The 144,179-nt window shown below is 37.3% G+C and overlaps 3 protein-coding genes and 1 long non-coding RNA gene across 6 annotated transcripts in view; 2 read left to right on the top strand and 2 right to left on the bottom strand.

Annotated features, from left to right (window-relative positions):
* Positions 1-56,327: 56,327 nt before the first annotated feature.
* Positions 56,328-124,983, top strand: RXFP1 (relaxin family peptide receptor 1). The gene is made up of 17 exons (XM_059374561.1): positions 56,328-56,655; positions 82,447-82,545; positions 86,384-86,489; positions 91,279-91,350; positions 94,533-94,604; positions 98,530-98,601; positions 98,688-98,759; positions 99,346-99,420; positions 106,652-106,723; positions 109,022-109,093; positions 110,178-110,249; positions 113,779-113,850; positions 114,706-114,777; positions 116,815-117,044; positions 118,809-119,219; positions 120,184-120,402; positions 122,337-124,983. The coding sequence occupies exons 1-17, from the start codon at positions 56,397-56,399 to the stop codon at positions 122,636-122,638; spliced, it is 2,349 nt and encodes a 782-aa protein (XP_059230544.1). The 5' UTR covers positions 56,328-56,396; the 3' UTR covers positions 122,639-124,983.
* On the bottom strand, positions 88,354-100,592 carry LOC132000793 (uncharacterized). 3 transcript variants are annotated; one of them, XR_009399458.1, is made up of 5 exons: positions 100,469-100,592; positions 91,268-91,348; positions 90,319-90,400; positions 89,179-89,317; positions 88,354-88,515 (listed from the first exon to the last, which is right to left on the bottom strand). It is a non-coding gene; the product is annotated as an uncharacterized LOC132000793 (long non-coding RNA). The 3 variants fall into 3 exon arrangements; XR_009399459.1 differs by lacking the exon at positions 100,469-100,592 and adding an exon at positions 94,117-94,181; XR_009399460.1 differs by lacking the exon at positions 100,469-100,592 and adding an exon at positions 91,833-91,903.
* Positions 124,984-129,584: 4,601 nt separating the features above from the next.
* Positions 129,585-133,924, bottom strand: C1H4orf46 (chromosome 1 C4orf46 homolog). Its single transcript, XM_059374552.1, has 2 exons — positions 133,546-133,924; positions 129,585-131,714 (listed from the first exon to the last, which is right to left on the bottom strand). Exons 1-2 carry the CDS (start codon positions 133,729-133,731, stop codon positions 131,559-131,561), a joined length of 342 nt encoding a protein of 113 aa, XP_059230535.1. The 5' UTR covers positions 133,732-133,924; the 3' UTR covers positions 129,585-131,558.
* Positions 133,925-134,251: 327 nt separating this feature from the next.
* Positions 134,252-144,179, top strand: part of ETFDH (electron transfer flavoprotein dehydrogenase) — a 29,472-nt gene continuing 19,544 nt past the window's right edge. The window contains exons 1-5 of the mRNA XM_059374520.1: positions 134,252-134,463; positions 140,224-140,364; positions 140,763-140,992; positions 142,254-142,335; positions 142,698-142,816. Of these exons, the coding sequence (XP_059230503.1) occupies positions 134,430-134,463; positions 140,224-140,364; positions 140,763-140,992; positions 142,254-142,335; positions 142,698-142,816 (606 nt within the window). The 5' untranslated portion in view covers positions 134,252-134,429. The remainder of the gene's footprint in view (positions 134,464-140,223; positions 140,365-140,762; positions 140,993-142,253; positions 142,336-142,697; positions 142,817-144,179) is intronic.

Raw genomic sequence — 144,179 nt, 5'->3', positions numbered from 1 at the left:
GTGCATTGATTTTATATCCTGCCACTTTGCTGAATTCCTGTATGAGTTCTAGCAATTTGGGGGTGGAGTCCTTGGGGTTTTCCACATAGAGCATCATGTCATCTGCAAAGAGTGAGAGTCTGTCTTCTTCTTTACCAATTTGAATGCCTTTATTTCCTCTTGTTGTCTGATTGCTGAGGCTATGACCTCTAGTACTGTGTTGAACAGCAGTGATGATGATGGACATGCTGTCATGTTCCTAAGATAATGGGTATTTAATAATCAAGTGAGACATTAGTCAAGACCTGTCTGTTGATACATGATCAACCTAATTTGATATTCAGACACTAAAAAGATTACAATGAGAAAAGAGCTTCCAAAACAATACCAAACACAAGTTTCATTCATTTATTCAATGAATATGCATTTAGTCTCTGCTATATTCCAGATGTTATGCTAGGCACCAAAGACACAATATTGAGTAAGATAGATACAACTTTCATTATCAAAAGAAAAGGACATCAGAGAAAAAGTATACTACAAAGTGAGATACTGTTATAGATAGGAAAACCTTGATGTGATGTGCAAATACTTAGCAAGAATATCTCTAACCTCATGTATGGGGTTTTTTCCCTATCTTCCTAAAGGAAAACTTTCCTAAAGATGTATAGAGGTTTAGTCAGAGCAAGTGGAGGGGAAAGTACCCAGACAAAGGTAAAGAGAACCAAAGAAACTAGTTGGGAAGCTATCGACATCATTTAGATGGCAGTAACAGCTAAAATGGTGGCAGCAGAGATTAAAAAATGGAATAAGTTTGAGAAAGTTTTATGGAATGGATTTGACAGCAATTAGTGCTTGGTGAGATCCAGGCAAGTAGCGAAAAAAAAAAGGAGTCAACAGTGATTTTCAGATATCTGGCTTGAGCAAATAAATGATGATTCTACTTGATGAGGCTGGGACCACCTGAGCAGAAACAAATTCAGGAGGGAAGACGGTGAGGTGTCTGTGTACATGCTGACACTGGGATGTCTCTGAGACTGCTACTAGGCAAAAAAAAAAAAAAATTTAAAAAAAAAAGGCGTAAAAGAGAGATATTAGCTGGAGATACTGATACTGATTCAGGACTTATTGGCAAATGGATGGTAACTGAAACTAAGATATGATGAGATTTCCCTAAGACTAAAAATAAGATGTGAATAAGGCCTAAGAAAACACTTTAAGAAAGAGGAAGATTTAAATGATTCGGAAACATTTTCATTTTTTTCATTACAAATAACTTTAATATCTGAGGGTTGTGGAGGGTTCTTCTTTTGTCAGTTTGTTTGTTTTTATTTAAATTCATTTAACATAAAGTGTATTAGTAGTTTCAGAGGTAGAGTTTGTGATTCATCAGTTGTATATAACACCCAGAGCTCATTACTATCAAGTGTCCTCTTTAATTCCTGTCACCCAGCCACCCCATCCCTACCACAGCCCTCCCCTCCAGTAGCCCTGTTTATTTCCTATGATTAAGAATCTATTATAGTTTGTCTCCCTCTCTGATTACATCTTTTAATGTTCCCTCCCTTCCCTGATGATCCTCTGTTTTGTTTCTTAAATTTCACATATGAGTGAAACCATATAATTGCCTTTCTCTAATTGACTTATTTCACTTAGCATAATCCTCTCTAGTCCCATCGTTGTTGCAAATGTCCACAACAACCAAACTATGGAAAGAGCCCAAATGTTCATTGACAGATAAATGGTCAAAATTTGGTGTACACACACACACACAAACGAGAGAGAGAGAGAGAGAGAGAGAGAGAGGAATATTATGCAGCCATTAAAAATGAAATCTTGCTACTTGCAATGATATGGATGGAACTAGAGGGGATTATGCTAAGTGAAATAAATCAATCAGAAAAAGACAATTATCATATTATTTCAAACATTTACATTTTTAAAGAAGTGCAAATTGAAATATGGGTCGGGTAGTAAACAAGTTCCATTTCATACAACCAAAGTTTAAGTAGACTAAAAAATCCAAAAAAAAAAATCCCAGTTAGAATTCAGTTCTAGCAAACATCATCCTGTTACAGAAAATATCAAGGAGTATCAAAGGTTAAAATGGAGGAGTAACTAAAGTATTTATCTTTGCTCCTTAACAAGACTCCTTAAAATTATTAGAAAAGAATAAAGTAGAATTTTAAAAATCACTGAAAACCTTGCAGCAAGAAGATGCAGGGTTCCAGGAATAAGCTGTCTAAGAAAAATGTCTGTAGAATTAATATTATTTTTGAGAAGTTACTAAGAACTTCAGAATACAATAAAGACAGTCAATGCAACAAATTAGAAACATAAGTAAAATCTTCAGAAAAAAAAAAATGCCCAAAAAAGAAATTATAATCACAGCATACTGGGTCTCAAAGTAACAGTAGTTGCATAGCTATAACAAAGTAAATGGTATTTGCTGATTTTCAAATGTCAGAATCAATCATGTAATGAAACCTAGAAGAATGAACTAGGATTATTAAATAGAATTTATATCTCATCATCCCGTGTGCTGTAAATAAACACTACACGGTGCTAGAGACAATTAAATCCAGCTGAAATGCCATTTTTGTTGCCAACAGATTTTGTCTGTTCTTCTTGCTTATAGCTACAAACACACACACACACACACACACACATATATACACACACCCCACTACCAGCACCATCAGCATCCACCACCTACTATAATAACACATTTGGAAGAGCTGGTGTCATTTGGTCTTTGTCTTAGTTTATGTTCATACCTTTTTAAACTCTCTGCTACTTCTCAGCTGTGAGATTGCTCCTGGTATTCAGATTGGACTTACAGGGTTATAAAGTGCCACCATTTCACATGAAGTCATGCAATATGAACTCTAAGTAGACCATGAAAGTTAAGGATGTATATTGTAATCCCAAGAACAACCACTGAAACTAATGCAAAAAGTATAAATAGCAGCACCTTGGTAGCTCAGTTGCTTAAGCATCTACCGCTGGATTTCAGCTCAGATCTTGATCTCAGGGTTGTGAGATCAAGCCCCACATTGGGCTCTGTGCTGATACTGGAGCTTGCTTAACATTCTCTCTCTCTCTCTCAGTCCCTCAGCCCCTCCCACTCACCTGCTCATGTGCGCTCTTTCTCTTTTTCTCTCTCTAAAAAAAGGGGGGGGTGGCACCTGGGTGGCTCAGTGGGTTAAGCTTCTGCCTTTGGTCATGATCTCAGGGCCCTGGGATTAAGCCCCATATCCGGCTTTCTGCTCAGCAGGGAGCCTGCTTCCCCATCTCTCTCTGGCTGCCTCTCTGCGTACTTGTGATCTCTGTCTGTCAAATAAATAAATAAAATCTGAATAAATAAATAAATAAATAAAGGAATAACTAAAAACCAAACATGTAAACTAAAATGGAGTTCCAAAATTTTTTCTATTTTTCTATTAAATTTCTATCTTTATATTAAAGAAAGAGGAAAAGAATATATTTATTATATACTGTATTTTATTATATTATTTATTAAAGAAATTAAAAACTGATGAGATCTAACAGTTAAGTAATATATTACCCCATGTTGAAATTGTGAAAACTTGATCCACCAACTTATTCATATTTTGTTTGGTATTAATTAGTGAAGTATTCAAGTTGTGACTACTCAACCATATTTAATGCAAAATCTATACACATTTACATGAAAGATCTAATTTTCATTGGCACTCATTGTCATAATATATCTTGGCCAAGTCACTTTTTTGAGCCTCAGATATGACATCTATGAAATGTAAATAATTATAACTAACCCACCAAAGTCAGAAGGGTGACCAGACCTTGCCATAGGTTTTCTTTCACTACTAAAATCTATGATTCTACAAAATTACAGCTAGGAAAAATGAAAGTAATTTTTCACTTAAGGCCTAGACTGTAAAATCTTGTAACTCTTAGAACTCTCAAATCAGACACATCATACAGTCATATAGTAAACATAAATAAAGTTGTCTAAAATAACATTTTGGGGCTCCCCAGTGGCTCAGTCATTTAAGTGTCTGCAGTTGGCTCAGGTCACCATCCCAAGGTACTGGGATCAAGCCCCACATGAGTGCTCACCTGGGAACCTGTTTCTCCCTCTTTCTCTGTTCCTCCCCCCACCTCTACCACTCTCCCCCATGCTCTCTCTCTCAAATAAATAAATAAATTCTTTAAAATAAAATAATATATTAACATTCTGACTTTTGATGGAAGAATCCAAACAATGAAAAGACATATTTTGTGTAGAGAGTAAATTTACTCATCATCCATGACAATGATTTTCTTTCTTTTTCTTTCCTGGAACTCTGCATTTAAATACAGTCTTCCAGAGAAGACAAAAATGTAAAACAATTGAAATAAGAACTGCTTCTGTGGGAGTGAGAGGTAGGAACCCAGATGGCATTCCACCTGGGAAAAAATCAGAGCACATCTCCTCCCTCAAGTGAGCTGCTTGGAGCACAGCTGAGCATGAAAGCACAGGTGAAAGAATCACAGGAAAGAAATCTCCTCCAGCTGCCATTCTTTGTTTGAACTGCTACAATAGTTTCCCAGTAAGACTTCCCCACGACCAAAAATAATTGCTATGCATACAGTCAGTGCTTAGTCAATACTTTATGTTGGCCTCACTTCTTTTCTATCCATCTCAGATATGTTGAGGCTTAACCATATACAGTTTCTCAGCATTTTTACTCTCGGTGTTGTATTGCCTTAAATTGCTTTGCCTGATAGGATCGTGTATAAATCTAATCAATATTCCCTAACTCCCATCTACCACAAGTTCTCCAATTTTTCAAGGATAAGAGATATATATAATTGTTGACTTGGCTAAAGTACTAGGATCAAACATCCAGTTCTGAATTGAGCATTACTATGAATGAAGAAACTATTGAAAGGATTCAAGAGAAATAACAGATGAAAATATGTAGAAATTAAAGGAAGTGAACCTGGAGACTGGTTAACTGGTCAATGACAATGCAATGAGAAACTCAGTAACTGTCTTCAGGTTAGAAGGGGGGAAAAGCATTATGCATTAATAACTTCAACTCTTACTATTTCATGAGAAATTTAAGTCAGAAAAGAAAGAATTCTTTCTTTTTTATTAATTTAATTTTTTTCAATGTTCCAAGATTCATTGTTTATGCACCACACCCAGTGCTCTGTGCAATATGTGAGAATTCTTTCTTAATGAGAACTGACTGGATCTCCCAGTGCTACTCAGCCATCCCAAAACTGCAAACTCGCCCATTCTTCTGAATGGCTTTTGCAAACACTTGCCACATTCTTCAAGATTTCTATAGCACTCCCACTCTCCAGTAATATGCAAGAAAAATTAAAAGGCATAAATAAAGGCAACGGGAGTGAGACTGTAAAGCAGGTGTGGCTTTGGAAATGAGGGAAAGATGATCAGGGTGGCAGGTCCTAAGAACAAGAAAGGACAGTTGATGCATAGCTCAGGGAATGGTGCTGCTGCTCACCCAGACAGACCATATAGGAGGAAGCTGAAAGTGAAAAGGGATAGGAAGAAATTGTAACTGAATCCCAGCTCCTTCTGCTTGCTGCACAACAGGACAAGTTGAGAGGCAAGATGGTGGGGCAAGGAAAGTGACTTTATTCAGAAGACAAGCAAACCAGGAAGATGGCAGACTATTATCCCAAAGAACCTCAGCATGAAATTTGAGCTTCTCCTCATCATGAAATTTGAGCTTCTTTTATGTTAGCAAAAGGGGGAAACAGAAGGGGTAGGAGTCAAAAGATGACAGACATCTGTAGACATCTGAGGAAGGTCGTGTAACTTCTTTACAGAGTGTGGTCACGTTGTTCCTGTAAATCTTAAACCTAGCATAGTCATTTCTATACATACTTATTTATCTCCTCAGGTGAAGTAGATTTCATATTAAAATCAGTTTTTACAGATCTTAGCTATAACATGCTTATGTGCAGGGCTAGGCAGAAGTTTCTAAGTTATAAGTCACAGCAGCAAGGGAGATGGAAGCAATATGGAATCAGACATGTTAAGTTTCTCCGTATTACAAAATGGTGATAATTAGGGGTGGTGGGTGAGAGTGCTGGCTGTTGAAGAGACTGAATCAAGTCACTTAGGAACAAGCAATGGAAATGTCTAAAGGCAGTCAGATATACAGAGCTGAATCTGAGGACACAGATTTCAGAGTCCTTGATGTGTCTGAAGTCATCAGTGTGGTTGAAATTAACCAGGACAAGTAGGTGAACGAGGGGTCCTCAGTTAGGGGTTGAAGCACCCCAATAGTTTCTATGAGTAATCTTCAGCAAGTTCTTTTAATCCCCTAAAAATCATGTACAAGTCTATGAGCATGTTCATTTCATATGGGAATAAGGTCTACATCTTTCTTCAGATTCTCCAACATTCATGACCTCAAAGGTTTTGAACCAGAGGCCTAGATTCAGAAAGGAAGACATCTAGGAAGCACACCCTGAAGAACAGAATGTTCATACACATCAAAGGCATCAGGACCAAGAGAGAGTCTGAAAAGTTACTAACGGCAAGAGTCAGAGAAGCGGAAAGATTGAGGCCAAGAGAAGGAAGGTTTTCAAGTGTAAGAATGCCCCATCCCATCATTCAGGGTACAACTCAAATGCCCACTCTCAGCAAGGCCTTCTCTGACCACTTAGCTCAAGCACACATACATATTTATGGTATACCTCCGCCATTAACAGGCAAGCTTCCTGTGGGCAGGAAGCCTGAGTCCCCAGCGCCTGGAACAGATGGAATCTAATTGTTGACTGAGTATTTAATCCACTGGTATCAGAGACCATCTGCCATTTTTTCCATTTGCTTTTTACCTTTCCTTGTTCCAAAAATAGATGAGTTTCAAGTGGTTCATGTATATTTTTTGAACAATTGACTAAGTGGAACAAGTGAACATATATCTTCCCATTTATTTCCTAACACTACAAATAACAATTCAAGCAGAATGCCATCGTGGACTACAGAGGAAAAGGGAGAAAAATAAAACAAGTAATGAAACAATAAGGTAATGAAAAGGATTCATCACTGAAATTTTACTTATTTGTCAGTTTTCTGCTAATTAAAATTATTTATGTGGTCGACAACTTCTCTTTTATTCCGTAATCCGTAATGTGAAATAGGAATGGAGGGACCCATTTGTCAAAATTTGCTAAAGGCCAAGCAAACTGGACAACTCAAAAGGCTTTTATTATAAGCGAAATTCTGTGAAATAGAATGTCCTAAGGCATTTAGACTATAAATGTCCACTGAGGAAAAATGAAGTCTGCTTTATGAGGGCAATTTGAATTATAAGAACATTATGGTCATTAAACAACATTAAAAGGCATTTCAACAGTTTCAATATATTTTAACAGTTTTAAGATGCTACACACTCATTTTCAACAAAGTATCTTATTTCTCAGAATTGTAGAAAATTATCTTATTGAATCTAGACATGTTTCCTTAGTTTTAATATTTAAGCCATGCTTACCACTCACTACAAATAAACTTAGCAGGAAAAGAAGAAATCCCACCTTGAACACTGTACCCCAAACTTCCGCTCTCAGACGTTCAGAATAACAGTTGAGCTAGATTCTAAAATATTAAATTCAGCTTCTGAGATCCAGGTGTAACAAATACATCAATCTGACAATAAGGAAAAGCATTTCTATATAATAAACAGTGCCAGTAGGAGGTGGTCTCTACAATCAAAGACCTTGTAAACGAACACATTTTTAAAGATTCACTTCAAAGGAATACTCTGTGGGACAGCAGTATTTTCAAAGTGGCAGCCATGTCCTCATTGGTACACCAACTCCTAAGAGCCAAGAACAGAAAAAGGCAAGTTGACATGTGGGCCTCAATTCCATTGGCACAGGCACAAGGCCAGCCAGACGAGTTGCAAGGCCCAGTGCAAAGTGAAAATGTGGAACTCTGCTTTTTTGAAAAACAGAGCAAACTGCCATTAAAAGTATGAAAATAGAAAACCCTCTCTTTTTTCCTGTGGATGCTCTCTCCCTCTGTTTCTCTCTCTCTTGATTCGTCACAGTGTTTTTTATTTCCTGTTTAATATTGTTCTAAGTAAAGAGAAATTAAAATTTTATTTTATTTATTTTTTATTTTTTTTTAATTTTTTTAAAATTTTTTATTTTTTATAAACATTTATTTTTATCCCCAGGGGTACAGGTTTGTGAATCACCAGGTTTACACACTTCACAGCACTCACCAAAGCACATACCCTCCCCAATGTCCATATTCCCACCCCCTTCTCCCAAACCCCCTCCCCCCAGCAACCCTCAGTTTGTTTTGTGAGATTAAGAGTCACTTATGGTTTGTCTCCCTCCCAATCCCATCTTGTTTCATTTCTTCTTCTCCTACCCACTTAAGCCCCCATGTTGCATCACCACTTCCTCATGTCAGGGAGATCATACGATAGTTGACTTTATTTATTTATGTATTTGAGAGAGAGGGAGGGAGGGAACCTAAGCAGGGGGAGCAGCAGGCAGAGGGAGGGGAGGAGGAAACCCCCTGCTAAGCAGGGCACCTGATGTGGGGCGCCATCCCAGGACCTCTGGACGTTAACCAACTGAGCCGCCCAGATACCCCAAGAAATTAAAATTTTGAGTTATTAGCATGAATTTTGTCATCCACCTTTACATCATATAATGCTGGTTTTAAGTGCAGATATAAGAACATTTAACTTGTATGCAAAATCACCAAACTTACAAGATTTGTGTTTTGTAGCTCCTATAGGAATACTTAGTAAAACAGTGGAAACACTGCACAAAACTAACTTAACTGTTTTTATGTCACTTCTTGACACAGCATATTCTGCAATACTCTCCGTCTTTAACTTAAAATAAGGAAGAGCTGAAAGGAAAAGGAAGTATGAGTCTCTGTATTTTTCAACTCTCATTCTATGTCGTGTTTTTCCTGGTGAATGGTTAGCTACGTCATGGAAGTAATGGGAGTAAGCAAGGATATGCTGCTAGGGTCCGTAGGATATTGATGTTTCTTAGGTGCCATTGTCCACTTTTAAAGATTTTACGTATCTATGTATGCATGCATACATTTGTTTATTTATTTATTTGAGAGAAATAAAGCGGGGAAGGATCAGAGGGAAAGGGACAAGCAGAGTAAATGCTGAGCACAGCGCCCTATGTGGGGCTTGATCCCACAATGCTGAGATCGTGACCTGAGCCAAATCAAGAGTTGGAGACTAAACCAACCGAGCCACCCAGGCGCCACAGCCATTGCCCACTTTTGGAGCAAGTCCAGTTGGAAGGAACGTGAGTCCCTCAGGGCTCTCACCACTGCACCTTCTCAGTCCCAGGGGTGACATGCTTCCTCTGTGCTCCCTTACGTCTCACTCAATTTCCTTTTCCTAAACAATAACCAAATCTTCCTGTTCCCAGTCTCCACTTGACTGGGAGATTAGAGATTAGATTTAGAAACTTCCCTTTTAAAAAAAATTCTCCCTATGCCAATCCAGGAAATGTTGGGGCTCCAGGGTCCCTGAGGGAAATGTAGGGGAACCGGCTACTCTAGGCCAGAAGAAGGTCTTCGCTTAAGTTTCAAGAGATGGGTTTGGCTTCTGCAAGAGGTCCATAGGATGGCAGGCTCTATAAGTTCTGGGACCTGTGCCCAGCTCATAAGCAACATCTCAAAGGGGAAGAAAAGTTCTAAGGCCAAAGGTAGAGAGCTTCCTGGGTTCTAAGCCTTACACACCTGGCTTAGACAGTAAGGATAAATATCCACTACCTGTGACCTTATAAAAGAGCCAAACTCTGAAAACAACATCACTGCCTTAAGCACCAGGGCTGCAAAGTGGTTGACATCTGCAATCACATACCAAAAAAGCAACGGTAACTACAGTGACCACCCAGGACAACCAGGGTCTGGGATTCCCATGTCATCCAAGGAAGAGAATGAAGTCAGGTAGATGTGGGTATAGACCCAAATTTAATTTATTTAGAAAAATAAAGGAAAGTGACAGTCCCTGCATGAGTCTCATAACTACCTCTTAGTTGAGCTCAAGAAAAAATGCACCTCAGTCTCTTCTTTTTTGATTAAGACATGATTTACATATAACATTGTTACACACCTTTACAGTTTAAGGTGTACAATGTGTTGATCTGTTACCTACCTCAATATGATTACCACTGTAGCTATAGCTAACACTTTGATGTCACATAAGTTCATTTTCTTTCTGTGATGAGTACATACAAGATCCAGTCTCTTAGACATTTTGAAGTACATGATACAGTATTATTGACTATAATAACCATGCTGCACATTTGATTTCTAGAACTACTCATCTTCTAGTTTCAAATTGATGCCCTGAAACACCATCTCCTCAAGTCCTCCATCCCCAGCCCCAGGTAGCCACCATTCTACCCTCTACTTCTACACGTTCAGCGTTTTAAGTTTCCATATATAAATATCATAACAATATCTGTCTTTTCTATATTTATTTTTACCTTTTCAAATTAGATCTCTTGAACATAAATCCCAGTCACACTATTTCCTATAACTGCAAAATTCTGAAACCTCTTTTAAATAACATAGGTAGATATTCAAATTAAGATTCAGAACTCAGCAAAAACAAACCTCCTTATACACTAGACATCCATAACTATTACTTACATCATTTGCTTCTAAATAGAGAAAATCTGTTAGGCTGGTAACCACAGCCTACTTATGCAGTTGAAATCACTTTTAGTTCAGTGTGAGAAACCGTACATTAAGTTAGAGATTCTTTAAGAACTATGTATTTTTTTAAATAAAGTAAATCAGTTAATGTAAATTAGTTCAGTAAATATTTCATCAGGATGTAATATGGCATTTTGCAATATTCCTTATTCCCATAACTATCAAAGTCCTTCTGCAAGAGAGTTTCACAATTACATTTGCTTCACTGCACTTAAAATGGCAACGTGATCTACGAGCAGGTGTTTCACTTGGAATTAAAGATACAGCAGACCTAGGTTTGGTTCCAACAATAGAGCTTGGCTTTAGGTCTTCATAACAGAACTTTCTAAAATCACTGGCCTCAAATGTGGTATTTAAAATACAAGATTTTCTTGTTCCCATCAAAAGCAAGCACTGTAAAACCAGTTGCTTATACCTATATGTATCTACCCCATTGCTCCCTCCATTACCGATTTAAGAGAACATTTAACGTTCTTAAAATTCCTTCACAGATTCCTAAGACATATTTTCCAAAACAAACGATTAAAAAGATAAAATAGTTTTTATTTTAAGTCACTGATTGGTCTTCTAGACTACCTTGATTTCTTTTTAGCATCTGGCCCAAAGCCCAATGGTAATTTTTAACCACTTTCAAAAATGTATTTTTCTGGGAATTAAATAAACATACTTTTTCCCTGCAGTCCCCCTGCATTGCTACTGTGGTTTGTTTTCCAAATCGCCAACTTGAAAAGCCACCATAAGAAGAACTCCCATTGTTTCTGCCTAATGATCTGTGCCGATGGGCATTCTTTACTGATTTGGTTTTACCATTTCAACAGAGCAGGACCTAAACCTGAGGACAAAATTCTTCACTATTTTTTCATGTCTCGAATGAGACAAGAAAAAACTCTCACTTCTTCTAGACCAGAGGTTCTCAAACTTGAGAGTGTCTCACAATCACCTGGAAAGCTTGTTAAACCATAGGTCAGTGGGCTCCACCACTAAATTTCTGATTCAGTAGATGGGGCTGGACAATTTCTGTTTCTAACCAGTTCCCAGGCCCACACTAGGAGAACCACTGTTAGAAACTGTTCTAGAGGTCCAATAAGAAATAAAAAGTGTTAAAAAAAAATAAAATTCTACTGAAGAAAATGAAATATTCATACATCTGACTCTAAAATTTATCAAGACTTCACAACATTTCTTTAAAAATTTTTAAACTTATTTTAATTTTTTTTTTAGAGAGAGAGACAGAGAGAGAGAGTGTGTGTGTGTGTGTGTGTGTGTGTGTGTGTGTGTGTGAGCAGGTTGGGAAGGGCAGAGGGAGAGGGCAAAACAGAATCTTAAGCAGGCTCCATGCGGAGGGCAGAGCCCAACATGGGGCTTGATCTCGCAACCCTGAGAACATGACCTGAGCTGAAATCAAGTGTTGGACACCTTAAGCAACTGAGCCACTCAGGCAGCCCAAACTCACAATATTTCTTAAAAGAATTTTAAATAAGTAATAATATTATAAATATCTATTCTTTCAAATCTAAAATGTGTCTAACATTATTATATTATATCTATTTTTAAGTTTAAGCACAGCTATTAATTTTATTTTAGTTTCTAGATGTTTTCCAAAGAACATGTATCTTTCATTTCAGAATAATAGAAAGTTAAAGACACTGTATAACTCTTGAAAAACAACTTAATTAAAGTAAAATTTTCTAAAGTTGTACATGATTATATGGGTGCGGCTTGCTACCAATTATTTGTACCTCTTTTTAAGACAAAGCCACCTTTTCTTTCACTTCCAGTTTGTACAACATATTATTGTATCATCATTTATGAGATAATGTAAGAAATGGCATTTAATCAAAAAATCAACTTACCTTAAATCCTAAATCCAAAATGCACATACCATGTTAGAGAATAAAAACGAGTAACCCTTGAAATAAGTTAGTGTCCCACATCAGTTTCCTAAATCTTATGGTGTAAATTCATGTCCAGAGGAAATACTATTCATTCATTAGAGATCTGGAACTTCAAAATATTTTTTTTAAAGATTTTATTTATTTGTCAGAGAGAGAGAGAGGGAGAGAGAGCGAGCACAGGCAGACAGAATGGCAGGCAGAGGCAGAGGGAGAAGCAGGCTCCCTGCTGAGCAAGGAGCCCGATGCGGGACTCGATCCCAGGATGCTGGGATCATGACCTGAGCCAAAGGCAGCTGCTCAACCACCTGAGCCACCCAGGTGTCCCCTGGAACTTCAAAATATTAAACATGTTTGCCTGAGAACTTAATTTTAATTGACATTAGGCCCTGCGTATTTTTCATGTTAATTTGAAGCACTTTTTAAAATTAGTGTGTTTGTTGACTGCCTCTCACTGTTCAGCTCTCTGAACACTGACTCCTCTGCTGTACACTGATTGGTGCAGATAAAGAGAATTCTGTGTTGACAAAGATAACTTCAAGGTGACAAGGTTACTTCTCAGAACTTTGGGTTGTTTTTCCTATTGTGACGTTTAATAATCAAACATGGTCTTAATTAAACCCTTCTCAAAAACTCATTTTAACCACGCTAAGACACCAATTCTACCAGCCTTTCAAAAGGAAATACATTTGAACTATGGCTTGGAGTCTTATAAAGAGCAAATCTTAATTACCATATAAAGTTAATTTGGGCACAATTAACAAAGATGAGTAAATTGCTGGAGTTAAAGAATGGATACTACTTACTCTAAAGAAAGAAAAAAAGATACATTCAAAAACAATCATCAAAGATATTCAAGTAAATAAAGTTTGCCATCAATTGACTAATTTGATGAAACACGCCTGAATTCATTGCCTCTCCAACCCTACTCTTCTAACGCTTTAATGCATCACTGTTTTCCCAAGCTTTCTCTTCCCAGAAGTACCAGGGATCAGATTCCAGACACACATGACTATCAGGAACAGTCTCAGCTGTCCCAGCTGCTGGCTAGTAAGTGTCTCCGAGGCAAGATGTCCCGCACACAAGGTGGGCTCGTTTCGCAGACACACTCAGAGCCTCATTCTCATCCCACTTGCCCTTCTTTCCTCTTTCATTCATTGTTAGTACTCAATAGCTGTTAGTGCCTTCATATTTGAGGGCCTCCTTTTTCTTAGTGTTTCCATTTTGAATTTTCATGATTCTACTCAGCTCGTCCATAATTTGTCCCTTTGTGCCATGACTAAAGCTGCTGTTCCTTTAGTACCTCCTCTCCACCTCCCTCTTGGTTCCAACACGTATCCATGTCTCACAGTATTCCACCCAGAAAAGTTCTTATTTTCCTATGGCAAATCTGGTGAGACATTTGAACCTTATCCATGTATGACTATTTGACATGTTTGCAGATTGACCAGTTGAGGAGAAAACCCAATTTCACATTTCAGAAAGTAAATAGTAGCCTATTAACAGTACAGGAATGAGGAGCTGCCAAAAAATGTCTAAATTAAGATTTTTACCTCCAGACCCAAGTTTGATCAATTTCTGGAAGATACAATAGCTAAGAAATTCCTTATAGCTATTTCCTGATGAGTTAACATGGGCAACAGCCAGTTATCTGGCACATTAATTAGAAATCCCAGGAACCCAGATTTGACCTCAAGTAATTCTAAAAGAAGATTCAATAAGAACTAGGAGACACATTTTTGTTTTCACAACTAGAATTTCTTATTCCAACACCTTCTTATTTCAGTCACACAGCCTGAAGAGTGTTATCTCACCAGGAGGAGAGTAATATGACAAAAATGATCTGTCTTCCCATAGCAAAATCATAAACTTAATTGCATGGTAATATACTGCTTTTTTAATATTTTCATTTATGACTATTGTGATAACAGTATTCACTTTTCATGGTCTTCATAAGTTCATGTATACCAATTCATAAAACCTGACAATATTCCCATGCAATGTATATTAGTCACTGTTTATTTACCATCTGTCTTTACCTCTGTCAATCTTTCTTTTTCTCAGTCCTCACCCCAACCCCTGCCCCATTCTCCTCTTATTTATACTCACTAACTCTGAACATGTTCTAAACATGTTCAGCCTTGGTGCTATTTTCTTCTATGCTTACTGGCAGAGAAAAGTTCTGGATTGTGGTAGACTATGTACCTGTCCACCAATCTTACCCATCCTGCATCCTCAAATGCAGGATGGGTAGAGCACATCCACAAATAATGTACTCTATACTACCTTCTAATCATCAAGATAAATGCATAATCTAGTCTCAGACAATTCAAGGCCCTGTTCCCCTAGACACAATGCTTAATTCATGGATCTGAAAAGGTAAGAACCAGAAGTTAACAGTAACCATTATGCCAACCATATAGACAGAATCTATCTAAGGTAATAAAGCCGAGAGAAGCAGAAGCGAAAAAGAGAGAGAGAGAGAGAGAAAGGAGGAAGATACCTATAGAAATAAACAAAGAGACTTGAAGAGCTTGGCTGAGTTGGAGTTCTGTCATTTGCCCTCCAGGGAGTCCTGACCAATACAAAAATGGGAAATGGTTTGTCACAAATAAGAGAAGCTAAAATGTGGGCATAACTGAGTTGGTAAGGGGTGGAAAGCAACAAAGATTCTTCCATCCCATATTGGGAAGTTGACAACTTAGTTATTCAACAAAAAGTCTCCTGATTAAACTACCACCTGTCATATCCTAGGACCAGCTCATGGCCCACCACCTTCTCTTTTTCCTACTGTTGTGAAAATGAGTTATCCAGAGACACTATTGTCAGTTTTGGTCCCTAAGTGACCACAATGCGAGAAATAAAGTTCCATAGGGGCTGTTTTTTACTGCAACTTAACTCAGCATATGCTAGCTGATTCAGGGATTGGTAACTAGACATGGTGTGCTGTCATAACAACAAAAAGAGAATATGTAACATTGGCTTAAAAACCAAGTGACATACAGGAAAGAAACTGTTGTGGAATCTGTAATGAGAGTTATCCGTTTTACATAGTGACAAAGCATTTGGTAATATTGTCACTAGTGGTAACCCAGCAAGCAGTGCCCTAGTGAATTTATAATCCTACAAGAGATCATAGAAATTTAGTATCTGCTGTTGCTGTTGCTGGTTGCCATTGTCTGTGTCTCACAAGATTTTACAAAAACCGCATGAGCTTAGCAAAGAATTAGCCAGTTTCGGGTGCCTGGGTGGCTCAGTGGTTAAGCCGCTGCCTTCGGCTCAGGTCATGATCTCAGGGTCCTGGGATCGAGTCCCGCATCGGGCTCTCTGCTCAGCAGGGAGCCTGCTTCCTCCTCTCTCTCTGCCTGCCTCTCTACCTACTTGTGATTTCTCTCTGTCAAATAAATAAATAAAGTCTTTAAAAAAAAAAAAGAATTAGCCAGTTTGGAAAAAAGAAGAAAGAAAGGGGGGGGGGGGAGAAAGAAAGAGGAAGGAAGGAAGGGAGGGAGGAAAGAGAAATGACAGAGCAATATATCTTTTTTTTTTAAGATTTTATTTATTTATTTGACAGAGGGAAAGAGATCAGAGAGGCAGAGAGGCAGGCAGAGAGAGAAGAGGAAACAGACTCCCCGCTAAGCAGAGTGCCTGATGTGGGGCTCAATCCCAGGACCCTGAGATCATGACCTGAGCCAAAGGCAGAGGCTTAACCCACTGAGCCACCCAGGTGCCCCAGGAGAAAGAAAACAGAATCCAGAAATTTAGCACTTGAAGGCCTGAAAGAACTGTGTGCTTCTCAATCACAACCAGTAAAAAATAAAACTGAAAAATTCTCTTAGCACCAAACGAAAAAAAAATTCTCTTAGCAACAAAGGCCAATCAAAGTCAGCCTTATAGTAAGGATCAAATTAATGTTACGGCCGTTACATCCATTGTTAAAAATCTCTGAGGGAAAACTTTCTCTCCCTCTCAATCTCTCTCTCTCTCTCTCTCTCTCTCTCTCTCTTTTTTTTTTTTTTTTTTAGGATTTTGTTCATTTACTTGAGAGAGAGAGCATGAGCTGGGGGAGAGAAAGGGAGAAGGGGGAGGGGTAAGAAGGAAGGCCTGAGGGGAGAGAGAGAAGCAGACTCACTGCTTGGCAAGGGCTTGGCAGGGGGCTCAGCATAGGGGCTCCATCCCAGGACCCCAAGATCATGAACTCAGCTGAAGTCAGATGCTTAACAGACTAAGCCACCCAAGTGCCCCTAAAGGCACTGAAATTTCTAAGAGTGAGGACCTAACTAAGATTGTGGTTCTGTAAAACCTTTCAATTGGACCAAATGGCTCAGGGAAAAGTGGCTGTCCCAACAAAACTTAATAGACTCAAGTTAGTTGCAGTTAAGTCATTAAATACAGAGAGATACAGAGGCATGGGGACAAAAAAAATGTAACATGATATATCAGGGAATTATATCCACAAAACTTTTCTGAGAATAAAACTATAGAGGTGGCCATCAACACATGAAACTGACTGGTATCAAATAAATAATACAGCTAAGTCCTTGAGAGAGATGTAGTGCTATAAGGACTATCAACCTGACCTTAAAAAAATAAAAATAAGTAAATAAAAAATCTGAATGCAAAAAGGAAGCTGTGAACTCTCAGCCCCCACCTCTAGACACTGAAGGGCATATTCTTCAATGTCAGTATATGTGGAAAATCAGATCATGCAAAGGAAGGACGCTCCAGAGTGCAGACCAAGGGCCACGTGAACAAAGGACAGGGGAGCCCCTCCCAGGGAGCAGACTCAGCCTAATTAGGGAACGTTCCCCATCCTCAGGGTAAGAAGCTCCATCCCCTCTACGCACAGGATTTCAGAAGTGCTACACACAACTATCTTCAGGGTTTCCCCTCACCTTCTGCTTTCCAGCAAGAATGTTTATTGCAATTATCTTGTCCCTATTCCACCATCACATATTGGGGAAATACAGCTTGTCGTTTTAGTTCATAGATGTTTAGTCAAGAGAAGCCACTGCTAGACATCATGTGAGAAATACCCACAATATATCCCTCAGAGACTCCGACCTGTGGGCTTGATATTGTGACTGGATTCAACTGCTGGAATGTCTGCCTTAGAAAAAAGATTAGTACATTATACTTACAGGTAATTGGAAAGGCAGATCGAAGTTGTCATCAGTGCTGTTCATCAAAATATGGCTGCTCTCCTCCTTCCAGGCACATCGTTGAATGGTTCTTCCCATACCAATTTTGAAATAAGGCCAATAGAATGTGAGCAGATATGATGTGTATCGCTTTCAGGTAGAATCTTTAAAAGCCAGTGTGCAATTTACCATGTTACCTTTTCCCTACCCTAATGATCATGGATTCATGTGTCAACAAGGAACCTCCATCAGCCTGACACCTGAAAGTCTGAAACCTGAAGTCTAAAATCTGAAAACCTGAAACCTGAAAGTCTGTAGTGATTAGAGCCCCCTACTGACCCATGATGGTCATGAAGAGTGAAAAACAAATTTCTGTTGATTTGAGCAACTGAGATTTTGCGGTTACGTTTTATCACAATATATAATCTAGTGCATATTGACTGAGAGAACTTCTAAAAGAAAAAAAAACTATGTAAGAAAGACCTTTTCTATAAAGATCTCTATAGGTCATATGATGGTTTGTTTGTTTTTTTTTTTTCACAGCATTGTAAAATCTAATTACATACCCAAACCAAAAGTTAGGGTCCTGACTTGGAAGAAGAATACCTAGAAAGAGCTAAAGAAATAAGGAAACCCTGACTTCTCAACCTTTCTCCAAGATGCCCCACAGGACAACATTTGAGTTACAGAGGTAACAATGGCCCCCATCATCAAGAGCCAATCCCTGGAATGCATCCTGGCATTAATGGCAGATTAGCTCTGCCACATGAACGCACAAGTTATTCTACTTGCCTTGAAGGAGAAGCCAAAGTAGCAGCCTTTAAAATAAAGTTGGGGACTCCAGCACATGCTAAAAGGGAGACTTACAAAGGCAGTGCCTAGAGTCATTGATCAAGACTCTAAATTAATTTTTGATTAATAGCTGAGTGCCTCAAAGTCAAAGGCACTAGCAGTCCACCAGGGTTTTAAAAGACCTGAGCTGCCAGAGAGACTCTGAGCCTAGACCAAATCAGTGGTTCCTAAATTACAGTCAACAGATAGGGTCTTGGAGAAGTCTTTCTTTTTATTTGCAAAGACAAATGTCATCATTTTTATGAAACTAAATATATTTAGTTTAAAAGATTGTTTTATGTTTGAACATTTTATCTTCTCCAATTTTGTGGTAGTCAAATGTCCTTACATTTATAAAATGGTGGCCAAAAAAGTGGTAAGTAAAGTTTTTGCTTTTCTTCATTTTTGTACTTGACCAAATTGTTTGGTAACCTTATGTTGTTCCTTTTGTTGTTATTAAAATTCTATTTAATTATAAAATGATCATTTTTCTTTGACCTTCAGATCTAAGAACTTCTGATGGAATCATAAAGAAACCTCTTGCACCATTCTCTAGAGCTGCAGTGTCCAGTAGAGCTGCACATGTAGCCACTAGCTACATGAGGCTACATGTGGCTACTGAGCACTTTAAAGGTGGCTAGTCCAAACTGAGATGTGCTGCATGTGTAAGAAACATATCCCAGATTTCAAAGACAATAAAAACAAAGGAACAAAATATCTATTAATAATTTTTGTACTGATTACATATTAAAATGATAATATATAGAATATATTGAGTTAAATAAAATGTATTCTCAAAATTAACTTTACCTGTTTCTTTTTACTTCTTTTCATGTGGCTACTAGAAAATGTTCAATTTCATGTGTGGCTTATTTTGTACTCCTGTTAGACATGCCTGTTTTAAAGTCAAAGTCTGTTCAGAATCAACCATGATTAAAACTGTTATCTTTCTGGCAGTGGCTGGTGTTAGCAGCCTTTGCAGTCACACCAAACCCTAGTGGCTGACTTACATCTGTTACACAACAGCTGTATCTGTCTGGCTAAAGTCTGTCCTTTCTCATCTTCTGCATCACATGGTCATGAGACCAGTCTTCTTTATTTGTCTTCTTTTGATTTTATCAATTGCTCAGAAATTGATATCAACTTTTTTTTTAAGATTTTATTTATTTATATGACAGACAGAGATCACAAAGTAGGCAGAGAGGCGGGCAGAGAGAGAGGAGGAAGCAGGTTCCCCGCTGAGCAGAGAGCCCGAGGCAGGGCTCAATCCCAGGACCCTGGGACCATGACCTGAGCTGAAGGCAGAGGCTTTAATCTGCTGAGCCACCCAGGAGCCCCGAAATTGATATCAACTTTTAATCCTACTTTTAGTTATCTAGTCAACCTAATGTCTGACACTCAGCAGCTGATTACCCCATAACTTTATGATACCATTTCTTCTTATCTTTTGGGCTAGATCCATCCAGAACTACCATTTGCACAATGTTTGCACACACTTGTCTTTGAAGTGAAATGTTGCCTCTATTACTCTCTGTCAGCCCATGACCCTCTCTGCCTTCCACACTCACTACCCAAATATTCTTCCCTAAAGAAGCTCCCCTAGTTGACTCCACCTAGTTCTCTCTGTCTTCCTTGGTGCCCTCTTATACCTTCCTTACTGCCTTATGTTCAATGGCACCAATTTACATTCACTGAGAAATTTGGTAAAATTAAATTTTAGGTAAATCATATGTATATGCATTGCATGCTAAATTACAAGGTTTTTTTTTTTTTGAAGCAGAGTATGGTGTTTCATAAAACACCATAGTTAATCTAAAAGATCAACTATTGGGGTAACCGACTGGCTGTCAATAGAACAAGTGACTCTTGATCTCGGGGTTGTGAGTTCAAGCCCCGCTTTGGGTGCAGAGATTACTTTAAAAAGTTAAAAAAAGTAAAATTAAACAAATGATTAAAAGATCAACTATTTATTTCACAAGTGAAACAACTGAGGACCAGAGTCATTTAAGTGACTTATCAGAGGTTACATGTGTAATCAGTGGCAAAATTGGGACTGGAATTGCCTGCCCATCTTCTACTGGTACTGCTGGAACAAGCCACCTTACTTTTCTAATCTACTTTTCCTTCCAGCATGTCGGAGATGCCCCTCGCATAAATCAGGTGGTCTCAGGTCTGCCATCAGCGGCAGACCGGTAGGATAGTGTGTTTAAGAGAACACTGGGATTGTGAAGTTAGGGCTAAGAGCATTAAATCTCCTGCAGGGTCGACCCCCATGGAGTCAGAACAAGCGGAATTGTAGGCAACTGAGCCAGGGTTAGAGGCAAGGCTTCTTGGCAGCAGAGGAGCTGATGTTCAAGCTGGGATCCTAAAGCAACTGAAGGCGATCACAGCTTAGCAAGCGCAATGCGCATGTGGAAGAAAACAGGAAACTGCAGGTGCAGGGAGCCCACAGTCTGTTGTAAATGAAACCGCAACTTCAGTTTCGAGATCCCATCCACTGGCTCAATCAACAGACGACGTTTTCCCTTTAATACTGTTGGTATTGAACCATATAGGCTCATTCCGGATAGAATGAGCCTGAAACTTGAATGTCGTTGATTACAATAGTTTGGGGGAACTGAGTAAGGCAAGGTTAATAGGAGTAGGTTCTGTACATAGTTTTCACCTAACAAAAGCCAGCAACTGATGTTCTGCATAAGATCATGATCAATGGATAGATAAAAAGATAGATATAGATAACCCTGTCCTCACCATCCTCACATTATCAACTTTACAGAGGATTGTTCAAGTCTGTTGCATACCTATTATATCCCTCAAAGGCAACACATGAATCCAAATGGGACTTGGTTGACTATCTGCTAACTGACATAATAGCTTCTGATCACTTCCGTCTAGGGTGAAATGGCTTAGGGTGAAATTCTGTATAAAATGTCTTTTGAAATACCTGTAGCTATTCATGGTTCTGTCCCAGTGCATATTTTGCCTGATATCATTCTCCAGAAGTCATTTCATTTCAAAATTGTGCAATTAATGCTAAATCGAGATGGCTAAAATTGTCTTGGTATGACTTGGAGATGATGAATATCTCAAGAGTGTTGCCTGTCTGACAGCTGTCAGTCAGGAATGGATCCATAGGATGAACAATTTGAGTGTATGCATTTTAGCCCTGGGATTGTACTTATTCTTAATTCATGAGTTGTTTACTATTGCCTGAATATCTCTACACCATGAGTCTCTGACTGAGATTTTACCAACCTCTTTCAGTTAGACTTTCCCAGGTCTGCAATCAAGCATTCAAAGGCTGTTTCCAGGATTGGAAATGATGATAGCAAATAGGCTGAGACGTGTAGACAAAAAGCCCTTAAGTGTCATGATCTAATTTTAAAATAGGATGCTGAAGAATGTATTAGTGTATTTCAGTGAATGGAAATACCATAGATTAGAAACTTGAATCTATATAGTGCACACAGATTGATGATGCTTGTCTAGGTCAACTCATTAGGTTGTCCTAAGAAGTAATTTTCAAATGAAAAGTTTTGTTATTATTCAAAGAGCCTAAGTAAGATTTTTCGAAGAGATTCCAAGGTAAGAAAGGGTGTTAACTATTAGCCCGAGTCAGCACCAAATCTAATGTGGAAAACCATGAAGTACTCAGCCAAAGAGAGGCAATGACGTTACAGAGTCTACCAGGCCCCTAGTATATGTTTATAATTGAACAATATAAACAGGAAGAGAAGGCTAGAAACATACACCATCTGTGTGCATTTAAAACACTGCAATGTATGTCCTCAACCTGCAGAAAACAAAATGAGGAAACACATTATCATTAAATTTTAAATGAGAAGAATTCTATTTTAATTATTTAGTAAAAAATCAATACTCAAATATTGTCCAGGCCAAGTCTTTTGCTATGATGCAATTGTTGTCCACCAGGAGCAAGTTTGCCCCCCAGGGGACATTTAACTATGTTTAGTGACATTTTTAATTGTCCTAACTAGGGAGTGCTATTGACATCTAGTGGGTAGAGGCCAGGGATGCTGCTAAATATTCTACCAATGCAAAAGACAGCATCTCACAATGAAGAATTTTCTGGCCCAAAATACCAATATTGCCTGCTGCAGTGTGTGATAGAGGCACTCTATGTTCACTCCTGGGTTTTCCACCAATATACCTATACGAGATTCTTATTCCAGATTCACTGTCTTGGCTTAAAATAAGAAAGCAGTGATATTCTTAAAAAAAAAAAAAGAAGAAGAAGAAGAAGAAGTCTGAAATTGTTCCTTCAGGGAAATAACTATTTTAGCAAAAGGTAACATAGTCTCAGTGGAATGAGAAGTTATTTTGAAGTTTTGCATGGATAATTTGAGATTAAAGATACAATAGATGTATATTTTGTTGAAGACTACTTCCTGGCAATTGGCCTACTGATTGTATATGTCTGCAATAATCAGCTCAGGCAAAATGCTCAAAGCTAACAAAATAACCTCAGGATTACTTTGAAAACTCAGTGTCAAGAGTCAGTGTCAAGAGCTAAACTTTATGCTGGACAATTCTCAAAGCAAGTTCCTCAGCTTTACAGTTCAGAAGCTGCCTATGGGTTCCCCTTCAGCTATTGCCCTTGATATGTCTCTCAGAATCCTTTTAGGAAACACTATTTCTAAAATAAATAAAAGGGGCGCCTGGGTGGCTCAGTGGGCTAAAACCTCTGCCAGCGGCTCAGGTCATGATCCCAGGGTCCTGGAGACCACATCGGGCTCTCCACTCACCAGGGAGCCTGCTTCCTCCTCTCTCCCTGCCTGCCTCTCTGCCTACTTGTGATCTCTGCCTGTCATATAAAATAAATAAAAAATCATTAACCACTTAAAACATTTCAAGTATTATTACAAAGAATAAGCACCTAATAAACACTTAAAGAGACTTAAATGAGTGTTCAAATTCAGTTAACCATAAACATTTCTACTAAAATAACAATGTCTTTATTAAATAAATCTATTGACATACAAATGACTTGTAAAGTTCAGTACCTTTTTTTTTTCCTTTCGTGGTATTAATTACCTCTACAGGAAAAAAGAAAAGTAGGGTTAATATAAACCTTGAGCCACGATTTAGAAACAGGCTTCTTTTTTTTTTTTCTTAAGATTTTTTATTTATTTATTTGACAGACAGAGATCACAAGTAGACAGAGAAGTAGGCAGAGAGAGGGGGGAAGCAAGCTCCCTTCTGAACAGAAAGCCCAATGCAGGGCTAGACCCCAGGACCCTGAGATCATGATCTGAGCCGAAGGTAAGACTTAATCCACTGAGCCACCCAGGCACCCCTAAAAATAGGCTTCTTATGTTGAAGTCGATGATATAGAGATATGTAATTTAAATAGATTCTACAGGTAGAGTGATTAGGAGGCATTAACCTCACAAGACAATTTCTCCCAGCAAGGTGCTGTACAATTGTTTTAAAAATAAATTATTACACACTGCAAAATAAGAATGACCTAGCCTGGTTAAAAGAGAAAGCATTGCATGGAAATGTTCTTTACATTTGCAAGCTTTTTTTTCTCTGCTGATTAAAGTCATCATCATATGAATGGCTGCCATTCAGTAATCACCTATTGTGTACTAGAACCAGACATTCAGTTTGCATAGGGCTAGACATCACTGCCACCTTGCTGAATAGATATTTTCCCCCAGAAAACCAAAGCTCAGCCAAGACAGGCACCTACACAACTAACAATTTGAATCAGACTATGATTCAAACCCAGGAAGGCTTTACTCCACAACCAATGACCTATCGTGGTCTCCACTTGTAGTAAAACTCACGAGTTCAAGAAGATTTAAGATTTGTTTTTTATTCCTTTACACAATATCCTATCATTCCAGTGCCTAAACTCAGATCACACAAAAGATTGCTATAGCTACATTTTAATTCTTGCCTTATAGTTAATTCCACAATGGCATTTTGCCCCGTGTACTTCTGTTTTTTTCCCAGTCCCAAGTCACTGAGGGAAAAAAAAATTTTTTTTTCGTTTGTAACATATCTCTTGGTTTCTTTCTCGTTGTGTGACTTTGATCAGCTCAGACATTTGTCAGTTCACACACGCTGTCATTTGTAGACTGTTGCCGGACATAGAAAAAAAGATGTTTAGAGTCAACAAGAAGAGCTTGTATGTTCTCTGTCTGAAACTTTTGCTCACTGCTCAGCTTTGTCTGTGTTGACGCTGGGGTGTGTGTGTGTCTGCTGGGCAGGGCGGAGGGGGGTGGTGGGGGTGTAAAGAAGGGTACTAAGACTTTTAGAGAAGGAGGGTGGGAGGAGAGATTCTGAGAAACAGAAAGGAAGAAAGAAAAGAATCGGGAATGGAAAGAGAGGGAGAGGAAATGAGAGAGGAAGGAGGGAGGACTGCTTTGTAGCTGCTAAGATTGCAGACAGAAATAGCACACAACCACCGTGAGCTGTGTGCGACTCAGAAACCAAGACCAAATTGTACTCACTTTTATTAATCAGTTGCTCACAAAGAAGGAAATGACACCTGGTCCTGTCTTCTTCTACATCTTAATTTTGGGTAAATACTGTAAGTATGCTCACTACTTAATTTTATATACCTTAATAATACTGTATGAACTAATCACAATTACAAATGTTTATTACTTACATTTATGCTTTTAATATAAAACTGTTTTTTTTTCTGATAAAATTGTAATCTTACTTCAGAATTATTCTTAAGTCATTTCTGGTATTTATATTGGAAACTGGAATATATTGGCAGAGGCAGTAATTAAGCAAGACTAACATGACATACAAACCTATGCTTCATAACAACCAATTTGTTTAAGCAACAATTATTTTATAAATAATTTGATACTATTTCAAGAGAAGTAGTCTTTAAAGAGATTGTGTTCAAGTAAGATGCCCATGTGAAATATCTGGTAAAGTCTACATTTATTCTGGTGTATGTGTAGTTTTAATGCTTCGTGGTCCCAGTCTTTGTGATTTGATATCATAGGTGTGCCTTCTCACTGAGAAATGCATTCATAAAACTCCTTTTTTGTTTAAAAAAGATCTCTCACTTTTCCTTGAAAGAAAAGCACAAAGCAATGAAAAGCACAGACCAAGAGCCCAAATGGGCATTTTTTGTTATAATGACAATTCTTGCTCTCTCTTTGTGTGCTATAGTTTACTTTCCAGGAAAAAAAAAAAAAATGTAAATCAAGAGAGTCATTTTGCATTGAACCTTACTTATAAATGGTATTATGTAAGTAGAAATAAAATGTTTATATTTCCTAGATAATAACTGATGAGAAATCCAAAGCATATCAAGAAGGAAAACTTTCTGTGGATCTGTAATACCTTCTGATGCTGGAAGGAATTAAGCTTTAACAAATTAGAGTTCACATGCATATTTACATCCCTCGATCTCTTAAAAGTTTGCAGAAGTCGGTTTTCACTAAGATAGTCTATTGACAGTGCCTCCAAGTAATTTCCCTCCGAACTCTCCCAGTTCTGATGCCCATGTCCTGCATCAAAGTGATTTTTCTTTTTTCCTCTCCTCCCTTGACCTCCAGTATGCTTTTTACTTTAATGGTCAAATGGGACAGACAGCTTCAAAACCAAGGCAACAATTCAGAATCCTAAAGAAACATTCTAGCTCCTAGCTTTCTCTGCCTCTAATCTTGGTCACTATGATTTCATTTTTCATTCCAGTTTTATTTAGAAATAATTGACATACATCACTGGAGAAGTTTAAGTCAAAAAGAATGATGGTTTGATTTATATATATTGTGAAATGATTATACAACAGGCTCAGCTAACATCTGTCTGCTTATATAGATACAATATAAAGCAAAAGAAAAAAGAATAAAGGGGAACAAATTGTTTCCTTGTGATCAGAACTCAGGATTTACTCTCTTGACACCTGTCCTGTACATCAATCACACTGAAGTGGTGGCTGTCATCATCTTGTTGGACATGACATCCTTACCACTTACTTCTCTTGTAGCTGGAAGCTGGTATCTTTTGACCACCTTCCTTCACTTCTGCCAGCCTCCACTCCTCCCCCATTATTTCTGGTAACCACAAGTGTTATCTCTTTTTTCCATGAATTTATTTTGAGACTTTCCTTTTTTTTTTTTTTTTAAGGTTCCACATATAAGTGAGATCATACAGTATTTGTCTTTCACTGTCTGCCTTATTTCACTAAGCATAATGCCTTCAAGGTCCCTCCGTGTGTCATAAATACTAGAATTTTCTGGGTTTTATCACTGAATAATATCCCATAGTGTTTGTGTATACACACACACATATATATATGTATATATGCTTATATATATGCCCCCGCTTCCTTATTCCCTCAACCATGGATGGACACATAGTTTGTTTCCATGTCTTGGCTATTGTAAATAATGCTGCTATGAATACCAGGGTGCATATTAACAAAGTGCATCATATTAACGAGTTAAGGTTTTCATTACCTTTAGATATATTTCCAGAAGTGCAGTTGCTGGATCATGTAATAGCTCTATTCTTAATTTTTTGAGGATACTTCCATAGTGGCTATGCGAGTTTGCAATTCCACCAACAGCGTTCAGGGATTCCCTTTTCTCCACATCCATGCCAGCTTTCTTATCTCTTGTCCTTTTAATGACAGCCATTCCAAAATGTATGAGGTGGTATCTCATTGTGGTTTTGATTCACATTTTCCTAGCATAGGACTAGTAATGTTGACCATCTTTTCATGTACCTATTGGCCCTACATATGTCTTCTTTGGAGAAATATCTATTCAGGTCCTTTGCCCATTTTTTAATTGGGTTATTTGGATTTTTGCTATTGAGCTATGTGAGTTCTTGTTATGTTTTGAATATTAAGCCTGGGTCAGATATACAATTTGCAAATCTTTTTCCCATTCTGGATGTTTTCTTCTCATTTTGTTGATGGTTCTCTTTGCTGTGCAGAAGCTTGTTAGCTTGGTGTAGTTCTACTTGTTTCTCTTTCATTGTGTTGTTTGTGCTTCAGGTGCTATACCCAAAAAATCACTACCAAAATCCATACCCAAGAGCTTTGTTTCTCTGTTTTCTCCTAGACGTTTCATGGTTTCAGTTCCTACATTTAAGACTCATTACCCATTTTCCTAAGTAGAGCCAAAAGCCCAATTGTAAACCATCACTAAAAATTGAGTGTTTCTCATTACAATCCAAGCATTTAAGCTACTAGAGTTTTTAATATTTGTAGCCAAAACACTCAAAAATCAATAACATTTTATTGTTCCCTATTCCATTTCAATGAAATGAAAAGGTTAAATAAGCCAAAGGAATACTTCCAAGTTAAGCATTCTAATATGGAAAATGGAATTCGAATATGAGGAATTCAAGGATATGTGATAGGTGCTCATGGCAGGTTGAAAAGCAACTTTAGCTAATGTGTTACTAGCCAATTCAACTGAGTAAAAGAAAGTTCCCTGTTTACATATTCTCTTTTGTTAAAAAACAAAAAACTACTTTCATGAACAGAAAACAAAAAGTAAATGATAATGATGATGATGTCAAAACCTTCCAACTTTTTAAAATTTAAGTTATCTTGTGATTTAAAAAAAAATTTTTTTTGACATTGTGTGTGAGTAAAGGGTCCAATTTCTCATCCTTCCACACCATCTGCAAAAGATAAAGGTACAAACATCTGATGCAGAGTTTGGCAAGCAGGATTCCTGGCTGTAGGGTGTCAAAGGAGTGGGGAGGGAAGAAGGGCATTTGGCAGGAACCTCCAATTAACAACCCACACCCATAATTCACTTCCTACTTTATCTCACCATTCAACTCCACCAAGAGAGGATTTTCTATGCCCAAAGCAAAAGAAGTCAACAACTATGTAGGGACAAATCTTAAATCTCTGTAAATACCTGTGTTGGTTATTGTTTGTTTGTGTTTGTTTCTTTGTTTGTTTGTTTTTTAATCCACTCTCCTATTGCCTGAGAAAGGCTATGGGATTTCCTAGAAGATTGCTGGCTCAAGGTGCTTCGGAGCACCCCCATGTATTGGTCCTAAGATTTGCAGCAATGACTTACCCTCGCAAGCCTTAGTTTGTAAAATTGTAATAAAATTTTTCACCCTACCCACACCCCAGAGCCCTTATGGCTGCTTCTTTATTACATAAATTACCTCCTTGAATCCTTAGAACAACTCTATTATGTAGAATGAAACAAACAACGAAGGCAAGACCCAAGGACATTCAGTACCTTGTCACAAGATTCAGGCTCATAAATAATAACAAGACTTGAGATTTGAATGCTTTTAAAGCCTATACTCTTTCCACTAGACCATGAACACTCTGAGAGATCGTGTGTGTAAAGACAATAGCAATTATTAGTTATCTTTTCAACCAAAAATGCCTATTGAATGCCAGTTACCTTAATAAGCATGAGACTTAAGGGTGACTACAGTATGATCCCTGCTCTGAAGGGGAGAATGGAGAAGACAGAAAGTTAATCTAGGATTACCAATGAGACAAGGGCAAAAACCTATGTGTACACAGGTTGGGGCAACATTAAGATTTAGAAAAGGTTTTCTTTCACCCTTGAGAATTTCTAATTCTCAAAAAATTCCTCTGTCTGTAGTCTAGTTAGCTATATTGTGCTGGTGTTGATTTATTAGTTTTGATAATGTACTGTGGTTATGTAATATTTTACCATTAGGGGAAGTTGGGTAAAGAGTACATAGGACCTCTCTGTGCTATTTTTGCAACTTCTTGGGAGTCTATAATATTTCAAAATTAAGAGTTAAAAAACAATCCCCAGGAAGAATTGTATCTGAAATCCTTACCAGCAAATGCTTTACTTATTACCTAAATAGTATCATTCAACAAAAACAATCATTTTACTTAATACTTCAGAGAGACAGGGAACCAGTGAGGAACTAGGAACCAGAAGAAGCCCAAACATAAACTTGATCCACTGCAGTGTTTGCCAAGAACTGATCCAGCTGGGAAAGTCCTCACTTTTAGATTCCAAGTGGATATTCACAAGACAATCTGGGCTTCTTCTTAGGTCTTACAACAGGTATATCTTCTAGCAATTTTTCTCTAACCATTAAGAAGGAGAAAGGAAGTGGTTTTCCCAGAACAGACCATCAGGATATGAAAAAAGAATACTGACCTATTTACCCATCTCCAAAAGATGAGAAAATAAACTCTCCAATATGCAGACTACAGAATTATCTATTATTCCACTCAATATTTTTGAAGGTTACTAATACTTTTCATATTATTTTTTCTTTGAGTTTGGAATCATATTTTTAAATTTTAAATAGAAAATTAACAAGTCTGTGCAAATACATCATCATCATCTACATAAAGAGAAACAAAGTACTGCATTTGTGAACAAATAGTTTTCCGAACATAATTTCACACATGAGGACAAACTTGTTAAACTGAAATGTGCTTGGAATTGGGTGTTCTATTTAGGTGTTGTTGTTTTTTTTTTTTAATATTTTTTGTCTGAAAAATTATAAACATTTATACCATTTTGATTTCAAGCACTATGATTGTGGTTATAATTGTAGTTGTTATATTTACCATTAAATGAGAGCTTTCCATGGACCATGAACTATATACTAAGTGCTTTATAAACATTATCTGATTTTATGCCCATAAAAGCCTGAAGAGATATTCTCATTTTGCAAAAGAGGAAACAGAAAATGAGAAATACTGAGTAGCACGCCTGGGATCATTCCCTAGTAATTGTTGCAAAAGAGATTTCATTCCAAGCCTATCTCCTTGAAAAGCCTGTGTTAGTAAAACATGATTCGGTTCTAATATTTTCTAATACTATGATATCTTTAAATTAAAACAGTCCTTTATAAATTGATCTATTGGGGAGGGTATGTGCTATGGTAAGTGCTGTGAAGTGTGTAAACCTGGCCATTCACAGACCTGTACCCCTGGAGCTAATAATATATTATATGCTTATAAAAAAACTTAAAAAATTATTTAAAAAAAAAGATTGTCTGATCTAACTCACTTGCCTTGAGACAAGTTAGCTACATCCCCATGTTAGAGATTAAACAATAAAGAAATATTGACCAGTCCAAAATCACAAAACTGGTATATCCAAACAAAAACAGAGTTTGCACATTGGGGAGGGTATGTACTATGGTGAGTGCTGTGAAATGTGTTAACCTGGCGATTCACAGACCTGTATCCCTGGGGCTGGTAATAAATTATATGTTAATAAAAAAATTAAAAATTTTGGGGGGTGCCTGGGTGGCTCAATGGGTTAAGCCTCTGCCTTTGACTCAGGTCATGATCTCAGGGTCCTGGATCGAGCCCCGCATGGGGCTCTCTGCTCAGCAGGGAGCCTGCTTCTCCCCTCTCTCTCTGCCTGACTCTCTGCCTACTTGTGATCTCTATCTGTCAAATAGATAAATAAAATCTTTAAAAAAAAAAAAAGTACCAATAAATATTTACTCAATTCCTAAGTTAGCCTACCTCTCCATCCTCCTGAGTATATTCTCCCCTCCTTATCCCCACAACTCCAGCAACTCTATTTCTTGTCCTGCACATAAGGATCAGGTACTTTCTTATCCTCTTCAATTTTATATATTTTCACCCATTATTCTGATCAGAACTACCAAAAGCTTTTTCCTTCTTTGGAGATAAACAGGAATCAACAAGTCATCGATATTTTAAATTTGGCTTTTATTGTCTATCACAGTAATGCCAAAAGCCAAGTTAAGAAGAAAAAAAAAATAGTATCAAGTGAGATCTCCTGTTACTCATGTTAGAAATTGCTATTTTCTGGGGGGCACCTGGCTCGCTCATTGAGTTAAGCATCTGACTCTTGATTTCAGCTCAGGTCATGATCTCAGGGTTGTGAGATCAAGCCTCATGCGGGGCTCCATGCTGGTCGTTGAGCCTGCTTATTTAAGATTCTCTCTCCTGCTCTTTTTTCCACCTCCCCACGACTCCCCTCCCCGGTGCACACATTCTCTCAAAAGAAGAAATAAACAGTTGTATTTTATAATAATTTGACTGTTTGATATTTTTTTTGCTAAGTTATTCATTTTATAATTATTTCAGTATTACCTAAATTAACTAGATTCACCTTATTTCTTAAATCTTCTATAATAACAAATCTGTCTTTTTTTAAGTAATCAGTACTCTCAAAAAAAAAAAAAAAACCCCTCTGAGAATTAGTCTTTGTGAGGACTCTCGGGGATTTTGCACCTGCTGCTGTACAACATGTGGAGTCCTTGCTTCTGGCAATTGTCCCAGCTCCTCTCTCCACCCTCTGTCTCCATCATTCCTCCTCAATTTCCCCTCAATATTGTCCCTGGAACTCAAGTTCTCCTTCCATAGTGCAGAACAACACAGTTCTCTGGCCTCAGCTCCTGTCTCCAAACTCAACTCCAGGTCCATCTCTAGTCAAGGCGCTCAGTTTAACAAAATGCCCCTCATATGGTCAGCTACAAAAAAGGAAAGCAGATAATCTTTTAAGTTCTTTAGCAGTAAGATTCACCCTTCTTAAAAGGCAGCTAAGAGTTAAAATATTTATTTTGTTTTTATTGAAGAACTGAATATGCATTTGAACTGAGAGGTTGTACAATTGCATGAGCTAATTCATTAAAACATCTAATTATGTTGCTGTCCCTTAACCATCATTTCTCTTAACTGATATACTTAGAGAAAAATACTCTGTTCTGTTTCCAGCATCTGAGTCTCCAGTGAATCGCTATCTAGTTAGTTTCATCTTACGTCTCTCAAATACTTTTTTAATAGAAGTTTCATATAATTAGGCTTTCGAGTTCAAGAGAAAGTCAAAGTTTCTAGAGTAGCAAGTTCTCATTCTTTTTTTTTTTAAGACTTTATTTACTTATCTGACACACAGAGATCACAAGTAGGCAGAGAGGCAGGCAGAGAGGGGGAGGGAAGCAGGCTCCTCGCTAAGCAGAGAGCCTAATGCGGGGCTCGATCCCAGGACCCTGAGATCATGACCTGAGCGGAAGGCAGAGGCTTAACCCACTGAGCCATGTGCCCCACAAGTACCCATTCATTACATACAAAGACACTGAAGTCATATAGCTGTGTTCCCTTTTGTTGTCTGAGGTATTATTCTTTACTCACCGTTACCATATGGTTTCACTTACTTGTGGAGCATAAAGAAGAACATGGAGGACATGAGGAGATGGAGAGAAGAAGGGAGATGGGGGAAATCAGAGGGGGAGACAAACCATGAGGGGCTGTGGACTCTGAAAAATAAACTGAGGGTTTTGGAGGTGAGGGGGGTGGGGGGTTGGGTGAACCTGGTGGTGGGTATTAAGGAGGGCACATGTTGCATGGAGCACTGGGTGTGGTGCATAAACAATAAATTTCATAAAAATGAAAAGAAATAAAATGAAAAAAACTTAAAAATAAAAAGTAAATTTTAAAAAATGGGCCTCCAAATTTCATATGTAGGACAAGAAGGGCAGGAAATATGAGAGGCGTACAATATCACCTTAAAGTAGAGAGAAACTACACTGAGGTTATTAAAATAAATTACTTATCCACTAAAATCCTGGCCTCCAAGACTAAGACTTTGCCAGTATACTGAGCTTAATATAATCATTATTCACTTACCTGCCTAGAGATAAACCTCTTAAATCATTCTCACAACCAGGTAGAGAATGGGCAGGGAGAGAAGAGTCTGATCACATCTCTCCAAGTCCATGCCTGCAGTCAGACCCTAAGGAACTTCTATGACAGTGGCTTTTATCAATCTCGGAGTAGATTAAGATCCAGCAGATGCTTTCATTATCTGTATTCCCTCTCCAGTCCATGCTCCCATGTTCTTCCTCAGACAACTAAATTGGTTTTAAATATTTATTTACTTATTTTAGAGAGAGCAAGAGAGCAAAAGCATGGGGAAGGGCAGAGGGAGAGGAAGAGAAGCAGACTCCCCACTGAGAGTGGAGCCCGACTCATGGTTTGATCTCCAACCTGGGATCATGACCTGAAACCATGAGTCAGACGGTTAGCCGACTGAGTCACCTAGCACCCCACAACGAAATTGTCTTCAGAGATACAGGCCCAGGGCACCTGGGTGGCTCAGTGGGTTAAGCCTCTGCCTTCAGCTCAGGTCATGATCTCCCGGTCCTGGGATCGAGTCCCGCATCAGACTCTCTGCTCAGCAGGGAGCCTGCTTCACCCTCTCTCTCTGCCTGCCTCTCTGCCTACCTGTGATCTCTGTCTATCAAATAAATAAAATCTTAAGAAAAAAGAAAAAAGATACAGCCCTTTCCATTGTATGCCCTGTAGATACTAAATCTGGCCCTTGGAGCCGTGCCTCTAAGATGCGGGAATCGGAGGATTGCTATGCAGGTGTCCACTAAAGCTGTGGTGGGAGAAACTTTGTCAACTCCTCAAGAGTAATTTATAAACTATTAGAATCTTCCAGACATTTCTAGTTTTCAGACAGATGCTTTCTTTTCTCTAGGTACACCCAAATAACTTGGACATCAAATACCTATAATACCTAAACTTAACCTCATCCATCCCCTCTCCCCCAACAAAAAAGAATACCGTGACTTCTGACTTCTATCTTTCTGCCTGCGCTGAGGTGCCAGAGAGGGCAGATACAGTCGAGACCGTGTTCCTGTTGAAGAGAGTCACCCTAAATTGCTTTTTTCAGTTCTCACCCCACCTCAGCACACACAATTTCCTGAGATGGAATAACATGTTTTCCGACTTCACGGAGATTGAAAGGACACTTAGAGAAGCAATGCGAGGCATCTTCACTGCTGTGCGAAGCTACCCAAAGGCATTAGCAATTTATGGTTTTGTAGCAAATAAGTCCGACACTGGTAGTAAGCTACCTGCTACCATGCCAGTCTGGTATCCTCTTTATCCTGTGGGGTGAGGTGGTCTTTGCATTGAGATGAAGTGGGTATGGGAAAAGTGAATGCGTCTCCCTGGCCTTTCCTACTTCCCTCAGGCTTTGATCCTGCTGTGTTCACTTTCTCCTCCTTTTCATCTCTCTCACCTACAGTCCACTTAGTGCCAACTGGAATCAGCAGCATTTCCTTGCCTGGCCTCCAAGATGCCCAGATATTGCTTTCCTATTCTAATCTACCACTTCCTCTAACCCCCCTCACCACCACCTGATTTCTCCTTTTCTCGTCTCTATTCCTCAGCCGCACCATACCTCTTGACGTAACACACACCAAGAGAAACTCCAGCCTCTCGGTCCCCAGTCTTGCAACCTGAATTCTTATTTCTGCCTACCTCTAATCCTTGAGATCCCCTCCTCATGAGTTAGGAGGTTCATAGAGGAGAGTTTCCTATTAAACACACTTTCTGCAGGTAATATATGCCCCCATTTTGCAGTTACCTGTTCTCAGGGACTTTATGGCTAATATTTGCCTCATTCAGTAAGGCGGTTCCAACATCTAATCCTCACAGAGTAAGGAAGCTATCACCCTGCGGGTTCCTCTAGGTATAGTCATTCAAACAAATAAATCTTACTTTATAGATTTGAAATTGAAATGTTAGCAAAACATGCTGTTGGACACAAAGTGACAAATTTTGTTGCATCACCACTTCCTCATGAACAAAATTTATAAATGTACATGCCTGGATCTCCTGAGAGACATCCCATAAGCTACTGCACAAAGCTGTTTTGAAAGCTTGTATCCAGGTTTCATGACGCAGATATAAATTAATGAAAATAACTGATTACATTCTCAGGTGCATCAGGCACCAGCTTCGGAGAGCACAATTGGTGCTGCCAGGACGTACACCCAGAGAACCTCTGGTCCTTGTCTTTCCTTTCCAGCCTCTTCTCTCCTCCAGCTCACCCTCGGCCTTCTGATATTTTAATAGGCTTTTCCCAGAGCGGGCTAGAAATATTTGACTCATTTTCAATGGTCTAGAAGATATGCCATTTTTGCTTTCCTAGTTGTGGCTGATTTGTTGGAAACTGCAAAACTGCTTCGTGGTTTATAAATGTTTCTCCTTTCTCACCCATTTCCAGCTTAGACAAGAAGACGTCATCATTCATGCTTTCTGTTAGATTCTCTTAACCTCCACTTAACCTCCCACTTTGTGTTAAAATCAAGAGAGGTGACTAGTTTAGCTAAGTTAAATTTAGATTTTTATTTCTCCCCTTCTGCCTGTAACCCTCGCCTTGATCTTGAAAGCTCCCTGGAAAGAAGGATTGTTTTTGTTTGTTGAAATTCAATAACTTTTCTCAGCAACTGAGCATTCATCCCCAGAGTTGACCTAAAATAATATAGCAAATCATTTGTCCATCAAATCCATTTTAATGGGAAAAAAAATCTATACAAATCTTTTTGTATTGCTGCTGGCTCTTGGCATCTCTTTCAAAGTTTCTATGTTGGTAATATATAGCGGGTTCAATATTATTCTCATGGTCCATTATAGTCATTACCTGGGAGGAGCTGCACAAAGAAATTAAATAGACTTATTCCCTTCCCTCTAGAAGTTCACAATCTATGACAGCTTTAATGTCTGTCTTATAAGATAGATCCAAATAGGCATAGGCTAGAATTATTAATTTAAAGATGTGAAGAGATAGGTCAAGACCAAACATTTTGTCATGATTAAATCCCCTTGACATTTTGCCTTTGGTTCAGCTCTAATGAATACCTGAATAGATAACTAAGGAATGAATGCGGTACTGATCAAGAAAAATGGAACTTAACAAAGCAGTGTGTCGTGAAGGAGTCCAAGGAAGAATGATGCTACGTCGCATGGAATAAAAATAAGGGGTGTTTGCAGACCGAGAGTAAGTGCTGAGAGAGAAGAGAATTCAGTGAAATCTCCCAGCAGTCCATGATGGAGAGGCAGCAGAAGGAACAAGCCGAGGCAGGATGTGTTGGTGATGGTGTTAGTGTAACCTGTATAAAGCTGTTATATGTGATCCAGTGTCGGAATGGGTTCACATTTAATGAAGCTCATACAGAACAAGGCATTCACCTTTACTCATGCCTCTGAAAAGATTTAAAGAATCATCCAGGCATGTACATTTAAAGACATCCATTCCGGAGTCTTACTTAAATAGCATGTAAGCTCTTCTCTAGATTTCTTTTCCTCCAGATTTCTCTCTTTGATGCAAGACCATGTAGACCCCTCCTGCCTCCTTTCCCCCATCACTCAGCCCTCACTCCTGATACAACACACTCCTCTGCCACACAGTCTCTTTGCACACAAAATCCATTTTCTATTCTGACCACTTTTTTCAGGAAAATTCATCTTTCAGTATTGGGGGCTTTTTCTTGCCCCCAGGAAGTAGAGGGTAGGGGAGGAGTTCAGAGAAGAAAGTTAAAAGGCAATGCCAACATTATTGCTCATGAAATTTAAGGATTCAGGAGAAGGTGTATACTATTACACCTTCTATATTACACATATAGACACACACACAAACACACAGAGTAATAGCTTTGCCCCACCATTAATATTAAGTATATCAAAACCAGATGGGGGGTATAATATACAAATTTTCATTTTTAAGGCACAAATCTCAGATGTGCAAAGTTGAAATTTTGTTTCTGTGACTAAACTCAGAGCTCATGACTCCCACAAAAAAAAAAAAAAAAAAAAAAGATAGACATTTAAATTTGCTAATTCAAAGCAGCTTCGTTTAAGAATTGGCAACTTTATCTTTAAAGTACAATCTTAATCCCTTAAGAATTGTTACCCATTCCACCCACGTAGCAGGTGGGTTCAGAGGAAGCTTGGAAGGCACTTCCTGCATGGAAGTGGAGGGCAGGTGGAGGGATGAACATCTGCAGCAACTTTGCCAGCTCCATGTGAGGTTTAGCTCCCCTGTCGGGTGTTGGCACCAGCACTCGCCAAAGCGTTCAAACACATCCTTATTCTCCAGCTGGCAGGGCCGGGTAATCCACATGCTTCTTTCTCTCTCCATTGACCGTGTGCTCATAGCCAACCTTCTCTGGAGAGCATAGGAAACCCTCAAATGGCCTTCACCTGTCAGAAGCCCAGGGAGATTCAGGGCTGACTCAGACCCTGTTTTAGCTTACCTCGCCACCACAGCTCCCCACGCCCCTCGTATCACATAGGACATGTGTCTTCTGCTAGAGACGTGCCCTTGCCTTGTGCTGCAAATTAGGATTTGGGACAAGAATCACCTCTGTATGGGCAACCCCCCAAGCTCTCTCTGTAATTTCTACCCCCCCCCCCTTCCCCAAAGGAATTTTAGATTCCAAGCTGACAGGGTGTTTCATGCTCACATCTTGTTCCCACCAAGTTCAAGAAAACAGCTTTGAGAGTATCACACATGCTTACCCACCTCTATAGGTTGGGGAAACATTCAGTTCTCTGAGTCCTTCAGTATTTGGTCTTGACTGTCAAAACCAAGAGGGTCACATTCAAAGAAATGAATAAAAAGGAAAAATATGCTCTCTCAAGTATCTGGCTTTTGCAGTTCAAAGGCATGACTTTTAAGCTTTGGAATTCAGGCAAGAATTTGACTATTCCAGAAAGGCCCTTCTGGACTCTACCTTCTTTGAGCAATAAAGGACAGTCCAATTGCCCTGTATTAGTGGCAGAAGGTAAAAAAATGAATAACTAAGAAAGAAGAATATTTGGATATGTGATAAAAGCATGCAGCATTTGATAAGCAGGAATTATATATATAAAACCATAGTAATTTGAAAAACTGATTACAATGCCATATTTTAGTAAAATAGGAAATCTTTGAGAATTTGCAAAATATTTAATGTCAAATATTTACCTAGATTTCCCAATAATGGTAAGTGGGTAAAGTGAATATACATGTTTATTCTCACTTTTGGCAAATTCTAAAGGAAAATCAGATTATTCACAATTTAAATAATGGCAAATAGTGTTACTTTATCAAAGGAATATCTTCATTTGGTGTTTGGCTTTTTTTTTTTTAAAGTCACATGAAAATGTACCTATTCTACCTGGATTCTAACCCAAATATTATGACTACATCCTATATTCTCGCTAGTACCATTTCTTCCCACCTTTTCATTCTGTTGTCCAAGCCAGTTCCTCTTATTATACTTACACCTATCTTTTACATAATTTTTATTTTTAATCTCTTTGCCCTACATTTTACTATATGTTTTCTTTTCCTGTTGTTCTAACCAACACTGATCATAATATTATAGATGAAAACACCAAAATATAAAAGAATTATTTAAATTGTGAAAAATCCAAAATCATTGTGCTTACCTAATAACTTTCTTCTAATAGAATGTGTGGAACAATAGAGTTTGTGCTTAACAGTAGGAAGGAACCAAGAGTAGTTTGCATGGCTCTCTCAACACCAGAAGCTGCACTATCACAAATGCTCTTCTCCAGTTGGTCCCCAGGAACCTACACTACTTTTAAACTTATTCTGGGGAAGTTGCTGCAAACGTTTAATATATATTATAATGTGCTATATTCTATGTACTTAGATACATAAAATGTGCCAGACCAAAGTTACCATCTTCTGATTATTAACATGAATTATTTATATTACTAAAGTAACTAGAATCAGTTACATTATTGAAGTTCTGGTTGAAGATAAATACTTGCAGGTATTGTCTAATTAAATCCACACATGAATCCTGGAGGGTAAATGTGTGCTCATCTCTCCACATGAGGGACATGTGTGCCCACACATGGGACTGACGCAGATTGAGGAATTTGCTAAGATCACTGGCTCCTAAGTGCTTAATTTAGAATTTGAACTCAGATATATCTGACACCCAAGTTTTAGTTCTTTCCACTCCTCATATAAACACCCAAATCATGAGACATAATTATTCCATATTGTCTCTCATTTTATAAAACAAACATTTTTATTCCCAATTATAGAAGAGCAAACTGATCAAGCAAGTTGAACTCAGTTCGGAGCCACCACTGACTGTCTCCTAGGGAAAAGGAGAAGTCACTGGCAGGCACAGATAGAGTGTGGGCAAAGCCACAGAGGCAGGAAAGGGTATGCTATGTACAGGAAATGATGAGAAGTTGGGATAGTTTAAGAATAGTGCAGAAGCAAACGCTTGCAGATAAAGTTACAAACGATCATTAGAACCAGATTATAAAGTCTTTGTAAGCCGCTCTCAAGAATGGACTCTGGACTATAGTACATAAGAGATTGTAGCAGAAGTTATGCATAAAATCCTATAGTGAGATGGATTGTTTTGGAAGTTACTCTGGCAACTTACCAAAAATGATCTAGAATGTGAAACACTGAAAACAATCCCTAAAAGAAGTGTCCACAGCACTCGAGTCACTAGAGAGGCAGAGGCTATGACCAAGTCAAGTCTGCTGCTGGTGTTTACATTGTTTTCATAGAACCTTAATATATTTTTAATATATTTTCTCCCTGACTTGTACCTATAAAATACACAAAATATGTGTGGAATACAAGACAAAGTTTTTGTCTACTACGCTGATTATAATATGACTGGCTTTTTTTGACATTGTACTCCACAAATATCCAATAATTATCCCTACTTCTAGCTCCCAAAAAAGTCTTTTGATCCACTCTATGCCTGTATTTACATGTTTCCTATTTTTCTTGTGTTATTTTCTCACTGTTTTCTTTAAGAGCATAAAGTTTTTGGATCCAAATTAAAAATAAGGCAAAAGACAAAACACAATAGAAAACATTGTAAGAAACATACATGCAATAATGGACAATGTGTTTATTTGAACCCAATGGAAAGTACTATCTAGAAGTACAATCTCTACTCCTTAATGAATAAGTAACTTTGTCACACAAAGCTGTTACTAAGAAAGTGTCAGTAAACAAACTTAAGGGATTTTACTCAGAACTCACAATACACAGTAACCTCACAGTAGCGGGAAAACAGTATCGATTTAAATAATGTAAAATATAGCATTCACAGCGCCAAGGCATATCTGTAAGATATAATTTTATTCTTTGTTTTAATATATTTGTGTTTTAATGAGTAACACTACACATGATAAGTTTGAAGCACAAGGGTACAATTCATTATTTTATTTCTTAGAGTTTCCTTGATGAAGGTCACAGTAAGAATAGGGTGAAATGGTGCTGAAAGTTTAGGGCACGTTACTGATTAGGCATCAGAGATGCCTTCAACCCTCAGCACATTTCTAGTCTCCCTAAAAACTGTATATCCATGGTCATGCTATTTAGAAAAATAGCTTGCCCAGGACCTTTTCAAAATAAGAGTATATTTTATTATTCCTGCAAGCATCGAGCTAAAGGAGATAGAGTGAATTAGCCAGTTAGTTAGATCGTGGTGATAAAAGGGATACACAGCTTCTTTTGCAGATATTGTAAACATTATATAAAAACCATTGCTAACAGCTTCTGTGACTAGAGATGTTATAATCAGTAGTCACAGAAAACTAAAAAATAATTTCTATATATTTATGAAAAAACAAAAGATTCACTTTCAGTTGGACAAACCTTTCCACTGGATAAATTACTCTCTGGTATAAATTAAATGCATGTTTGGAAACTACATTAACTCTTGAAAATGACATAGTCAGAAAACCGCATACATTCTGGAGTTGGAATATGTGCGTACTACATAGGGTTTACAGTGGTGAGCTGAAGGAATGCCACACATCGAGAACGCACAAAGTTTTCTTTACGGTTTTCCTAAGAGTAAGTTCCATGCCAATTTGTCAATCTAGGAACACTTAGCTTTTGGATTTCTGTTCACTTGATTAATTCAGATTTATATTCTAGATTCAAAATTTAAAATCCAGCCTCTCTTTAGGATTTTTACCACCATTTGATGACAGATTACAGCTGTGATAAATACAGTATTATTTCACCACTAGCTATACCAAAGAGCTAGTCAAATTTCAAACATTTCTCCTTGCAGCTCTTTCTTCCCTTAATTTTCTGTTCCTTTCATCCTTTCTTCCCCTTGCCCATACACACACACACACACACACACACACACACACACACATCAGTCTAGTCTTTCTATAGATAGAAATTGTGGTCCCTATAGTTGCTATGAGTCTGGTAAAAGAGGTCATGTCCTTTGAAGAAACAAAGATTTGGTGGCTATACAAGGATCAGGCCCAGGATGTGTTTGGGACATTTACAGAAATAGGGTCCTAACTAGCTAAAGCCAGAGTCTGGAAAAAGAGCCACAGACATCTTTATAGTCTATACTAATACTATTAATATCTAATACTATTCTAAATGTTTCAAATACATGGACAATTATTCATTCTCCCTTTCCTTTTTTTTAGTTCCTACAATAACCAATACAAGCATCAGAAATCAATGGCGTGCAAAACAAAAAAGATGCCTTGCCTATGGGAATTTACATTCTAGGGATGATATTCAAATAGTGAAAAGAGGGCCTTTGGTGGCTCAGTGGGCTAAGCATCTGCTTTTGGCTCAGGTCATGATCCCAGGGTCCTGGGAACAGGTCCCCACATTGGGCTCCCTGCTCAGCGGGGAGTCTGCTTCTCCCTCTGCTCCGCCCCCTTGCTCATGCCCTCCCGCTCTCTCTCTCTATCTCCTTTGCTCTGTGCATGTGCAGAAATAAATAAATAAATCTAATTTTTTTTAGATAAACTAATAAATAAAATGTCCCTGATAGTATAAGTGTTGTGAAGAAGAGGAAGGGGGAAAAAAACAGTGTAATAAGGTAGTCACTAGCAAAGAAGGTAAAGAGACTTGAGTTAGAGTGATCCCGGTTCCTGCAAGGCACGGATATTTATGCTGAAACCTGAGCTACGAGCAATAGTCAGGAAAGACCCGGGGAAGAACAATCCAGACATCCAGGTGGATAGAACAGCTAACTCAAAGACTCTAAAGTAGGAACAAACAGCCCATCGAGAGGACAGTTAATATGGCTAAAATTAATTGAAGCAGGAAAAGTGTAAAGAAACTAAATCAGTAAATAAGAGTGGCTCACTCATGTAAGGTCAAAAGAGGAGGGTAAAGAGTTTGGATTTTTATCCTAAGAATAATGGGGTGACATTATCAGTTTTGAAAGAGGGTATTTTTGTGATCTGATTTCTTTTTGAAAGATCCCTCTGGGTAATATACAGAGAACAGGTTAAAGAGAAGCAGGAAGTCTAGGTGAGAGAGAACTTCAGCTAAGGAAAGACCGTGGCAGACCCTATAAGGGGAAGAAAGAAGCTGAGATCAGGATACACTGGCATATTCAGGATAGCAGTGAAGAGAAAGTCACCAGTCCTTGCTAAAGGATCATAAAGGGAGGTGAGGGACACAGAGAAAGAGAATCCTTTATCCCTAAAATATGAGAGGAAGCAAAAGGAATTAAAAGAGTCAAAGATAGCTGAGGGAATTTTATTTTCAAGGAAAGAAGAATATGTAGGAAAATTGCCATGTGAAGTATAGATTCTCTGTTTAGTCATTCAATTCTGGAGGCATGATGCTTTCCCTTACCTGCCACAGATGAGCATCCAACCCATTTATCAGTCTAATGAGCTGGTACAGATGGGCACGTCAGCAGGCAGCCACTCAGAGGGAGCCCAGCTGGCAACAGCCATACTAGAGTATGACCAAGGAAGAGAAGACAAATCCTTTCTCACTATCTAACTTGGTGACCTGAATTAGCCATCTCCCAGTAGAGGCTTCATCTTAATTTGAGATTGCAGCCTGGACAGAAATAGGCAATCAGGCAGTCAACAACACAAACAGATACCCACAGAGAGCCACCTCATTAGAAACCAATTGTGAAAGGTTTGAGGGTGGGGTGCCCTACAAAAGATTAAGGAGAGTATTAACTAATTCCTGATAGACATCAATAAGAAAAGAAAGATATAAACAATATCTACTTGTTATCAGGAGGTCTTAGCATCAAAGTGGGGTACATGTGACTCTTAGCATCTCGACCAATATTGTAAGCCTATAATGCTTACACTTTCATGGATCCATGATTGATTGGATGGAAGAGATTCTATTAAATATATTCTAAGCACAGTTGCTTGTTACAATAGAAACAATCTGGAAACTAAAAACAATGGACTTAGAAAGAAGGGAAATTTGCACATAGTACACGTGACTTCTGTGAAAAGCAGTGAAGAACAATTTCACCTCCATTAGCTTCATTTAATCATGCCAAAAAACCTGGGAGGGAGACATTACGTATACCTGTGTTATAGAAGAGGAAACTGAAAAGTTACAAAACCTGCACCAAATTCACAATGGCGCAACTAGGAACTTCCAAGAATAACTCCCCCCAACCCAGCAGCAGCCACACTTAGCCTGGGCTGAGAACACACAGTGCCCGTGAGGGGAGCAAGCCTTCAGGACTGCCGTTGTCTGAGGTTGAGACAATTCTAAGGAAAGGCACAAGCAGGAAAATAGTCAGATTTAAATAAGCCTCTTTGATTTTGCTAAATAGTAAGTAGCTATATGGAAAAGCATTAAAATTAAGTCCATGACGGATATTATTAACAAAATAGCCACCATGGGAATTCTAAAAAGGAAGCAGTGGTTACTCGACCCAGCCTGCAGACATGCAGTCAGTCAACAGTCAGTGGTGCCTGGAATAGCCCTGCAGTGATATTCAGAGTCTTGCCTTTTATATTTCTCCCTCGGAGGTAATAGCCCCACTGTGTACCTTGAGACATCTATGTCATACCCAAATAAACCCTGTCCAACTCCCATCGTATATACATATGCCTTTGAAATTGTCCTTTGGGTTAAAGATGGGAGAGAAACTAGACTCGGAGTCATAAACACACAGATGATACAGAATGACAAATCTTATAAACAATATGTCTGGCATTTAAAGTTGTTTATGTCTCACAGCCATAATTCTCAGAAAACCTAAAGCATACATACATAGCGCTCTCTCTCTCCCTCTCTTTTTCTCTTTTTCTCTCTTTCTCTCTCTCTCTCTCTCTCTCTCTCACACACACACACACACACACACACATATGGTGTCCAGGTAATTTCATATAATTGTGTGTGTATGTGCTCAAATACCAGCCCGAAGGAAGGTTAGATATTCTTCAAATAACAAACATTTTTAAGTCTGGGAACTTGACAAAGCTTTTAAGCTATAGTAATTTTAAAAGACTAAGATATTGGGGCGCCTGGGTGGCTCAGTGGGTTAAAGCCTCTGCCTTCAGCTCAGGTCATGATCTCAGGGTCCTGGGATCGAGCCCCACATCGGGCTCTTTGCTCAGCAGGGAGCCTGCTTCCTCCTCTCCCTCTCTCTGTCTGCCTCTCTGCCTACTTGTGATCTCTGTCTGTCAAATAAATAAAATCTAAAAAAAAAAAAAAAAGACTAAGATATTTACCAAACTATTTCAAATTTTGGAAAAATTTTAAACCTATATAAAGATGACAAAAGCAGTAAATGAACACCCCTATACCTTTCACCTGGATTCACCCATTATTAACATTGTCTCACACTTGCTTTCTATCTCTTATCAAACATACAAATTTACACATGTTTTTCTTGCTAAATGATTTGAGAGTAATTTGCAGACATCATGATCCTTCTCTTCTACTAAATAACTTAGGCTGTATCTCCTAAGAATTATGTTCTCTTATCCCCCAAGCAATGATGACATTCAGAAAAATCTAACACTGATAAAATCAGACTATCTAACATAAAGCCCATATTCATATTTCAACAATAATCTTATGACCTTTATAGAAAAAAATTATTTTTTTCCTAATCCAGGCTCCAATCCAGCATCACACCTTACATTCAACAGCCACAGCTCTGTCTTTAATCTGAAGACAATGACGTGAGTTTTGAAGAACGTTGTTCTGTAGAACATTCCTTAGTTTGGACTTGTCTGACTCAAGGGTGTGCTTTTATAAATATCTAAAATAATACCTTTCTTTTTTTTTTTTTTTTTCAAACACAAGACTGTTAAAGAAGCTGTCACAGAAATATACCAGAGGAAAGCTATGTGCTATGCTTAGGGGCTCATTTCCTGTTAAAATGTCTCCTCATATTGCATCATTTTGTCTTTAAAATAGGGCTTGCAGAACTCCGTTTCCATATCTCACTTGTTCTTTTCATTGTTCTCCGCCAATTTTCAAACAAAAACATCACACTTACCTATCCTGACTGACTTTCAAAGTCATTTCTTTTTTTTTTTATTTTAAGATTTTATTTATGTGACAGAGATAGAGAAAAAACATGAGCAGGGTATAGGGAGAAGCAGGATCCCTGCTGAACAGGGAGCCCAAGGCAAGGCTGTATCCCAGGAACCCAGGATATTGATCCCAGGACCCCTGAGATCATGATCTGAGCCAAAGGCAGATGCTTAACTGACTGAGCCACCCCGGCTCAAAGTTACTTCTGGAGCCTTAACCTAAGCCTACACTTTGCCTTCATCTGTTGGCAATGATTTTCATTTTCCTAGGTTCCCTTACCTAGAGATGCACTCATAGTTCTCATGCTCCCCTCCAGGGTAGGGAGTCTACATCACTATTTTCATCAATCCCCTCTGCATCAGAAATGCATTTGAGTTGCCCCAAAGGGAAAGATCAAGCAACAATGGCTTAAATAAATAAGGGTTTATTTTTCTCACATGAACACTATCAGAAGTAAGTGCCTGCTGACACTGGATCAGCTGTTTGGCCATACCATTAGAATCCCAAGCTCTTTCTTTCACTCCACCATCTTTTGTGCATTGGTTATTATGTTAAACGGTTATTTCCTAAGGCATGCCAAGATGGCTACCGTAGCATGAGACATTAAGTCCATGATCAAAGATGACATGAAACTCCATCTCTCCCCTTTAATCAAGAAGGCAATAGATTTTCCAGAAATTCTGCCAAGAAGACTTCTACTTCTCAGATCTCATTGGTAGGAATTTGGTCACATAGCCTGCCTAACGGCCAAGGCAGCAGGGAATGCAGGAAATAGGAGTACCATTATTGTTGAGTCCTGCCATCTAATTTTCCAGTACTGAATATATTGTCACCACTGGGAAAAAAAAAAAATGGGGAGGGAGGATTCCAATATGAAAGGGAAGGGGGAGATAGATAATGAGTAGACAACTAGAAATTCCTCTATCTCCTCCCAATCACTGTTTAACTGGATCCATTCTTTACTTCTCAATTTCATTCTATATTTCTTCTTAATTTTTTGTCATTTATCTTCTCTTCCTAGTACTTCCCCTTGAAAAATGAATTTTCAAACATTTTTGTTAGCATTTTATTTTCCACTCAGAATCAAATAATATTCCAACAGCTGGTACTGTCTTCTCTCTCAACATGTGGGGAAACCTGAAATCCAGCAAGAGGAAGTGATTTGTCCACATTTGCCCATCAATTTGGAGACATACCCAAGAATAAAACATAACTCCACTGAACATCAGAACTGACATTAGATGGTGCATATTTGTCCACTTGGTTCTGTTTGGTTCTTCTTGCCTATATCTTGGCCACTTAAATATAAAGTTCTCCACAAGGATTCATCAATTCAGTTGTTTATTTCTGGAAACTTCTCTAAGAGGAAAGATCATAAGAATTGTGTTTCCCTTTTTCTTTTTAATTTTTTATTTACTCTCTAAATATGAAGAAAGGAGAAACCAGGGTAAGAAGTCATTGTCTTCATTGGTAATCATTGTGCCATATGAACCATGAGTTTGAATTTATAAAACTGCCATCTCCAACACACCTGCCAAGAAACAATAGGAAAATGTCTACTTAGATGCATTATGTTCAAATTTGACCTTGTGGGGAAATATCCACGATAACAAAAACATAAAACACCCTGATGAAGTAGTCTCTCTTCCTTGTACTGGAAAGATTTCAAAAAGAAACAGATCGCCCAAAATAGAAGTCAAAGAGGAAGTCAGTCAGAAGGGATAATTGACCTTGATCATGAAGGGTAAGGTTTAGAAAAAGAAGATATATAGGGATGCTGTCATAAGCCACAAAAAGGAAGGCTGAAATATAAATGACTTTTCCAGGGGTTCACAAGCAGGTCAATACGGGGGATGCGTTGAGGCACCGTGTTAAGAATACATGCTCTGAAGGGAGTCAAACCTGAGTCTGCATCTGTTCTGCCACTTACCCCTCCTTCGATCCCACACAACTTACTCCTCTATGCCTTACCTTCTAAACTGCAAGGTCATGGTAATATTAGTAATTACTTCATGGGATTGTCATGAGGATAAAATGAAGCAAGACATACGAAATGCTTAGCCTTGTGCCTCACACAGTGTAAGTGCTCAGAAGCATGAAAGAAAGAACTGCAGATCGGAGAGAAAGATTAAAGTAATGGATTCTTAGGTTTAAAAAACTAAATTATGATGAGTTGTGACCTCTTTGACTATAAGGCTAAAAGTGTAATCAAAAGGAAACCACTAAAAATTTATTACCTGGACATGATATAATACAGACTGGAATCTGTTGAGACAGTAGGAATGGAAATACGGTGCTGAATGAAAGAGCTATTAAGAAATACAACTGCCCTTGATTTAGGGTCTCTATTTCTTGGCTGCTTCACTAGAGTAATCAATAAAACTGACTGCTGTCCTACCAGTGGGTAGGAATAAAATGTGCTGGTTGGATAGTCAAGACAACAGTTTTGTCATGATTTGAGAAATATGCTAGAAATGCATAACTAGAGAACTCAGAAACCTTGGCTGCTCTTAGTGTTGGGAAATATGTGCATCCATTCAATAAATTCTTTCTGAATACTTATTATGGCAGAGTACTAAGCCCTAAGAAATGTTTATAATGACATCTCACCCAGCTGAAAATCACTTATGCTGGAACCTCAAAAAATTTTCATTCTTAAAAACCATTTAAAAAAACAAAAGAAGAGGAAGGAAATCTTGTCCTTTTTAGGCCCTTGTTCTATCTTTTTGCGTCTTCTTCAATTTCCTTCATAAGTGTTCTGTAGCCTCCGGTGGGAGGGGCTTCGGTCCACTGCTGGATCCTTCACACAGGAGACCACACCACGCATGCTTTGTTCCTGGTTCTCCATCTCGTCGTATCTCTTGGGGAGGCATCTGCTCCCCAACGCTGTCCTGCAGTCTGCTTCACATGGGTCGGTCTGCGTCTTTCTCCTTTCCCTCATGAAACCTCTCCCAGTCAACTGGCTCATTCCTGGCAACTTCTGCCTGCTCTGGGGAGTGCTGTAAATTTCAGGATGCCCTTCCAGTCCAGTCCAGGACTTCATAAAATAAGATAGTGTGAAAAGGAGGCCTCCGGTCTCTATCCCGAAACACATCTCCGTTTTATTTTACTGAGGCTAACCCATGTGGTGGGGGGTGAAAAAAAAATCATAGAAGCTTGTGATCTCTTTACTCACCCAGGGCATAATTTCCTACTATTTTTTGATCTTCCCTCCAGATTATTTGGTCCCAGCCCAAGGGAATGGAGGTTCCATCCAATCCATTCCCTCCTGTCTTCTGATGAATCCTTATATCTTTGGGAGGCAAGAAAATTACCTCAGCATATGCTAAATCTGTCAAGGTTCTACCAGAGAAAAAGAAGCAATAGGATATATACTTTTTTATTTTTATATATTTCTCTCTCTTTCTATATATATGTGTGTGTGTGTGTGTGTGTGTGTGTGTGTACACATATACATACACACATACATACATAAGGTGATTTTTATGTTCATATTATTTACATATATGCTCATATATATGTATGTGTATATGCATATACAAGTATAGATTGATAGATATAGAGTGATTTATTGGATTGGCTTACTCAGTTGTGGGCTCTGTCTGGTCAAGTCTAAAATTCACCAGGCTAGAAACTCTTGGGAAGGAACTGACACTGTGGTCCACAGGTGGAATTTCTTCTTCCTCAGAGAAACTCAATTTCTGCTCTTAAAGTCTTCAACTGATTGGATGAGACCCACCCACATTATCAAGGATAATTTCCTTTACTTATAGTAATTGTGGATGTTAATTCCATTTACAAAATGCCTTCACAGTAATGCCTAGATTAGTACGAAATGAAAAACTGGGTACTACAGCCTAGCCAAGTTAACACATAAAACTAACCATCACATATGCATTCTCAATCTGTGGTTTATGTATAAATTTGATGTTCTAAATTCTCCACACTAATCAGCCTTTGGAAAGTAAAGAAAAAGAAGTGTCTCTCCTCAAAATTCTGGCTCTTTCAGGGGTACCTGTGTGGCTCAGTCAGTTGAGCACCCCAGTCTTGGTTTTGGCTAGGTCACGATCTCAGGGTCATGGGATCAAGCCCCAAGACCAGCTCCGCACTTAGCACTGAGTCTGCCTGAAATTATTTCTCTCCCTTTTCTTCTGTCCCTCTTGCCATGATCTCTTTCTCTCGCAAATAAGTAAATAAATGTTAAAAAAAAAAAAATTGTTGCCTCTTGCAATGGAAATCCAGGCTTTCAATAATAATGTTTCATCTAAAACTTTATAAGTTAATTCCAGTAGGAATGTATTTCTTAGTTCTCAGCAATGAATATCACTGAAATAAGTGAAGAGCCCATGCAACAAAAAAATTTCAGGAAAGGAAGAAACCTCAACTATTTTTTTCAAACTTTATCCCACCAAGCTCTAAGACCCCACAAATAAACTAAGACTCTCTTTTCTTTCTCCAAATTTTTATTTAAATTCTACTTAGTTAACATATAGTGAAATATTAGTTTCAGGTATAGAATTTAGAGATTCATCACTTACATACATTGCCCGGTGCTCATCATAACAAGCCCTCCTGAGTTTCCATCACCCATTTGGCACATCCTTTTCCAAGGCCCCCCACCTTTCCTTGGCAACCATTAGTTTGTTCTCTACAGTTAGGAGTCTGTTTCTTGGTTTGCCTCTCTTTTTTTTCCCCTGCATACATTTTTTTCTGTTTCTTAAATTCTACATGAGTGAAATCATATGGTATTTTTCTTTCTCTGACTTATTTTGCTGAACATAATAATACTCCCTAGCTCCATCCACATTGTTGTAAATGGCAAGATTTCACTCTTTTATATGGCTGAGTAATAGTCCATTGTGTATATATACCACTTCTTCTTTATCCATTCATCAGTCGATTGACATTTGGGCTCTTTCCATAATTTGGCTATTGTTGATAATGCTTCTATAAACATCAGGGTGCATGTACCTCTTTGAATCAATATTTTTGTATCCTTTGGGTAAATACCTATTGGTGCAATTGCTAGATCGTAGGTTACTTCTGTTTTTAACTTTTTGAGGAAACTTCATACTGTTTTCCAGAGTGGCTGCAGCAGTTTGCATTCCCACCAGCAGTGCGAGAAGTTTCCCCTTTCTCTGCATGCTCACCAACACCCATCATTTCCTGTGTTGCTAATTTTAGCTGTTCTGACAGGTGTGAGGTGATATCTCATTGTAGTTTTGAGTTGTATTTCCCTAATAATTAGTGATGTTCGGCATCTTTTCATGTGTCTGCTGGCCATCTTAATGTCCTCTTTGGTAAAATGTCTATTCATGTCTTCTGCCGTTTTTTAATTGGATTATTTGGTTTTTGGGTGTTGAGTTTGAGAAGTTCTTTATATATTTTGGATATTAAACCTTTATCAGATATGTCATTTGCAGAACGTTCTCCCATTCTATAGGTCACCATTACATTTTGTTGATATTTTTTCTTTTGCTATGCTGAAGTCTGTCCATCTCCAGTTAATTCAATTCACCACATATTATTCAGTTCCAATGGTTCACATTTGCTTTTGTTTCTCTTGCCTCAGGAGACATAACTAGTAAGAAGTTGCTATGTAAACCAAAATTTTTGAAAATAAAATGAAATTTATTGGAAAGATATTAAAGACATGAGCTTAATAAAAATATAATATATTTTGCTTAGTTTTTCTAGGTTCTTTTATCTTGGTTTTTATGAAAAGTTATTTTTTTAATTTTTAATTTTTTATTTTTTATAAACATATAATATATTTTTATCCCCAGGGGTACAGATCTGTGAATCGCCAGGTTTACACACTTCACAGCACTTACCATAGCACATACCCTTCCCAATGTCCATAACCCCACCCCCCTTCTTCCAACACCCCTCCCCCCAACAACCCTCAGTTTGTTTTGTGAAATTAAGAGTCACTTATGGTTTGTCTCCCTCCCAATCCCATCTTGTTTCATTTATTCTTCTAATACCTATGGGAAGTTATTTTTAACGGTATGTTCTTAGGTTCTCCTAGGCTAATGATACAGAGAGGGTGTGAGTGAAATAGAGCATGAACTATTAAACTGGTAAGAATGAGTAGATAATGCTAATGAAAATTCTGTCCATCTCCAGTTAATTCAATTCACCACATATTATTCAGGTCTCATTCATTTATTCATTCATTCAAAGTATTGGTTGCCATCTTATACTACCATGCTCAGCACAAGAAATATGACCATGATTTGAAACAAGTCTCCCCGCTCCCAGAATGCTAACAGAAGAGACATACATGGACAAGGATTACAATATAGTGCAACAGGAGGCTGTTGAAATGGGATAGGTACAAGATGCTGAGAAAACAGAGAAATATATAATCCAGCCTGGAGAACAAATAGAAGCTTTCAGAGGAAGGTGATATGTGAATCCTAAAGAAAATATAGGATATTGGCAAGTAAATAAGGAAAACACACTGCCTACTTTTTTAAAGATTTTATTTATTTATTTGACAGAGAAAGAAACAGCAAGAGAGGGAACACAAGCAAAGGGAGTGGGAGAAGGAGAAGCAGGTTTCTCACTGGGCAGGGAGCCTAGTGTGAGTCTCAATCCCAGTACTCTGGGATCACGACCTGAGCTGAAGGCAGACACTTAACGACTGAGCTACTGGCGCTCCAACACACTGCCTATTTACTGCCATTTTCTTGGTAGGAAACAGCAATGTGCATGACACATTTGGGGACTGCAAACAGTCTGTCCTTGGGTCAGTTTTGTGTGAGGCCTTAAGTCAGACTGGAATCAGGATAGGCAGCGATAAATCATAATTCTTTGTTGTTGTCGTCGGAAGAATGGTGTGTTTGTTTTAGTTGGGAAAACGGTATTTTATTTTTTATTCAAGTATGATTAACATTATATGTTTATTACTGTCAGGTGTTCAAAATAATGATTCAACAATTCTATATATTACTCAGTGCTCATCATGACAAGTGTAATCTTTTTTTTTTTTTTTTTTTTAAGAGAGAGAGCACACATTCATGGCAGGGTGGCGGGGGGTGAGTGGGAAGAAGGAGCAGAAGAAGAGGGAGAAAGAGAATCCCAAGCAGGGTCCACACCCAGCACAGAGCCTAGGCACAGGGTGCAATCTCACGACCAAGAGATCATGACCTGAGCCGAAATCAAGAGTCAGACACTAAACTGACTGAGCCACCCAGGCGCCCCACAAAATTGTTTTCTTAATCCCTGCCACCTAGAGAAAGGTGTAATTCTTGGGAAACAAAATTTAATTGATCTGGAGCAGTGTAAGTTATGAGAAAGTCATAATAAAATTTTAAAATGAGAAACTGGGCAGGGACGCCTGGGTGGCTTAGTTGGTTAGGTGATTGCCTTCAGCTCAGGTCATGATCCTGAAGTCCCCAGATTGAGTTCAGCATCCGGCTCCCAGATCTGCAGGGAGTCTTCTTCTCCTGCTGACCTTCTCCCCTCTCATACTCTCTCTCTCTCTCAAATAAATAAAATAAAAAATCTTTAAAAATAAAATAAAATAAAATGAGAAACTGGGCAGAGGCAATATCTTTGAGAGCTGTTGAGCACCTGGATTTTGTCAGGACAAATTATTTGGGGGGGAGGGCTATTTTTTTCAACTTTATTGAGGTATAGATTAAAATTTTTTTCAAGAATTTTTTTCTGTGTATACACAATGCACATATTTCAAACTCTCAAATTTGAGGTCCAAAATGTCCTTTTAAATAATACCTTCTTTTAAACATCTGTTTCATTATTCATAGATTCATGGAACTAGTTCAAGAGGCCTGAAAATGTTTTGTGGCTGATTTTCTTTTTACTTTTGGCAGAATATACTTAAGTCATCTATCCAGTTTTTCGGAACCTTCAGAGACCATCTTAGTAACCCAATCCATTGTTTAATAATCCTTGTAGTTAAGAAATTATTCCTTCTAACTACTATGAAAGTCCTTCCAGGCATTAGTGAACATAATAAGGTGCAGCCACTTTCCCAATTGTCAAAACAACATCAATCCAAAGATAAAACAGCTGCACTGGTCCCTCTGGCAATGTCCATCTACTTCTAAAATCTCTTAAAATCAACTGGAAAGTCTCCACTAGAAGACGAACAGCCACTGAGTATTAATCAAGTAATCGATTGCCTGTTCTGCAAGTGAGCTCATGTATTAGTAGTCTGCAAGCATGGAGTGCTTTCCCATTGATTTTTCAACAATGCTGAGTCCTGGGTTTCTCAACCTGGGCACTACTGACATTAGGACAGATAAATCTTTGTTTGGGGGAGACTTCCTGTGCATTGTGAGATATTTACCAACATCCCTGGACTTTATTAGATGCCAACAGCAGCCTCCCCCAAGTCATGATGATAAAAAATTAAAATTTGATCCATTTGATCCCTAGGGTACAGTAAACAAATCATTCTTGATTGAGAACCACTGACCCCATGCTACCTTGTTTCAAAAGGTCTAAAGAGAGCTAACTACTATTACAAATGAGATGTTTGATCTATGGCTAAGAAACCAAATTTTCACACATTTGAATGGGCTGTGAATAACTTCAGAATATTTTTATTATTAAAGGAGTACTCTATGGGGCGCCTGGGTGGCTCAGTGGGTTAAAGCCTCTGCCTTCTGCTCAGGTCATGATCCTAGGGTCCTGGAATCAAGCCCCGCATCAAGCTATCCGCTCCGCAGGGAGCCTGCTTCCCCCTCTCTCTCTGCCTGCCTCTCTGCCTACTTGTGATCTCTGTCTGTCAAATAAATAAAATATTTTAAAAATATATATTTAAAAAATGAGTTCTCATTTTAAAAAAACACGTCCAAATTTTCTTGAAGATGTAAACTGCAAAGTAAAATCTCCTGTTTATCATGCAATTATTGGTCCCATTTCCCAAAGATGACCACTGTTGATAGTTTGCTGTGAATACATCAGCATTTAATAAACACAATATTATATAGCCTTTATTTTATATAAATAAGATCAAACTATACAGACTATTGTTCAACATACACATGTGAATATATAGTTCTAAAATTGCCCCATGTATTTAACAATCCTCTGCTATGACTTATATTTGTGTTTTGTCTTCAAATATCTTAAATAGTTGTTGGCAGTCATCATTTAAGATAGAAATTATTTTTTAAAATAAATGGACTTGGGGCATCTGGGTGGCTCTGTTGGCTAAGCACCTGCTTTCAGCTCAGGTCATGATCTCAGGGTCCAAAATAGCAGCATGAAATCACAGGCAGGTATGTCTAGTTAAAACATCTTCAAACAGTAACTGTGGCTCAAGGCTGACAATTCATCAAAGAATTTTTCTGAAACCCTTGATTTTTATTTTTTTAAGCAAGCTATATATCCAATGTGGGGCTCGAACCCATGAACCCTAGATCAAAATTCTCATGCTCTACCAAATGATCCAACCAGGTGTCCCTGAAACCCTTGGATTTTAAATTTTTTTCTTAAAAAATTAATAGAATATCAAAAGTCAGTATCAACACAGATTAACCTTATTTTATATATACTTGAAGTCTCTGAAGTGTGTGGTGTTCTACCAGTGACATTCCGTGGTTTACAAATCCTTTGACTTCATTTAAATCAATATGTTGAAAAAATATTGATAATTTTAAAATGACTTCACATGTGAGAAAACTATTTACAACATAGCTCATAGATTTAACTATTTTCTCCTTCAAATGATATGCTCTGAAACAACTAAGTACAGTCAAAACCTAAGTACAGTCAAATTTCTTCTCTATAAAAAAGTCACTTGTCATTATTAAAATGTTCTGCTGCACTTACAAAGAAAATACACACCTTTATTCTTTTCATGTCTTGATGACAGATTACAAATACTTTTTTTTAAAAAAGTAAATGTTATTGACAGTTCAAACTATTCTGCTCTTATTTCTCATAATTGACAGTATTCTAGAAAGTTCCAAGCATGTACAAACTTGATAAGAATAATAAGCAACAGAATTATATTTGGAGTCTCCAATAATCTTTAAAGTTTATATAAATCAGAGGTTTTAAAGTGGTATAGTTAACTTATATCCACAGAAAACCCACATATGGATGTTTATAGCAACTTCATTCATAATTGTCAAAATTTGGAAGCAATCAAGACGTCCTTCCGTGGGTACATTCAGACAAAGGAATATTATTCAGTACTAAAGAGACATAGAGGACCTTAAATGCAAATTACTAAAGTCATAGAAGTCATAGGAAGACATAAAAAGTCATAATAGAGGACCCTTAAGTGCATGTTACTAAGTGAAAAAAGCCCATACGGAAAGGGCAGGAAACTCGTTTCATTCAATGAGGTTTGCGCAAAATCTTGCACAGAGCCTCACACGTAGGAATTATCTAATCCGTGAGTGAGCAGGCTCATGTACTTTCCTGATGTTCTCTATGACTTCTTCCTCTAGTATCAAACCAATCTTGATTCTGGGTAAGAACTTAATAAATTCCTAATTTTTTAAATGACTGGCTGGGGGATTTTTGAAAAAGAAGAAGGGAATTGAATAAACCTGTAAAATATGGCAGACATTTCATGGAAAAAGGATTGAGGTGGGCGAAGGACGAAGAGGAGGGTGGGGCTGGGGGCGGACATTCCACTTGGGAAACAGCGTGAGAAATGAGAAAAGGCAAAGAAAGGAGAATCCTGGCATCTTCTGCGGACATGGGAAAGAAGACTGTACTTTGAACCTCCAATAGCATGGAGGTTCTTGGAAAATAGTTGGGGTCAGGCTAGTAAGCAATGTGGGGCTCCCCTATAGAGGGCTGTACCTGCCAGAATGAGACGACAAGTTTTAGGATACCGGAGGAAACCGCTCTTTTACATGTTTTTGTATTAACCTTCTCTCCTCGTTCCTCGTCAGTGGTTCCCGGGAGTGGGCAGGATGTCAAGTGCTCCCTCGGCTATTTCCCCTGTGGGAATATCACCAAGTGCCTGCCTCAGCTGCTTCATTGCAACGGTGTGGACGACTGTGGCAACCAGGCGGATGAGGACAACTGCGGTGAGTGAAGCGCCCATTGTCACCACAGGACCCTGGGCTGAAGCACCGAAGGTGAAGTCGCTGAGACATCTCCTAAGGAGGAAAGAGAAGGGGAAAGAGAAAACTAAATCGAATTACAAAATAGGTGTCACTTAATGAAATCTTCCCTTTCTTTTATTAGCTTAAAATATCCATTCTTTTCCATGTAGTAGTCTCACAGCCAGAATTTCAGGAAAGTGGTGAGTGTGCACAATGGTTAGGGTCTTTAACCTGCAAACTGGTCCAGTTAGCGTCTTCCCGGCAGAAGCGTGTAGAAACTGAGAATACGGGCTCTGGAGCCAGACTTCCGGGCTTGAACCCGGGTACAACAAGAACCAATGATACGATACAGTCTTGAGAATGTTTTTTAGCCTCTGTTTGCCTCTGTTTCCTCGTGTTAGAAAAGGGTTTGGAAACTGATCCTACACCAAGAGAATCTGGGAAGATTATATAGGAGAGATTGGAAGAAAGCAGGCATACAGCAGGTGCTAATTAAGTATTCACAGCTATTGCCCTTTGTTATCTTTTGTTTACCACGGTTCTGAAGGACAAACGAGACCTCCTCGAAAAGAACAAACCATAAGTCCAGTTTGCTTATTATTTAACCAACAATCATATTTATAATCTCATAAGACCAAAAAGTAGGGCTTCTGGAAAACTTGGCTTTCGGTAAGAATTTTGTTCAAATTTCTGAACCCTCAAAAACACAAATTAATAAAAGAACTTCGGTTGGCTGGATTTGATTCACCAGGAAAATGAACTTTGGTTAATAATGTAAAATAATGAGATTTCTCACTCATGGAGAAATAAGGTGCTGTTTTCGGAGGATAAAGACATGCATAATAATTTTAAGTGCTGCATAAATAATACACTGAAGAGGACTTGATGTTTTCACTCCCACAAGTAGTAGACACTTTTTAAGGCACCACTTTGAAGGACTTAAACTTCTCACTTTGGAACATTGTCTCTAGGTAGTGGAGGTTAACTTAAAACACACTTTCTGAACTGGTGAGCTTAAGCTAAAATTGCCCTTGATTTCGGTGACTATACATATGTTTTCTTTTTTGAAAATATATTTTTAAACACATAAATATAAAATATATATAAATATATATATTATATCTAAGAATATTAATATAATATATATAGTATGTATTTTAATATATAATATAAAATACATATCCTATTTTGTTAAAATACGTGAATACTGAAAAATTTTAAGAAAAATAAAAAAGAAGTGTTCTGCCCATTGCCAGACACTTTCCTCTCAAGCTTGGAGCAGTTCAGATAGAGAGAGTGGATTAAGAGCTTGCCACCAATGGAAATGTTGGTAGGAAGGAGGAAAGAACTTGGAGGGACAGCAAATTCACCACCAAAAGTAGTTTCTCAGCGAAATAAAGCTTGGGAGCTCTTGCTTTAGTGTCAAATTTAAAGAAACCAAGTAACAAAAGTAACAATCCTCAGAGTAATAATACTTAGTTACTCAAGTTTTTCAGGATTTACCATACAGCAAATTCAGATCTAGGCACTATGACACTGGAGTGTGGAGATCAGGTTCAGGAAATCTAGGTTTCATTTCTCCATACGAAGAGTGTGAAAAGGGCTGTTTTCGTCTCTGTAAAATGAGAATGACAAAAGTATCTGTGTCCACCCAGTCTTGGAAAGATTCAGTGAGATCTTGTCTATGGGATGCTCAGCCCAGTCCTTGACACATAATCAGCATTCAGTAAATGTTAAGTTGTGTATCAGCGAGCTGTTATTACATACTTAGTGACATTTAGCTGGCCCTTCTGTGGGTCAACAACCCAAGCTGCGCGCAGAGGCGATTAGCCCCGCAGTTCTCAGCTCAGTTGGATTTTCTATTGCATCTGCGGTTATCTGTGGATCAGCTTTGTTGTCATTCCTGGGACCTCGGCTGAGATAACCAAAGTGACTCAGCTCCAGAGTAGTTCTCCCGCAGGCTAAGCCAAGCTTGTTCTCGCGATAGAGATATGGCACCCAGCAGTGAACTGGAAGCATACAAGCACTCCCGACACCTAGTTTCGAAAATGGCACACTCGCCCCCACGTCCATGCCAAAGCCAGTCACAAGGTCAGCCGCGTTTCAAGGGGTGAAATGGACGCCTCCCCCTGCTGAGAAGAGCTGCAAAGTCACGCTGTCAAGGTCTTGGGCAGAAGGAGGGCAGCAACTTCTGCAAATTCTACTACACGTGTTATTATCATTCCCCCCCACCCCCACACCTCAAGCACTGGTACTAACTCTCAGCGACTCAGAAGCCCCACCTGATGACTTTAGGAAGTCCTGTTAATTAAACAATTTAAGTATTTCTAGGAATAACCATGGTTTGTCTACTTACTTATTAAAACAGCAGCTCATATTTGAAGGAATGATATTTGCTTTTGTAGTTTTATGTTTATATAAGTGGATGTGTGTGTGTGCATGTGTGGGTGGGGGGGTGTGCATACCTCCTATTGATTATGGGATAGTCAGGAGGTGGATGAGATTTCCCACATCTCCTGAAAATGTAATTATAGTTTATTTGCATGGGGGGGGTGTTAACTGTGTAGATTTGTATATTTGCATCTCAATTATGTTAGTTATCCTGATTAATTATCCTGGTGAATTTTTAATAGAGAGAATATAACAGGGAAAATATTAAGGCCTATTTCTTTATACATAGAATTTGAATTCTGATGACAAGATTGGGCTTAACACTTACGAAAACAATATAAATCAGAGCAAAAATCTGGTTGGAGACGTATCTATGCATCATGATTTCTTCTTTTTCCACTTCTTTGAATTTTTCTTCCTCCCAGTGTTTTTTCAACTCTCTGAGGATGTGAGGGCCATGCTCTCTCCTTCCATCTCATCATTGCCATGTCTCCCCACTTCTATTCTGCCCCTGGAACTGTCTCCATCCCTTTTTTCACTCTCTCTCAACTTCCCTTTCTATTTCATGTTCCTCTTTTCCTCTATTCTTTTCTATCTCAAACCACGTCATCACAATATTCATAAATTAGGCTTTAATTATCATTTAGCTCACTTCATTGAGTTTATAAACTGGTTGTTAAAAAGATGTTAATATCTCGGGGCGCCTGGGTGGCTCAGTGGATTAAGCCGCTGCCTTCAGCTCAGGTCATGATCTCACGGTCCTGGGATCGAGTCCCGCATCGGGCTCTCTGCTCAGCAGGGAGCCTGCTTCCCTCTCTCTCTCTGCCTGCCTCTCCATCTACTTGTGATTTCTCTCTGTCAAATAAATACATAAAATCTTTAAAAAAAAAAGATTTTAATATCTTTACCTCCAAAATATAAACCCCAAGCAGATGATTTATTCTTTTTTTAAGATTTTATTTATTTATTTGATGCAGAGAGAGAGAGCAAGTAGGGGAAGGCAGGGGAGAAGCAGGCTCCCCACTGAGCAGAGAGTCTGATATGGGACTTGATCCCAGGACCCTAGGATCATAACTTGAGCTGAAGGCAGCTGCTTAATCAACTGAGCCACCCAGATGTTCTGCTTTTAATTTCTATATAGTACTCAATAGTTACCTGCTATCCGTACTGCACCTTTGGGCTTTGTATCCCAGGATAGTGGCTTAGATTTTATGGTCAGTAGACTCTGACGTTCAAGAAAATCTTCAGAGGGTTCTTTGAATTCTCTGGAAACTATAAAATGCTGTATGTTTGTGCACATATAGATTTTCAATGAAAACAGTGTCCATAACATCAGCTTTGCAAAAGGTTTTAGTTTTTAAAAAGCAAAAAAGATTCCTAATCCCTGCCATTGACTAAAACAGATTCTCCCCAAAAACTAATCCTGAGTTGGATTCAATTTCCCCCAATTAGCACTCCAAATTCACTCATCTAAAATTATTGTATTGTCAGTAGTTTACAAAAATAATCTCAACAACAATAACGAATATTCTTTACCTTCTTTGATTTCTCTTTAAATAGAAATAGAAGGGCACCTGGGTGGCTCAGTGGGTTAGAGCCCCTGCCTTTGGCTCAGGTCATGATCCCAGGGTCCTGGTATCGAGCCCCGCATCAGGCTCTCTGCTCCTCTGCTTTCCCATCTCTCACTGCCTGCCTTTCTGCCTACTTGTGATTTCTGTCTGTCAAATAAATAAATAAAATCTTTTTAAAAATAAATAAAAAGTAAAAAAATAAATAGAAACATAATTGCTAGAAGATTCTCAACCAGGCATCAGAAATTTCATGCTCAGATCCTAGAAGTGCCTCTTTCTATCTGTTGTTACCTGGGCATATCTTTTTTTGGCTCCATCCCATTTTCTTTATTTGTGAAATCAGAATAATGTAAATTTGTTGTCAAAAGTAAGTGAATTGCATATATATATATATATATATATGCAATTCATTTACTTTATTTATATATGTGTGTGTGTGCAGTTCAGATTATTGATCTCTATATTCAGTAGTTACTCTGGAGTTCACATCTTTTTAATTCAATCCCAGGAATTGTTTATATTTGATTAGACTTCAAAACAGGGAAATACTGGTCTGTGTGTATGAAGGGAAGTGTGAAGCAAGTTAAGTCAAAATAGTATAAACAATCTGTTCTGAAAGTTTTGCTAATTTGTTGTCTTAAGGACCTCTGACATGACCAGGGAATTCATTCATAAAAATAAAATATTCAGGTCACAGATGAAATAAGTCAAGTTCTAGCTATAGGTGTATATAAAGACCTTAATCTTGGCATATGAAAATGAACAGCATTTTGTTTAATCAAAAATACTAATTACCAAAAATACAAGTGACATTTGAAAAGAAATTAATATTAAAATTTTTTTATTAGCCCAAAAAGAATGTGCTATTTTAAAACCTCCTTTATTCACCATTGGCAACATTTGAAAACCCTTAAGTCCAGTTTTGGAAATACGGGTGAAATCATAATCTCTTCTTATGGAAACATATCTATGTAACAAATGCTATGTTAAACTATTCCCGATATTATTTCAGAAATATATCTCTCTGGAAATTCATCTAGACCAGCAGATCTCCCAGTGTTGTTCTGGACCAAACCCCTCAGCATTAGCCATGAAGTTGTTAGGAATGTAAGTTCTCAGACCCCAGCGCAGCCTGATTGAATCAGAAACTCTGCCAGTGGCTCAACAATGTTTCTGCAAGTTCTTCAAGTCATTCCGATGCACACTAACCACATTTTGAGAACTACTGGCCTCCGCCCAAGTGAGCAGAAAATAAGAATGCATGTGAAATAGTAGCATCAGTAGAAATAAACTAGAATCAAGGTTTCCATACACTATGCCAGCGTGCTCACTTGCTAACAAACAAAAATCATTATTACCAAATGTGTTCATTTCCATAAGAAACTCTAACACTGTTTTTTGTTGCAGTCATCTAGAAATACCAAAAAAAGGGGCACCTGGGTGGCTCAATGGGTTAAGCCTCTGCCTTCGGCCCAGGTCATGATCTCAGGGTTTTGGGATAGAGCACCGCATCAGGCTCTCTGCTCAGGGGAGAACCTGTTTCCCCCCTCTCTCCACCTGATGCTCTGCCTGCTTGTGATCTCTCTCTCTCTCTGTCAAATAAATAAATAAAATATTAAAAAAAAAATTGAACTCTGGTCAAAACCTCAACAATGGTCAGCTGACACATTGTTGCTGTCCATGAGTGAGTAGGCTGAAACATCCCACGAAAGGTAACAAAATTTTACCACCACCTTTAGGACTCTGGTGATAAAAATGATGAAATGCAGTTATTTCTTTTGCATCTTATTACTGAATTCCTTTCACCAGCCATGGGTTTTTTATTTTTCTTCTCATTTTATAGTATTTGTATTCCCCTGGCTGTTAGTTTTTAAGATATTCATGCTTATATTCTGTTTAATGCTAATTAAATCAAGTCAGAAAGTTGGTTTTCAGAATATGTAAAACTCGTGCATATTTGAATAAACAGCATTAAGTATATTTATGATCACATAAAATACAGTATCTTAACATATAAGTAAAAGAAAAATCCACAGCTAAAATTATTTTCAGGGGGATTATTTACGACTTAACAGTATATTGCCAAATAAAAAATCTTCTTGTAATGGAAGGGGGTGACTTTTCCTTAATTAGATATTTTAAAATATATCCAAAAATATGCCTCTAAACTACTTAACATTGACACCAACGATAATTATTAAAGAGGAAAAGTAAGTCCAATCAAAATAGTAGTAATAAAATTTAGCAGTTACCAAAAAAAAAGAAAGCACCACTAAATAAATTTAACTGATTCCCCATATATTGAGCTGGAATATGAACTAAATATATTTAGGAAAAAAAATAGAACATTTGTATTATCACAGGCATTTTAAAGAAGCACTCTGATTTGACTATTGAATTCCCAGTTTTCTTTTAAAAAATAATTTCTTGATAATGGAATAACTTACTAAATACAAAAATAAAATTAAATGTCTCAGTATAAAAAGTATAACACATCTACTCAGTGAACATTTTTCATGGACACAGTGTGAACAAAAGCAATAGATTTAAAATTTTCCATTGGATTCACAAAAATCCCTTTCTTTCTAAAATATTTGGGCAATACAAAATTTTTTTAATATTTTATTTTTATTTATAACAGAGAGAGATAGCAAGGGAAAAAACACAAGCACAGGGGTGCTAGAGAGGGAAAAGCAGGCTCCCCACCAAGCAGGGAGCCCTATGTGGAAACAGATCCCAGGACCCCGGGATCATGACCTGAGCCAAAGGCAGCTGCTTAATAACCAAGCCAACCAAGCGCCAGCAACCCCCCCCTTTTCATCTGTCTCTTGTTTGATATATCTTTCAAGGAAATATTTACTATTTTTTAGAGCTCCTGGACACAGGGAACAAAACATTTGTCATATATTTATAAAAATCAATTGCACCATTTTTATAATAACTTTGAGCCTGATTGATAAACTTCAACATGGAAATGAATAATTTTTTCCCTGAGTTATACCATTTGATATAATTCTCATACAATTTTCATATGCTTTTGTGTTGTATCACTAAACCATTTTTCTTCTTAGAACCGTCACAGATGCAATCAAACAGGCTAGAGAACAAAAAAAATTAAAAAAAAAAGTCTTAAAGAATCATTAGAGCAGTATTTGTTGCAAGAATAACAAGCCAAAAAAAGGGGGACCTTTCACTTTTTCAGCTAAAACTCTCAGATACTTGGGAGAATACATCTGGGTAAACACTGAAGGAACTGGATTACAAAAAGGTGAGGACCCTCACTGGGAAATCATTTATGTCCATTTTAAGTGGAGTGCTAACTCAGTAGTAAAAATTAAATATTAAAGTAGAATAAAATTCTCAGATACTATAGCATTTGTTCACTACCTCTACATTCTTATTTAAAAAGCACTCTGCATTTCCAGATTAGAAAGTTGCTTGCCTTCCTTCTTTTGTATTATAAGCAGATGGTCATACAAAGAGGACTCCCCACTGAAGTTATGTCCACCCACCTCATCCCCCTGTCGGGGCCCCGTTGAATTACTCTACCATAAAGACCCGAGGTCTGATGTCGCCCCTCTGTAGACTCCTTCTTTGACCATTCCTCACTTTAGCAGAGGACAAGGATGTCTACAGGAAAAATGGTGAAGACGTTTGCTATTCTGTTTCCATGTTAGTATTTCTATAATCCACAGGGGAAATAGAAATCTCTTCTAATACATTTTGAGTGTTATAGTAGGCTAGTAACTACTAAAAATTTATGTCCACCTACAACCTCAGAATGTGACCCTATTAGGAAATAAGGTCTTTGCAGACATAAGGAAGATAAAGAGTTTCTGGTTTCCCCCAGCTTCTGCTGCCTAGGGAAAAGTAAGGGCAAGAAGACCCTTCCATTCTCTCCCTCTCTGGCCCAGGTATCCTATGCAGATGAGGAACAGCAAATCCCACCCTTCTTTTTTTGTTTTTCCAAATCTCAACCCTCAAATATAGGCCTTTGAAAATTGAATGCTTAGAATTTGACTCCTTTCGTTATCTGAAAACTTCTGCTTGCCCTTTCCCCAAGGTAATGAAAGTGGAAAATTTTAGCTGCCTGCCGTAGGAAAAAGGACAGAGAATGCAAAAAATTCAAGGGAAGGAAAACTTTGTTAATACCCTAAAATATTTACCTGTCACTGGCTTGGTGCTTCCTAACCTATGAGAATTAGATATACAGTAATTTATTTATGAGTGTGATGGTGATGACATATATTTTTAAAACTTTAAAAATATTTTAAGAATGTTTAAAGTGTATTCAAGGACTCCTTTAATTTTTAATTGGGCCTGAATTGAAAATTCTGGAACATCAAATATTCCTTCATTTCCTAAATACAGGTCTTCATCCAGTTGTCAAAATGATGGCAATGCCAAGCATGTAGAACTTAGCTCATTTTAGAATATTCCATTTAAAGTTGGTGGCTAACCTTTTTTAAGGTTAAAAACACAAGAGAAAAAATGACATGGGTCATGAGTATGTGTTAATACATAACCATGCATTGTATGTTCAAGAATACCTGGTTTTCGGGGCACCTGGGTGGCTCAGTGGGTTAAGCCGCTGCCTTCGGCTCAGGTCATGATCTCGGGGTCCTGTGATCAAGTCCCACGTTGGGCTCTCTACTCAGCGGGGAGCCTGCTTCCTTCTCTCTCTCTCTCTCTCTCTGCCTGCCGCTCTGCCTACTTGTGATCTCTCTGTCAAGTGGATGAATAAAATCTTTAAAAAAAAAAAAAAAAAGAATACCTGGTTTTCTATTTCTCATTCTCAAAATAACATTGGAAATACCTAAGTAGCTGAACGTTTGACTTTTCCATACAGACAAACCTCAGTTTATTTTTTTAAGCTTTTATTTAAATTCTAGTTAGTTAGCATACAGTGTGCTATTAGTTTCAGGTATACAACACCTGCGATTCAACACTTCCATACAATACCCGGTGCCCATCACAGCAAGTGCCCTCCTGAATCCCCATCACCTATTTCACCCATCCCCACCCCCTGCTCTGGGAACCATCAATTTGTTCTCTAGAGTCAAGAGTCTGTTTCTTGGTTTGCCCCCTCTCTCTCTTTTTTCTTTTTCCCCTTTGCTCAACAAACCTCATTTTTTTTTAAGATTTTATTTATTTGTCAGAGAAAGAGAACAGAAAGGGCACAAGCAAGGGGAGTGGCAGGCAAAAGAGGAAGCAGGCTCCCTGCTGAGCAAGAAGCCCAACGCAGGACTTGATCCCAGGTCCTGGAATGATGACCTGAGCTGAAGGCAGACACTTAACTGACTGAGCCACCCAGGCGTCCTGACAAACCTCAATTTAACCTCAAGTTTGTTTATCCAACAATGCTTAGCACTGTTTGGGTTAGCTTCATCAAGACTTCCATCTCAGGACACTTCCTAGTAGATAGGCCACAAAGGACAGTTTCTTCAGTGGCATTAATTTCCTTTAAAATGGGCCCAGGATAACGTCACACCCCTTAATTTCTTCAGAGTTGCCTCCAAAGACATTAAGGCCCTACAAAGAGGTTAATGCATTCTGTCCAGCAAGCTACTATTGTCACATAGTTAGCTGGGAGAACTGCTCTGCCTGGCCAACCGGCATCCAAAGGTTTATTCTAATGGCCCAGGGCACATTTACATTGGGGATCATTACTTTCTGAGAAAAAGATTCTCCTTATGTCCCAAGAATGGATGCTGAGAATTGAGTAAATGTCTAAGAATCCAGAATGCTCACTTTATGTAAATCCAGACTTTAAAATTATTCATTCATTCATCAATCAGCAGGTATGCTCTGTAACCCATAGTACTTACGCCTTCATTTTTTTTTTAAGATTTTATTTATTTATTTGACAGACAGAGATCACAAGCAGGCAGAGAGGCAGGCAGAGAGAGAGGAGGAAGCAGGATCCCCACCTAGCAGAGAGCCCAATGCTGGGCTCCATTCCAGGACCCTTGGATCATGACCTGAGCCGAAGGTAGAGGCTTTAACCCACTGAGCCACCCAGGCGCCCCACGCCTTCATTTTAATAAAAGAGGAAGACTGTTCAGAGCAGCATCCTTATATCCTCCTTTTGCTGACCACCTGTCAGACTCAAGTCCCTTAACTTTTGATTATTCAAAATCCAAATATCAAAAGTACCCAGGAGTTCAGTGCTGAACTGTGGGAACTGCAAATCTGTGGGAACTCTGGGAAGCCAGCTCTCAGAACTAACTGCAGCACTGTCCCCGGGGGCTGGTGAGAGGAGTGAGAGTTCTGAGTGAAATGCTGACCTTGTAGGTAAGTCCAGAAATCTGCATTGTTAACAATGTAACAGCAGATGAACATCACACTCATTAACATTTTGAAATGATTCACTTCCCGATGTACAGACAATTTTATTGCTGTATTTGGAACACTTAGAAAGTGATTAATGAGTGCAGAGCAGTGGTTTTCAAGCTTCAGCAGATCAAGCTTCTTAAAACCTACAGGGCTCAGCCCCATCTCCAGTTTCCGATTCAATGCCTCCAGAATGAGACTCAAGAATTTCCCTTTCTTCCAAGTCCCTAAGTGAAGCGGATGCTGCCGGTCGTGGAGCTACATTTCCAAAACCAGTGATCTAGGCATACTCTTCCTTGTGCAAATGCAAAAGCAAACACTTTCCAAAATGTATGGCATCTTATAACAAGAATTCAACAAAATTCAAGATAATTTTTTAACGCCTGCCTTCTCCTTTCCTCATGCCAACACGCACTATTAATCCTAAATGCCGATATAGGACACAGCATTTCCAAACATATTTCACCACAGAGCTCTCTTCTCATGGAGAATCCCAGGAAATTATTAGAGGGAAGCCTAATACAACACCATAGCAAATTAATGTATTCAAGAAACTTGACCTGGGGCTTGCCCAGTTGGTATGTGATTCTTGATCTCGGGGTCATGAGTTCAAGCCCCACGTTGGGGATGGAGCCTACTTAAGATAAATAAAAACATATTTTCAAGAAGAGAGAGAAGAAAGAAAAGAAACTTGGACCTTTTGATTAGCATCCAGACCTCATCCCCTGAACTCCCACCCCTGTCCTGCACCCCATGCCAGGAGAATCTGAGAGCATGGGCAGGGGAGGTGCCTTTGTTGGGAATTCTAACTAATGTGTAATCTACTTTTCCATAAAACTAAATTATAACAAATACTTGGTGCAAGTGAAATAATGTTTTAATATTTCCTGTGCCACATTTTAAATATGTTAAAAGTACCTCTAAAGTCACTGAAGTATATTTAAAAATGTGTGAAGTTTGTAATATTATTTCCTACTATACTCCCATAAGGAGATAAAATACACATATAAATAAGCATAGTATGAAGCAGATTATAGTTAGTATAATAAGACAGATAGAAGCAAAGTGCCCTTAAATGAGGGACCATTTGCATTAATCTTATTTAGTGCTAATACTGACCTGTACTGACCAGATAAATCAGAATGTCCAGTAGAAGAGCCTGGAAAACTGTGTTTTCAGTAAATGCCCCAGTTCCCAAATTTTATTGTAGAAGAAGAGACTGGGTTTTCTCTGAAGTGTGTTTGAGGATAGAACCTCATTCATTCATTCATTCATTCACTCAGCAAATACCTACTGAGCGCAGGCAGCATGTGCCACCAGATTTTTCTTGGTCTGTGTCATTCATTTTTATCCACACTATGTTAAATAACAAATATTCAACTGAATAAATGGATCAAATTGGCTTTATTTAACAATTCATGAATCAAGCAGCATCCAAACTCGTAGGTAGAAAGAAGCTCTGTTGAGCTGTAGAAAAGAAAATGTTTCTAGGGCGCCTGGTTCCCTCAGTAGGCATCTGCCTTTGGCTCAGGTCATGATCCCCAGGTCCTGGGATCGAGCCCCATAACCAGCCCTGTACCCAGCCCTGTGTCTAGCCCCACATCCAGCCCCACATCCAGCCCCACATCAGGCTGCCCGTTCAGTGGGGAATCCACTTCTCCCTGCTCCCCAACCCCAGGTCCCTCTTCCTCTCCCCCTGCCACACTCCCTCTCCCTCTGCCGCTCTCCTCTACTCCTGTTTTCTCTCTTTCTCAACTAAATAAATAAAATCTTAAATCTTAAAAAAGAAAAGAAAATGTTTCTAAAGGCATAGAGGGAACCAAAAAAGGGAAATTATTAACAAAGAATGCATTGTTTTAGGCAAGGATGCCCTCCTAAGAGAAACAGAAGGGGTTTATCAGCAGATTACCTCCTAGGGCTGACCCGGAAATTTCAGGTTGGCTGGTTCAAGGTCACATTCCTAGGGCATTCAGACGGCATTTAGGTTAAGTATTAAGCCTTCCATTTGCTGATGTGGGGGATTAGCACCAGCGATACCATTTGGGGCCTGGTGTCTCCTTTTTAACACTAGCATCATTACACCATTTTTTTAGTAGAAAAATCACTTTTTTAGTAAACATATATATCTGTCATCATTGCTACTCATGCAGCAATACCAACACATAGGGACCCATAATCCCTACCACACTGTTCTTTGGGGACAGTGTTATTACACTACCCTGCAATACCTCAAGAGAAGTCAGAGAATCAAACTTCAGTGGGATCATTACTCAAGTGTGAAAAACCATTCTGCGGACTGCCCCAGACACCCTTAAAAATGAAGGAATTAAAATACAGCAACACATATACCAAAAGCTGTTTTCTTAAAAATGTGAAATTTCCAACTTTGCAATTTTGGCTACAATTCCTATGTTCTATGTTCCTGCCTTCTGGTGGGAGGAAGTAATGGGTGGGAAGAAGCAAATGCTTTAGGAAGGCGGAAAGGAAGGTAAAAGCTAATTACTAAAAGGCTGGTGTGTTTGAAGATGTTGCTGTTGAAAAAGAGATCTCCCCGGAAAAGATATGTTCTATCTTCGGGAAGTAGAAGCAGTTTTGTCCTCTTTCTTTCTGCATTCTAAAATTCCCAGCATCTATCCTGATATCACCTCTCTTCTCCTCCTTTTTCTTTTTTTTTTTTTCCACTCTGTGTGTACATACATGTGTTTGTGTTGTGTTGAGGTACAATAAGGTAGAAAGGGAGAGAAGAGGAATAGGATTAAGAAAAAGAAAAGAGGGGCTCCTGGGTTGCTCAGTCAGGTAAATGTCCAGCTCTTGGTTTCTGCTCAGGTCATGATCTCGGGGTAAGGGACTGAGGCTTGCCTAGGGCTCCGCACTCAGAGGGCAGTCTGTTTGAGATTCTCTCCACCCCTATCCCTACCCTTCCCTGCCCCCACTCCCACCTCTCCTTCCTCTCTCTCTCCCTCTTCTCTCTCTAGAATAAATAAATAAATCTATTTTTTTCAAGATTTTATTTATTTATTTGTCAGAGAGAGAGAGAGTGAGAGAGCAAAAGCAAGGGGGGCAGCAGAGGCAGAGGGAGAAACAGGTTCCCCACTGAACAGCCCAAGGTGGAGCTTGATCCCATCTCAACAGGATCATGACCTGGGCTGAAGGCAGATGTTCACTAACTGAGCCACCCAGGCACCTCAACTAAATAAATCTAAAAAGAAAGAAACGAAGGAAGAAAGGAAGGAAATGGGAAAAGAGAAACAGCATCAAAAACTACACAGTGTGAATTTATTTGACCAAAATGTTGCAACCAAGGCCATATACAGTGAACCTCTTAAAATAGAGAGCAGTGGTGAGGGACAAAGGATTAGCCCAGGGCCCTAAGCCTGGGATTTTAAGCACTGCACTATCAGTTAATGGTAAAAAAAAAAAAAAAAAAAAAAAAGCAGCACATTAAATAGTTCATTTGTTAAAGTTCAGTTTAATACAGGGCTTGCTAAGAACCAGAGGGAATGAGGAGCACGTGGGTGGCTCAGTGGGTAAAAGCCTCTGCCTTAGGCTCAGGTCATGATCTCGGGGTCCTGGGATAGAGCCCTGCCTGAATAGGGAGCCTGCTTCCTCCTCTCTCTCTGCTTACTTGTGATCTCTGTTAAATAAATAAATAAAATCTTTAAAAAAAAAAAAGAACCTGAGGGCACGAAAATCAACATCCACTGGCACTGGCCCAACCCCTGATCTCATAAATTTCCTCAAAGCAGTGAAACACTAACCACAGAAACAGCCCTGTGTTCTGGAATGCTGTCACCTCACCTGATTTCCATGGCTGTTTTCTGAGGTCTGGGCCACGTGTCAGGAACATGAACATGAACATGGGGTGTGTACATCCTCCTCCTACAAAGCCAGTAAGGCGCTAGCAGGCTGCAAGGAGAAAGTCTTCAGACCTTTGCAAACCACTGCGTCCCTTGCTCTATAGATACATAACAAACTTGCTTATAAAAATAATTACTGTCTCAACATATCCAGAGCCAAATGATTTATCTTACTTGTTTTATCTATAACATTTATAAATGTGTTAAAAAAAAATCATGTGAAAATTAATTTGTTTTAAAATTAATTTTTAGTAATATTTTAATGATTTACAATGCTTTCACTGATTCCATAAGTAACAATAGCAATGGACGTAGATTCCAGTTGATAACTATTTCTGGTTGTTATTTTAATGAATTTTTGTATTGTTCATACAATTCTGATGTAAGAGCCTCGATGAAGGAAATGAAATAGAAAACAGAAAAATAGGTAATAAACAGCAATAACTAGGTATTTAAAGCCGACATCACACAAAAGTTGGAATTCTATAGGTAGACTATCAACTGATAAATCATGTATTTGGCCTAGAAAAGAGAATATGAAAATAATTTTATTATTTTCACTCCTTAGTAATTTTTAATAATCTGTTACACTTCAACTTCTTAGAAGCAGTTTTCCATCTGTAAATGGAGATGACAATAATGATCAAAGAGAGTTATGTGGACAAAATAAAGTACCTAAGGTAATTGCTAAGTACAAGTTTTCTTAGTGCTAAGTGCTAATACTCAATTTCTCTGTTAAAATGGGGGAATCAAGGGATACCCAAGTGGCTCAGTCAATTAAGTGTCTCCCTTCAGCTCAGGTCATGATCCCAGGATCCTGGAATCAACTTCCACAATAGGCTCCTTGCTCAGCTAAGAGCCTGCTTCTCCTTCTGCCTGCTGCTCCCCCTGTTTGCACCCTCTCTCTCTCTCTCTGACAAATAAATAAGTAAAATCCTTTTTACGTTAAAAATAAATAAATAAATAAAATGGGGGAATCAAATCTCTCACAGAATTTTCCTTTCTTATACCCAAAGATATGAACCAAGTTTTTAAAAGTAAAAACTTGCCAAAAAGCCAATAAACACAGCCAGACCAGAATGACAATGTCACAAACCAAAACCTGACAGCCAAGGAAACAAATAGAAAATTCTGCACTTAATCTTAGCCAAAAGGCTGAGAAGCAATACAAATAGTTCTGATGCCCAGAAGAGTAGTATGTTTTTTATTTTAAGGCTCCTGACCCTGTCCACAGAACCCACATGGGAGATGCAGAAAAATGTTGAAAAGTGTCATTTCTGTAGCAAAACCACAAAAGTCAAATACACTGAAGCTCAGAGTTTCAGAAAAAATGCACTACTTTGGCATCACTCATGAGGTTCCACTTAAGCTCCCCAAATGCTGTAAATGTCCAGTCACACTTAAACCATATTTTAATCCAATAATTCAAACAGTCTCTGTATCAGGGTTTAACACATAAAACAGTTCCCATTATAGGTATGTTGAACAGAAATCATATACTTAGAAAATTCCCAGTAAGGCTATAAGAGTGGGCGTCAGCAAGTCTCCCATTTGCTCCCAAGCAAAATCTTTTGGTATGTCAATCTTCATTTTTTAAGTACAACTTATGCTTGGCTCCTGTGGTGTGTTTATAATAGGCTGGGAGTCAAAGAAGAAGCTCAAAATGTGGGACCTGGAGAGACCTCACAAGTTGTTTACCTCAAGTAAAGTAACTAACGTGTCTCCAGCTACAATCATGGGACCAAGGATGGGAGCTGCTTATGCTGATGGGAGAGGTTGCATGGGGTTGGGATTTGGAGTATTCAAATTCAACTCCACACATTTAAATGTCTCTTTACAGTTCAAAGGGTCTCTCTCCTCCCAAATCAGTATCCTGATGTTCACTTAAAGGAGATAACAACACAGGAATTGGGCTTCTACTGTAACCTTGGTAACCCATTGCATCAGATTCTATCTGATTTGAGGTTACATCAACTCTGAGATCACAAGGGATAAGATTATCTTAGAGTAGTCATGGAAGATCCCTGATTCTTTGAACTTTTTCGAACTAATAGTGTGAAACTCTGGGCTTCTCATTTCCTTGCATTAATCTCTCCAGGACATCTCCATAGCTGTCTTATTACAAAACCCTTGAAATTCCCCAGTTTCATTCTAATGATTTATCATAACAACCACTGTGCCAGAGTGTAGCCTTCTAAGAAGCATGTCATGAAGAAGCCATAAGTGATCATTTAAGTAACTTCTTTGACACAGTGTTCCATAACCTTTGAGAGTCCTATTTTCTGATAGTAACAGTATTGCCTTTATCTTCAAAACCAGCCAAGTCAGATAATCAATTCAATGTTTCCATCCTTGAGAGTCTGTTATCCGCAATCCCCTCTGGGAAAAGGAAACAGAAACCACTCTAGATTGGGGTTTGCAGGGGGAGCCCTTAGGAAAAAGAGATTTCATACAAAGAAGAAGGTGTTCATAGAGTTGTAAAGGCTATAGAAGCAGGAGTCAGGAATGGGGAAAAAAACCACAATCATTACAAGTTCAAGATCAGGAAGCATCTGCTGCTGTTGCCACTAGTCACGAGTGTTTCTCTAGTGCTAGTCATCTATTTACCTGTGAAAAATGAACGCTGAGCCTGGCTTCAGTAACTGCGCCAGCTCATGCTAGATACCCACAGGACCGGTATCTCAAACTTCCAGTCTCACTTGCATGCATCCAAATGGTAGAAACTTATCTGTAACAAGAACCCTAGCTGCTCGAGTTCTGGAAAACATAGATTTAAATTACCAACTTCTAAAGAACACAAAAGCATTCTAAACCCACTATAGAAAGAGGAGGATCAAACTGCAAAAAATCCACCCTGGTCTCAATAACTTGTCTCTATTTGTCTATACAAGCTCAATCTTTCCAATTTCCTCCCTTCTTCCTGTTTCTCTGCCTGAAATGTCATCCTCATCATGGGAGAGGCTGGGGAGGCAACTTGAACTGGTTCCTTGGTATTTGATGGCTGGTATTTGCTGTTTGTAAGATGTTGTTCCTGGCCACCTAGTTACTGGTACCAAGCTGGGATCTCATGCTGACGTCTGTGGTTGATAAACTTAAGGACCATCGCTTATCTCCCTCTGAATTGAGATACCATTCTATTACTTTGCTACCTTTATTTTGAAGTCAGACAAATCAGACAAAAAAAAATTAGATAAAGAGTTTTAAATAAATAAATAATTATATACTTAACAAATAAATTATTTTATATAATAATTATATAGTATTAAAATATATATTATAATTATATATTAACCATATATAATATATAATATAATTATATATTACAATATATTAATAAATAAAATTAATAAAGTCAGACAAAATAAAGAGTTTTAAAACTAATGAAGCATGCTAAAGGAAGGAGAATATTTTAAAAACAATGTTTAAATAATCTCTCCAATTTTTCACTTTTCCTAGGATTTCTTTATAAAAGGAAGTCTAATTTTACAAGTATAAATAGCATTTATGGTACTATGCATTTCCTTTTCCAAAGATGATCTTCATGGAGGCGTTAACGAGTGTGAAAAAATAAGAAAATTACCAGGAGAAGAGGAGAAATCATACAAATTATATTTCATCAGACATGAGCAAATTCCCAGAAATTTAACCTTTCAGTTTCAGGCAGTGTGATAGATTGTGGAGACCATTCACCAATCCAGATAATTTAGGAGGAGTAACAAGATTATATAGAAAAATATAATGAATTGCATTTTAGAAATGTTGAATTTGAGATGCCCGTAGTAAACTGAGCATGTATTATCACAGTAGAAAAAGTGCAGGCTGGAGCTGTAATTTGGAAGTCCTCTGATCAGAGCTGGAACCATGGATATGATCTAGACAATGTCATCCAATCCATGCGACTATACAAAGTTCTAATATCTGCATTCAAGTCTCAGATTTGAATTACATATCTATGGTAGAAATAATTTATAAAATCAGTGCTAGATTTGGGACACCTGTGTGGCTCAAGTCAGTTAAGCATCTGCCTTCCGCTCAGGTCAGAATTCCAGGATCTTGGGACCAAACCCAGAGTTGGACTCTGCTCAGCAGGGAGCCTGCTTCTCCCTTTCCTCCCCACTCCTGCTCTCTCTATCTTTGCCGCTATCTCTGTCTCTCTCTCTCCCAAATGAATAAATGAAATCTTAAAAAAAAAAAAAATTAAAGCTAGATTTAACACTAGCTTATAAAAACAGGATAAACTTTATAGTTTTTATCAACCACTCATATGTTTATGCATCCTTAAAGAGTCCTGACAACATTACCAAAAAATTTTAGAACCTCTGGAAAGGATCACACTTGAACTCTCCTAGTAAGGTAAAGGCTTGTGCTATCTGCAAAGACCTCCAGAGAAGCTGTCCCTACACCTCCATTCATAGTCTATTTTATCATGTGATTGGTTTCATTTTCCCTTATGTATAAAAATAACTAAAAGGTCATAAGGAATTCTGTGAACAAAAATTATTTTCTTTCTTTTTCTCAAGAGAAAGACTTTTACTATTTTGAGGGTTTTTAAATGATACAGGAGTTTAATATCAAAATCGGAAAATTTGGATGAGAAAATATGTAAGCATTCAGAGGAGAATTTGTCTTTTTTAATTTTTTTTTACTTTTTTATTTTTTTAATTTATTTATTCATTTATTTATTTTTATTGACATATAATATATTATTTGCTTCAGGGGTACAGATCTGTGAATCATCAGTCTTACAAAATTCACAGCACTCACCACAGCACATACCCTCCCCAATGTCCATAACCCAGCCTCCCAATCCCTCCCACCCAACCCCCAGCAAATAATCTCAGTTTATTTCCTGAGATTAAGAGTCTCTTATGGTTTTTCTCCCTCCCTGGTCCCATCATGTTTCATTTTTTTCCTTCCCTAACCCCCACGACCCCCAACCCTGCCTCTCAAATTCTTCAAATCAGAGAGACCATATGATAATTGTCTTTCTCTGATTGACTAATTTCACTTAGCATAATACCCTCTAGTTCCATCCAAGTCGTTGCAAATGGCAAGATTTCATTTTTTGAAATATATATATATATATACATATATATATATATATATATATAACTTCTTCTTTATCCAGTTATCTACTGATGGACATCTAGGTTCTTTCCATAGTTTGGCTATTGTGGAGATTGCTGCTATAAACATTCGAGTGCATGTGCCCCTTTGGATCACTACATTTGTATCTTTAGGGTAAATACCTAGTAGTGTGATTGCTGGGTCATACAGTTGATATTTTCAACTTTTTGAGGAGATTTTATGCTGTTTTCCTGAGTGGCTGCACCAGCTTGCATCCTCACCAATATCTTTCATGTCCTGACTTGTTAATTTTAACCATTTGACTGGTGTGAGGTGGTACCTCACTGTGATTTTGATTTGTATTTCCCTGATGCCGAGTAATATGGAGCGCTTTTTCATGTGTCTATTGGCCATCTGGATGTCTTCTTTTTAGAAATGTCTACTCATGTCTTCTGCCCATTTCTTGATTGGATTATTTGTTCTTTGTATGTTGAGTTTGATAAGTTCTTCATAGATTTTGGACACTAGCCCTTTATCTGATATGTCATTTGCAAATATATTCTCCCATTCTGTTGGTTGTCTTTTGGTTTTGTTGATCCTTTCCTCTGCTGAGCAAAAGCTTTTGATCTTGATGAAGTCCCAATAGTTCACTTTGCCCTTGCTTGCCTTGCTTTTGGTAATGTTTCTAGGAAGAAGTTGCTGTGTCTCAGGTCGAAAAGGTTGCTACCTGTGTCCTCCTCAAGGAATTTGATGGATTCCAATCTCACATTGAGGTCTTTCATCCATTTTGAGTCTATTTTTGTGTGTGATATAAGGAAATGGTCCAGTTTCATTCTTCTGGATGTGGCTGTCAAATTTTTTCTACACCATTTGTTAAAGAGACTGTCTTTTTTCCCATTGGCCATTCTTTCCTGCTTTGTCAAAGATTAGTGGACCATAGAGTTGAGGGTCTACTTCTGCACTCTCTATTCTGTTCCATTGACCTATTGGTCTGCTTTTGTGCCAGTACCATACTGTCTTGATGATGACAGCCTTGTAATAGAGTTTGAAGTCTGGAATTGTGATGCTTTCAACTTTGGTTTCTTTTTCAACATTCCTCTGGATATTCAGGGTCTTTTCTGGTTCCATATAAATTTTAGGATTATTTGTTCCATTTCTTTGAAAAAAATTGATGGTATTTTGATAAGGATTGACCTAAATGTGTAGATTGTTCTAGGTAGCATAGTTATTTTCACAGTATTTTTTCTTCCAATCCATGAGCATGGAACATTTTTTCCATTTCTCTGTGTCTTCCTCAATTTCTTTCATGAGTACTTTATGGTTTTCTGAGTACAGATCCTTTGTGTCTTTGGTTAGGTATATTCCCAAGTATCTTATGCATTTGGGTGCAATGGGATCAACTCCTTAATTTCTCTTTCTTCTGTCTTTCTGTGGTGTATAGAAATGCAATTGATTTCTGTGCACTGATTTTATATCCTGACACTAGCAGTTCTAGCAGTTTTGGAGTGCAGCTTTTGGGTTTTCCACATAAAGTATCATATCATCTGCAAAGAGTGAGAGTTTGACTTCTTCTCTGCTGAATCAGATGCCTTTTATTTCTTTTTGTTGTCTGATTGCTGAGGCTAAGACTTCTAGTACTACGTTGAATACCAGTGATGATCGTGGACATCTGTGCCATGTTTCTGACCTTAGGGAAAAAGCTCTCAGTTTTTCCCCATTGAGAAAGATATTCACTGTGGGTTTTTCATAGATGGCTTTGATGATATTGAGGTATGTACCTTCTATCCCTACACTTTGAAGAGTTTTGATCTCTAGAAAGGATGCTGTACTTTCTCAAATGCTTTTTCAGCTTCTATTGAGAGGATCAAATGGTTCTTGTTCTTTCTTTCATTAATGTATTGTATCACATTGATTGATTTGTGGATGTTGAACCAACCTTGCAGCCCAGGAATAAATCCCACTTGTTCGTGGTAAATAATCCTTTTAATGTACTATTGGATCCAATTGGCTAGTATTTGATGAGAATTTTTGCATCCATGTTCATCAAGGATATTGGTCTGTAATTCTCCTTTTTGAAGGGATCTTTGGTTTGGAGATCAAGGTAATGCTGGCTCATAAAATGAGTTAGGAAGTTTTCCTTCCATTTCTATTTTTTGGAACAGTTTCGGAACAGGTATTAGTTTTTCTTTAAATGTTTGGTAGAATTCCCCTGGGAAGCCCTCTGGCCCTGGGCTCTTGTTTGTTGGGAGATTTTTGATGACTGCTTCAATCTCCTTACTGGTTATAGGTCTATTCAGGTTTTCTATGTCTTCCTGGTTCAGGTGTGGTAGTTTATATGTCTCTAGGGAAGCATCCATTTTTTCCAGATTATCAAATTTTCTGGTGTATAGTTGCTCATAATATGTACTTATAATTGTTTGTATTTCTCTGGTGTTGGTTATGATGTCTTCTCTTTCATCCATGATTTTATTAATTTGGGTCCTTTCTCTTTTCTTTTTGATAAGTCTGGCCAGGAGTTTATCAATCTTATTAATTCTTTCAAAGAACCAGCTCCTAGTTTCGTTGATTTGTTCTACTCTCCTTTTGGTTTTGATTTCATTGATTTCTGCTCTGATCTTTATGATTTCTCTTCTCCTGCTGGGCTTAGGCTTTTTTTGCTGTTCTTTCTCCAGCTCCTTTAGGTGTAGGGTTAGGCTGTGTATTTGAGACCTTTCTTACTTCTTTGTAACGTTTGTATTGCTGTATACTTTCCTCTCAGGACCACCTTTGCTGTGTCCCAAACATTTTGAACAGTTGTGTTTCCATTATCATCTGTTTCCATGATTTTTTTCAATTCTTCTTTAATTTCCTGGTTGACCCATTTATTCTTTAGTAGGATGCTCTTTAACCTCGATGTATTTGAGTTTTTTCCAAATTTCCTCTTGTGATTGGGTTATAGCTTCAGAGCATTGTGGTCTGACAATATGCAGGGAATGATCCCAATCTTTTGGTACTGGTTGAGACCTGATTTGTGACCCAGGATGTGATCTACTCTGAAGAATGTTCCATGTGGACTAGAGAAGAATGTGTATTCTGTTGCTTTGGGATGAAATGTTCTGAATATATCTATGATGTGCATCTGGTCCAGTGTGTCATTTAAAGATTTTATTTCCTTTTTGATCTTTTACTTAAATGATCTGTCCATTTCAGTAACAGGGTGTTAAAGTCCCCTACCATTATTGTTTTATTGTCAATGCATTTCTTTGATTTTTATATATTAATTGATTTATATAATTGGCTGCCCCCGTGTTAGGGGCATAGATATTAAAAATTATTAGACCTTCTTGTTGGACAGACCCTTTAGGTATGATATAGTGTCTTTCCTCACCTCTTATTATAGTCTTCGGCCTAAAATCTACTTGACCTGATCAAAGGATGTCCACCCCAGCTTTCTTTTGATGTCCATTAGTGTGGTAAATTGTTTTCCACCCCCTCACTTTAAATCTGGAGGTATCTTTGGGTCTAAAATGAGTTTATTGCAGACAGCATATTGATGGGTCTTATTTTTTATATCCATTCTGATATTCTGGGTTTTTTTTTTTTTTTTTTGATTGGGGCATTTAGACCATTTACATTCAGGGTAACTATTGAAAGATAAGAATTTAGTGCTATTCTATTGCCTGTAAGGTGACTGTTACTGTATATAGCCTCTGTTTCTTTCTCATCTGTTACTTTTAGAGTCTTTGCTTAAAGGACCCCTTTCAATATTTCCTGTAGGACTGTAAAAGAATTAAAAATTCTTTTAATTTTTGTTTGTCCTGGAAGCTTTTTATCTCTCCTTCCATTTTCAATGATAGTATTCCTGGTTGCATATTTTTCTCATTTAGTGCTCTGAATATATCATGCCAGTCCTTTCTGGCCTGCCAGGTCTCTGTGGATAGGTGTGCCCCCAATCTAATAGTTCTACAGTTTTATGTTACAGATCTCTTGTCCCAAACTATTTTCAGGATTTTCTCTTTGTGACTGAGACTTTTAAATTTTACTCTTAGATGACGGGGTCTTGACCCATTTTTCTTGATTTTGAGGGGTATTCTCTGTGTTTCCTGGATTTTGATGCCTATTCCCTTTGCCAAATTAGGGAAGTTCTCTACTATAATTTGCTCCAACATACCTTCTGCCCCTCTCTCTCTTTCTTCTTCTTCAGAGATCCCAATTATTCTAATATTATTTCATCTTATGGTATCATTTATCTCCCTAGTTTTCCCCTCATGGTCTAGTAGTTTTTTATATCTCTTTTTCTCAGCTTCTTTATGCTCCATCCTTTGGTCTATATCACTAATTCTCTCTTATGCCTCATTTATCCTAGCAGTAAGAGCCTCCGTTTTGTTTTGTTTTGTTTTGTTTTGTTTTGTTTATTTATTTGACAGAGATCACAAGTAGGCAGAGAGGCAGGCAGAGAGAGAGAGGAGAAAGCAGGCTCCCTGCTGAGCAGAGAGCCCGATGTGGGGCTCTATCCCAGGACCCTGGGATCATGACCTGAGCTGAAGGCAGAGGCTTTAACCCACTGAGCCACCCAGGCATCCCAAGCCTCCGTGTTTTTTTTTTTTAAGATTTTATTTATTTATTTGACAGAGAGATCAAAAGTAGGCAGAGAAGCAAGCAGAGAGAAAGGGGGAAGTAGGCTCCCCAGTGAGCAGAGAGCCCGGTGTGGGGCTTGATCCCAGGACCCTGAGACCGAACCGAAGGCAGAGGCTTAACCTACTGAGCCACCCAGAACCCCAAGAGCTTCCATTTTTTATTGTACCTCATTAAAAGCTTTTTTTTATTTCAAATTGGTTAGATTTTAGTTCTTTTATTTATCTGGAAAGGGACTTTATTTCTCCAAAAAGGAATTCTCTAGTATCTCCAATGCTCTTTTTGAGCCTACCTAGGACCTTGATAATTGTCATTCTAAACTCTAGTTCTGACATCTTGTTAATGTCTATATTGAATAGGTCCCTAGCCATCAGTACTTCCTCCTTCCTCTTGTTCTTTTTTTTTTTTTTTTGAGGTGAGTTTTTCCACCTTGTCACTTTATCCAGATAAGAAATACTAAAAAGGTAACAATGACCCCAGAAAAATATACAATATCCAAATCAGAAGAGACCCAAAACTGAGGGGAGAAGAAAGGAGAAAAAAATAGTGAATAGAACAGGGCCATACATAGACTGGTGAATAGAATAGGGCCATACACTTGATTTGGGGTGTATTTTGGTCTTTTTGAAGAAACTGCCTCCCCAAATTTTAAAGAAAGAAAAACTTTCATATATATATATATATATATATATATATATATATATATAGTCAAAAATAAGGATAAACATGATGAAGGGATGGAATAGGAGTGCTCACCCATCACCCAGCCTGTGACTGAACATTTCTATCTCTGGCATACAGCCCCATTTGGAGCTTTCAAACCCAGCAGACTCCTGCAGCGTGCTCCCATGCCACTCCTCCCACAGAAGGAAGTGGTCTCCCTGGATCTGCCACTTGTATGGTCTCTGCTCCAAGAGCAGTGGCCTGACTTTGCCTCAGATCAGGGTTTAAGGTAACCCCGAGCTGAGAGCCCACTCCTCAGCTCTGTCTCTGCGGCTGGATTCCCTGCTTTGATACCTGGGGGTTCTGTGACACTCAGACACCCCTGGTGTTTTTGTGACCCCATGCATCGTGAGACCACACTGTCTGCACAAGGGCTGCACCCCCGGCTTAGCCTCTGGAGTGACATCCCTCCGTGGAGTAGACTTCTAAAAGTTCTGATTTTGTGCTCCACTGCTTCCCGGGAGCCACCCCCCTCCCCCTGCAATTTATCTTCCTGTATATCGCTCTCCCCATGTCCTACCTTCCAGAAAGTGGTTGCTTTTCTGTTCCTAGAATTGCCGCTCTTTTTCTCTTTGATCTCCTATTGAGTTTGTAGGTGTTCAGAATGGTTTGATAACTATCTATCTGAACTCCTGGGACTTGATGATATTTAGTCTCGTACTCCTCCACCATCTTGCTCCTCCCGCCCCCCCAGAGGAGAATTCCTCTTAAAACCATCCCTGACACCATAGTGCCCTTAAAAAAAAAAAAAAAAAAAAAAAGGAATGCAATCTTGCTGAGCATGTTATTTTTTTCTTCTTTTCTTTAACAGCCATGACTGTCTATCCATGTCAACACACCTCCAACATCAATTTAAATGACAGGAGATTATTGAAGGAATCATAACTAATAATCTAGGAACAGTGTGCTATATTTCAGTACTTAAGAAAGTACTGTTTCTTTAAATGTGGTTCAAATACTACTTGCAGAAGACTCACCTACAGAAGAGGCACCTACAGTGCCCATAGTGGAGACTTGGGGACACATCTCAGACCTATAAAATCAGGACCTCTGGGTGGGGGAGCTAGAAATATACATTGTCAACAAGCTCCCAGATGATGTTTATCTTACTAAGTCTGAGAATCTCTTGTTTCTTTTAAAGAGAAGAACTATTTTTCCCAACACACCAGATTTTTTCTGTTTTCTTAAACTTCTCTGCTCTCTGATTTTTATTTTAGGAGACAATAATGGATGGTCTTTGCAATTTGACAAGTATTTCGTCAGTTACTACAGAATGACTTCCCCATATCCCTTTGAGACACAAACATCGGAATGCTGTAAGTAATCAAAAGGACTGAGTCTCCTTTTCCATGAGTTCATAAAAAGATACCATGTTTTCAAAAGTTGGATCCAACATATTTGTTTGAAAAGGTTAGCTATAGTCTTCTAACAGCAAACTCTATTAGACATGCAGCCTTAATTTGGGGATTTTATTTAAAAGTGACTCAAGGATCTTAAGGATAAAAGCAATATATCATGCTAGATATTGTGAACAAAATTAATGTCCATCATCCAAGATTACTACTTTATGTCCCTTTTTCACAATCATAGGCTCTGATACAAAGGAAATTGTAGAAAAGGAAGAGCAGAGGAGCTGTTCGCATTTTAATGTCTGCAAGTGAAAAAGCTTCTGGAGTCTAAACTACTTTAGAACTACAAAAAACCTCATTAATTATAACCTGCTATGCTTAGTCACATACTGAAAACCTCCAAAAACACTGAAGGGGTGGTGGGAGGGTACAACCTCAGGACTGACTGTGATACTTTAGAACAGGAAGACCTTGTAAACAACTCCTTTTAATAAATTTTGTTTTTTCTAATAAATTATGGAAATATAATTTTGTGCCTTAGAGCTACAATTTTGGTCCTAGTTTTACAAAACCTTGGTTAAATAGTGAGGGAGAGGTGGGCCTTACTATAATTTTTCCTTTATGTTCTATCACAAATTGTAAAGTCAAGCTTTTTAAAAAAGGTTTAATTTTTTTGTCTTCAATATTCAAATGAGATTAATAAAAAATACTAACAATCCCCAATTTAAAGACATGTACATCCATCCTGTAAACACACAGGCTACTCAGCAATCTGTCTCAGCCTCACATTTTCTCACAGAGACCAAATTATTTGATCCCTAAATCCTTCTGGGAAAGAAAAAATGTAACAGGTGTAATTTACCTGCTAATACAACACAAAAAAATTAAACGATTATGCCATGTTATCTCAAAACACAGGGGTTTTTTTCTTGTTTTGTTGTATTGCCTTTTCTTTTCATATCTTAAATTTAAAAATTAAGAAATTTTCATTTCTTAAATTTTAATTGAATCTTTCTGTATCTCCTTATTCCTAAATGGATTTTATGCAGTTTACAATAAAAATCTGGCTGCTAACAGACTTAATTCATTAATATACCATATAAGACAAAAATTCAACAGTGAATGGGAAAGAAATGGGAAGAAAAATTATATAAGGAAATCCTCACTGAGAAAAGTTCAGTATCTGTTTCCAAGGCTTAGTACTGAATTTTGTAGTCATCAGGCTAAAGAAGGACGATAATGGGTTACATAACTTTTATAGTCCAGCTTGTAAAGCAAAGACAAACAAATGAGGGAAAAAACAGATCAAGTCAGCAAGAGAGATAACTTTTTGCCTAATTCTGAACTCTGGGAGAAGTGTGTCCTTAAGTATAACTACATAGGAAGAATGGAGCTATACAGTAAATGATATACCAAAAAAAAAATTTTTTTATCAGTTTTTAGTAAAAAACAAATATATAATCTTCAATTAGAGTTCTTATAAAGATAGTTCAGAATGCGGTGGTAATAAATAACTAAATGTCTTTTGCAAGCATAAAAGCAGTATGGAACAGAATGGAAAGAGTAGTGTAAATTTGGGGGTGAAACTTTAAGTTCCTTTTGTACTACCTTATGTAAATGATTATTAGAAGGATTTATTGGAAATTAAACTGAGAATGGCTTATAATAATTTTTGGCTGGGTGTAAGAGTGTGAGGAATTGGCTTTTATAAAGTCACCTCTCAAGAACAATATCTTGGAAAATATATCTATCATTAACCAATGTATTATTAAAGTTTAAACTTGAGGGATATGGAAAGGACAAAGATTTAGAATTGTTTGTTTACTCAACCATTATTTCATCACTCAGAGGCTACCGGCATTAACTTGTTGGTGCATTATTAATCTTTTTTATTTTAACATTGTTGAAATTTCCTGTACAAAGCATTTTTATCATATTTTCACTTAGCATTTTAGCATAATCAGGTATCCATGCTGTTACAAGCTGTTTTTGAAAATACTATATAATATATTTTTAAGTGAAATAATGTGCTTAATCATTCTTTTGATGTTGGATATTTAGGTGTTATTTTTTCATTTTTCCTTATTACAGGTAACCCTTGTTAATCAACATATATGAATTATCTTAACTCCGTCAATATAAACAGAAAAAATACATTGGAAGTAGTGTTAATTTCACTACCTCCATTTTTACCCTTCCTAGTCTCATGCTCAAACCCTTCATCCTCTCTCCCAATCCACACCCTTCCTTCCCCACAACACTCAAGTTAGACATGGCTTATAACTGGAGACAGAATCAGTTTTCAGCTTCAGAGATCCATAGCCAAAATGGTTACTTACAACCATAAAACTGTTTAAAAGTTCTTGGCGGAGACTCTGTTTACAAAAAACACAAATCCTAAGTTATGATTTTGATCTCTTATAACCCTGAAAAATAGTCAGGAGAGTTATTTGGGAGGAGAGGAAGAACACCTGTCACCCCATAGCTGAGCAAAGAGATATTTACTAGGTCAAAGTCCCATTTACTACTCAACTGTGCACATTACTAGTCATCCACCAGCTTTGTCATAGAAATCTCTTCTTTGCCATAAGACACTTTTCTGCTCTGTGGAAGCTTGACTGTAAAAATCATATACTAGAAGCCTACCAGCAGAAAATTCTCATAGAAAGTTTTGTTTGTTCCGTGATGTTTTAAAATATTTTGAGTTGGCAATTCTCATTTTTCAAATAGGTAATCATCAACACAACATTGTATTTCTGGCTTCTTTGAGAAAGTTGGTTGACTTGGCTATACATGTTCCTATCCTAATATGGCAACAGGAGAAGCAGGTCCACTGGGACATCTGGATAAGGCCAACACCTGTTTTGCCAGTGCCCTGTAGACATGAGTCGGTAACCTCTGCTATTCAGGTCAGGGTTTTAAAGTAAATGTAGAGGGAAAGCACTTTTCATAACTCTTGTTCACCAACCATTCCCCACAGCAGCAGGAATCACACTCTATTATATGGAATAACAATCTTATTCTACTATTGAGCCATATGAACACATCACACATGCAAGTCTCTAGTAGACTTTAGAACTATGGGATCACATCTTTAAGACTATGACTGCAGCCCCACAAGATGGCCAAAGGCCAACGTCCAATTGTCCCTCTCCCCAACATTAGCAGTGAGAATAGAATGGTTGGCTATGCATAAAAAAAGTTCACTCCCATAAATGACTTTTTAGACATCCTTACATCCCTACATAAGCCAAAAGAAGATCATAAAAAAAAAAAAAAATTCTTTAAAGAACTCCTGAATTTTCCAGGAAAAAACAAAAAAAAGAATTCTACCAACACCATGGTTCATGTTTAGTTCTCTTTCTCACTAGTTAAAAATAACTTAGTCTTCCCTTAAGAGTTTGATTATGCTATTAATACTTTAGTCTTAAATAGCAGCTTTAATATGGACATTAAAGCCCATCATCCGCTATCATATCACCTCTGAACATAACCACTCACCTTAGGTGAGTAAAAGCAGATGACATCAGTCATTTTGCAACAAATGGAAAAGAGTAGTCTGCTATTTACAGAAATGCATGGGCTGGTAAATGTGTCTGTTTTATCTTAATGTTGTAGCATCATTTTAACATTAAATTAAAAGCAAACTTTGTTACCTTAATTTAAAGCATTGCCCATATTGCTTGGGTAAAACATACTTTTGTACTAAATAATTTTCTCATAGCTTTTCATTTCTTTCTTTTCATTACCCTCCTCTTCCTGGTCCCTCACTATCCCCATTCCTTACAACTTCCTTCTTATTCAGTGGTCGGTTCTGTGCCCATGCAATGTCTTTGCCGAGGTTTAGAGGTTGACTGTGATGAGACCAATTTACGAGCTGTTCCATCAGTTTCTTCAAATGTGACTGTAATGTAAGTAGAAAAGAATGGCTTCATCCTGACAGCCAGAATAGCACCTGTAAAACTGTATCATAATTAAGGCCTTGTCATTAGTAATGCATTTTTATTCAAAGATGATGTCATTGTTCTCGGTCAATTATAATGATTGCTGCTATTTATTTTACACTTATTAAATGCTAGGTTCCACTTTAACTTATTCTACATATTAATTTATTTAGTCCCTCATAATAATCCTATGGTGTATTTAGATATATTAACTTATGTAAACCCTCATAATAATCCCATTTAATATTTAGTATTATCATATTTTCTCTAAACAAAAGATGTCGTCATTTGTGTGCTACTAAAAAAAAAAAAGGCTGCCAGTTAAACTATTATATAGAGCTGTCTTATTACAAGAACTGACATTTATTGAAAGAGCTCTTTTAGACTTTGTTGGAAACACTCTTATCGCTAAATAAAAAAAGAAGACAAGTGAAATAAATGGGATAAAATATTCCCAGAACTTACTTCACATTTAAAATCTAACTCTTCTGAATCACATTTGGCTCGGAGATGTTGATGTCTCCCCCCTCACCAATAACTCAAACTTCTGTATGTAAAAGAAACTTATCCTCATAATAAGTGGTTTGTTGATCCAGTACTAATTTGAATTCAGCAAACTTTAGCAACACAGTCACACACATTTGGCTGAAACTTTTCAAAAGAAATCAGTAGAGGGAAGATATTTTAATCTGATGTTTTTGCTGAGTTTTTTGTTTCATCCAGATGTTTTAGTGCCATATGGCTCTGACTTTTGAGTACATGAAGACAGAATAGGAGTAATTCTTAAGTTTACAAATATGGGCAAGTCCTGCCTTTGCCAACGCAAACCACATAACATGGCAACTCATATGCTTGACGTATAAGAAGCAGAGAGAGCTAGAGCTCAGTTTCTGTCAGCCAGGATGCCATTAAATTAACAAAATCTGGGAGGGTTTATTCAATCAATGGTGACCTGCAGAATTTATCCAAATTGGTAATGAGCTAAAAGCATCAAACAGGTTAAACCACAAAGACTTGTTTTCCCCAAAGGAGCTGACAGTCCCGCCTGAACTAAGGCTGGCATTCTAGTCTATCCTCAAGTCACCATAGCTCTTTTTCATACTAATTAGTCTTAATAGAAAACAATAATAATATTTTACTAGAATAAAATAATAATCTGAGGTTCTGTGAAGAGTTTCCATGATTTAAATCATGACTGGCCCTGCTTGGTGAAAAAATTGAGATGATTTCATTCTATTTTCAAGGAGAAACATTTATCGCCCCCACTGTTCATATCATATTACCAGAAAGTCAGTCAAAGAATACCCTGAGGCTGCCAGTCTCATTTTTCCCCTTCCTACAAGTAAGAACTGAATCTGTTCTTCCACAAATTAACTAACCTTTGCATAAGAAAGGAAGAGAGGGAGAGATCTGGAGGAATGGAAGAAGATAGGAAATGACTAACCAGAGAGCACATGTCTTTAAAGAATACCCAAAGGCATTAAAATGTACTGGCTCAGAACATTCATAAATACATTCATAAAGAGGTGTGTGCAGTCCTGTGGGCCACCAGCTTTCAGTCCTTGGTATAGAGAAGAAAACTGGCATGGGATAGCTCCTCATGACGATGGGCTACAGGAAAGCAAGGGAGACGCAAATGCCCAAAATGATTTCAGGCTTTCCTGAGTAATAGCATGCTGGGGGGATGGGGACTTGGTGACAGAAAGTGGGAAAGATTAGGACTCCAATCTTTGATGCCTTTTCCAACTTTGGGTTAACAGATCAGTCAATAGAAATTCTCAACAGGCATTTGGAGATGTAGAAACAAAGCTCAGGAGTCTATGTCTGTAACACTTTATTTTTTGTTAAAAAATAGCAATTTCGTGTGCTTTGGTTTGAGCAGCTTGATTGAAGCTGTCCATTTCTACTTTACTCTGCAGTAAACGTTAACTCCAGCTCAGCATCACAACTCGCCCCAGTCTTCGTTCGATTCCACAGAGAAAGGAACTGTAGGCTTTACAGCAAATACATTAAAAAAGTAAATATCAAATTTTATTACAGAGCTCATTCTGTATTTTGAATTGGAACTCTCATAGGGAAATGCTGGAAATAGACTAAATCATATATAATCATATATAAGTATCAAAGAAACCAATAATCCCAGGAATATTTATTGAAGTGGGAATTTTTAAGACCTTTCACATAAATGCAATTGAACAAAAGAGACAGATAAATATGATGATTTATGTCTTGTTCGAGCTTCCTAAACATTAAGTTTTGACTGTGTGAGTGCTGACTGAAAGATCCTGGAATTTAATCACTAAACTACACAATCTAATTGTAAGAACTTTATCAAAACTATAGCTAACTTTGGCAATAATAATTAAACTAGGTAGTTTCTCTCTTTTGCACACACACACACCACTTTGTAAAGAGTCAGACTTGGAATATTACATTTTAAAACACAAAAATTTATCATATTAAAAAGTTTTTTTGGCTTGTCCTATTCAGTAAGAATAACACTTCCATTTCAACAGGGTATTATGAAAATATGGAGAATGCTATTTGTTAAAATATTTGACATCATTTAGAAAGAAGTCACCTATAAATCCTAGGCACTATCAATAAAAGCCAACTTTCTAAGAAACATAATTTAGGAATCCTTAAATGAGCCTACCTTCCCTCCAGTGTAACCTTTCCACTCATGTGCAATTCGCCTCTTCTTCCTGGATTCTCTCATAGAACCCCACTCGTGTCTCTTTGAAGCACATCATCCTTCCTTGTGCTATAGTGATTGGAGTCTTAATCTTCTCTACCTGAAAAAGAGAAGTGCCAGAAGCTCAATGGAGTTTTTCTATATTTCCTCCAAAGTTCCTAACAGATACCATAAACCCTGAACACTGTTTCTGAAATGAAGTCATATGAAAATAAATAAAAAATAAAACAAGATGATAGCCTTTTTAGCCCTAGGCTATAAAACTAAAGTTATCATCCAAAGAAGCCCTCTATTTATAGATAAAATAGGTTCTTTGTCACCCTAATAGAGTATAAGCTTCTTAAGAGCAGTGACATTATCCCAAAGTACAAATGGAAGGCATTCAACATACATTGAGAAAATGAATGAATGCCTGAATGAATGAACACATTTTTGAAAACACACTAAGCTTTTATCAATAGATTTAAATCAAACTCAAATATTCAACCATTTGTTTTTAAACAACAGAAACATGTACGACAAGATGTAAAGCAGAATTGAAGATCCAAGCCAAGTGAGAAGGATTAGGAGGACAGGAATTCTCATTTAGCTAACATAAGAAATGAAAGAACATTTAGAGATAGCCCGGCAGCTACGAATGATTTCAAGAGAGAGTTCATAGTTAATCAGCCTTTGGCATTCATTCATTAAAAAACCACTAATGACTGTTATGTACAGTCTAGAACTTAAGTTTTCCTTTTTCTTTTCATTACTACCCTCCAAGCTTTTTTAGACATTTTTTTTCTATTTGTCCCCTCCTGTGAAATTTTAATATTATACATATACTCGTCTATATCTGTATGTATACCTGTTCTTCATCCATTTAAAAAGGTAAAATGAGATTTTTTTCCTCCCTCCTTAAAAACCGGTTTTCACACCTCAGAGCAATAACATCCCCATCGATAATACATGGTCTCCTAGACTCTAGAATAATATTTCTCAGATCCCAAAGATGTGTTCTGAGGGAGTCTGAGAAATTATTTTGCTTTAAGAAGTCTTCACTATCAAATTTAAGCAACACTGGTCCAAACCAATATAACAAATAACATTGGTAGTGCCTACTGTATGATGCTGTTGTAGCTGTTGTAACCGAGTCCTTTTTGCCCGTCAAGCATCTCCAAGTGTTTATCCCACAGTGGTCAACCTAGAGACAATGTAACAAGAAACATCTGCTCCATCGTATTATATAAAGACAGTAAGCATCATATTATTATAGGTCATCTAGTAGAAATCGATGTTTTCACAGTTAAAGAGATTGACAAGTAAATATTGTGTATGGTTCTTGCAAGGGACTCCAGCAGCAACAATTTGGGTGTTTGTCCATTTGGTTTGGTTTTTTGCTTCTTTAAGTTTGTTCCTACTGCCTTACACTGTTTTTCTTTAAGACATTAAAGGTTTAGGTCCTTTCCAGTACAACCACAATTATGTGCACCTAGTTTGTGCCAAACTACGTATCAAATTGTGATTCAAGGGGAAATCTTTCTATAAAATTTCCTAGAAATTGAAATGAAATCATTTATTGAATAAAGAGGGTTCAGTTGTACTGACCAATTGACAGTTGCCTTCGTAATTAATTTTAAAAGGAAGTAAAAGTAGTGGAATGTGAGCAATGAAATACTGAAGAATATAAAATTACTTAAGCTCTTATATGTTCTTTACACAGAAAATAGTGTTTTTATTGTCACTTCAAAACCAAGATGGTTTCTAGTGTCTGTTAAATAAAAAGAAAAAAGGAATATGAACTGATAATTATTTTCCCAGTTACATTATTTTGTGTTTTGTTAGAATTACAATGTTGTAGCCTAAATTTAAGACAAATATCTTTAGTAATACAAAACTAACAGTTAGACTTGGTTCAAATAGTACTATGGATATGAGAGTAACACCATGAAATAAAATGTTTCTTGAAAGTTGGTACTACACTAAATCAAGCTTGTAATTATTTATACTGTTCTGTAAACTGTTGTAGTTTAAAAGTAAAGAAAGAAACACTTTAAGAACCACAATTTACATTTATTCCAGGTCGCTTCAGTGGAACTTAATACGAAAGCTTCCTCCTGATGGCTTCAAGAAGTACTATAATCTTCAAAAACTGTAAGAAAAAATTTAATTCCCGTGTTAAAATTAACACACCATTTTGGCCTGTCTTTTCCCACCTCTGCACATAACAACACTATATCACCACTTAAGTCCAATCTGTCCTTGGAAAATTATTTAGCTGTTAGCTAAAGACTACCAGGTAACTGTTTTTTTGAGGAGTTCTAGAAGTCATTCTAGAAAAATCACATTTATTCTCAAAGAAACAGGAGCATGCGAGATATGAGTTCTTCTGGCACACACACTAGCCTGTGAAGAATTTTCTTCCATATGTTTGCAAATTCGTTCTCCACCTAAGAGAGCAAGTCGTGGTGGTTGGAAACCCCAGAGCATGTTGTTTTGGGGACTTAATTCCATTTTCATATCTGCCATGCAGTTTTTTATTTTCGATTCATGTAGTATCTGACATGCTAGATTCCCATCAGTTCAGCATTTTCATGTATACTCCCCAAATCCATAATGGTGCAGTTTGTGCTTACCTGTGATTCAGTCCAACTCTGTGACTATCATACTTGATATGATATCATACTTGAACTGTTCGGTTTAAATATCCTCAGCCTGAATCATGATCTCTAGAAAACATCCGAGAATTCCTAGATTCATTCTCATACCTATGTCTGTTTTAGTTCTGGTCTTACACTGAAGAAACCTCATACATAGTTGTATATGTATCTGTACGTTCTTCTTTAAGATAACAGAAATAGAACAAAATCAGAATAAAAATTAATCTATTCGATGAAATGTACTCAAAACCCAGATAATCTGCAAAAAAAGTATGTTTCATATTTAAAAATAAAAATCTCACTAAAAATGACATTCAAAACTACTGGATGTTTAACAATCGAGAGAAGTGCTTTTCAAAATTAGGCCTTGTGTAAATATTTCAAGAGAATGCTTCTGTATTCTATTTTCTGATTTTTGGAGGCTGAAGAATTTTTCTGATCTGTAGCACCACCTTATGTCCACATGTTTAAAAGGAGTTAGTACTCCAATTTTAAACATCAAAATTCAGGTTTATACAACACAGTAGTTTATCATTTTTACATAATAAACATTGAACTAATTTTTTTAAGATTTTATTTTTAAGTAATCTCTACACAACGTGGGGCTCACACCCACCACCCCAAGATCAAGAGTCATGTGCTCTACTTACTGAGCCAAGCAGGCGTCCCAAATTACTTCTTGAACAGCCAATTTGTTTTAACTAACAGATCAAAATAGCTTAATTACAAAAAAATTCTACTTGATTATTAGAGATATAGCTTTGCTCAACCTTCATGCAATACAGTCTATTAATCATTAATCATGAAAATACTTAGAAACAAATAAATACATGCGTAAGCTTCTCTGCGTATTAGCATTCCCTATTTTGTAATGGAAATCACAGTCAGTACGTTCCGTGAAATTGTTAAGTGCATAGTAAATTTAATAACATTTTTAAAATCAAATTTAGGTTTTCTTACATGTTGGAGAAATGGGGAATCCCCTTGAATCAAAATTTCTAATTAACTAAGAATTTGTTCATACTGAGAGTGCCTGGTTAAGTGTCTGACTCTTTTTTTTTTTTTTTTTAAGATTTTATTTATTTATTTGAGAGAGAGAGCATGAGAGGGGGAAGGGTCAGAGGGAGAAGCAGACTCCCTGCTGAGCAAGGAGCTTGATGCAGGGTTTGATTCTGGGACTCCAGGATCTAGACCTGAGTTGAAGGCAGAGCAGACACTTAACTGATGGAGCCACTCAGGTGCTCTGTGTCCGACTCTTGATTTTGGTTCAAGTCACGATCTCAAGGTTGTGAGCTCAAGCCCAAGCTGGGCTCTGCACTCAGCTGGGAGTCTGCTAAAGATTCTCTCTGTGCTCTCTGTCTGTCTTTCTCTCTAAAATAAACAAATAAATCTCTTTAAAAATGTGTTCATATTGGTTTCTACCTTATTTCTCCTTGTATTTATAAAAATATATATATAAACTTCAGAACTCCCTAAAGGACAATGGTGACCTGTATTCAGTACAAGAAGTCAGGCTTAAAGCCCTTATTTGTCGTTTCCTAAAACTTGGGGCCAGTACATACAGAGGGACAAAGCTTTGCAAGGGTGCATTTGATGCAATTGCTTGGGTTCTGGTATCTGTTTCCTTTGACCTCCAGTTAACCCGAGGCCAATCATCCTGGATGACTAGTTAACTATTTAAGATTGCATTCTTGTCTTGACCTGCAGGTCTAATTTATATTCTTCTAGTCCTGGGTCTTTTTACTTCTTTTTTTTTTTCTTTTGCCATAAATACTCCTTCTAAGCTTCATCAAACACTTTTGGAGCAAGGCTTGGATGGTCAAATTAATAAAATTAAAAGCTAACTTGCTAGGCAGATTTGTGATTAACATGGAATATGATCCAGGACCTTAAAGATGTCACATACTTGTACTTTTGCCAGCGTTATGCTAAATGCCAATCTTTCTATTATAGCAGGAAATGTTAAAAAGTCTGATTTCTGGTCCTGTTGGAGTACTGAGTGCCTTACTATGCCTTAAAGTTTTCCTTAAGGAAGATTCAAATATTATATTTTTAACTCTTACATATTCATCTTTATAACTAGAATTTCTAAGTAAAATTTGCCTAATCATACATGAAGTTAACAGCAAAACAAAATGAGATGAAATCTAGTTTCACTCAATTATCGTTAGGTCTACCTTTTTTTAATTAAAAAGAGAGGCTTAGGGGTAACTGGGTGGCTCAGTCAGTTAAGTGGCTCCCTTCCCTTAGGTTGTGATACCTGGGTCCTGGGATCTAGTCTGGTGTGAGGCTCCCTGCTCAGCGGGGAATCTGTTTCTCCCTCTGCCTGCTGCTCCCTCTGCTTGTGCTCTCTGTGTCAAATAAATAAATAAGATATTTTAAAAAATAAATTCATAAAAAATTAAAAAATAATTAAAATAAATTGTTAAGGTTTATTATGCAATGAATACTGTTATGCTGAAAATTAATTAATTAATCAATTAGTTTTTAAAAAATGTTTATTATGGTAAAACAAGTAGTATGTAAAATGCACCATCTTAACCAATTACAAGGGTGTATTCAGTGATCCATTAAGTCCATTCCTGTTGTGCTAGGAGAACCACCACCCACCCAAAGAGCTCTTTACATCTTGCAAAACTGAAACTGTGTCATTTTTTTTTATAATTATCTTCACAGGTGTCTGCAAAACAACAAGATTAGATCCATACCCATCTATGCATTCCGAGGACTCTACAGTCTTACTAAACTGTAAGTACCTGCGCAATCAGTTCACCAGTCCTGCAGTTTGCCCATTGCTCAGCAGCCCTCCTGCCCACAGCAAGGGAAGGGTGGGCTCAGCCCTGTCCCTGGGGGATTCCAGCTCAGACAGGCCCATGCTTGAGTCCTGACTCCAGTAGTCCTTATTTCTTCACATCTTCATCCATACTTCTTATTGTCTGGGAGTTTGTTGCTTGGGGATTTTTTTAACAGTCATCTTAATGGGTATGAAATGATATTTCATTATAGTTAAAAGAAAAGCTTTTTAAAATTGGCTTTCTGAGCACCTGGGTGGATCAGTTGGTTAAGCAACTGCCTTCGGCTCAGGTCATGATCACGAACTTCCAGGATCGAGTCCCGCATCAGGCTCCCAGCTCCTTGGGGAGTCTGCTTCTCCCTCTGACCTTCTCCTCTCTCATGCTCTCTCTCACTCATTCTCTCTCAAATAAATAAATAAAATCTTAAAAACAAAAAGAAATTTTTTTTAAAAAATGGCTTTCTCAAAGTTCATTTCGTTGAGTTTTACTAAGCAGCTGAATCTAACCTCCTGTAAGAATTAATAACATGGAAATATAACCAAAAATCACTTAAATCAACAACTTCCTGTATTTTTTTTATTTTAATTCTTTTTTTTATTAACATATAATGTATTATTTGTTTCAGGGTACAGGTCTGTGATTCATCAGTCTTACACAATTCACAGCCCTCACCATAGCACATAACCTCCCCAGTGTCCATCACGCAGCCACCCCAGCCCTCCCACCTCCCCTCCCCTCCAGCACCCCTCAGTTTGTTTCCTGAGATTAAGATTCTCTTACGGCTTCTCTCGCTCTTGGGTTTCAAATGAAACAACTTCCTATATTTCCATTTCTGCCCCCCTTGCTTTCTATCTTACACTACCTTTTAAAATCCTTATCCAAGAAACTCATTCCAGCCAGATTCCTAGTTTGTGGCATGAGGGTTTGGGATTGAGGAAAGACTGCCTAATGATTTTACTAGTAAAATGAAAGAAGGGCCATGGAGACTCAAAGTCTTAAAAGTAACCACTTTTGACGAATCCTCTTCCCTTCTATCCCATCCCTGATCTTTAATCTCTTGGCAAATCACCCAAAGTCAATACTGGATCCATTCCCATTAGACTCCCGACTATCTTTCTCTCTAATACCCCACGAATCTGTTTAAAACGTAGTAAACCACATCTGCTTGGTTTAATGTTCAATGGATGTGAACAATAGTCCAGGCTTGGTTTAGAGTTCCACAGATGTGAAGAATAGTATCACAAATTTTAAAGGGTCCGCCATCTCCCTCCATAGTTATTCATAGCACTAGAATATTGTTTGGATATTAAAGATGTCACACACTTCTAGATTATCTGTGATAATCATTAGGTTCCTGCTTTTCATTCATCCATAAATATTCATTAGCCATTGCAGTGTGTAAATTTCTCAGCTAGACACCATGGGGAGGTGGCATAGAAAGATAAGTCAGACAGGCTTCCTTCCAGCAGCTTACACCCTAAAGTTTCAGGCAAAGGGCTATGTTACTGCTAGAGAGAGGCATGCCTCTTGCCCTCTGGAAGCTTATAATCTAGGGTGGGGAAACAAAACCAGTTTTGTGATAAATCAGTTATATGCAAAATAATTAGAAAATTATAAAAGAGGTTACTTAATTAAATCCTAAACCTGTGTTGTTCAGACCAAAACTGCTACTAAATTCACTGAAAGGGGTGTCTGGGCAGCTCAGTCAGTTAAGCATCTGATTCTTCAGATGTTGTTTTGGCAAAGGTCATGATCTCAAGTCATGGGATTGATCCTGGCATCATCAGGCTCTGCACTCAGAGCATAGTCTGCTCGAGATTCTCTCCCTTTCTCTATGCCCCTCCTCCTGATTGTGCATGCACTTGCTCTCTCTCTTTCTCTCTAAAATAAATAAATAAAAGAAAATCTTAAGAAAAAAAGATTCACTGAAATGAGTGACCATTTGGGATCTAGAATAGTGAGGGATGACTCGGGAAAACAGACAGGACTGGGCTAAACAGATGAGTATAAGATGTGGGAGGAGTCAAATGCCTTGTATCTAGGGGATTGCTATTGGCTTTTAAAGGAGACCCCTGAGGCACATGCACCCCAATGCTTATAGCATTACTATTCACAATAGTCAAAATATGGAAAGAGCCCAAATGTCTATCAAAGGATGCGTGGATAAAGAAAATGTTAATACACACACACACACACACACACAATGGGTTATTACTGAACCATCAGAAAGAATGAAATCTTGCCATTTGCAATGACATGGATGAAACTAGAAAGTATTATGCTGAGGGAAATAAGTCAGTCAGAGAAAGAAAAGAACCATGTGATTTCACTCATACATGGAATTTACAAAATAAAACAGATGAACAGAGGAAAAGGGAGGGGAAAATAAAATAAGATAAAACCAGAGAGGGAGGCAAGACACTATACACTATAATACGGGGCATCATATCTTGTTATCCCTAAAAGTCAAACCTGGTAGGGACAGGGGAGACTACCAGCAGGAGGAATTTATAACATGTCAACTCTAAAAATTGTCAGAAAAGAGAGAAATCCATGTGGTCCAAGTATCTGTTGGAAGTAAAATTTCTACTAAAACTTCCATATGAATCGTAGGCAGAGAGGAAAAAGAAGAGAAATCAGAATGGTAAGCATGAACAGAGGTGCTGTTGTCATAAACAATATGTGCTGAGTGTTTATGACATGTGTTGCCTCAAACATTACCACAACCTAATAAAGTAGATACTAATATTACCTCCATGTTAGAGTTGGGAAAACTGAGGCTTTCAGAAGTTAACTGCTTCCTTAAGGTCACACTATTAATAAGTAGCAAAGCCAGGACTTGAACTGACAGCAGAGAGAGCAGCACATTGCTGTGCTCAAGAGACTGAGGTAGAAATAAACATGGCAAAAGGGCAAGAGCAACGTAACAGAACAGAGTTGGTTCGCTCTGCAGTAGGGTTAGAAGTAAAGTTGGGCAGGTAAAGTGGGGTCAAACTCTTTGGTAAGGCATGCAATGTCCCTTTTTTTCTAGAACAGACCCTCGCCTGCCTCCCAGGTTCACTTCCTGTCTCTCTTCCCAGCCCCTTCAGGGGGAGGCTGCACTGAGATACCTGGTGATCTCTTCCCTTGTTACTCTCTCCTTCAGACTTCTTGCTTTTGCATAAGCGATCTCCTCTGCCTATATGAACTCCTACCCAATCTTTGCTTTGCAAATGACATCTTCATCCAAATCTCCATCCATCCTGTTGTGCCCCTTTAGTACAGGCTTCTGTGTCCTGACTCCTCTGTGCCCTGCAGTCCCCACCCCCAATAAAGCTAAGCGCTGTCTGCGCAATGTCAGAACAACCATACCTTGTGCACTTCTCTCTTTTCCCCACATTGCTATAATAACCTGTTCGTATTCTACCTTCCCTCTAGACTCAAAGCGCCTCAAAGAAAGGGATGATACACCTAGCACAGTGCCACAGAGTAGGTGTGCAAAACAATTTGATTAGTAAAGGCATAGGTGAATGAATAGAGTGTGATTGATTGATTGATTGATTGATTATAGGGGAACTAAAACCTACACATGAAAAGGTAAGTGACCAGGTCCTTTTAGAGACCCCAAAGAAGGAAAAAGGTGTGATAAGAATAGCATATAAGAAAATCTAAGATGGATGACTATTGTTTTTCCTTTCCTTATTATAAGATATCAAGAAAGTAACACATTTGGGGCGCCTGGATGGCTCAGTCAGTAGATCATGCAACTCTTGATCTCAGGATTTTAAGTTCAAGTCCCACATTGGGTGTAGATGTTACTGAAAAATAAAATCTTAAAAAAAAAAAAATCAAGAAAAAAGAAGGTAACACATTTCTTGTGGTCATTTCTCTTTTCTCAGGTATCTCAGCCATAACAGAATAACTTTCTTGAAGCCGGGTGTTTTTGAAGATCTCCACAGACTAGAATGGCTGTATGTTTAATTTACATGGCATTTTATAGTAATAGTTTTTATATTCTAAATATATAAATGAATCAATTTTTTCTTCTGGCTGGCAGGATAATTGAAGATAATCACCTCAGTCGAATTTCCCCACTAACATTTTATGGACTAAATTCTCTTATTCTCTTGTAAGTACTAAAAATTAAAGCAAATATTTCAATTGAAGGAAAAGACATGAATAAAAATTCTGCTTTAAGTTTAACAGCATTAAATATGGAATTGTTAAAGCCCCAAAAAGGCCTTTACAACTACAAACCATCTCTTAATCATATTCTAATGGCTATTTTATAGTTTTAATAATCTTATACGGTCTGTCTTCTAGGATATGAGCCCATCAAAACTAAATATAGCCTTACTTCCATATTTTATTGAAATATTCTCAAGTACACAATTACTGCCCATATTAATCTTGGTAAAGAAAAATAACATTAATTGAAAATCAATTTCTTCTCACTACCCACTTTTGATGGGAAGAGGTTTTCCTTCAGTTACTAACTTTGCTGCTTCTTCCATATGACAACTATCATTTGTCGAATTTTACTACTAACAAGCAATCACTTAAATATAACAAGACTTACAGAGAAAAAAAGAGAGAAGACAACTAACACAATAGATTTTTGTGGTTTTATAAAGAATAATGATAATACCATGTTTGACTTAAGACAAGAGAAGAACCAGGAAAATGTGAATTCTTTTCTTCCTTTTCTTTTTCAGAGCGTTGATGAATAATGTCCTCACCCATTTACCAGACAAACCTCTTTGCCAGCACATGCCAAGGCTGCATTGGCTGTAAGTTGATGAACCTTTCTTTAAATAAGTTAACTAACTTTCCTGGTTTTGCCCAGTACACTTTGGATATTAGGTTTTTAAAAATGATATGTTGTTTATGTCATGTCACATTTCCTCAAATTACTTTAGTATGATTTTGTTATTAAACATGCCCATTATCCAAATTAACCCCTCTAGACTCTTGCCTAGATAAAACACCTCACACGCACACACAAAAAATTGGAGACAGGAAGAAGAAAGACAGAAGGGATGTCACAGTAGCTGTAGAACATCTCTTCCTTCCTTCTGTCATCTATTTTCGCCTATTTATTTGGTACAGAAAGACTAAGTCACTTTAGTCTCGTTTCTAAATTCTGCCTAATGAGAATATGATACTTATAATTTATTTTTGAAGTCTAATCACAATAGAATATGTCTCATGGAAATGTTTACACAGTAACTTTGCTTATGGTAATAAGTATCATTCTACCTGTTCAGAACTCAATTACCCAGTAAATTTGCCTACTTAACCTGCAGGTAAAAAATGAAGAAACAAGTAACCAAAATAACTATTTATAAGTTCAGTAAACCACATGTACAGTATTATATGAAAACTTTCTCTTTCATTTTGTAGGAAATTCTCAGAAGCTTTTTTTGTTGCTTGATTTCTAAGCTCACAGCAGAGTGTAAGAACCAGATTAAAAGTTGAGGGGAAAAGGACACCTGGGTGACTCAGTTAAGCATCTGCCTTTGGCTCAGGTCCTGATCCCAGAGTCCTGAGGTAGTGTCCCACATTGGGCTCCTTCCTCAGCGGGGATCCTGCTTCTCCCTCTGCCCACTGCTCCCCCTGCTTGTACTCTCTCTCTCTGTCCTCCACTCAGGTCATGATCTTAGGGTTCTGGGATTGAGCCCTGCATCAGGCTCTCTGCTCAGCAGGGAGCCTGCTTCCCCACTCTCTCTGCCTGCCTCTCTGCCTACTTGTGATCTCTGTCTGTCAAACAAATAAGTAAAATCTTTACAAAAATAAAAAATAAAAAGTAAATTTTAAAAAATTAGAGTGAAGGGATACCTGGGTGGCTCAGTTGGTTAAGCAGCTGCCTTCGGCTCAGGTCATGATCCCAGTGTCCTGGGATCGAGTCCCGCATCGGGCTCCTTGATCGGCAGGGAGCCTGCTTCTCCCTCTGCCTCTGCCTGCCATTCTGTCTGCCTGTGCTCGCTCTCTCCCCCTCTCTCTCTGATAAATAAATAAAATCTTTAAAAAAAATAAATAAATAAAAATAAAAATAAAAAATTAGAGTGAAAAGATAAGTTCAAAACATTAGTGTGAAGTGACAACAATCGACCTGATAATAAAGCAGGAGTGGGAAGTGCTATAAAAAGCAGACATAATAACTCAAAACACACTAGTTTGGAACCATTTAGAAGAAGACAAACATCCCCAGAATCATTACTGAGTCCAAAGGGCATTTTGGTATGACAGCATAGTACACTCCCTTGTTGACAAGGTAAAGTATTCAAAAAAAGGGTATTTAAGTTCAATATTCTTTGTTGTAGTTAAATTTTATTTCAAATGAAGACATTAAACAGCTATTACATGCTCAGTAATCCAAGCGTAGTAATAAAGCAAAATTGATTGATATTTACATAAGTAAATTAGCAATTAAAAATTCATGTGCTGAGACCAGAAGCAAATGTAGGAGATATTATGCAATACATTAATAAGCATTTCTTGTGCTTTTAAAAAGGCAGCCTAATATACATCTCAGATAAAACTGTATTTTTTAAAAGATTTTTAGGTATTTGAGAGAGATAGAGCATGTGGGGTGGGAGGGATGGAATGGTGAGGGGGCGGGCCTTGTGGGGGAGGGCGCTCACAGGGAGAAACAGAGCAGGGAGCCCCATAGAGTGCCAGATCTCAGGACCTCAGGATCATGACCTGAGGCGAAGCCGGATTCTTAACTGACTGAGCCACCCAGGCACCCCTCAGATAAATCTTTAAATGATTAAGATTTATTACTAAAGGGGCACCTGTTGTGGCTCAGTCTGGTAAACATCCAACTTTTTTTTTTTTAAGATTTATTTATTCAGAGAGAGAGCATGTGTGCAAATGGAGGGAGGGGCAGTGAGAGAAGGAGAGAATCCCAAGCAGACTGACCGCTGAATTGGCAGCCCCATATGTGGCTCGATCCCACCACCATGAGATCTCCACCTGAACTGAAATCAAGAGTCAGCATCTTAATCATTTGAGCCACTCAGGCGCCCTAGGTTAAGCATCCAACTCTTGGTTTCAGCTCAGGTCATGATCTCGGGGTTTTGAGATCAAGCCCCAGGTTGGGATCCATTCTCAGTGTGGGGTCTGCTCAAGATTCTCTCTACTTTTCCCTTCCCACCCCCTCTACTGCTCCCCCTGCTCCCACATGCCAACGCGCTCTCTCTCTCTCTCTCAGAATACAATAAATAAATAAGTTTAATATAAAAAAAGATTTGTTAGTAAAGAAGTGGACATTTACAATTTCATCACTAAAGTTACTATCTTTAAATTTTAGCTATCCAAACAAGTCATTTCATATCCATTCCTGACAGTATTATCCCAATGTTAATGCTAATAATAATAATTTTTGCTTTATAAATATTCATTTCTGCTAAAACTAATCACAATACCTTTATTTTGCGCATGAACTTTTATTTAGCAAAGTTTAAACTGGAAAATCTGTTTCATGTGTTGGTAAAGAAAAAATTATTTAACTGATTTACTGGAAAAATATGCATAAAATAAAAGACATATGACAGCCCCAGATAATATGCTTGCCAGATATGTGACAGACAGCAGATTAAAACCTTTACTATCATTGTTTCAAAGCAAAAAATAAAAACTGTAAACACCACAATAAAAATTTGGAAATTCAAAAAGTTGAAAATATAATTGATAAATAAACCACGTGAACAGATGGGGCAATAGCCAAAGGTGAACCAAAAATCAAGACAGCAAATTAAACTTATTTTGATGGGAGATGAAGTAGGTTTATAATTATAGGCGGGAGAAGCTAATACGAAGAATTTGAAACTATAGAAAATGATGAAGATACATTATGGAGCAAGGTGCTGGAAGACATGGGCCCAGATGGAAAAATAAAATGCATTTTAAAGGATATCACACAATGATAAGAGGGTATGTTCATCAAGAAGACATATTAATCTTAGATGAATAAACAGTTTCAAAATAAATAAAGTGATAACCATAGAACTAGAAAGAAAAATAACTTGGAATCAAAAGTCATCACTTAAAACCAACAAATCCCCCAGTATGTAGGTATCTGATATTCTTAAGATGAACATTATAAAAAACTTACACCTGATCAAAATCATATGGTGGGAGAAAAGTAGAGAAGCATAAGGAAATACAATATATACTCATTTTATCATTGCTTATAAGATAAATTATAACAGGAAATTAATAAGTATTGTTATTCTCTAAGAAAGAGAAGATACGGTGTATTGGGTGTGTTATAAAGATAACCAATAGAATATACAAACCTTTCTAAAGATTAAAAGAAAGTTTTTTTAATTTATTGAGAGTTTTTTAACCTATAAAAAACCATAGAGTAATATTTTTAAATAGCAGACTAAAGTCAGATATATTAGTCATATCAGTACACTTAAGCAGGCTTAACTTATTTTTTAAAAAGAAAAGAGATAGTCAAGTTGGCACACAAACCAAAGCCTAATTCAGCGCTATTTACACAGAAAAAAAAATACAACTATAACTTAGTGATTAAAAAAGATAAAAAAACAAAAGGCTGGTCTATAGTATTCCATGTAGATGCAAAACAAAACAAAAAGCAGACCGTATTTTTTTTATCTAAGTAGGTAAAATTCTGGCTGGTTTGCAATAAACAACACTTAGAAGAACATTCAAATGATATAGTGTGAAGTTTCTCACAAAAGATATTACATTATAAATACATATGCACCAAATAATTCGTATAGTAACCAAAAGAAATATGAAGAACTAAATAGCATAACTAATGACGCAATTTGTATATCAAACTGCAGCGTCCTTTTTCAATAACAGAACTGATCTATTTGGGACAGCAGTGTGCCCAGCAAAAATACAATATCCCCAGACTTTCTTGCATCCTCATATAACCACATGACCAAGCTCCACTGAAGAAGGTGGAAGAAGTATACTGTGGAATTTCTGGGAAATCACCATGAGGTGAAATAGGTAGGCTCTTCCTCTGTTTCCTTAACCAGAAAACATGGATATGATGGCTCAAGCTTTAGCATCATCCTGGACCATGAAGACAGGGTATGTAAAAAGTGAACATGAAACAACTTCATAAAAATACCATGCTGTCTCCAAGACTACCAAACTGTAGTTACGTATTTATGCTCTTATGGTTGGATGCGTGCTAGACGTACCTGCACCTAATTCTAACGAATATAACCCTGAAAGCAAACAAGAGCCAAAGAACATTCACCAAAACTGACCATGTGTTTTAGGACACATACATACTTAAGTCAAACTCAGAAAAACAGACGGAGGAACTAGCTTGAAACAGGACAAGGGTCATCCTCTTCTTGAGACTAGGAGACCAGGTGTATGTACAGGTAAGTGTTTAGATGCTGAGTAGAAGGTCAGGGGCTTTTCCTTGCTTCATCCCCTCAATTTTCTCCTTGAAATAGGAGCCGGAAATCTTTCAGAAGTATGGGGGGGAAGCAGAGGTTAAGGAGATTTGCGTGTTTAGAATGCCACTAGGGGTAGGTGAGGAAGCTGAGAAGAAACAGGCAAGATTATTGGTATTGGTATTGTTCTTCAGCTCAAAGAACCAGATTTTCAAGTTTATGCCTCAAACCGGGTTCCTGTGTATCAAGGACTAAAACCTCTCATTTTAGGAAGGAGGCAAAAACAAATTCCCAAATAAAGGTTAAAAATGATCTCAAAATTAAACTAACCTGACAATTTAATCAGAAGTCCCTAAATGATGCCTCGAGGGGTGCCTCTTACTGCTTTTTACAAATTAGTACACTAATACTAACAAATATTTTTGTCAGCTTAATAAAAAAAGATGTCATAATAATAGGTAACAAGAAAAATATATCAACTCACCCAACGATACTTTGTAAGGCTTAAGGAAGTATCACCACCTGGTGGTAGTTTCATGGTAACAGCAATTAAAGAGGAAAGAAGAGAATGGTCTCTGTCACTGACAGTATATATTGAGAGACCAAAACTAATGACCAATTTAATTTAATTTAATTTAATTTAATTTGACCAAAACTAATGACCAAAAAAGAAGTACTATAAGTACTTAGTTTCCAATTTAATAGGATAGTAGATTTTTTTCTTTCAAAGGATGATCTAGAATCAAGATTTAAGACAATACAATATTCCATATAGTACAGAAATCCTGTCTACAAAAATTCTTCAGTTATGATGTATTGCTTCTGTTACATATCTGTAGCAATAATAAGCTATTCTCTGGACACTAGATTTTGAGCTGAAAAATTTGAAATATTTTGTGTCCTTCATCCAGTAAATCTAATGTTGCAACCTGATACAACATAGAAAAACCTTAGGATATCTTCTACAGCCTGACTTCAAATACAGTTCTCTTATTTTGCACTTTTCTTATACGAATACACCCTTTTACTCAACTGACTTGATTTCTAGGTCCCTTACACCCTGGTCTTCCAGATTGTTCAATATGTCTTGATTTGTCCAAGTCTATTTTTATTGCAATGCCCAAAATAGAAGTATCCCAGATACAGCCTAGCCAGCAGAATATAGGTACTTCTTTTAGTGTTACCCATGTTTGCCTGGCAGATTTTAATACCTGGGTCACACTTCAGTTCGTATACTTTAGTTTCAGTTGTTCTTGAATGGCTCCATATTATTGGTTACCAGGAAACTAAGTATTGGGGTAGACCGAACAGATTTAAAGACCTACTCCTGAAAGTATATCCCTAAGCTCCGCTAATGCTCTGATCTACAAACCTCCACCATAAACCTAACGATAAGATAAAAGAGATACAAGAAAAGAATGCCTTCATGATCACCATAGAGAAGAGACACTCAAACATACATTTTTGGCATGTTTTACTTCTCAGACCAGACTTCTGCTGGTGACAGCATTACACAGCAAGAGAGCGTAAGCAGGGTCTATGTACATCTCTCTGAACTGGAAGTTGGAAAGCCAAAGACAGCATAGCCTGTGTGGCAATATAATAAAGCAAACAGTGGTGTTCTTGGCGGTAAAAGGTTATTGAGAATTTTCTAAGGTGTGTTTAGGCAAGGGGGGTAGAGGTGAAATTCTGTTTTGGCAGCAGAAGCTTCTGTGGCAATATTAGAATCTTCTGCAGACATAGCAAATAGGGTCACAGCACTTAGAGAAATGCCATTGGTAACTCTAGACAGATGGTTTTTGACTGTTGCTTTTTTTTTTTAAGATTTTATTTATTTATTTATCATACAGAGATCACAAGTAGGCAGAGAGATAGGCAAGGGGGAGGGGGAAGGGATCTGGGCTTCCTGATGAGCAGAGAGCCCAACGCAGGGCTAGATCCCAGGACCCTGAGATCATGACCTGAAGTGAAGGCAGAGGATTAACCCACTGAGCCACTCAGGTGCCCCGTTGTTGTTTTTTAAGGAGATGGGAGTTTTTAAAATATATCACAAGGGGTTGCTGTAGACAGGTGTTTAACACATATCACTACTAAATGTCTGGTAAAGAAGTGGGTATTTATCATAAAAAAATTTTTTTTAATTTTTTTAAAGATTTTATTTATTTATTTGACAGAGATCACAAGTAGGCAGAGAGGAAGGCAGAGAGAGAAGAGGAAGCAGGCTTCCTGCCAAGCAGAGAGCCCGATTCGGGGCTTGATCCCAGGACCCTGGGATCATGACCTGAGCCGAAGGCAGAAACTTTAACCCACTGAGCCACCCAGGTGCCCCTATCATAACAAATTTTTTAATTTGACTTCTCATTCGCTTCACATTTCTCAAGGTAACATATGTACTCACAAGAACATATGATACAGATATGACTCAAAACATTTTTACTATGAACACAAAAAAAGAAGCATTGCATATATGTACTATTTTAGCTCTTATGTAAGTGGCTACATGTGGGACTCTATATGAAATAAACAGTATGTGAAAAAAGATATTTTATTAGAAAGCGAATAGCTCTTGACAAATTTATTTCTATGATTAAAATTTAGCTTTATTGTTTTTGTTTTTATGTTTCAGGGACTTTGAAGGCAACCATATCCATAATTTGAGAAATTTGACTTTTATTTCCTGCAGTAATTTAACTGTTTTGTAAGTAGAGTTTTATCCTTTCAAAGTGATATTATATCTCTTTACAAACAAATTTAATCATTTATGTGAACATAAGTTAGCATAAACATGCAAAGTAATTATGACAAATGTTCACTTATGACTTAAAGTTTTCTGCAACCAAAGTGGATTGGCAAAATTATTGAAGTTCACACCAACCTTGATCAAGATTCATAACATGCATGGATCATCACAACAATTCTGTATTATATGAGACTTGTCTTTCTCAAACTTAAGTAATACCCATTTTAATGGAAAAATTTTCATTGACCACCTAAAATCTCTCTTTGGAACTCAGTTTGAGAAACACTAAATTAGTCTTAATCTGTAAGAATGTTTGCCCTTTGCAAATTACAACTGTAAAGATTGTGGAAAAAATTTAATTACAACCAAAATTTTTTAAAATGTGGCAGAATGTCTACACCCCTGAAGATATAATTGAAGACACCAGGATAAATTTTAGAATGTTGTTGAGTATAATTTCTCCTATGTCTTTCTGGTCTATTTTAAAGTCACGCTGCTTTTTCCATGGAAAAGCATGATGGAAGGATGATGGTGCTTCTTTCAGGATAAAAACACAGTTGCCTTATTCACGGGGTTTTTTCTCAGAATAGTGTTTTTCCAACTGTGGGTTGAAACTCACAAGTGGGTGATGAAAGCAATACGGTATCTTCTGACTAGCTTATCTAATGAAACAAGCTGAATTGAATTGAAATAACAGAATGCAGTTCAGATGGTTAAACGTAAATCTTGGGTTCTGTGGATGTATGTTAAGCCCAATGTTTTTAAGAGCAGCTACATGGGCAAAGTTTGAAATCCACCAAAGTAGAATCTGTCTAGAAACCACCCCAGAATCCATCTCGAAATCCAGGCTAGAAACCATAATACAAGGACTTCTGTGTACAGGCAACGCAATAGCTATCCCTGATACAAAAAACTTTTTTTCCAGTATCATCCCACATTCCAATGGGTTCAAGCCCCTGAGATGTCTGAATTCTTGCCCGATGAGCTCAGAGCAGTCTTCAGGTGCAGGCTGCCTCATGTCAGTCACGCAAAACAGTTCTTACCAATTGCTGGAAAGAAACTAAGTGGCACCTGAAGGACATAGACCAAAACTTTCAACTTCTTTGATGATACACTTTTATATGTTTTTAAAGAAGCCTCTGTGTGAGGAAATTATCTGTGAGTTTCCTCTTGGCAGTTGCTTGTGCTTTTCTGGTCTAGAGATACTGGCTGGAGGTGGTAATGTTTGGAGAGCTGAGAGAAAATAAATGCTTCAGGATGGAACAAGGCCAACCTCTGAGCACATCACACATTTAAAGAATTGAAAACATTTTGAGACTTTTTTAAAGATCTTATTTATTTGTCAGAGAGAGAGAGACAGCGGGAGAGCGGGTAGCAGGCAGAGAGAGAAGCAGGCTCCCCGCTGGGCAAAGATTCCATATAGAACTGGATTCCAGGACCCCGGGATCATGACCTGAACAGAAAGCAGAGGCTTAACCAACTGAGCCACCCAAGCATCAGGCTTTTAAAACTTTTCCATGAGTTACTCCTTTATGCTGGCTCATAGTACATGAGATCAGTGCGGAAATGAACTCGTCAAGAATTACATACAGTCTGTGGGGCTCCTGGGTGGCTCAGTCAGTTAAGCATCTGCTTTTGGCTCAGCTCATGATCTCCGGGTCCTGGGACTGAGCCCAGATTAGGGTCCCTGATGAGCTGGGAGCCTGCTTCTCCCTCTCCCACTCCTCCTGCTTGGGCTGTCTCTCTGTGTCAAATAAATAAATGAATCTTAAAAAAAGGAATTACATACATCTTGGTTCAACATTTCAAACTAGAGATCTTCTGAATTGGTCCAGTTTAGACTAGACTTTGTTAGAAAACTCCACCCCAAGTTGCTTCGCCTACTAGATGCATGAGTGCTACTGTGCACCTGCGCTCAGGGCGTTCTGTTAGCAAGAGGAGCTAGGCAGATTAAATGTGCTCTCTGTTGCAAAAAATCAGTCTGTAGTCTCAAGAGTTCACTTTTCACTATTTCCCTTGCAGAGTTCTTCCCTACTTTACTTAAAATTTTGAATAATATTTTATTTTTATCATCATTAAAATTTGAGAAATTTAAAACTAAAATTAGACTGGATAAGTTACTGTACTACAAAATACTTGATGTGAAAATGCACTATATGTAATTATCTTTTTTTTCAGGCTATTAATCTTTCCAAAAACTCATTTATCACTCACTTCAAGGAGCCACAACATATTTTTTTTTCTTTTTACTTTCAGGGTAATGAGGAAAAACAAAATTAATCACCTAAATGAAAATACTTTTGCACCTCTCCAGAAGCTAGATGAGTTGTAAGTTTGATAAAACTTTTCCTTCTACTGTTTTAGTTCATACTTGTTACACATATATGCTTCTGTACATTTGAGAAATATTTATCTCTTTTCTAACCATTATTTGTATACAGTTTGAGCCATAGATGACTTCAGATAGCTTACAAAAATATACATAAATATATATGTATATATGTATATATATATATATAAAATAACTATTTGAAGAAAATGAGATAAAGGAAACATAGCTACAAGGAAATAATAAAATCAAGGTAAAATTAATAAATAAAATATATCCTACGTCACTCTGTCCCACTGCTAGAGAGGAACAGCACATTGTTTTTATGTTCCTTAGAGAGTTAGGATTCAGAGACCATAAGATAAAAGACATACTTTGCTAAATCCAGAAATAAAAGATAATATTAGATCCACAAAGATACTAGATGTCCTTGGATAACATCCCGACCTAAAATAATGGAAGAGAGACATAAGTTAAATCAACTGTTTACACTGCCCTTCTTTTTTAAATCAATGACCCAGTTCCAAAGGGCATTAAAACAACTCTCTTATAAACCAAAGCTTTGTGGCCTAAGCACATAGTAGCTGATTGTCAGAATAAAATATATGTTCGGGGATGGATGAAGTACATGTCCTTCAGACAATTATTTTATATTTTACTATTAATTTCCTCTATTGGATTTTGCTAAAGTTTGCAAACTACAGTCACCCCTTGAATAACTTGGGGTAGAACTGTGCAAAAATTAAGTCTCCAAATTATATTCCTACTCTAATGCAAACGGAAGAAGAGAATGAAGGGAAAAGGAAAAGAGGCACAACACATATATTAATTAAATTAAATTAGAAATTTGAAACAAGATTAAATACCATCAAGCATTTGTCTCTGAAGAAGTGATGAAATGGGATAAATTATTTTTATATTTTCCCACTATACTTGCTTTTCTAAAACTTTTAGACTTCTGGTAATTAATGTACCTCACTAATAGCACTGTTAAAAAGTTGTATAATCATTTCCTAACAAATTACAGAACAATGAATAAAGTCTTAAGAAACTAATATGACATGGTTGCAATTGTTTCCCTAGGGATTTAGGAAGTAATAAGATTGAAAACCTTCCATCGCAACTATTTAAAGATCTGAAGGAGCTCTCACAACTGTAAGACATTTTGTCATTTCACTTGTTTTGTTTTTTTAATTTTAATATATATAACTCGAAATTTAGCATCTTCACCATTTTTAAACGTGCGGTTCAGTGACGTTAAGTACATTCATGCTGTACTACCATCACCACCTTCCATCTCCAGAACTTTTTCATCCTCCCAAACTGAAACTCCATACCTATTAAACAATATCTCCCCATCACCTCCCCTGACCAGCATCTCTGTTCTGTATCTATTAATGTGACTATTCTAGGTACCTCATATAGATGGAATCATTCAATAGTTGACCTTTTGTGACTGGCTTATTTCACTTAGCATAATGTCCTCAAGGTGCATACGTTTTGGAGCATGTGTCAGAATTTCTGGATATTATTCTGAATAATAGCATTAATTCATAACAATATTGTTCTAAATAGTAATTCATTGTATGTGTATATATAGAGATACATATGTGTATATATACATATATATGACATATACATATGTATAGAGAATATGTATATATAGAGAAAAATCCATTTCTGAAATTTGCTATTTTACAAATTCTTTGTGATTTCTTTGTAAAATTTCTTTGAAAATGTAATATGTACATATATATACATACATATACATATATATGCTGCTATGAACATGGGTGTATAAATATCCGTTTGAGACCATTCTTTCAAATCTTTTCAGTATATAGCACAGAAATAAAATTGCTGGATCATACAATAATTCCATTTTAATTTTTTTTTTAATGTAGCTTTTAATTTTTTTAGGAAGCAGCACGCCGATTCCCAAGCACCTACACCATTTTCATTCCCATTAGCAGTGCACAAGTATTCTAATTTCTCTACATCTTCAATAACACTTGTTCTTTTCTCTTTTTTGGGTAATATTTATCCTAACAGATGTGAAATGTCATTGTGGTTTTGATTTGCATTTCCCTAATGGTTAGTGATGTTGAACATCTTTTCATGGGCTTATTGGCCATGTATCTTCTTTGGGGAAGTGTCTACTCAAGTCTTTTGCCTTTTTTTAAAGATTGGGTTTGTTTTTGTTGTTAAATTGTAGGAATTCTTTATATATTTTAGTATATATAAAGTATATATATATTTAGTAAATCCTTTTAAGTTATATGATTTATATATATACTTATGATATATTTAGTAAATATAAATATAAATATATATATTTATATATTTATGATATAGTTAGTAAATCCTTTTCAGTTATATGATTTGCAAATATTTCCTTCTATTCTGTAAATACACTGTGTTGATTTTTTCTTCTTCTAAGAGTTTTCTAGTCCTAACTTCTATATTTAGGTCTTTGATCCATTTTGAGTTGATTTTATACATGAGTTAAGATAAGTTCTAAGTTCATTCTTTTGTATGTGGGAGCAAGCTGGTTTTCCCAGCTCCATTTGTTGAAAAGACTGTCTTTTTCCCTATTGAGTTGTTGCAGGACCATATACACAAGGGTTTATTCCTGTGCTGTCTATCCTATTCTACTGGTCTCTATACTCTTCTTTATAACAATACCACCCTGTTTTGATCACTGTGGCTTTGTACTAAGTTTTGAAATTGGGAAGTGTGAAGCCTCCAACTTTGTTCTTCTTTTTCAAAATTGTTTTAGCCATTCAAGCTCCCTTAGGATTCCAAGCAAATTTCAGAATGGACTTTTCTCTCTATGCCAAAAAATATTAGGATTATGATAAAGATTGCACAGAATCAGTGGGTCACTTTGGGGAGTACTGACATTTTTTTAAAACATGTATTTATTTATTTTAGAGAGAGAGCACAGGAGTGGAGGGGAGGGCAGAGGGAGAAGGAGAGAATCTTAACCAGACTCTGAGCTCACTATGGAGCCAGACACGGAGCTCGATCCCATAAGGCCAAGATCACACCCTGAGATCAAGACCTTAGCCAAAACCAAGAGTTGGATGCTTAATCAACAAACCAACTGTGCCATCCCGGTGGCCCAGGGAGTTTGACATCTTGACAACACTAAATCTTCTAATCCATAAACATACAACGTCTTTCCATTTAATGGTGTCTTTTTAAATTGCTTTTGGCAACATTTTCTTTTCAAACACAAGTCTTTCACTTCCTTGATTCTGTTGGTGCAATTGTAAATGGAATTATGTTTCGAATTTCCTTTTTTTTTTTTAAAGATTTTATTTATTTATTTGTCAGAGAGAGAGAGAGAGCGAACACAGGGAGACAGAGTGGCAGAGGGAGAAGCAGGCTCCCTACAGAACAAGGAGCCCGATGTGGGACTCGATCCCAGGATGCTGGGATCATGACCTGAGCCGAAGGCAGCCGCTCAACGAACTGAGCCACCCAGGCGTCCCTCGAATTTCCTTTTTTGCTTGTTCGTTGTTAGTGTATAAAAACACATTCGGTTTTTGTGTAGTGGTTTTATATCTGGCAACTTTGCTGCATTGAGTTGTAAGTTCTAACAGCTTTGTGTGTGTGTGTAAGTGAGAGAGAGAGAGAGAGAGAAATCTTTAGGGTTTTCTACACATAGTATCATGTCATATGTGAACAAAGATAATTTTACTTCTCCCTTTCTAATTTGAATGCCTTTTTTTTTTTCCTGGCCTAATTACTCTGGCTAGACTTCCAGTACTATGTTGAAAGAAGCAAAAGAGGTCCTCCTGGTCTTGTTACTGACTTGGGAGGAAAAGCTTTTAGTCTTTCACCATTGAGGCTGATGTTAGTTGTGTGCTTTCTGTATATGGCTTGTGTTATGTTCAGATAGCTTCCTTCTAGCCTTAGACTGTTAAGTCCACTTTGTTTCTTTAATACACCTGAACTTTCCTTTTCATTCTTCCTCTCTTTCCTTCTACAATCACTACCTCCCAGAAGATCTCCCACTTAACTAAAAATCTATCCTGGAATAAGTTTCTCAAATAGAATTTGCCTTGAGAAGCTCCCTTTAATCAATGATTCTTTTCTCAAGGTGTTGTTTGTTTGTTTGTTAACAAAGACTCAGAAAATTTTTCCATCAAAATTGAGCTGCACTGTCTCTCTGATCGCTCTTTCTTTGTTCCCAGCTATATAGCCTTTTGCTTTCCATTTCACACCTCACAAATCATCAGCACAAATGTCACTCTTTGGCATAAGATTTTTTGTAAAAACCATTCAGTATGATTCCATTAATTCAAATTTGACAAAAGAGACGGTTTTTCACTCAACTCAATGAGATCCTAGGCAAAAGGTGAGGTATGTGTGGTTTCTTGTCGAGACCTCTACTGCTTCCGTGGTAGAGCCATTTCTTGACAAGTCCACTTTTGTTCTTATATTGTCTTAGTTCCCCCATCACTAACAAAATCATAGTGCTAATTAAAAGCCAGGCACAATTCTAGGTGTTTTATCTCCATTAATTCATTTAAATATTTAATGAACTCTGTAAGGCAAGTGCTATTTCTATACTTTTTTGTTAATGTTTAAAAGTAATCCAGTCAACAGATACACTTTCTCTTAAGAAGTTTCTAGAAATGACCTATTGCTGCCTTTTTTTTTTTTTTTTAAACAGGAATCTTTCCTACAACCCAATCCAGAAAATCCAAGCAGATCAATTTGATTATCTTGTAAAACTCAAGTCTCTGTAAGTATATACCTATGGGGATAATTTTATGATGAAATTGTTATTTATACACTAATAGCTAATAAAGTCTATAATATTAGATTTGTAGAATCTTTCAAATCAGAAGCTTTATTCCCAGGATATGAGTTAAACACTGCAGAACCATATGGGTGCTCACTAGACTATAAACAGGTAGTTTTACCTTACATATTTATAAACTAAAAATCAGGTAATGATTTTATATTTTTCTATAATCACCAGGAGATTATATTGGATTGTTTGCTTTGATTCTCTGAAGGCAAGTCTGCATATTCATTTCTCCATTGTACTGGTATCTAAAAATTTATTATAGTCACTTTTATCCCAAAGATGCAATATTCTGGATTATGTAAATCATTACTCACACCACACACACACACACACATACACACACACACATACACATCTGTTATGGTCTAAGAATTGCCTTTAAAAGATAAGTTCAGTTCATTTAGTTTAAATGTACCCTCAGTAAAATGACATCTTATTAGAAAAATATATTATTTTAAAATTATTAGAAAAATTTCAAATCTCTCTGCTTTTGTAATATTGTCTGAAAGATAATGTGCGTTCATTTATTCCACAAACCCTTATTGAGAAGTTACTATGCACAAAGCATAGGTTATGATCTATAAGGATCAAAAAAATTCAAATAGAGGAGATATTTGTGTATAAATGCCAGAATCAAAAAGGAGTTGGGAAGTAAGTGCATAGGGCAGGCTGAGTATGAATGTTTGGTTCACAATCAGTGTTAACAGACAGCATTTTGTCACAAAAACTCATTTTATTATATTCTTGTAATATATGTTATTTTGATGAATAATTTGATATTTTTAGCAGCCTAGAAGGAATTGAAATTTCAAATATCCAACAAAGGATGTTTAGACCTCTACTGAATCTCTCTCACATGTAAGCAGATGTTTTTCTTGTTTTTCACCCTGATTTCCATCTTTTATGTTTCCTCATGCACTGTGCTAATACATCCATACCCAAAGCATCCAATCTAGCAAATTTTCTGCTGACTCATTTGTCTAATTTATTATTCCTAAAGTGTTGTTATTGGGTGGGATGATTTTTAGCGCCCCAAGGTCTAGTAGAATCAAAGGTGATTTTTTAAATGTCAGAGAACATGAGGGTGGAGGGAAGGCCCTCAGTCATATAAGCTCTCCTTAGCACTGATACCATTCATACATAGGGATGTTTGCCTGATGAGCTAGTAATTTGCACACATGGTATAAGTGCTACCAGATGAATAAATAGGAACTTATATAAACCACACAAAATAACTGTAAATAATTAATTGCTGTAAATGGAGGAAAGCATGGAGAAATACTCCTTAGTAAAAAATGCCACCAATGGCAGGACATGATTGAAGCAAATGAGTATGGATAAAATGGCAAACTTTAAAAATCTTTTTTTTTTTCATTTATTTTTTATTTATTTTAAGCATAACAGTATTCATTCATTATTTTTTCACCACACCCAGTGCTCCATGCAATCCGTGCCCTCTATAATACCCACCACCTGGTACCCCAACCTCCCACCCCCCGCCACTTCAAACCCCTCAGATTGTTTTTCAGAGTCCTTAGTCTCTCATGATTCACCTCCCCTTCCAATTTCCCCCAATTCCCTTCTCCTCTCTAACTCCCCATGAAAATCTTTTATTCAAACAGTGTGTATTATGGTGCCATTGATTCTTTGCTTTGGAAACATCTTTCTTTAATTGAGGGCAGTCTTACAGCAGATGTTAGGTTGATCTCAATGCAGGCTAATTAAGTCCCAGCAATTTAGAAAGTGTCATGTCCGCCAACACCCCTCTATAATTTTGATTATATTTTAAGTCTAATGCAGGACATTCTTTTTGTTTTCCATAACTCTTCAGAGAGGATGCTTATAAAATTTTCTTTGATTGCACACAACATAAAGCACTCAGACAAATGTAAGCCAAATACAGTTTATTGGGAGAAAATGGTTAGCTCATAAAACCCAAGAAACAACTCAAGGAACAGACTTGAATTGGGCAGAAACCATATCAGATCTAAGGGATTCGGGCAGCAAGAGTTAAACAACAGGACGATATACTGTAATTGTCAAGCTTTTATCTTGTGTTATTACTACAGCTCTCTAAACTATAAAGATCATTTATATTTTTTGCCAGAATACATGGCTTTAGAGGAAAATACATCTAATTTGAACTTCAATTTCTACATTTATTAGAAAATTTTGTAGTAAATAATTTGCCTTCACTGAAGATTCATCTCTTCCTATGGTGGTACTGTTACGTAATGCATGGAGTTTACTTGAGAATTGATTCCTGATACCGAGAAGATGATCAGTCAATGATGTAGGTGTTGCTGGTAATACAGTAGCAATTACTGATTATCTGGGTAGTGTCTGTATCAATAAAACAGGTCTCTCTATTGATGAAAAAATTAACTCAACAAATATTTATTCAACACCTTATTATGTACCAAAATCTGGTCGAGAGTTAAGCATGTGAACAGGCAGTTACAGCTCACATAATGACTTCTGTAGTAGAAAAGCCATGGAAGTCAGAGAAGAAAACATTTGGCTCTCTCCTCCCCTGAGGGCTGAGAAGCAGGATTAGTTGGAGCAACAAGAGGAGCACGTAAACACTAAAAATCCAATAAAAGTTTCCTTAGATGGATTAATTCTCTCGATCTCATGCTGATGGTTTATTTATGTTTCAAGGCATGTCTTGAAATTCGTGGTGCCTATTTGCTGCTCTAACCCATGCATTCTTTTGCAGTGAAATCAAGTTCACAAGAATTAAAATTTCAACCTTTAGTATCTTTTGTGTTTTACCTTACTGTGAGCCTCATATTATGTTTTCTTCCTCCTGATAAGATGTAGAAAAGAAATACAAATGTACTGTGACACTGAATTAAATTTGAAATCTTATTTTACTTTCTCTTTGTGCATCAGATATTTTAAGAAATTCCAGTACTGTGGGTTTGCACCCCATGTTCGCAGCTGCAAACCAAACACTGATGGGATCTCATCTCTAGAAAACCTCTTGGCAAACATTATTCAAAGAGTGTTTGTCTGGGTTGTATCTGCAGTGACATGCTTTGGCAACATCTTTGTCATCTGTATGAGACCTTATATCAGGTCTGAGAACAAGCTACATGCCATGTCAATCATTTCTCTCTGCTGTGAGTATTTCCTGATTGAAGAGGAATTATAGTTTTGAAATACAGGAGAGCACTGCTATTAGAAAATAAGGAAACAGAGTGGTAGAAATATGAGATTTTACATTTTCCTCTTTTTTGCTTCTACGTTGTTTTCATATTCACTGTAATGAAAATCAAATGACTGGTGAGAAGAAAATAAGTTTTTAAAACAGGAAAATTCAGCTACCTTACACAGGTTAATGAAGCTCTTGTTTATTAGCTTTGTCTTGTAAAGAAGCTCTCCATTAGTTTTCTTCTCTGAAGGCATGTTTTGTTAAAGCCTGTAAACTCTTTTACTATGAATAAAATGACAATCTTTCACAGTCACATTTTTATATCCAGGGTTGTATTTACTTTTTTGTTTGCATCTCTGGATCCTAGGTATTGACTTACCTGATAGCTGGGTTCCTGGTCTCTGAGCTATGAAAATCTCTTCCATTCGTAATTTGAGATATTTGAATTAAAAAAATGTTTTTGGTAGTATTAAAATTTTTAAGTTTTTGAAATGTGATTGCAGAGTACTGTGTTAAATGAGGACTACCAAGAAAAAAAAGTAAGAAACCAGTGGTCAGGCTGTTTACAGTGTGGGTCACATGGCCTGTAATGTAGCCATACTTTCTCCAGCGAGTATCAATCTACACGATGTTTTGCTTTATGTTTACATGCCCAGGCTCATTCAAAGTCTATTGTCTTATTATTTTATTCATTGCAAGCTACCTAGGAAATAGAAGTCAGAAACTGGTTACTAATTCATATTGTTAATTACAAAATTTTGAGTATGCTCAATTGCTCTGGGGAAGGCTAGAGTATAACTTCAATGTTCAAGGATTAGGACCAGCCTCATCATTTATACAGTGATGTGATTTCAGAAACCTTGTGTAGAATCCCTGTGTAGTAAAAAAAAAAAAAAAAAACTCACCTACTCTTGGATATGAAATATATGCTTAAAAAGCAAAATCACCAAATAGGGCATCACACTGACAACTGATTCTGGGGATGGGAGAGCCTAAAATGAGACAATGAAAGATGTAAAAATAGGAAGAGAGAATCAGAGAGAACAGATTTGCTTAGACCAGCTCTGGGTAAATAACTCAAGCCCTTCAAAATTATACTGACTATAGAGCACTTATTTTTTGGTTAAGATTTATATGAGAGAAAGAGAGAGAGAGCACAAGCAGGGGGAGCGATGGGGGAGAGGGAGAAGTAGGCTCCCCAGTGAGCAAGGAGCCCCATGTGGTGCTCCATCTTATGACCCAGGGCAGAGTGGCAGGCAGAGGGAGAAGCAGTCTCCTCGCTGAGCAAGGAGCCCAACCCCAGGCTCAGTCCCAGGATCCCGGGATCATGACCTGAGCCGAAGGCAGATGCCTAGCTGACTGAGCTACCTAGGTGCCCCTCAACATAATTACATTTTATCCATTTACTCAACGCCTCTAGGTAACGAGACCAGAATGGAAAACAAAATAGACAAATCCCTACTCAAACAGACCTGAAAATTAAAAAAAAAAAAAAAAAAAAGAGGGCATGATTATGTAATTAGCTATAGAGGGTGCTGTAAGAGTGGTTATTGAAGAGAGCTGCTGAAGAGGTCCTTACCCATAAACAAATAAAAAGTAGAATAAAAAGTACCTCCTCCCAAGTGGAAGTAAATGAGATATTTTTTGCTCATACTGAAAATACTACCACTTATTGTTAATTCCATTATACCTATTTAAGTCTCTAAATTTGCAACATCTCCTGGTCCTATAGGTGCTGACTGCCTCATGGGAATATATCTGTTTCTAATTGGAGCCTTTGACCTCAAGTTCCGTGGAGAATACAACAAGCACGCACAGCTGTGGATGGAGAGTATTCACTGTCAGCTTGTGGGATCTTTGGCCATTCTGTCCACTGAAGTATCAGTGTTACTTCTAACATTTCTGACCCTGGAAAAATATATCTGCATTGTCTATCCTTTTAGGTGTTTAAGACCTAGAAAATGCAGAACAATTACAGTTCTGATTCTCATTTGGATTACTGGGTTTATAGTGGCTCTCATTCCATTGACCGATAAGGAATTTTTCAAAAACTACTATGGCACCAATGGAGTGTGTTTCCCTCTTCATTCAGAAGATACTGGAAGTACTGGAGCCCAGATTTATTCAGTGACAATTTTTCTTGGTGAGAAACTCTGTATTATAAACCCTTTTATTCAATTACTAGAATAAATCAAAATGTCAATCTCATTATTTCTTCCAATGTTTATAAATTTTTATTTCAGATCTTTTTTTTTTTTTTAAGATTTTATTTATTTGTCAGAGAGAGTGCATGCAAAGCAGGGAAAGTGGCAGGCAGAGCAGGCAGAGGGAGAGAAGCAGGTTCCCTGCCAAGCAAGGAGCCAGATGTGGGACTCAATCCTAGGACACTGGGATCATGACCTGAGCTGAACGCAGACACAGCCGACTGAGGCACCCAGGCTCCTTTTTTTTTATTTCGTATCTTCTAACCAGTTTTTCACATTGACATCAGGGATGGATTCTGTCAGAAAAACCCTAAGGGTCCCCCCCCCCATGAATTACCACTTTATCATATAAATTCCAATATGCTCCTTAATGACAAAATGGTAAATACTTGTATTTCATGCAGTCACCCTAATAATACTAAATAAAACATATTTTAACTCTTTGCACTTATAATATGAACAAACTGAAAATAGCCACATAAGTCTTTGCCTTGAAAATAGACATACAAGAGTTTTTTTCTTGTAAAGAATATTCTCAGAGGGAGGCTAAAGAAAAAATATATATATTATAAAATATATATTTTATATATAAATATATACATAGTCTCAAAGAATCACTTAAACTAATTGAATTATTTTTAAAAACTATAATGATTAAAAGACCCAGGATATTCGCTGAATCACTATAATCTCATTTTAATATGCCATTTTTAAAATTAAAATTCCCTCATTCCTCATCAGTACAACATTACTTCCATTTTTTGAAAAATTCATTTTTGTGTACTTAAGTGATTCATATGAAAAAATAAAAAACATGTTCATGTTCAAACAGCTAAGAGTATGTATGTTTGTTTTGAAAGTCTGCTCATACACATCAGTAATAATCTTTGTGTTCTAAAACAGGTGTTAACCTGGCGGCGTTTATCATCATAGTTTTTTCCTATGGAAGCATGTTTTACAGCGTGCATCAAAGTGCCATAACAGCAACCGAAATACGGAATCAAGTTAAAAAAGAGATGATCCTTGCCAAACGTTTTTTCTTTATTGTATTTACTGATGCATTATGCTGGATACCCATTTTTGTACTGAAATTTCTTTCATTACTTCAGGTAGAAATACCAGGTACAACTTTTTTTTTCTTTTTGTAAAAAATTAATAAATCTGTCTCTGCAGTGTTCCTCTAAGAAGGAAAATTAAGATTCTTAACACCAACTCATTTTAAGAATTTTAAGTCAGAGTTGTATGCACTTCAGGCTCTGTTCATCAATCGAAAGTTTACTGGGAGGCAGCTGTTCAGTTATTTCTGTAAATGCCTGAAACACAATTTTTGAAATTACCATTGGAACAAAGTAATGACTCAAATAAATAACATTCTATGTTTTGTAATTCTGATAATGCCATGCTTAAGAAAACCAAAAACCAAACAGGTAAAAATGATTATGAAATATTTACTTCATTTTTTTCTTTTTTTTAAACTTCATTTTCTTTTGAGAACATAAGACAGTTTTCTTCCCAGAATACAGAGCAATTTAGAGAACATTATCCCAGAGTGTGAGAGATGATTGAAGATGCATTCCTAGTATTTAAAAATACTGTAAATCATGCTCATTAGAATAGCTACTATCAAAAACAGAGAAAATACCACAAATCGGTGAGGATCTGGAGAAATTGGAGCTCTTGTGTATTACTGGCAGGAGTGTAAAATAGCACAGCTGCTATATTGAACAGCATAGTGGTTCCTCAAAAAATTAAACAAAGAAATACCATATGACCCGGCAATTCCAATTCTGGGAATTGAAGTAATTAAAAGCAAGAACTCAAACAGACATTGGTACACTCATGTTCATAGCAGCATTATTCATGATAGCCAAAAGCTGGAAGTAATACAAGTGTCCATCAATGGACGCATGGATAAATAAAGTGTATTGCACACACACAATGGATTATTACTCAGCCTTATAAAGGGAGGAAATTCTGAAGCATGGTAAGACATGAATGGACCTTGAAGACTTCATGCTAAGTGCAATAAGCTAATCATCAAAGGAAAATATTGTATGATTCCACTGTACTAACTACATACACTGTATGACTACTCTAGTAGTCGAATTCATAGAGACAGAAAGTTTGTGAGTGTGTCATCAGGGGTTGGGAGGAGAAGCAGATGACAAGTTACTGTTTAAAAGGTATGTAGTTTCCACCGGGCAGGATGAAAAAGTTCTGGTGGTGGATGGTGGTGATGATTGCACAACTCTATGAGTGTACTTACTGCCACTGATCAGCACACTTAAAAATGATGAAAATGGTAAATTTTATGTTATGTATATTTTACCACAATAAAAAGATGTACAAAATGCTATTAATTGTGAGTGCAGTATATAGTCACATTTTTAAAAATTATAAATATACAATTTTAATTTTGTTTTATCCCATGGTTGGTGATAATAGTATCTTACATTTTATAAGCAACAAAGAGAGAAAAGAGCATCAATTAAATTATAAGAACAAATCTGAGTTATTGGTAGTTACCTCTGTACTACAGTAATTTTTAAGATAAGTTTAGCCAGCAATGTTTTTACCGAAATAAACATCTAGTCAAAAGCCTAAAAATGCATACCTATGTTTAAAACCAAAGAAATAGCAGAAAAGAAATCTATATATTTTGATAAATACTTGTATGTACTGCCCAGCAATTAAAATATTATAAAAGGTGTGATTTGAATGCTAAATGATACTGTTTTTCCTAAAATGAAATCATATCACAATAATATGTAATCACTTGGTGGAAAATGTTTCTACCTAATCGAATACATTAATTGATTATTCAAGAAAAGCTACTTAGAGAAGAACCCTGTTTTTTTGCAGCACCAGCACTCCCCTCAAACACTGGCACCCTGGAAAGACATCCTGGAAACACATTAGACTTGGTATTTAATTGTGTGACATCAAAGGGAAGACATTAAGACTCAAAAAGGGGTTGGGGGGGAAACAAGGGAAAGGGATTTCTATACCTTGTAAACATCCATGAACACTGAAACTACTGCATTTTTCTCTTCTAGGTACCATAACCTCTTGGGTAGTGATCTTTATTCTGCCTATCAACAGTGCTTTGAACCCAATTCTGTATACTCTGACCACAAGACCATTCAAAGAAATGATCCATCAGTTTTGGTATAACTACAGACAAAGAAAATCTGTTGACAGCAAAGGAAGTCAGAAAACATATGCTCCGTCGTTCATCTGGGTAGAAATGTGGCCACTGCAGGAGATGCCGCCTGAGTTAATAAAGCCAGCTCTTTTCACAGACCCCTGTGAACTGTCACTAATTTCTCAATCAACTAGACTCAATTCCTATTCATAACTGACTCTGAAAACCATTGCTACACGGGGAATCTTGTGGGATGTTCATGAAGGATTCATTAGTATAAAGTGAATGCCACAAAATTAATAATTTATAATGGCTAAGATAAAGCCATTACAAGGACATGAGGTTGTTTGGGAAAAAAATCAAAGTGATGGGGGCCAATATAAAGGGAAATAAATTGTGTCAATAATATGTATATACTAGTACATATTTTGCATAGGAAATTAAGAGAAATCTACTTCAGAAAGATTTATTCATTCTTTTGCCATTTATTGAGGACCCATTATGCACGTAACACTGCAGTAAATTTCTGGAAGTGTACAGTATAGAACCTTTTCAATTTACAATGTTAAATTATGTGTAGCTACAACAGAATATACAAAGGGCCATCTGCAGTACTTAGTTTAAGGTAGAGCTTTGTCATGCACATCAACAAACATAAAAATCATAAACACTTGTAAATAAAGGTTTAAGGTTTTGGAATACTAATATAATGAAAAATGAGGAATGAAAAAATGTCTGATTGTTTGCAAAATAGATACTTGTTTTAAGAATTCCTCTTACCTTTCTTGAAGTCCCTGCCTATTTGAGAGGTAATACACAAAATTACTCTGAAAAAAGATGTTCGGATATAAACTCAAAATAGCACTTCTCCATATATCCTCACATTTACTGTCAACTGATTTTCAGCAGAGATACCAAAACAATCAATTGAAGAAAGAAGTGTGTCTTCAACAAATGATGCTGGGACAACTGGATATTCACATGCAAAAGATTGAAGTTGGACCCTACCTTACACCATTTACAAAAACTAACTCAAAATTAATCAACAACCTAAATATAAGGCATAAACCTCTTAGAAGAAAACATTTGGGTTAATCTTCAAAATCTTGGATTTAGCAATGGCTCCTAAGATGTGACAACAAAAGCATAAGTAACAAAAGGAAAAAAATCAATAAATTGGACTTCATTTAAATTAAAAACTTTGTGCACCAGAGAATGTTATCAAGAAAGTAAAAAGACAGGGCACCTAACTGGCTCAGTAGGTGGACTGTGTGACTCTTGATCTTGGGGTTATAAGTCCAAGCCCCACGTTGGGTACAGAGAATTACTTAAAATCTTTTTTAAAAAAGAGGTAAAAAGACAATCTACATAATGGAAGAAAAAATTTGCAAATCATATATCTGAGAAAGAGTTAATACCCAGAATATATAAAGAATTCCTACAAATCAACAAGATAAACAATCCAATTTAAGTGGGCAAAGGACTTAGAAAGACATTTCTACAAACAAGATACACAAGTGGCCAATAAACACTTGAAAAGTTGCTCAACATCAGTAATCATTAGAAAAATGAAAACTGAATCTGCAATGGGATAGATTACACTTTACACATACTAGAAAGGCTGTAATTAAAATAGCAACAACAAAAAAAGTATTGACCAGGATGTGGAGATTGAAACCCTTCTGCATTGCTCATTGGAATGTAAAATGATGCAGCTACTATAGAAAACAATTCGGTTGTTCTTCAAAAGCTGATCATAGAATTACCATGTGATCCAGCAGTTTCACCCTGGGTTAAACCCAAAAGAATAGAAGACAAAACTCAAACAGTTACCTGTATGCAAACGCTCATTGTGTCAGTTATTTACAGTAGATGAAAGATGGAAACAACCCAAGTGCACATCAACTAATAACTAATAATAACAAAGTGTGGTATATGCATACAATGGAGTATTATTCAGCCATTTATAAGAAAGAAGTTCTGACATATCATCTACAACATGATGCGTATGAAAGAAGCTAGACACAAAAGGACAAATACTGTATGTTTCCACTTCTAAGTAAACTGCCTGAATATGCTAAGCCGTTGAATTGTACACTTTCAATGGATGGATTTTATGGTGTGTGAATTAGATCTCAAAAAAGCAGTTAAGAGGGAAAAGGAAGGAAGAAAGCTAGAATGCACCGATTCAGGAAGTTAAGGAAGGAAGGGTCTGCATGTACATGTTTTACTTCAAAGAGGAAGTAGTTGTTATCAAGAGTTGGACTTACCTTCCTTTTGCATGGCCAGCCAGTTCACGAGATATTAACTTTTCAGCTAGTTATTGTTCTGGTCTCTGACCTATTGGAATTTTTTGCTCTCATAATTTGAAATCTTTAAATAGGAATAAAATGTTTTCAGGTACTTTTAAATACACCAAAAATATTTGAAACATGAAAATACTGGAATCAAAAATATATTTATTGAATAAAAAATTGTATATATTTCTTTTGAAAGCAAATTGCCTACAGTTTAATTCTATTAAAAATGTAGATTATGTTGAGTCCTTTCTGTTCTTACTTGTAATAATACCAATAAATTTTCTACATGAGGGCTATGGTTATCATTTCAACAAAAAAGTCAGAGAATAATAGAAAGCTATAGTTCTGCTTATAATATTCAATTCTCAAGGACCTGGGTGGTTCAGTCAGTTGGGCATCTGACTCTTGGGTTTTAGTTCAGGTGGTATTCTCAACATTATGAGATCGAGCCCCACCTGAGGCTCTGCACTCAGCTCGGAGTCTGCTTGGGACTTTCTCTCCTTCTCCTCACTGCCCCCTCCACATCTATCTCTCTCTCTCTAAAGTAAATAAATAAATCTTCTTAAAAATATATTCAATTCTCTAAGTACTCAGACTATACAATTTTTTTAAAGCCTACAAAAATGAAAATACATTGGAATTCTCTTATAAATTATTTTGGGATTATTATTCTTTTTTTTTTTTAAGAATTTATTTATTTATGACAGAGAGAGAGATCACAAGTAGGCAGAGAGGCAGGGCTGAGCAGAGAGCCCAATGCAGGGCTCCATCTTAGGACCCTGAGATAATGACCTGAGCCAAAGGCAGAGGCTTAACCCACTAAGCCACCCAGGTGCCCTATTTATTATTCTTAAGAAGTCTTATTACTAGTAAATAATAGAATAGGAAAAATATTTTTCTTTTTTTTAAAGATGTTATTTGAGAGAGAGTGCAAACATGCATGCTTGCTCACAAATTGGGTTAGGGAGCATGGCTCAGCAGAAGGGGAGGGAAAAGGATAGGAACAAGCAGACTCTCTGCTGAGTGGGGGGGACCCTACCTGGGGTTCAACCCAGAGATCATGACCTGAGCTGAAACCAAGAGTCAGACACTCAACCAACTGAGCTACCCCAAAAATTATTTTTCTAAAAAAGAATTTCTGCAAAAGAAAAAAGCAGGGGCACTTGGGTGGCTCAGTCAGTTAAGTGTCTTACTCTTGATTTCAGCTCAGGTCATGATCTCAGGGTCATGATCTCAGGGTTGTGAGATCCAGCCCAGATCAAGTCTATATGGAACTCCATGCTGGGCATGGAGTCAGCTTAAGATTTTCTCTCTCCCTCTTGCTCCGCTCCTCTCTCTACCTCCACATGTTCTCTCCCCCTGACCCAAAAAAAGAAAGAAAAGAAAAAAACGATAATCATGAAGACTACATAAAATGTAATCCTACAAAAATTATAATTGTAACCTATGTTTATGGGTCATAGAAATGCAGTGAATTTACAAAATATACACCTCAAACTACTTTTTAGCATTTAAAATATTTTCAAATAATTTTCTATAGACAACTTGATTTGTCTACTCAGTCTACTTACTTCTTCCATCTTTCCGCCTGCCCAAATAGAGTAACTTCCACTTAATGTAATTTGGTAAGTAATTACTAGCATACTGTGTAACTATTTCCTACTAACTTTCAATGGAAGTTACATTAGAAGCACTAAATTAATGCAGATACAAGTCATGGTTTTCTCTTTTACAAAAATAACTTTAGTTCAAAACTCATGGACTAAGCTCTAGGTCAAATCAATCCTCTAAGTTAAACTAAAGTGTTTTAAAATGTAAAAATAAATATCAGAAAGACCTCAACTTTTTTTTTCTATTTTTAGTTTAAGGGCTCCTATTACATCCAGCTAATACATAATCTCTCACAAGGAAATTACTTATTTACTGCCTTTTAGCAATTTAGACACTGCTAAATTGAAGGAAAACAACAAATGGGAAGGGATATATGCAGCCAGAATGGTGAGGTCCATGCATTTCATTGCTTAATAAACTAAGTAGTAAATGAATTGATTAATTCAGTGTGATGGAGTGAAGCACTCTAGGTAAGACACTTCAAAAATCTATTTTTTATTCATGTACTCCTCTTTTAAAGAGAAAACCCTTCACTAGAAACTTCATTTACTCTGTTTTAAATCCTTTTCTTATCTACAGCCTGGCAATCTTAGCTACTTTAAAATCTGTGGTTTCAATTACTATGTATATACTGATGATTCCCACATTTTTGCCTTTAGCTTATTCTCTTTCCTAAGTTAGTCACTTATACGTACAAATGTCCCTAGACAATACCACTTGGGTATCTCACTGGTTTTTTAATGTCATTAATATGGACCCTGCCTCTGACACCTGCATCTCTTCCAAACCCTATCTGGGTGAATGCTACCAACAACCTAACCTAGAAATCTTTGAGTCATCCTTTGGCTCTTCCTTTATCCACCTTATCAAAATCACCTAGCACTACCTTTATTCTATGTAATAAACAGCTCTTAAATCTGTCTACTTCTCTTTATCCCATTTCCTAATACCTAAGTTTGAGCCAACATCATGTCTCATCAACTATATTTGCAATAACCTTCTAACAAGTTTCTATACCTCCAGTTGTAATTTGCTTGAGTGATTTGTATGGGTATTTAGAGCTCCCAAATTAAACTAAGGGGAAAAATTGAATATTATAGTTATTACCACCAGTATTCTATGATGGGTGACTGAATGGACGAATGTGTTCAGTTCCATTTTTAAATTGTATGTTAGTCAGAATTCTCCAGAGAAACAGAACTATGTATTTATAAAGAGATTTGTTGTAAGAAATTGTCCCACATGATTATGGAGTCTGGCAAATCCAAAATCTGTAGAACTGATGTCCCAGTTCAAATCCAAAGGCCAGAAGATATTGTAGAACTAAGAAAACCCAGTGTTCTCATTCAAAGGTCATCAGGCAAAACGAGCCACTTTTTCAAGGTCATCAGGTAGAATGGTATTACTCAGGGGAGGAGCAGTCTTTTGTTCTACTCAGGCCTCCAACCGGTTGAATGCTTAACCCACTTTACCAAGGGCTATCTGCTTTACCCAATCTACCAATTTGTTAATCTCATCTGAGAATACTCTCAAAGGAGCACCAGGTTTGACCAAAAATCTGGATATCCTGTGACCCAGTCGACACATAAAATAAACCATCATCATTGGGGAAAGTAAACAAGAGTTAGGTGGCTAGGTATGGCAAAGATAGGCGTATTAATTTTGGTTTAAGAGACCCACAGGAAAATCATTTCATCTCAGCCTGTTTCCTATTCTGTTTCTGTAGATAGGAATAGTATCACTCTCCTCAAAAAGCTAATATGAAATAATGCTTACAAAGCTCCTAGCATAGTGCCTGACATATTTCATACTCAGAAGTTTTGAAACACATTGTCTTTAATATTAAAAATTTCATCATACTGCACGCTTGGGTGGCTCAGTTGGTTCAGCTTCTGCCTTTGGCTCAGGTCATGATCCAACGGTTTGGGGATCAAGCTCCTTGTTGGGCTCTCTGCTCAGCAGAATTTGCTGCTGCCCCTGCATGTGCTCTTAATCTCTCTCTCTCTGGCTCTGTCAAATAAATAAAATCTTTTAAAAATCATACTGACTTTGGCCTCTTACGTCTTTTAATTATATTAGTCAAAATATTGTTTTCCTCTGAGGTTTATATAGAGCTGGTAATGAACTACTAAGAAAAAATTTGAGTCTCTAAGAAAATATGGTTTTAAAAAAAAATGTTATTTGATAGAGAGGGAGCAAGCACTAGCAGCAGGCAGAAGGATGGAGGGAGAAGCAGACTCCCTGCTGAGCAGGGAGCCTTATGTGGAGCTCTATCCCAGGACTCTGGGATCATGACCTGAGCCAAAGGCAGACACTTAACAGACTGAACCACTCAGATGCCCCAAAAATGTTTGTTCTGAAGCCTTCCCCAACCCCTCCCATGAAGCAGAGAAAAAAAAAAAAAAAAAAAAAAAGATACTTTAAAAAAAGGGGGGAGGGGGTTTTTTGTTTTCTTTTTTTAAGATTTTATTTATTAGGCAGGAAGATCACGTGTAGGCAGAGAGGTAGTGGGGGGGGCAGGCTCCCTGCTGAGCAAAGAGCCCTATGTGGGGCTCCATCCCAGGACCCTGAGAGCATGACCTGAGCTAAAGGCAGAGGCTTAACCCACTGAGCCACCCAGGCACTCCTAAAAAAAGGATACTTTTCCAAAAAGCAACTCTTAAAAATAAGATGAACTTCTCTGTGGGCCACACATGGCAACAGAAACTGTAAACAAAGCTGAGCTCTGGGCCTACCAGACTCTTAACACTAGTAGCTGAGTTTAGTGAGGAAAAAAGTAAGTGTCCACAGAAAGCTCACTGCCTAAAATCAGGGGTTAACCTCAGCTGACCACAATTCAACAAAATTAGAAATGAACTAACATTTTTCTTTTCCAACATAAAAAAATATATACATGGTTGGAGGAGGAAGTCACACACACCAAAATCAAAGTAGTACAGATCATACTTATGATAAAGCTATAACAGAGGTAACAGAGGGAATCTTAGCATGGGGTTAGCAAAGAGATCAGATTAGAATGATCTCAGAACCAAGCATTTATAGCGTATTTCAATGACAGAGATAGCATTTGAAAATACTGATACTTGGAAGAACACCAAAACCCATGCAAAAATAAATAAGATCCCAAAACAACACCAAAAGCAAAATTCGGATAGATTAAGCACCTAAACATTAAAAACAAAAATGTTTAAAAGATGTAGAGTATCCCTTCAAAACAGGACCCAGAACGCACTATTAGGAAAAACTGGTAAGATTTCATTAAAAACTTTTATTTACGAAAACTCCACAATCAAATATGAAGATGAATCACAAACTACAAAAAGATAGTTAAAACACAGATAACAGATCATTAGTATTCAAAATACATAATACTTACAAACTGATAAGGGAAAAAATTATAGAAAAATGGACAAAGCTATGGCCTCAGAAATCACGCACTACATTTCCTGAATCTCCAGTAGTTACACAAGTCAGCACTACTTAATGTGTGAGACTATACAAGGGCATAAACACCGGGAGTCGGACGATTGTGGCCATCTGCAGGCTAGCTACCACATACATGTAACAGTATTTTGTACTGCTTTGATACATATGCATTAAAAATATAAGAACACAAACTAGGATACATACCACTTCTAGAACAACAGTTCCCTCTGGGGAGAGAAGAAGGTATGGGATCAAAAAGGTAACAAAACTTTCAAATGTAACTAACATTTACAAATATACATAGATTTGAAGAACGTATAACCAAATGCTAACGTTTATTAAATCTGCACGGTGGGAATATGTCCTCTAATAATTTACTCTTATGTTTTAAATATTTCAGTAAAAGTTTTAAAATAATGAACCCAAAGAAATAAAATAAAATCTGCTTTGAACATGTTTATTTCTGTATATTCTGAAAATTGCAATTTTGATGACACATAAGAAAAATATTTTTCTAATATCAAAATAAGTATCTCTTTGGTAGAAACACACCTTATATGTTATCTTTAACTTAAAAAAATTAATCAAGAACTATGACCTAATATACTAAACAATACTATTCTTTGTCCATCCATTTGTCCCCACTATAGAGCTTTAGAATATAGTTCTATACACATCTCCATATCTACAAAAGAATTAAGATACCATATCAAAGATGCCTACAAGTTATAGGGAATTATATGACATAAACCAGCAAAAAGAACAATCTAAGATATGGGACAAGTTGAGTAGAACATTGTCATTAAAGTCAAATAATATGAAACCAATCACATCATTTAAATTTGATGCATTAAAAACAAAGTATCTTTAGAATGATTGTATTTAGAATTTAGAATTATTATGTGCAAAGTTCAAAAAGCAGTAATACAGAGCCATAATTTTGATAAGGCACTTTAAAGAGAACAATCAAACATACAACATCACATAGCAATTAACCTGAGAAATAAAAAGGGGAAAAAAATTTATATATATACATATATATTCTTTCCAGACAGGCTTTCATGTTCTGAAGTAAAATCTTTTCATAAAGCATCATAAAGAATAAAAAATATTTATATTTTTAAAAGTTATCAGTTAAATTGCAAATTCCTATAAAGAAAAGAATGTCTTCTTAAAAAGTCTGTGAGGTTCTAATTCAAATATTTTTAGAAAAACAATTATAAGTTTCATGTGAAAAAAAAACAGCTTTTAACTGTATTGTCAACTCTTTTATTCTCAAACATTTACTAGTTGTTGTGTTACACTTTCATTGTTCTAGGTGCTGGGGATAAAGAAATAAGACACAATCATTAGTTCCAGGGAACTTCCCACATCATTAGTTCCAGGGAACTTCCCGTGGTGGAGCTGGGCCAACACTGGTAACTTTAAAGTTACTTCCCTTGGTCCATAAAATGAAGCTCAACTTCAAATGCTGGCATTTCTGACATCTTCTGAGAAATCAAACAGAATAATGATCTACATGTTTTTTTTCTATTGGTAACACTGTAGCATTATTAACGTTATCTACTGATGAAATTAACTTTCATAAAATAGACTTTTAATGTTTAGAGGACAGAAAATATTTAAAGATAAGTATCATCCAGCATGAAAAACAGAATCAGTATTCTGCTTTCACAAAAGTGAGAAAACCAAGATGATTTCATTCTGAATATATAGAACTGCTGGAGACAACCATATACTTATGGTACATGTGCAAATATCAAAAATGAGTAAGTATGAATTATTACACAGTCAAATCAGTTGTCAGGCTTCAAAGAATCATAGCCTTCTTTCAAGAGGTCCCGCCATGTTTTAAGGAAACGTGCATTTTCTGTACATTTGAAGGCAAGCTCTTCCACTTGAGCTGATACTGCAGATGTGGCTTCAAGAAGTTTGGTTAATGAAAATGCTGCCTGAAATTTTTAAAAAATACAGAGAGAGAGAAAAAGTCAAATAATATGTTTATCTTTCAGATTTTCATCTCATTTTATAGTCTAAAAATAGCTTAAAACCCTGACTCCCATGCCCAACTTGTTTTCCATAAACGTAAAAAAATCTTCAAACTAAACACTAGCTTCTTTAGGGAACCTAAGAAATTCCTTAAAGTAAGCTTTGAAGAAATGTCTGCTGGAGAGATACCCATTATGCACCAGACCTAACAAGTCAGTACTTCTTTTTTTTTTTCTTAATTGAAAATACACCAGGGGAACCTGGCTGGGTCAATCACAGAAAGCAAGTGACTTTTGATCTCAGAGTTGTTGAGTTCAAGCCCCACGCTGGGTGTAGAAATTGCTTTAAAAAAAAAAAATTAATCTTTGGGGCGCCAGGGTGGCTCAGTGGGTCAAAGCTTCTGCCTTCCCCTCAGGTCATGATCCCAGGGTCCATCAGGCTCTTTGCTCAGCAGGGAGCCTGCTTCCTCCTCTCTTTCTCTGCCTGCCTCTCTGCCTATTTGTAATCTCTGTCTGTCAAATAAAATAAAATAAAATCTTTTAAAAAATTAAATCTTTAGAAGAAAAATAAAAGGAAGAAAATTCACTAGACTCATTTAGCTCAAAAAGAGGACTTGGAGCCCTTGACACTAAGTACCAGAAGCATCTGAGGGACTTAATTCTTGACAAACTGCTCACTGATATTTAGGTAACAAGGGCATTGTCCCGCTAATTTTACTTGTGAACACTATTTAGACGGTGAAAATGTACAGACCAAAGAACAGATACTCTGAACGGCCAAATAAATCAACAAAATCAAAACAAACCAAGGCAGCATACAAAAAATATCCATCTCTTCGTGGAATTCACTTCTTATTCAAATGTTTTCTTCACCTAGAATATAAAATTACACTCTTCCTAGATAACCTATCAGCAGTCCACTCAACATACTCTTAATACCAGTCTCCTTCAGCAAATATTGAAGCTGTACCAGCACTTTAGACATCTTAAAAAAAAAAAAAAACTTATTAAGCAACGAGAGATAATCGAGTTCATTCCACAGTTTCCAATCTGCCCAGGAGGGTCTATTCCACAAAGTTCTCCCAGGAGTATTACATCCTACATACCTCATTCACTCGACTCAGCCAAGAGTCCTTATTTACTGAAACTCCGCTGGGGGTGGGTGGGTGCGTGTCAGTGGAATTCGAGACTCCACAGAAACCACAGTGTGCCCTCTAGCAATCACAGGGAGGTCTCGGACCCGGCCGTGGAGGAAAACCAATCTGGACGACAGGCGCGGTTAAGTCACCCCTCCAAACTGGGTCCAGCGCAAAGCAAGCCTGAGACACGCAAGAATAGCATTGCCAGCTGGCTTTGGCAGGTGGCCAACTAGAGCAGCGGGATCTTAAGACCCAAGGAAAGAAATCACAGCCTGATCCTAAGCACCAGCCGACGAGGAGGAGGAAGAGAGGGCAGACCTCGCCAGCACGCGTCCGCGCAGCAGAGCTCTGTGGTTTCAGGTTACGGAGGATGATTGAAACCGAAGGCGAGACAAAAAGAAAACAGCGAAGGGTGGGGAGGTGTGGGGGGGGCGGTTAGTGGTGGAGGAACAACCCCTTATTCCTCAACACTAATTCTAAACACGGAGTCCTCGGGGATGGTGGACACGGGGCCTCGGGTCTCCGGTTTACTTAACAGCCTTGGGGGCAGAAGGGCGAGATGCGGATTCCTGGTCCTTCCCTCCCTGGCACAGCAACGGTCTCCCAACAAGGGCCGAGTGGGGGCGCGGCCCCGGGACCCGTCGAGCGACACTCACGTCTCCAATCTGCAGCTCCACCTCCTCCAGAGGGTCCACCGTTCGGCCGCTGCTCCTGCTCGGAACTGGCCAGCCCAAACTCACTGGAACGCCGGGGGAAGACGCTGACGAGGCGTCTGAAGACGAGGGAGAGGAGGGGGGCGGCGGGGGCGGCGAAGACATCCGCAGCTCCTCGGGGTCTGCCATTGAGCAGGGATGGGGCTGCAAAGTCGGACCTCAGCAGCCGAACCGACACCAACCGTCTTTCAAACTGCTCGCGCCCAACACCCAGAAGCCCCGCCCCCTCCCTCCTGAAGTCCCGCCCGGTCTCCTTGCGGGTTTTTGCCCAAGTCCGCGAATACTAAGTCGTGTTTTCCGGACAGCCAATCACCTTGGGCGGTACATCGCTCCGGCGCCAATCTCCGGCCAGGCTCAGAAGGCGCTTGACTAGAGGACTACAACTCCCAGAATGCTGTATGCGTCACTACACCGCCCACTACTTTTGATGCGCACGCGTGTACCACGGGATCTATGGGTTTCTCTCCCCTGCACTCCCGCGTCCTCACCACGCCTTGGTGAGACGCAAACGGAGAACCAATCCTCAGCCTGAAGCCGGGATCGTGCTGAGACTTGGGAGTCCCTTTCCTTTTCCTCTTTCGGTACGTGACCCGGAAGTCACTGCCGGCCGTAGCGTCTTGTGCGGCGCCGGCGCAGAGCAAGAAAGAGGCGGGAACACCGCGAAGCCAAAACATTGGGCAGAACTGAGAGGCAAACTTCAGCGGAGGTGTTGGTGATTCTCGGCAGGTGATGGCGCCCCCCGCGGCCTAGAGCTCAGTCCAGCACCCGCGGTGAACTACTGACAGTCCTTCCGTTGTGTCCCACCGACGGTCCTGGGACCAGAGAATATGTTGGTGCGGCTAGCCAAGCTGTCCTGCCCGGGTGAGAGGGAACTCCGGGCGGGGATAATTAGAGGAAGGTCGAGGAGTTAGGGCAGAACGGACAGGGCTACAGCTGGGGGGGCGGGGGGGCTCTAGACACCTACCTCTCTTCACCTGCTCTCCTGGAGTCCTCAGGTTAAACTCGGGCCAAGGTCACGCCGTCCATACCTGGCAGTGGACCCTAGATTCCTCCCCATAGAGCTGTCCCAATTGGAAGAACTGGCAACTAGGGTAAAGGTCACGGGCGGAGGAAACTTACCAACACGGCCCTCCCGTGGACTCCCGAACCCCTTCCAAATCTGGTCCTAATTCTTATCCCAAAGGTCGTGTGTTTTCTGTTGCATTGTTGGAATGGATAAAATAATATTTGCACATTTTTCTTCTTGGTCGTGTCCTAACTTTCGTCTTTGCAGCCATTCATCCCAGTCCATTAAGAATTTGAAGTCTGATCTGTCACATCATCCATATGCGTGGCCCAAGTCACCAGTTTATATCTGGAGCCAGGAGTTTTTCTACATTGTCTAAAATTAACTTTAGAGGCTTATCATGTTGTGGGTGCTCCTAGAACCATCACAATGACTTGTGAAAATACCTCATTACCTTTTCTTCCTCTTAAAAATAATGCAGTTGGGTGGTCTTTGTTTTGCTTTACTTTTTAAAAAGGGTTTAAACATTCAAAAAGATTCACTACAGGATCTTGCATTTTGTCACATTTGGTTTAGTTTTTTGGTTTAGTTTCTTTAATTTTTGGTTACAGAATAGACAAGTATACATATTGCAAATTCAAGGATGTTCTTATTATGTACATTTCATGCACGTAGAAATTGTCAGATTTGGCCACCATATGTTAAATTTGAATTTTATTTAAAGTTCCTGATACTTGGGCATGTATTACTACGCCTAATGTGTAGATACACTTTATGTTTTGTGAAATATCAAAATAGTAAGATGGTATCTGCCCTACTGCCTAATTTAGCTGAAATCATTCTTGGGCCAAGCGTTAATTACATTCCACCAAAATTAGCATTTCCATTTTCTTTTTTTTTTTTTAGAAGATTTTTTTAAAGGTTTTTTATTTATTTGACACAGAGATAGAGAGTACAAGTAGATCTGCAGGCAGAGGGAGAGAGAGAAGCAGGCTTTCCACTGCTTAGGGAGCCCAATGTGGGGCTGGATCCCAGAATCCCGGGATCATGACCTGAGCTGAAGGCAGCCACCCAACTGCCTGAGCCACCCAGGCACCCCAGCATTTCCATTTTCCATGCATACTTAAATCGTTGTCATTTTCATAGCTCAGTGTTAACCCTACTGGCAATAGGGAGATGGACACAAATATGTTGGCAGTGTGACTTTGATATGGTGATCTTATGAGGGGTCAGTGGACTTTTTAACCTTACTTCTCTACCAAAAATTCAACATGCCTAATTGTTCAAATATCTAAAGTGGAATGTCAGATTTGTTTTCAGAAAGGGAGTAAAGGTTGTGGCTTTTTAATCCCGTGGTGGAAATCGAACTACCCAGTTCCAGATATTCTCAAGAAAATAACTAGCTGTATAAGCAATAGAATTAGTTTTATCTGATACCGAATCATCAGTTTTCGGCAGCAAATGATAACTTCTACACACTAAACTACAATTCATCATAAGACAAAGATTTTAATATCTCTTAATAATAAAAATACAAATGAATAATTATTTAATATTCTCTTGAATGATGGTAATGCTATATTTGAATTCTAGAACTAAATTCCCCTATAATACCTTTATGTGTCTTAATGTACATTTTTTCAAGACTTAGGATATATGAAATAATAATTTAAAAATTATTCCCAATACTATAATTTTTAGTATGCCTTTGCCACTCTAAGATTATCAAAATAGATTATTTTTTTTAGTTTTTAAAAGCCTTTAGAGTTCAGCCATTCTAAATTTCTTCCCTTCCTGTATTCATCACAATCTTTAATTATTGATGTCTGATGCCAGATTTTTGCTTTAAAAAAATTACTTTATTGGAAAGAGTAAAATATAAAAATATGTTCATTCTGCAGTTGAGTGCTAAAGAATAACCCGTGCAAGGCTGTATGTTTCCATTTAATCAGAAAAAGGAAAGAAAATTCTTTTTTCATCACAGCTTGGTTTCCATTACTTCACAAATCATTTCAAATCCAATTGTAGTCTCAGAGTTTGTCTGATGTTGGAAGGATTGAGAGCTTGGGTTGTGGGATCATCTGAATTCCTATGTATTTACTGTGAGTGGGGATTGTAGCTGCCCCACAATTTCCATAAAGTCATGAAAGGTAAGGCATGCTATCATAATTAAAAATTCTTAACTCTTCATTATGACCATTAAAATGTAAATTTTATTAGATTTTACATTTCAAATCCATGCAAAAGTCTTTGTTGATCTTTACTATTTGTTACAGTCCATGTTTAGAAACTTATTCATTTGCAGATATAATGCTTATATTTATATATAATAAATTCAAATTCACATATTCATCCCTCTTCCCTCTTCCTAAACCCATGGCAACCACTGTTTTTAATGTCTCTATAGTTTTACCTCTTCCCGAATCTCATATTGTTGAAATCATGCAGTATGTAGATTGGCATTTTCAGATTGGCTTCTTTCAATATGCATTTAAGTTCCCTCCATGTTTTTTCATGTCTAATAGTTCATTTCTTTTTAGTGCTAAATAGTATTCCATTGTATGTATGCACCTCAGTATATCTGTTTATCTAGTCACGTGTCAAAGGACATCTAAGTTTTGACAATTATGAATAAAGCTGCTATACACATTCACATTCATGTGAAGGGCTTTTTTTTTTAACCTGGACATTTTCTTTCTTTTGTTTTACTGTGATAAGAACTCTTAACATGGGATAGACCCTCTTGGCAAATTTTTAAATGTACATTATTATTGACTATAGGTATGGAATTAAACATCAGATATCAGAGCTTATTCATCCTGCTTGACTGAAGGTTTTGGTCTGAGCATTAATTTTCAACTCATTTGGGTAAATGCCAAGGGGTACAACTGCTGGATCATCTGTTAATATGTGGTTAGCTTTGTAAGAAATGCCAAACTGTCTTACAAAGTGCCTGTACCATTTTGCATTCCCACCAGTAATGAATGAGAGAGCCAGTTGCTCCACATTCTTGTTTCCTCATAATCTTTTTTGTGTGTGATTGTAAATCTTCTATTTTTAATAATAGTTTTATTGAGATATGTCACATACTCTACAGTCATACCCTTTAAGATATATAATCAGGGTTTTTACTATAAACACACACACATGCAACCATCACAACAATCTATTTCAGAACATTTTCATCACCCTCAAAAGAAACTTCACACCCATTAGTAATCACTCTTCAACCTCTCTAGCCCTAGGGCAACAACTAATCTATTTTCTCTGTAGTCAATTCTGGATAGTTCATACCCATGGAATCATAATATGTGGTCTTTCATGGCTGGCTTCTTTCATTTAGCATAGTGTTAAGTTCATCCATAATGTAGCATTTATTACTACTGAATTTCTTTTTGTTGCTGAATAATATTCCATTGTATGAATATATCACTTTTTATCCGTTCACAAACAGATATTTGGGCTTTTTCTATATTTCAGCTGTTATGAATAATACATCTATGAAGATACATATATAAGCTTTTGTGTGTTTTCATTTATCTTAGGTATATACCTGGGAGGGAGTTCTGTGGAAACTGTGTTTAAGGTTTTGCCTTAAATGGCTGTACTGTTTTTCCAAAGGGCTGTACCATTTTACATTTCCACCAGCTGTGTATGAGGTTCCTCTGTCTTTTCTTGTCTCTACGACTTTGCTACTTTCAATATATACTAGCCAGGCATTTTGTAGAATGTCCTTCATCTGAATTTGTCTGATGATTTCTCATGTTTAGACCAAGGTTACAGCTTTGGGAGAAGTATACCACAGAGGTAAAGAGCCCTTCTTATCACATCAGGGAGTGTGTAATACCAAAATGTCTTGTTGCCAATAATGATAAACTTAATCATTTGGTTAAAGGGTCTCTGTATTTCTCCACTGTAAAATTAATATTTTTCCCTTTTGTACTCATTGGAAGCTAGTCACTAATTGCAGTCCACACTCAAAAGTGGAGAAACAATCTGTGGATGTATCAACATAATCTTTTATACTTTGACTTTTTCTATTAAAATCATAGGCCATATGGAATTCATTTTGATAGGAAGAGAAAGGTATAATTTTTTCCAAATTTATTTCTCCCTATCTTTGAACATTTAATAAGTAACCATTTCTTTTCTCTGATTAGAAACAGCATCTTTAGCATATGGAAAATCCTTATGTATATTCTATTTCTGAAATCTTTATTCCTTTTGTTTCCTTTGATTATTTTATTCCTTTTCCTAAAACAGACTCATAATTACTATAACTCCAATACAAGTTTTTGTATCTGGGCTATTCTCTGCCTTTATATGTGTGTGTGTGTGTGTGTGTGTGTGTATAATGGGAAAAAGTATCAAGGAGAAGAGTGCCAGAGAAGGGAGACAGATTGAAGATGCAGGTGAAAGGGAAGGCTTCAGATAGATTGATGTCCCGCTGAAATTGGGAGGGCTAAGCCTTATTTATCATCATTATTCTAAGTGAAAAGATATCTGTTGTGACCTAGAAAATAAATGAAGAGTGGACACAAATACCGATTACATTAGAGGTTGTTGCCAAGGAAATAGAAAAGTTCCCACTTAATTACTTCTTTCTATGACGTTTGGTGTGTTATGGTCTCTGCTTCAGATAGGGGAAGGAAGAGGTAGAACTGAAGGTTCAAGGACAAGAGCTTTAATGAACATTATTGCAGATAAAGCCTTCCACACTTCTGTTTATTTCTATTTGCTTACTAATGAATATGTACATTTTTAAGGCTCTCAGAAGATACTGCCATATCGGAGAGTCAGTTGTTTAAAAAGCTGACCATAAAACCTAGTTTGCCCATGTTGTCCCAGCATAATCATTAATACTGTCCCTTATTACTCTCAAAAGTATCTAGTTTAGGGATGCCTGGGTGCCTCAGTTAAGTGTCTGCCCTTGACTCAGGTCATGACCAGGGTTTGAGACCCAAGTTGTGACCTGGAATTGAGTCACCCATCAGTCTCCTTGCTCAGCAGGGAGGCTGCTTCTCCCTCTGCCTGCTCTTCCCCCTGTTTGTGCACACATGCACCCTCTCTCTCTCTCTGGCAAATAAAATCTTTTTTAAAAACATACAGTTTGGTTGATAAATTTTATGGTTATCCTGTTCATAGGTTAAGCTTTATATGAGCTAAATTGAATAAATTAATTTATTAGATGCTTTTTAAATATAGTTTGAAAACATTGGTTTATGAGAAGAAGCTAAGTTGTTCATCTAGGAAATAGTACAGTCTGTTTCAGGTCATATCACAAATAATGGCTCAACAGCCTAGATCTAACCATTCACTGTCTGCAGGATTGATACAGTGAGAATATAAACAAGTTTTAACTATAAGACATCATGTGGGTCATACAATTTTAAATCCGTTAGGTACCTTAAAGATCATTTAGTGACCCTCTCCTTTTTTTGGATGAGGAAACTGAAATCTAAGGAGGTTAATGAAGGTCTTAGGGCTAATTAATAGAAAATTAAAGAGAAACCAGATCTGATTCCTAATCCTAGAATTTTTTCCTTTTAAAAAAAAATGTTTTTTTAGTCTACTCTGAGAAAAGCTAATTGAAAAAAATACCAATTTTTGTGCAGCATATCAGTGCTTTCATGCCTTAAAAATTAAGAAAAATCATCTACCTCTGTGTCATACAAGATGGTCTTCAACTTCTGTTGTACCTCGAATTACTACCCACTATACTATTTTTCCCCGGGATAAAGACAAGCGATGGGAAGGTAAGTAATAATTTCTGTAGAAGTGTTGAAGCTTTTCTAGATACTTTATATCATTTTGTGGAAATATTTTTCATGATAGTATAAGATCATCTAATAATATTTCATAGCTTTACCAAATCTATTACATATTGATATTGAGATAAGAAAATATCTGCAAAGTTTTTAGTAGTATATCTCAAAGTCAAAAGTGGTTTATGGAAGCAAAAATAAGATAGACACTGGAACAGAACCTAAAAGAACATCCAATTAATACAATAATATATTTAGTATAATTCTCATGCAAAGCAGAGAGGCAATTTCTGTAAATGTTCTAAAGCATAGTGAGTGTTTGTGATTTTTATCAGATCATATTCATCCCAGAATTTTCATGTATTTTTTAAATCATTTTTTCCTCCCAGGAGTGAACATGGAGAGGTTTGCAGAAGAAGCAGATGTAGTTATAGTTGGTGCAGGCCCTGCAGGACTCTCTACAGCTATTCGTCTAAAGCAGTTGGCTACTAAACATGAAAAGGACATCCGTGTGTGTCTAGTAGAGAAAGCTGCTCAAATAGGAGCGCATACTCTCTCAGGGGCTTGCCTTGATCCACGTGCTTTTGAAGAATTATTCCCAGACTGGAAGGAGAAGGGAGTATGAAAAAATTGGTTTTTATACAAAATGTAATCTTTATCGTATCTATTTCCAAACTACTAGAATATAGAAAAACCTTTTTATGTAATTCTGTCTCTTAGAGGATTTTTATAGATAAGTATTTTTTAACTTAAAAAGGGCCCAAAATTGAATTATATCAACTATATTTACAATTTTAAGATATTAACTCATGTACTCATGTAATACCTTCTACACATTGTATTTATGTACTGGATTTATAAGAAGGCCTTATCTTGAGAAGGTGTTAGAATATTTGTACTAAATAAAATACAGCCGGTTGATTATGAGCATATTTCCTAAGTTGTTCCGTAGGTGTTGATATCATTGTTCTTAATAAAGTTTTATGTAAATTTCCTTGGACATTGTAATATCTAAAACCAAAGAGGATAATCTAATCAAGTGTTCCAAAGAATAAATGAATATGGTCTCTCATAACCTAAGAAGAAAAGGCACTGGTATGATATGCAGAGAACTGAATGTTAATTTTACTGCTTTCATCATTTATATGGCTTTGGTTAAAATCTTACACTTTACATATCCTAGCTTTTTCTTCTGTAAGATGGGTTATGTTACGCCTGCCAAGTCTTGAATATTCACTACCCGTGAATATACTTTGTAAATGTCAACAATTATATAATTTCTATATTATTTCTATATGGAGTAAATTGAATTCTAAGAATTTCATCTGTGCTCTTCTTTCTAAAATACCAAGCTCCTTTAAACTAGAAATACTTAACATCTAATTAACTTTCTCTTTTCACTATTATACCAAAAATAGTTATTAGTGAATTGTTATTGACATAATACCAGTTGTGATAGAAAAAGGTTTTCAGAGCCCTATATAACTGAGCAGATAGAATCCATGACATACCTGTTAATTGCATCCAAAGGAAAAATAAAACTTCTCTTATGTTTTCATCAGGCAGGAGGTTACAGCTTGGAGCAAGCACCTAAGCTAAACTCCCACAGAGACAGAGAGACAGGAAGCCATGTCCAAGATGTCTCCAAGGCCCCCCAAAAAGATTTCTGGGATGTAAAACTGGCTTATTTAGGTTCTAAAAAGATTCCCATACATCTCAAAGAGACAAAGAGGATTTGCAGTTCCAAGTTTCTAAAGGAAATAAAAGAAAAGTGAGGAGAGTAGTTCACTTTCCCTTTTGACATAGTTTTTTCATTATTTGTATTTACCATTACAAATATGAACTAAAAGCTTCCTTCTCTTTCCTTCTTTTGCTTTTAGGCTCCACTTAACACTCCTGTAACAGAAGACAGATTTGGAATTTTAACAGAGAAATACAGAATTCCTGTGCCAATTCTTCCAGGTAAGGTGTGATAAGTATTTGTAGGATCCTAGAATTCTGTACCTGGAAGGAACCACATTTCATCTTGTAGCTTGTAGCAAAACAGGACTAGAGCCTAGTTCTTTTGTCTTCCAATCTAGAAGAATTGAGATAGCCTTATAAGGCAACCCAAAATTTTACTTTAGTATTGTAATGGCTTTTTAATTCAATAATTAGAACTGTGTGCCAAAGTTGTAGAATTTAAATGAAATTTTGACCATAGGATGATGTGTATATTTACACAGAAATTATACATTGTTTAGAATTCTTAAATTAAGTATTTATGGTTTTGAAATGTTTTATCAATAAAATATCAGATTGATAAATTAAGCATATATTTGTAGGTCTTCCAATGAATAATCATGGCAATTACATTGTACGCTTGGGACATTTAGTGAGCTGGATGGGAGAACAAGCAGAAGCCCTCGGTGTTGAAGTATACCCTGGCTATGCTGCTGCTGAGGTTTGTACAGTTGTATTTTTTAATGTTTATAAGAAGTTGTCTCTTTTTCTTTTAAATATAAACCAAGAATGGTACAGAAGTAAAGAAATAAATATTTTAGAAAAGCTGTAAGATTTTAGAATTGTAAGGTTAGAAGGAATCTCGGAAAGATCTAATCCAAAGAGTACTTGAATTCCTTATCTTGAATAATGTTCCTGACGTTATCACATGGTTGTGTAATTTACAACTGCACAGCATTGAGGATGAGATCATCTCTAGCTGATGTTTGGATTGTTGATAACACTCTCTTTCTTCTGCTGAAATACATATTCTGTTTTCCATTACATAGAACAAATCAATGCCCTCTTCCAAGGACACTTTTCCAATTATAATTATGCCCCACTCTCTTCTTCTCCCTTTCACTCTGGTGTTTTTATCTTTCCTAGGTTAAATATTCTCAGTTATTTCAGCCATGATGTTACATATATTTTGAGTTCCTTCATTATTCTCAGTGCCCTCTGAATGCATTCCCTTTTTATCCCCTTTATAAAGTGGCATCCAGAATGAAAAAACTGCTTCAAGCCTAGTATAGAGCCGGGCTCTTGCTTTCTTCATTCTAGAAAACATTCTTCTATTAATTCTTTCCAAATAATGCTTTTGGAAAACATATCATACTGTTGATTCTCACTAAGTTTTTTGGAGAAATGATTAAAAATAAAATCTCCTGCCAACCCAGAAAAATCACCTATATAAATTATTTAAAATTTTTATTGTTTAATAAGCATTAAACCAAGACTGCAGTGCATGTCGCAGGCAGTCTGCTGGGAGATTGCCAAGACAGAAAGACATCTTGCCCTCTTACATAGCCACACAGATATAATCCATCACATACATGTTACTTGTCTTTATCCAGAGGAAAAATAAAATTTCTCGTATCTTTTTGACAAGAAGTACCACCTGGAGCCAAGCACCTAGCCCAGGCTCTTGTAGTGACAGGAAAATAGGACACTATTCTTTTTGGTGTTCAGATTTCAAATATGTCTACAATGCCTCTGGGAAACACATTTCTGAGATGCAGATCTGGCAAGAGTCTTAAATAAGACTTTTTAAAACATTCCTATATCTGAGAGAGGCAGAAAAGGAGTTTATAGTTAACTTTTCTAAAGGAAATGATTGAAAGAATTGACAGGAGGGGTAGTTTTCTTTGGTTTTGGCCCCAGGGAAAATTCAAAAAATTTTTTATTTGTTTTTATGCTTAAAGTATGTAAGTCAAATAAAACACATAGGTCCCTGTATTATACTTGCTGCTGTGCTAATTTTTGTTTTACACACACACACACACACATGCATTTGGGTTTTTGGACCCAAGTGTGGGGTTTTTTAT

This window comes from Mustela nigripes, chromosome 1, assembly GCF_022355385.1.
Source record: "Mustela nigripes isolate SB6536 chromosome 1, MUSNIG.SB6536, whole genome shotgun sequence".
Lineage (NCBI taxonomy): Eukaryota > Metazoa > Chordata > Mammalia > Carnivora > Mustelidae > Mustela > Mustela nigripes.
The sequence above is the reverse complement of the archived record's forward strand: the minus strand, read 5'-3'. Positions and strand labels throughout refer to the sequence as shown.

What these genes read in the sequence shown, in the direction of transcription:
- C1H4orf46 (XM_059374552.1), bottom strand. Translation starts at nt 133,731, where the DNA reads ATGGCAGACCCCGAGGAGCTGCGGATGTCTTCGCCGCCCCCGCCGCCC. An exon ending in TGGAGCTGCAGATTGGAGAC is followed by an intron (nt 131,715 to 133,545) that starts GTGAGTGTCGCT and finishes TAAAAATTTCAG; the next exon opens with GCAGCATTTTCATTAACCAA.
- RXFP1 (XM_059374561.1), top strand. Translation starts at nt 56,397, where the DNA reads ATGTGGGGCTCCCCTATAGAGGGCTGTACCTGCCAGAATGAGACGACA. An exon ending in CTCTACAGTCTTACTAAACT is followed by an intron (nt 94,605 to 98,529) that starts GTAAGTACCTGC and finishes CTCTTTTCTCAG; the next exon opens with GTATCTCAGCCATAACAGAA. An exon ending in ATGCCAAGGCTGCATTGGCT is followed by an intron (nt 99,421 to 106,651) that starts GTAAGTTGATGA and finishes TTTATGTTTCAG; the next exon opens with GGACTTTGAAGGCAACCATA.